Raw genomic sequence first — 121,896 nt, 5'->3', positions numbered from 1 at the left:
TCCCAAATTTGCCACTCAACACCACTAAGAGCCATGGAAGTTGTCTCTTCTCCTTCGGCCGCCCAAAGCATTGGGCTCCCCTCCTTTCTTGAAAGTGCATCCGTCAATTTGTTCTCTTTTCTCCGGTTAATACACAATATCACATTCAAAGCCAAGCAATTTGACCAAGAACTTTTGTTGCTCCGGGGTCACAATCTTTTGCTCCAAGAGGTGCCTTAGTGCTTATTGGTCAGTGACAATAATGAACTTCTTTCCAAGCAAATAAGGTCTCCATACTTTGACGGCATGCACTAATGCTAATAGTTTTCTAGCATACATTCCCCAAGCCTTCTTCATAGATCCTAAGGCTTTGGAAATGAATGCTAGAGGTCTCTTTTATTGCACTAAAACAGCCTCGATGCCATCTCCACTTGCATCGGTATAGACTTCGAAGGGAAGGAAAAAATCCGAGAGTGCTAGGACCGGTGTTTGAGTCATGGCCCTCTTCAAATGTCAAATGCCTCTCGTGATTTCGGTGACCATTCAAACTTCCCTTTCTTCAACATGGTGGTCAAGGGTTTAGCAATCAACCTATAGTTCTTTATAAATCTTCGGTAGTAGCCGGTCAATCCCAAGAATCCCCTCAATGCCAAAATGTTCTTGGATAGTGGCCAATCCACCATAGCCTCAATCTTTCTTTGGTCAACTCTTACTCCTCCCGAAATGATGTGCCCCAAGTATTCCAACTCCGGTTGGGCAAAGGCACATTTGAAAGGCTTGATGTAGCAGTGATGCTTCTCCAAAATGTGGAGCACCACCCCTAGATGCTCCGTGTGCTCCTCCATGGTCTGTGAGCAGACCAAGATGTCGTCAAAGAAAACTAGAACAAACCTTTTCAAGTAGGACCGGAATACCACATTCATTGTAGATTGAAATATGGAAGGTGCGTTGCAAAGGCCAAAAGGCATCACAAGGTATTCGTAGTGCCCCGAATGAGTCCGAAATGCCGTTTTGTGTACATCTTCCTCCATCCGGATTTGATGGTATTCCGACCTCAAGTCCAACTTGGTGAAGATCTTCACACCATGTAGCTCATCTAGCATTTCATCCACCGTAGCGATTGAAAATCTAGCCTTGATAGTGGCTTCATTCAAAACTCGGTAGTCAGTGCAAAATCTCCAAGTCCCATCTTTCTTTCTCATAAGTAGCACGGGGAAAGAAAAAGAACTAGTGCTATGTTGGATCAAATTAGAGAGAGGATAAGAGAGGTGGAGAAGGGAGGAAGCGAGAGAGGATGTCAAAGGTTGTGAGAAATCTGGAGTTTATTTCTCATTTTCCAAAAGCATGTCTCAACAAGGGTGAGAGCTTCCCTTTTTATAGACAAAATAAAAGAAGTGGATTCCAATTCATTTTGGAGTCCGAAAATATCAATCTATCAGACAGAACCTGATAAAGATAAAGCTATTTTACAAAAGTCAGAGATGACTTAAAGTAACTTAAACAAAACCTGATCTGACATAAAGCTACTTTACAAAAGTAAGAAATGACTTAAAGTAACTTTACAAAAAGGTGAAAGCGACTTAAAGGAGATTCCTTCTGCTAAATGGTCTTGATTTAACACCATCTTCTGAAAAGTAGATTCCTTTCTTGTTGGTGAAGCAATAATTTCTTCACGAGAGTGCTTTCCTTTTGTCGGCATTAATAATTTTATTCTGATGTTGCCGGTTTTTTGCCTTCGTCTTTATGCGGGACAGATTTTACTGCTCCTGTTCGAGGTCTTCTGGCTAGAACTGTCTGCCATATCTCCTCCATTGGAGTTGGGGTATTCTGAACTTCTTGTTCTTCATATGGATCCTGGGATTCACTGCTAAGCATACATAAGTGTTGTTTGCATCATCAGGAGTATCAGAAGACGATTGCTTCGATAATGCAAATTTCATTGATTTATCTTCAAATGCTTCAAAGAATTCCTTCTTAATTTTTTCAAAGCATTTTGCCTTAACTTCTTCTTCAGAGATGTTGGGATATCTCCTACTTAATTTATGTTTCACTGACATAAATAAATTGTCATCATTAGTGCTGGATTGCAGAGGAGATCCAAATATTTTTTTCTCCTTATAAGCAAAAAGATTTTCTTGAATGGTAATAAGGATACCATCTAGTTTGTTTTTGGGCATTCCGACCCACCATTTATAAAGGGCATTCCTTTTTAGTACAGGAATGTTATTGCAGTCAAATCCAGTAGATAGAGTCCATTTCCATATCCATGGAATTCGATTTTCAATGAAGTCGATCATTAGGCAAGTACCCGTATATATCTGGTCATCTTATTTATGGTTGGATGGTTATCCACCCATTCTTCAAAGAGATTAAATAATTCTTTAAGTAATATTTTTATGACGGGGCCGAAGAAAGTCCACCATTTGTTGAACCAGCCTGGAATAGATTATGGTGAGATATACTTCTGGAAAATGGAATCCCACTCAAACTAAGTATTCTACAATTAAAAAAGAAATGCTTTCAATAGTTAAATGCATTTTAAAGTTTTAAAGTGATCTGTTAAATCAACAATTTTTGTTGAGAATAGACTGCACAGCAGCAAAATAGATCAAAGAAAAAGATATTAAGAATCTAGTATCCAAGCAAATCTTTGCTGGATGACAGGCACAATTATCTGTGTTTGATTTCAATATTGAATATATTAAATCTGAAGAAAATTATCTTCCAGACTTTCTAACACGAGAAATTTTGCAGGGATGATTCCTCTTCGAGGAACTTATGCTCGAGAAAGAAATTCTTCTCGAGGAAACAGGGGACGCAGTGCCAATGTTCCCATGAATACAGCGAATTTGCTGTTTCATAGACAACCAGAAAGGGTACCACAAATGGTGGACCTAGCAACTTACCTCAATCAGCAGAAACAAAAGAAGGTTGAACAGCAAAATGCTGTAAGAGAAAATCTCTCTTCCACGTCATCGTCGAAACCGACAATGAAAGAGGTGCTTCAAGAAAGTACTATTAACACCTCGTTCTTGCAAAATAATTACGAGCAAATTATTATGTACATGGGTCAAAATGATATTCAACAAATGAATGATCCATGGTGCATACGTCAAAAATACTTTGACGATGAAGGATATCCTTCAATGGATGGTAATAATAGACAGATGATGGAGAAATTATTGCTCCTCACTGATTCTATGAAAATTAATCATAATTTTCATAATAATAATATAAATAACTATATCAATTATAGTAAATGTATTATTTGCAGGATTATGCAACCACAGGAATGGGGACTAGATCCCAACAAGCCTGTAATGATAAAGAAATATGGCCATGAAGTCACAACAACCTACTGGGACTACATAGAAGCATTTACTAACATATTTTATTATGAAAATTCTAAGAGGAAGCACTCTTGGTTCCTGCAGGTACATCCTAATATCTTGGTCAAGCCTATTCTAGGCTGGTTCAACAAATGGTGGACTTTCTTTGGCCCCGACATAAAAATATTACCTAAAGAATTATTTAATCTTTGAAGAATGGGTGGATAACCATCCAACCATAAATAAGATGACAGATGACCAGATATGTACTGGTACTTGCCCAATGATCTACTTCATTGAAAATCGAATTCCATGGATATGAAAATGGACTCTATCTACTGGATTTGACTGCAACAATATTTCTGTACTAAAAAGGAATGCCCTTTACAAATGGTGGGTCGGAATGCCCAAAGACAAACTAGATGGTATCCTTATTACCATTCAAGAAAATCTTCTTGCTTATAAGGAGAAAAAATATTTGGATCTCCTCAGCAATCCAGCACTAATGATGACAATTTATTTATGTCAATGAAATATAAATTAAGTAGGAGATATCCCAACATCTCTGAAGAAGAAGTTAAGGCAAAATGCCTTGAAAAAATTAAGAAGGAATTCTTTGAAGCATTTGAAGATAAATCAATGAAATCTGCATCATCGAAGCAATCATCTTCTGATACTCCTGAAGATGCAAACAACACTTATGTATGCTTAGCAGGTGAATCCCAGGATCCATATGAAGAACAAGAAGTTCAGAATACCCCAACTCCAATGGAGGAGATATGGCAGACAATTCTAGCCAGAAGATCTCGAACAGGAGCAGTAAAAGCTGTCCCGCATAAAGACGAAGGCAAAAAACTGACAACATCAGAATAAAATTATTAATGCCGACAGAAGGAAAGCACTCTCGTGAAGAAATTATTGCTTCACCAATAAGAAAGGAATCTACTTTTCAGAAGATGGTGTTAAATCAAGACCATTTAGCAGAAGGAATCTCCTTTAAGTCGCTTTCACCTTTTTGTAAAGTTACTTTAAGTCATTTCTTACTTTTGTAAAGTAGCTTTATGTCAGATCAAATTTTGTTTAAGTTACTTTAAGTCATCTCTGATTTTTGTAAAATAGCTTTATCTTTATCAGGTTCTGTCTGATAGATTGATTTTCGGACTCCAAAATGAATTGGAATCCACTTCTTTTATTTTGTCTATAAAAAGGGAAGCTCTCACCTTTGTTGAGACATGCTTTTGGAAAACGAAAAATAAACTCCAGATTTCTCACAACCTTTGGCATCCTCTCTTGCTTCCTCCCTTCTAGCATCTCCTCCACTTGCCTTTCTATCTTTCCTTTTTGAAAATGGGCATACCGGTAAGGTGGAACATTCACCAGTGTAGCTTCATTCTTCAACCGGATGGGATGATCAAAACTTCGTTAGGGTGGCAAAGTAGTGGGTACCTTCAAGACTTCTTGATGGCCTTCAAGTAGATTTCGGATTCTTGAAGGAACCCCCTTCATCTCATTTTTTCTTTGGTTGCCTTCTTTATTATGTTGGCCGATCATCAAAATGGCAAAGTAAGATGCTCCTCCATTTGCACAACTTTTCTAGCATATTGGCTTCACAAGACCGCACCTCCTTGCTCCCCATGGCAGTCCATTTCTTCTTTTGGCCTCCAATCTTGAACTCCGTTGGCGCTATAATCAGTTAGCACCTTGCCCAAGCTCCTCAACCAAGCATTTTCCAAAACCATGTCCAAACAGACTAGTTGCAAGATGTGTAGCTCGGCCTTGACTCTCACCCCTTGGACATTCATGCGAACATCCCTCACCACTTCTTCACATTTTAGCTTCTCCCCACAAGCAATCTTGACTTCAAAGGGTTCCCCCGCCGCCCCTTTTAAGCCAACTTTTCTTACAATGCCGGAGTTGATGAAGTTGTGGGAAGAACCATTATCCACCAATAAGAAAACTTCATGTTTGCCAACCCATGTGATCAAGCGCATGGTGGACGGTCTTTGCACCCTCGACAAGGCATGCAAAGAGAGCTCGGCCTCCTCCTCCAAGCTATAGTCACCTCCAATCTCATGCTCCTCATCTTCCTCCGAACCTTCCGAAGTGGCCTCTTTCTCATCGAAGCCCATATCAAGGAGGAAAGCTTGGCCGGTTTTGCATTGGTGGCCCCGGCTCCGTTTGTCTCCACATTTGAAGCAAAGCCCCTTTTTGATGTAGTCTTGAAGCTCATCTCTTGATAACTTCTTGACTTGTTGAGGCCGATTTTTGTGGCTCCTTCCGGCTTCTTTTTTGCCCTTCCAAAGCCCTTTAGGTGGCAAAGATGAAATGGCCTTGGTGTGGGGCTCTCATTGGTCATTCTCTTCTCCGGACCATAGCTTTGGTCCAAGATCTCCGCCATTCTCATTGCTTCTTGAAGTCTTGTTTTGCTTGAGCTTCAATTCTTTGGCTAGCTAAGGCTTCAACCCATCTAGGAAAGTGCCCAAGAGTGCCTCCTCGGACCACCCACTAATCATGGTTTGGAGTAGCCGAAATTTATCAATGTAAGTTTGCACCATTCTAGGAAAGTGCCCAAGAGTGCCTCCTCGGACCACCCACTAATCATGGTTTGGAGTAGCCGAAATTTATCAATGTAAGTTTGCACCATTCCTTCTTGCTTCAACTTGGCTAGTTGGCCATGATGGTTCACAACGGGAGGACCCCATTGTGACATGAACTCCTTCACGAAGGCCGTCCACCCAAGTCTCTTTCCATCCTTCTCATAAAGGTCTCGGATCCACCTCCACCACCGGCTAGCTCTTCCCTCAAGATGGAAGCTAGCAAGTGTGACCCGATCTCCTCTTAGAACTTCATATACATCAAAGTATTGCTCCGCCTTGTCCATCCACTCATAAGGATCTCCACCACTAAATTTGGAAAAGTCTATCTTAGGTTTCCTCACCCCTCTTTCTTGTGGCCATGACCCCCTAGCTTCTTCACCATAGTCTTCCTCCACCCGAACTCTCCTTCCATCTCTCCGGTGAATAGGCCTTCGGACATGGAATGGCTCCTCCTCAGGCTCACTTTCTCCCTCACTATGGCTTCCCTTTGTGCTAGGCCCTTCATCATCTAACCATCTTTCAATCTCAATGCCCCGAGCTTCAACTCTTCCCCCTCTCCTCCGAGGTCTCCGGTGGTCTACCTCTTCTAGTTGGTTAGCCCGCAAGCTCCCCACTTCACTTTCCCTTTCTTCCCTCACTTGGCCCCGCCGGGAGGCGTGTGACCAAGGCTCTACTTCATTTGATCTTCTATGCTCCCTCTCTCTTTCTTTTTCTCCAACTCTCTTCTCCAACTTTTCTAAGTGGGCATTAGTCTTTCCTCATATCAGCTAGGGTTGTGGATAAATTTTCAAGGGCTCGACTTAGGTGTGTTGAACTCCCTTCTAATGCCTCAAGCCGAGCATGATGGGTGTTGGAATTTCCTCCGGACTCCATTGTCTTATCTCCAAAGTCACACTCCAAACCTCCTTTGGCCGTCACCCAAGGGATGATCCGGCCCTTCTCTTTATAAAAATGGGTTGTGCAACACTTAATCTCCTCCGATTACAACAAAAGATTACAAGCAAGAAGAACCTCACAACCCACTAGGTTGTTTGACATAATGCCAGTTCCCAAATCACTGTAGTTGGGGAAGGAGCACAAGATACTACCGGTAGCCTCCCTTTATGCCGCTCCTAATATACCCAACGGCAAAATGGTTGGGCCAAATAGCTCGAGGTACTACCAATAGCCTCCCTCTTGAGCATCCATGGGTTAACACAGCAAAGATCAACCAAACCTTTACAAGAAAAGTGCTCACACCCTCTTGCAAGAAAAAATGATATGTCGCAGAAATTTAAGCACCAATTGCATGCAAAAGAAACTTCTAATGTGCCCTCCCACAATCTTAACAATTAATTTGAAGGTAGCAAGAAATAAACCTCACTTCTAAGCATGCAATAAAAGGTAGCACCTTAATCCTAGCCCGATTATGAATCTGAAATTTTCAGAGTTGTAGGCATTACCTCTTGGGAGAGATCTTCCCAAAGAAGATCTCAACGAAAGCACTAATAATAGAGGGTGGCTTTTGGCCCCGAAGCCTCCACACCACTTTTTGCCTTGCGTTCCTTGTACGCACCTTGAGAACGGTTGATTCGGGCCGATGCGGGTAATATCGGGTGGTGTTTGGACACTCAAGTACTCGTGGGAATCAAGGCAAGGGGAGGGTCTACTGGTTGCAGCTTGGCCCGACCCTTGGCTTGATGAGAACAACCAAAGAACACAAGTATTGAACACAAGTATTTTAGAGGAACGCTTGATGGTCGATTCTATTCCCAAAACAAGGTTACAAAACAATCTAGTGAAACTATGATGTGTTCTCACTAGCCCAAGTCCTTAGAGTGACTCTGGGACCAATTACAATCTAAAGCAAAGCTCTCCCAAGCCCTTAGGCCGAAATACAAGGTGAACACATTGAGACAAAAGATATCCTCCCAAGCTCTCACCAAGGCATACTTATAGATTCTTCATTGGGGACAACCTCTTCATGGAAGGGGGGTAATGGTGTGGCCTAGGCTTGGCCTAGATCGGCCAAGGCCTGCGGCTGGCAGGGCCATGGCATGGGCGGCTGGGCGCAGGCTGGCAAGGTCTGGGCGCTGCAGGGCAGCTGGGCGCTGTGGCAGGGTGGCTGGGCGCTGGGCGCAGGCTGGCAGAGGCCTGGCGCGCTGGGCACAGTCAGTTTGCGCAGGGCAGGCGCTGGCGCATGCCACGTGCGGCAGGGCGCGCGCAGGCCCCCGTATGCATGCGCAAGCGGCACAAGCGTGGTCGTACGCACGCACATGCGGGCGCGCGCGGGCAGGCGCACGTGGCGGCTGTGATGCCTGTGCTTGGGCGGATGCTGGTGCTTGGCCAGCCCTCCAAGCAAAAAATTTGGCCTTGGCGCGACCCTCATTTGGCTTCTTCATGGCCCGAAGTCTTCCTTGGTTGACGGCCCCGATGGCGCCGTTTGCAGAGGTCCTCAACAGGCCAAGGTCGTGGCCTCCGCCAGGCCCTCGCGGGCTCCCTCGCCCCCCGGCCTCCACCGGCCCTTCGCGGCCCTCCGCGGGCGGCAAAGGCCTCTCCTCTCTCCCTCTCTTCCCCGCTCTCTCTCTCCTTCTCTTCGTCTTCCCTAGCTCCGGCTGGATTTGGCCCGTACCAATTTCCATAGCTCCGGCGTACCGGTTACACACCAGAGCGGTCCGATACGGCCCGAACCGGCCGGTTCATCAGACCATGTATAAGACAGTTGTAAAATAGTAGAACATCACAAATGCAAATTAAAAGGGAAAAAGAACCTACCTAATCTACCAATTTAAGCTGACAAACAACCCCTCAAAGGTTCCAACAGTATTAAAAAGGACCAAGAGTCTATAGCTAGTATTAGAAAAACTACATACCTTAAACAAGTGGAAGTGTATGAGGTAAGAAATCACAAGCATGAACAAAAAGAACTGGAAATGCTGCTAGAAGTGGAAGAGTTTTTCCAGCATCACAACCAATCTAGAATAAAGTGAGAATCTACCTGACAAACCACATTTACAAAAGCATTCAATTTATATACAATGAAACCTTTACTTCCAAATCATATATCAACATTCTGAGTTCAAAACTACAAAGGTGAAGCTTACTGAAAAAAGTGGCTTTGAAATTAAGGTCTTCCTAATTTCCTTATTCAAATCTAATTGTTTTCTGAATAGAACTTATGCTTGGTGGAATCTTAAAGGTGCAATTTTATAATATATCGCCAAATATACTAAATATATCTTATGTTTATTCGTTGTTTTTAGAATCTTTCTCCTTTTCTATGGCTAAAAGGTGGAGAGAACTAATGTGCCTATGAAGTCATTGCTAGTATCTAATAAAGCATATATTCCAATAGATATCAAGAGTATCAGAACACAAATTTAGCATCAATTTAAAAGGAAAAAGCTAATTATGCAAAATAATCAGACATATCAAATTACTTAGGCAAAACTATACGATCTTGGAAGATCCAATAACCACAAGCTTCAAGAAAAAAAAAGGAGGGGAAAAAAACTTCTGATGCAGATGAAAACATGCTACAACTTTCAGTCCTAACAAACAGATCATTCTACTAATAAATAAACAACACAAAAGGCAGGTCAAGATGACGTCAAAAACAATGGATAATTACAGAAGTATCTCAAGAGAATTTATGATCAAGAATTAGGCTATCATCCCAGGCAAAAACCCAATGGTACAGACGATAAGGCTCCCATGTAAAATATCCATGTGATTAGGGCAATATGTAAATATATTAAACTGCCTCACACAATGTGAAACAAGGCAATATCAACTAAACCTAGGTTTCAACGCATCAGAAGTTTGCCTTTCCTAGGGCAGAAATAAATTCTTGATCCACATTACAAATCCAATCAAAGTTTACAATGGACAGACTACAGTCAAATTCCATCTTTCAAAAAAAAATGTTATCTGAAGTATCTAATAAGAAATCCAACGAAGAAAGAGAGAGTAAAGATATCTGAGCACAATGGAATCTTGGAAATGAACACAAGACCAAGATGCCCACAATCAAACAAGAATTTAAATTCGAATTACTTCTAATACAACCCTACGAGGAGGAGAACTTTGGCCGATTTCGCCGGATGGCTGGATAAAGCGAGAAAAAACCTAAACTCTTAAAAGCCAGGCATCTAGAGTTACCAAGAAAAGATCTCGACGAGTTAGTTACATGAACACAAGATCAAGATGTCCACGATCAAACAAGAATTTAAATTCGAACTTACTTCTAATACAACCTTAGGACGAACAGAATCTTGGCCGATTTCACCGGATGGCCGGATAAAGCGAGAAAAAACCTAAACTCCTAAGAGCCAGGCATCTAAAGTTACCAAGAAAAGATCTCGACGAGTTAGTTGCACTCAGCGAGAAGTGGTGACCCCAATCTTTATCCAAATAGTGCCGATCTTTAAAGAACTGTAGCCAAGAACCCTTGGATCAATCGAACTCGTAAGAATCAACAATCACCCAAAAGAACGAAAAAGACGGACCGAAAGATAGTACGAGACCTCATTCTTGTGGTGTTTGTAGAAGGCGCCTCAACACTTGATCAGCTCCCCTCGTGCTTGGGGGACTCTGATCCCCGATTGTGCGAGAAGCAAAAAGGGCTTGAAGCGAAGTGGAGGACACGGCGTGGTCTCGAGGTGATACCGCCGAAACGGCAAGGGAGATCGCAGGCTCTGGCAACAATGGCGGTGGCAGAGAAGGAGGACTGGACGCTATCTAGGGTTTTCGCCTCACCACCTCGCTCCAACGGTTATCTCCTCACCACCTCGCTCCAACGGTTATCTCGTGGCAGACGACGGTCTCATAAATATAGGATAATAGGAGCAGGTTGCCCACTCCTGTCACCCTGTGCGGCGTCTCACCACCGACCTACTCGTACTTATTGTCGGACTCCGAAATATCTTAGTCCTTTTCAAAAAATAAAAAAATATTAGCGAGTAAATTTCTAAATAGCGCCCTACATAAATGATAAATTACTTACAGTTTTTTCTTTTTCTTCCTTCCATGAGGCTGTCCAATGGCATGTCCCTTGAAGCCACTATTTAGGCTGGAGAGATAGTGTTGGCTTCATCATCAGAGGCCCAGATTCTAAGATAATGATTGCACCGGCGATATGAGAGGGTGCCACCTCTCAGGCCATGATTAGCGGTAGCGTGACATTTCAGATCAAGTATGTATTCAAAGAGGCTAACGGGGCCGCGGACTGGATAACCTTCTAATCACTCCGAAGTGTCTTATGGATTGAAAAAAGAGAATTGCCTATAGCACTCTATGATTTATTATTTTTTAATTTTTTTTAAATATGTCCTTATTAAAGCTATATGAATTATTCGGTTTAGAAGGAAAAAAAAAATCACAGCCTACCCATATTTTCAGCAACTTCAAAGTTAACAAGTTGTAATATGAACGTTTTCCAAGCATATTTTCCTTTAGCACTTGTTCCACAACCATATTATTGTTAATAGACAAGTTATAATGAAGATGTGATAGATAGCTATTAGATGTGACACAATAGATACTTTACGAGCAAAAAATAGAGCAATCAGATGGGACATTGGATATGCTTTCGCGAGCAAAAACTATGGCATTGGGCCCGCTTTAGATCACCATGATACAACGGGAGTCTAGTCTATAAAGTCACAGATTAGCAAATGACCCAGCCCCATTGGCCAACCCATCTGCACAAATGGGCTGGGCTTTGCATATGGGTAATCGAAAATTTCGGCCCAGAAGCAGGACCCTTTCAATTTTTTATTTCTGTTTCTTTAAAGAAAACTGCAACATCACATGAATACATTAATCTTTATGGCATTAGTTCTATATCTATACTTCAGCAATTGGAGGGAGGTCCTAGGTTTGAGCTTTGTTTGTTTGGTGCATCCCAAAGATCTGAACCTAGATAAGAATAATACTGGTTGGTTTGCCTTCCTCCCTCCCTCTCTCTCTCTCTCTCTCTCCCTACTAGAAAAAAGATCTATTGTATTTTATTTGTTGTGCAATAACTAATGCTCGTTGCAAGCATAAAATCTTTATGCCTGGCATGGGCACGTGTTATGAAGCTCAAAATTGTGGCCAGTGTCAAGTTGGCCACATTTTTTAAGCCGAACAAGTTTCAACCTGGCTAAAAGTTGGCCGCAACGTGCAGTCAAGGATCAGATTGTTTATTAAGGGGTTAAATTCTCATGCCAGATAGAATCTATGTACACATGAAGGACTTGTTTCTGACTCTGTTTAGATCCAAGTAACATGGTACTAGATTTAGTGATCCCTAGATATATAGCACCAGGGCATTGTTCTTGCCTTCCTTTAACTTATGGCAACTTGCCCTAAAAATCTCCCAAAACAAGAGTCTTTGTGGCTGGACTTTGGGCCAGCATCAAGACTCCAATAACATGCTTCATGGTAATCATATGCTTTTGTCAAGGATCAGATTGTTTATTAAGGGGCTAAATTCTCATGCCAGATAGAATCTATGTACACATGAGGAACATTGTTTTGACTCTGTTTAGATCCAAATAAAATGGTACTAGATTTAGTGATCCCTAGATATATAGCACCAGGGCATTGTTCTTGCCTTCCTTTAACTTATGGCAACTTGCCCTAAAAATCTCCCAAAGCAAAAGTCTTTGTGGCTGGACTTTGGGCCACCATCAAGACTCCATTAACATGCTTCATGGTTATCATATGCTTCTTTTGGGCTTCTGGTATATTTGTCAAGGATCAGATTGTTTATCAAGGGGCTAAATTCTCATGCCAGATGGAATCTATGTACACATGAAGAACATGTTTTTGACTCTGTTTAGATCCAAATAAAATGGTACTAGATTTAATGATTCCTATATAGCACCAGGGTATTGTTCTTGCCTTCAACTTATGGCAACTCGCCCTAAAAATCTCCCAAAACAAAAGTCTTTGTGGCTGGATTTTGGGCCACCATCAAGACTGCAATAACATGCTTTGTGGTTATCATTTGCTTCTTTTTGGCTTCTGGTATATTTGTCAGTTGTATTTTAACAGATAATAATAAAACCTGGCTTTTATGCAAATTAGATTTATAAAAATAAAAATGGAGGAAGCTGTTTTTCATAGAGCTCCTTTTAGAAGTCTTATGGAAGGCAAGGAAATACAAGTTTTTTCATATGACTCAAATATTTTGTGTTTTGTGTAAACACATTTTAGTGCTACTTGACAACTAAACATCATCTCATTAACTAATAACCAATTTTCACCATTAGGATGGAATATGACACAAGTTAACAATAAGAACATGTTGCTCCATAATTATGTCACTATTTACATTATGGAGGGATATTAATTTTTGAATGGTTGTAGAAATTTGAATGAGAATTTTTTTTGTAACACAGATAAAAAATGAAAAAGGCCAGCTACTAGCTGATATTGCCATTATATATGAACATTACAAATTTAAAAATGCCCATATAGTATTTATTATTTACATATAACCTGCATTTTCTACTGTGTATATATTATATCGAATATAGAAATCGGAGAGTGCAAGACGATGTGGGATTAGGAAGCCATTCATGATATAATTAAAGATGAAGCTCGAATTTGTTATTTCACTTTTCGGTTTTCTTTTGTTTTTATTGGAATTGGGGCAGGGGGTACCATGACTAATAAGTGATGATTTTTGCATGAATAAAGCACTTCTCATATATATTTTTGCAATAAGAGGACTTGATGGCATTACTCTAACAGCATTTACCCAAATAAGCTTCTACAATAATTTGGAATTAAGCTGCTTTTCTGTGATGCATCCAGCATGATTTAATGAGTTAGTTGAAGCTCTTTCATGGTGGGCCGGCTGAGAAGTGCAAGATTGCTATCTTTAACAGGTAGAACCGTTTTTCAACTACTCTTTTTAAGTGTAGCCCTGTTCTGATTTCTTAAAGCAAACCCTAAATCTCACCCACCATTAATGAAATCTCAATAGTTTGCTCTGATGCTATCAGCAATGCATTACATCAATGTTTATGTCATGCTACCAACTAACTTCGGTCATCACAATAGAATTCAATGGAAAATAGTGTCCATATGAATACGAAAATTTCAAACTAGGGCATATTTTTGGATCATATGTTATTATCTAATAAAATGTTGTTTTTTTTTTTTTTGTAAAACTTATACTATTGGCCAAGTCAACTAAAGTCACACTCAGCCTGATTAAAAATAACATGAGAATTGTCAACAAGGACAAGAACTTTAGGGAAGAAGTTTATGTTCTTTATTTTCTTGTGTTATTCTTGCTCGCAGATTGGTGAAACCCTTGATCTTGAAAGTATTAGGTAAAGGGTTTACCAAAAAATAATGTATTAGGTAAAGAACCAGTATTAGGTCGATGGTCATCCATTCGCAATCCACTAGCAGTTGGAAACACATTTAAGATTAGTAGAATGTGGATTTTTGGGATGTAGATCTTGAGAAACTGGGTCGCAGATGGTCTGTTCCCACTTGCCAATGGAATCCTTGGACAGAATTCTGAATTAAAAAATCTCCTGAGTTAAAAATTTGGATAATGCATTCCAATGAAAAAAAATAGTCTGGCAATCATGGTTTGCATTGGCATGAAAGCTTATCAACATTTTCTTATGATTTTTTTATCATATAGTATTCCCATTATCATGGTTAATTTACCTTGAGGGAGCGTCTGGTATAGGGTGAACATCTGAAGATCAAGGATGATGTGGATGGTGCTATAACAATAATTAATATATTTTATAGGATTCATAAGTTATAGAACTAATAAATATATTTTTATAGAATATATTTAATATATAAATATAATAATAATTTATTATAATATATTTTATATGATTAATAAATATATTTTTAAAAAATATGTCAGGAATAATTTTGGTATTATATGATGAGTGATGTTGAATTTCTATGGAATACTAAACAGGTTACTCGTGGATACCTAAGAATCCTTAATCACAAGAATATAGCATACCAAACGCGATGATTTTATATCATCGGGGATCAGATTATCCGATGATAAGAATCACCAGTAATCTATGATCATCTCGATGATCCCATTTCGGTCACCAGATGCTACCTGAATGTATATAAAGAGATGGGTTTCACATATTAGTCAATAAAGAGAAGATAACAACTGTAAGACATAAAGAGAAATATGTCTGCATCTAGAAAACACGTCATTGCAAATAATAAAAGGCCAAAAAAAAGATATATATATATATATAGTTTCACAGTATTCTCTCTAATAGTAAAATAATCTTTCTTTTTTATATATTTTTTGATAAAATATATGCTAGGGAAGCCTTAATATACTAAAATTCAAGTAAAAACCTCTTTTAGGAAAAAGAAATTTTCATATACTGCCATAGGAAAATCGCCATCTATTCTTCATCAGTATATTTTCAGAAGAAGATAGTGCTATTTAATTTTAAAACAAAGAAATCCTTCTGAAATCTCACAACATGAAGTAGCAGTTGAATCGCACATTAGCTGTTTAAACTTCTTAAGTGAGATTTCTGTGTCATGCTAGGACTGCTCCTAGTCAATATTCCTCTATAAACTCCAGCTCAGGAGACAGACAAGAACCCATCTAATTGACGAATCTAAAGTAGTGTTGAATAGATCCAGTCAAAGTAGTACAAGGCACCGGCTTCTTGGACATAGCATAGCCTAAATAGCGCTGAATAAAGGACCACTGTTTCGAGTCGGTCAACATATCCTCATTTATCACATGGCAGCAGTAAAATTTCGACGATGGATACAATAAGTTAGGCGAAGATGGATGGCTATCAAATAAAACGAGCTATGATATATGATACAGGCTGTTTTATGGCCGTCCATTTTCTGATGGCGGCTACGAGAGTTGCATGGCACGACACGGCACTTTGTGCTCGCTTTGTCTTGCAGTTGTGGGATGATATGTTTGCTTTGCTTCCAATACAAATACCTTGTGTTGTTGTGCTCATACGTTTCTTCTACCACCAATCCCTTTCCTCTCTACCAAAATTCTCTAATCTATCTGAAATGTTTACAATTTCTATACGTGTCTCAAGGGTCAGCAAGTGAAGACGCAGCGATTGGTGCAAGAGTTCAATCATCTGGAAACGGTCCAAGAATAGTCCCACCTCATTTTTCCGCATGCAGGCAAATTTTGGGATGCCACAAGTCATGCCTTGATTGGTGGAGAGGAACGCTAGTAGGTGGGACTTCAGACTCAAGTTTTGAAAGCTAGTAGATGGTGAACCCTTCACGGTGGGAATCCTGGTACAGAGCTGCAAAGTACGAACAAAGTTCTCCAGCTGGCTTGCACTATTATTCTCACCCCTCGCGAGTCTCTTTTGCAGGCCAAATTGTCTTCGTGGGTGGTTGTCCTGCACCTCATTGGGACACCTAAGCTGTCCTTATCCCTGTTACCGGGAGTATTTTAGGATTAGTTGAAGTCACTGGATTTACTCTGACTAGTTTAATCTATCATTAAGGATTCCGTCATTTGAATATAATATGAAATAGAAGAAGAAGAGTCACAGTTTGTGTGACAAATGTTTATAGTTTAATGCAAGTGGAGATGCAGTTGAGAATTTATCTCAAACAAAAAAAAAGAAAGAAATGCAGTTGAGAGTCCTTCTGAGATGCAGCCATAGACATTAGCAGTAAATGGAGGCTTGCGTACTGGAAGGCTAATTTCAAATGAAAAATGATGTTTAGTAGGCTAGACCTATTCTGATATCATTTGTAATAATTCATAATCTCATCTAAAATAGCTAGTTGAAGGGTATTATTTGGATTTTTTGATTCTGTATAAGTATCTAAGATCTACCTAGCGAATAATTGATGTAGGACTAAATATACGCCCACATGGATCTTCGCAGATTGTCTATGAATAAATTTTTAAATATTAAAATTAGGTACAAACCATTAGCTAATATGATTTTTTTCAAGAAACAGTAACGCATTTGCTCGTTAACGTACACATTTTCTAGCTTTAATATCAATAAATATTCTCGCCTTGAATTACCAGGAAATTTCATTTATGGACTGAATTGTATGTTTCATGCGTTGAGTCCACCTCAAAAGCTTTAGCTAATGGAAAACGATTGATTGAGAATCCATTTGCTAGATAATTAATTCTTATAGATCTCGCCCTTCTTGTCGGCAGCGTCAGAAATGCAACATACTATGCATCTACTAATATTGAGTTGAAAATGCAAAAGCCGGAGGACAAGTGCAAAACGTTCACATGAACGTTTATATCTTCTTATAATTTTCCTCAAAAAAAGCTATATATCACCTTGTGATGACATTATTCACACTTCGACAGAAGAGTAGGTGAACTGAAACCTATTAATTCGGACTTCAAATTTGACAGGGAAGCATGATGGTTGCAGGGAAAGCTAAAATGAGACTTGTCCCCTGTCTAACCACAAGACCATTTAAAGAGAGTCATTGACTCCTTTATGAGCCTCTTTGCTGTCCAACTACTTGTGCGCCTAGGCTTCTTTTTACCACAAGCAAACACATTCGAACTCCCCCTTCGCTTTTTCTTTATCCTTTACAAAGCTAGATGGTGCCCTCCCACCTTATCTACACATAAGCAAATCACTCATGGTCTAATCATTATATCCCAGAGTTTTGTTGGAAGCAAAAGCACCAACTATCATCAGTTAAAACGAGGTATCCATGCTCTGAGGTGCTTGTAACTCGTTATTAATTAATATGGACCACCAAAAAAAAATTTGATCTAGGGTTGGACACTGCAATGGCTATCAATGTTCATCATCGTCATCGGACAGCATGAGAATCGATTTGGCCCCTTATTAATGTTATTCGTACACATAGCATCGGACGGCATGAGAATCAATTTAGCCCCCTATCAATGTTATTCGTATACATAGCATCCAAATGGCCGAACATTTATGTTACGGTCTTTTTTTTGTATAATATTGACTATTATTGGATGATTTTACTATTTATACAATAAGATATATAAATAAGGTGTTATGGTCATATTTTTAAAAGAGTAGCATAGCGACTTATTTGCGGAATGTGCTTCCCTAATCCAGCTGTATTTTATCTCATTTTTTTTATTGATCTTTTTTTTTGATTTATCTTTTTTAATGACAAAGAATAATAAATATGCACTACTTATCTAAATGATAATCACTCTAAGTCTACATTTTTGATAATGTACCATTCAGAGATCAAACCCACAACCTTTGATTGCTAAGTATAAAGTTATGGCAACTAGAGCATGCCATAGTTCGCCTCTTTTAAAAGATAATTAATTAAATATGCATCCTGTAAATTTATAACGCTGATCCACTACTTATTAAATCTTGATCATTCTCTCTAAAGTATAATATTTGTGATTGAGAAATGCCATCCATAAAATCTTGTATAAATAAAACATGCGATCAAAATCATCGATCAAAACCTTATCCCGAATATGTTAAAAAAATTAGCCATCCATAAAATTCGTTACATGGATTGTATGTGCCAAGACCTAGTCATATTCATCAACAACTATGCATTTATTTGCTATTCTTTTTTTATTATACGTCACTGTAAAACAATACGAAAATGATAAAAAAATGTTTTCAACATAACATATTAGCTAAATCATAGTCTATTACAATCTTGTTTCAAGAATCTTCCAACAACATTGAAAGGGTCCTTTGAGGTCCACAACTTTGTATTTATAATACAATCTCACATGACATTGCATTCTTTTTATAATGAAATACCTTGTCCCAAGCAAATGGAGCTTTCCAACATTTAATATCTATCAGATGCTGCATAGAATGCATCATGTTCTAACAACCATAACAAAACTCTAGACACATGAGTAATGTCATGGGCAACCTTGGTGTCAAATTTTTTTCTTCTTTTCTTTTGCAGCTGTCACGCCATGTAGCATAAAAAGATTGATGTAATCCACAAACTCCATCACATAAAGCACCAGGCTACACATGGCATGCCAACTGTGAAGAAAAAAAAAAGAAAAAGAATCTCATATAAGACCTCAAAGCCTCTTATCATTTCTGAGAAGGACTATTATTCCCCCCCTTCCCCACTAATTTAAAGGCAACAACCAGCCGCCCATGATTCGGTGCACATTAACTCAAATTTGGCCCCACTATTTGTTAAATCCCATATTTTTTACTTTTCCCCATGAGAACGGTTTCTCCTTAATCACATGATAATTTATGGTTAAAATGGTTAATTACTTTCCTATATTTCCCCTCCTATGTTTCACTGCACCTGGCGCCCAGCGCCAATTCTTCTACTTATGTACTCTTTCAACACTCCACCGACTCCCCCCGACATTTCTAAGGGGGAAAAAAAAGAAAATTTTCTCGGAGCCGGAGGGGAGATCCGAAAATATAAATAGAAGGGGACACAATCCCACTACAATCTAAAGGATCAAGCTCACCACGTAGGTAAAAATTCTCTCTCTTTCTTGGTCTCTTCGGGTATTCTTCTCTCTTGGTGTCGATTTTTTTTTTTACTCTTCTTGATGTTTTTCTGTTTCGTCTCTTCTGGGGTTTCGGGTTTCAAGAACTCATTTCTTTGATTTTCTTATCAAAACTGGTTTTTTCTTTGATTTCCGTGGATTGTCGGGCTGTTGGATTCCTTCTGGTCGGTAAATTTTTCATGGCATCAGCATTAACTGTTCTGGGTCTGCCATTTGTTTTTAAATGTGGTTTCTTAGGCCGTCTCTTGTTTGGGATTTTTTGTTGACCATTTCTCCCTTGAGCTATGCCCCTGTCTCTGTCATGGTCTTTGATTTGGTTTTCTCGTCTCATCTCTATGTGCTTGATTTTTATTATTTATAATGGATTCTTGTTTCAACCGAGCAGTTCCCTTCTTTAATTAGCCGTCGTGTTGGTTGAGCTTGGAGTGATTTATAGCTTTTGTGATTGTCGTAGCCATCGGTCTGGAAATATCTTTATTTGATCTGTGAATCAGTTGTCTATGGTTGTGTATATTCTCACATGAGAATGAATTCTTGTGCGGATTGGAGATCAGATGAGGAATTCTCCTGCTGCGGCCTGATCAGTGAAAGAAGGTTCATGGGCGCATCTCCTGGTAACGTGGAAGCCCGGCACCGGTCGGCTGGAACCAAGTGAGTTTCTTGGTTCTTTTCTTACTTTTGCTTCCTCTTTTCTGTTTGTGGTTGCCCTGTCGTTGTTTTGGTGTTGAACCCATTACCTTTTAGTTATGGGTTTCTGACTGGTCTGCACTCATATTTTGTTCCATCCTTTTTCTTTTTCCAGCTCAATTTTTTCAGATATTTTTTTTATTTTTTTCATATTAATTTTTTGGCTATATTAATTGTTCTTGCTTTACTCTTTATCGGGTTATTTAATTCTTTGTTTCGCATTATTTTTTTGTTTCATGTTAATATTTTTGGTTTCATATTTAGTTCGATCGTATTTTTCTTCCTCTACTCTCTACAGGGTTTCTATTTTCTTTCTTTTTATTTTTAAAATTTTAATAAATGTTTCGGGGATTGATCAGCATAAGCCATGTGAATCTCAAGAAAAGAAGAAGCTATTTATGGATTTATGTGAAGGCCATTTTAAAGATTTTCTTCGACATGTGGCATTAGTCTTGGTTTACTTCCATCATCTTTCTGTATGCTTGATCAGTTGAGCATATTATGTTCTATGTGTGGCTTCCTCCTTTTAAAGTCATGTAATAATGGAATCCAGAAAATTTATGATAGTCTGTGATATCTTTTTTTTTAATTAAAAGTTATGATTTTAGGTAACTTGGTATTTCGTAGCACAATTTTGCAAATTTCTACTTTGAGTATGATTTTCCAAGTTCTTGATTTTGCACTCTCTATCATTTTATAACTTTGAAGTTCCTCTTTTAAACAACCAAAGGCCCGCCAGAAATTTCTCAACTTCTTTAACTTTTGAAACAAGAAAATTGATAAGATCGTGATTTTGAAATTTAAAGTGTTCAAATAGAGCCTAATAGTTTTTTTTTTTAATTTATATGTTGAGCTCAAGTACACCTTGCTGCTTGTTTTGTGGTTATGTTGATTTGGATGCTTTATCAGTTCAGACAATAGAATTTGGTGTTCTTGTTGTTCAAGCAGACCCACTTGTTGTTCTTGTGAAAGGCACCTCGAGTTTGGTGATTTGAGGTCTATCCAATGTTACCAGATCCCTCTAAATCAGAAAACAATATAACTGAAGCCTTGCTGCCTGAAGATATCAGTTCATCAAAAGATCTTTCCAAGGATTGAGGAATAGAAGCAAATTAAAGAGTAATAGGATGGAAGGATGTTTAGGAGAATGTGTAAAAGTAATTGCCTATAGAGATGGGAACAAGACAGATGAGAAGGTTGCTGCACATGATTGTCTATGAGACTATGCGCCCATCTAGGGGATTTCACTTCTTGGAATCTCCCATTTATAAGGTGCAATTATAAATGGTACTAGCCACTTGCATAATAATTGTAATTGTTACGAGCTCAAGTTTTGGACCTAAACCTAAAGATAACTGGAAAGAAGCTCGTAAGTTTCTTACCAACAGAAAAAATGACACCCAGATTAAATTTGTAATCTCATCATTCTTCTCAATTTATCAGCTTAAGGCTTCATTCATAGGGCAAAGAACCAGATATTTTTCCTCCTTTTTCTGCCTCTATGATCATTACAGCAAGATCGTTTTATATTTTTCTTTAAGGAAAAACCTTGAATAGACTTATATTGACAATAATTCCTTATGGTGTTTCATGATCAATAAACAGTAAGAAAATGAATATTTCTACCCATCGGTTTAGTCTAGAGCTAATTGGGCTCGAGGCAAAGTTGCAATTTAATGATCTATCTTGATAGCTTCAAAGCCTTTGATAGTTTTTTTTTTCCTTATTTTGATTGAAGCAGAGATTTATTTATTTATTTTAGTGATCTACCTTGTTAGTCTCAAGTGGTGGATTAACTCTTTCTGGAAGCCATCTTCAACCTACTGTAATTACTCCAAGTGCTCTAAAATATGACCAATAGCGCTTTTCTGTTAGATTCATATGTTTCATTGAATGGAAAAAAACCAACATAGGAGGGTGCTGTGATTCCTACCGTGTTTTGTTAAGTGCTAAATAAGTTGTGAAGTTTCTTATGAGAAGTGGTAATGTTTTTCTTTCTCTCTCTATTTTTTCTCTTCTTTTACTTTTTTGAAAGAAAAGGCCTAGTTAACCACATAAAGGTGGTAGAAGCCCCCACGTAAACAAATTAGCCTTCAACCCTCTAGCAATCAAATAAGTTCACAACTAGGTCTTTTTCTATGCTGTTTTTACAGGAATTCCCCTCAGCTGTTTGACTGGATTCTTTGTAAATTTGATCGAACCAAATAGAATTAAGGTTAAATGTAAGGCGATATTGTGAAGCCGAAGGTTGTAAGGTGGGGACGCATCTATGCATGTTTGCATGCATGTGTATGTATGTAATAAAGAGTGAAAGAGAGAGACAAAGAGCATAGACAAGTCCAAAACAATTGTTTCAGCTAGTATTGTAGTCTCTATAGTGATAGATACAGAAACTAAATTTTTATGTGATCATATAATTTTTATAAAAATTATCAATTGTTTGTGGAGCTGCAAATTCAGAATATCAAAAATAAGATAGAAAAGACCCTTGATATGTCAAAAACATTTTGTTTATATTATATATTAGTTAACTTGTGCTAGGTTATTACTTCAATTGTTTTAATTTACTCCTCACCTATATATCAGACAAGCTGTAAACTTCACATATATAGTACATCATTTGTACAAGTCATTCCCTGGGTGTATGCTAGTTGTTGCTTGAGTTGATTTAAGTTACCACTTAAATATATTTATGTTAAAGTTCTACTAGAGGTGAGAATTAATAAACGGCTGTAATAACTTCACATTGAAAAATGGAATGATACTTCATTTCAATTGTCCAGAACTTGAAATAAAGAGTACCCTTTGTTACACTCGACGGGGGAACAACAAAGGCCATGTGTCAGCACCATTTTGCTGATGTAACCTGGCCATATTATATTCTGCTTGACTATCCACAGGTGATGACACTTCCAAAAATCTGAAAAATGGATTATCCAACTAATAGATGAGGGAGACTCAAAGCTTTCGAATCCCCTGGAAAGATAATTCAACCAACTTAGTTAGAATTTAAATCGCATAACATGGCCTACTTTCGAAGTTCTAAAAATTTTGGTTTTAGCCTATGTCTTTGGCAGCCTTGAGCTGAATCAAAGCTTTAGCTGAAACTGAAGCTTTATCAAAACCTGTTATCGCTGAAACCAAAATTAAGAAAAATAAGTAGTCTTTTACACAATTGAAGCAGTGCCAAGAATACTTAAAGCAAAATTAGTTTAAAGGGAAAGTAAAATTTTTGAAAAAAAATATATAGTGTTTTGCACAATTGAAGTAGTTCTAGGAATACCTAAAGCAAAACTAGTTTAAAGAAAAAGAAAATTTTTGAAAATGCCCAAACCCAAATAGTGTTGGGAAAATTATCAGTTGATTTTCTCAACTTGGTTCTTGTTGCACATGCACCCTATGCACTTTAAAATTTTTTAATTAGGCCCATTTAACATAATTTTTGTTACAATCTAACCCTTCCATCCATCTCTCCAGCGACACTGTTAATAGCCATCTATAACTGTGTAAAATGCCCCCAACACATTCATCTTCTTCTTGACTCGCCTCTCTTTCTTTTTCTATTATTTTTGTTGGAGAGAGAAGATTGTTGGCTCCTCTCAGATCACCGATCTCCTTCCTTCATGATCTCAAAACTTGATCCCCAATGAAGAGATGCCTACCAATCTCAGAGGAGAGGGAAGGCATCCATGGCGGTGTGTGTCATCTACTCGTAGGTGAGGAATGCTTGATCCCACCTGCTCATCTTCACTCATTTGGGCTTCCTCACTTCCACCTCAGCACCTCCATGGCAAGCCCAACGAGCCCCATTGATGCCATCTTTGGTTGACCCATGCTCCTAGTAACGAGGGCTCCGAGGTTGATGGTGTTGAGCATTGCAGGGTCATGCTCGGTACTGGTATCTATGCTGACGAAGCTGAAGTGGTGCCCATTGTTTAGCTACGGCTTTAGACTTCCGTCATGTCTCGCCCTCTATAAGGGAGTCTAATAAAAACTCCACCAAAGACAAAACAAGAAGAATGATACAGAGAGGGAGAAAATGGGAGAAGGGAGCATGGAAGCAAGGAAAAAACATTAGAATTAGAACAAAACTCGAAAGTTTCAAGAACTTTTTGTCCAGCCAGATTGGCAAGGCAATGGCATGATGTAGAGGGAAGAAAATAAAAAGAAATCAAGTTAGAATCCATCGATAGAGATTACATGCTTTCTTCTCAGACCAAGACGAAAACAAAAATTGTGAGAATGTGTTCTAATACCATTAAAAACTCTACTATAAATTATGAAAAATTTATAAACCAGGGCATTGGAGAGAATAAATGTGATGAAAAAGAGGCTATATATCATTATTTATAAAATTTTCTCTATGATACATAGCGGGGTATAGATAGGGAGAGAACAAAAAGAGAAGAAGATGGAAACAGGGGAAGAAGAGGGTGAAAATTGAAAATTGGCTTAAAAATGATTTGTTTTGACAAATTTGAGGCAAAGTCGAACATTTCTTAGATGCAATCGTTGTAGTTGAGGTGGAGGAGGAGGTATCAGCACTTGGGGGAGTCCTCGATATGCTTGGGGCCCATGAAGTACATGAAGTAGGCGTTGCAGCCTACAAGAAACAAATGAAACCCTGCATTAAAATGAAACCCATGTGATAATGGAGGCCAGAACTCAAGAAAGAAGCAAACAATTGGACAACATTGAGGGAAAAAAAGATATTAGAAGATCTTTGCTTCCCCCTGTTTCATCTTTCTATTTTTTCTTCCTTTTTCTTTGTATCAAGATTTTTGGTAGGAGCTTCTTTATATTGAACTTTGAGAGAGAACAAAGAGAATAACGTCAAAAAAGGTAGGAACCAAACAATAGTATTGAGAAGACATGAAAAGGAAGCAATTTTGTCTTCTTTTTTCTTCGTCCTTTGTGGCATGAAGAATTTAAGATGAAAAAGAAAAATATCAAAAAAAGAGTTATAGGCCAGAGAAAAAAGGAACAGGGAAAAATGAGGAGAAAATCTTAAAAAGAGTAGGAGATCCCTCAGCCAATCTAACAAGGGGAGGGTCTTTAAACTCTAATGAATAGTTGAGGCATAGAGAATGAGGAGACACAAAAAGAAATGATATTGATGTCAGAGTCAATCCCAAGACATCACCTTTAGGTGAGGTGGGGTGAGGCGGGGGTGGTGGGTAAAGGAGGTGGAGGAGCGCGATGGTGGGAGATGGGGAGGGACAGGCAACATCAGGGAGATAGGGAGGGGTGGGAGAAGGCCAGTGATGGTTGGTGAGATAAAAGTTTCTTGCTTTTCATTTTCCCTATTCACTTTTGTGCCAAGTGTATTTTGGATTTTTTTTGCAAATTTTAACACTCACATGATATTCACATGAGTCTTTTACTAAAGCCCCATTAATGGAGATGGATGGAGGGCTCAGATTGCAACAAAAATTAAGTTGATAAATCTAATTGAAAATTTTTAAAGTCGATGGGGAGTACGTGCAACATGGGCAAAGTTGAGGTGCTCAAACTGTAATTTTCCTAATAGTATTTGGTAAAACTGCAAACTGCTACCCGGAGTTGGAAATTGGCTGGGCTTCCTTGCCCATGCCTAGCCTGAAATTTTTGGGCTTTAGGCAAGGTCTAAGCCCAAAAAAACTTCAAGGTTCTTATTATAGAAGTGGTGGAAATTCTGCATCATGACCTTGTATATGTATCCCCATTGGTACATGTCAGAGAGATTCTGGTGGTGGTGCATTCTCTAACATTCCCACAATTGCAAAGTGATTTTGGTGCTTGTCAATGCGTGCATGCCCAAGCTCTTTTCTTTTTGTTCTTGTACTAGCCATCATCTCCATACCTCTCCCCCTCCTTTTCTCATATAGTTTGGGTTTTGGAGAGCAAAGGGCCTAATTGATCTTGGCATCCATTCAAAACCATATAGATGGCTAAGAATATTATTTAGAATATGTGATGTACACAATACATCAGTTAATCTTTAGACCTGTAGGTATTAATATGATTTGGGCTATGGTGATGAGCTTGGGGTGGGCTGGAGGTTTCCGAACCCTGTCCAAAATTTATTGATTCTCTAATGTTTAGGCCTACAAAGCCTGGCTTGAAAACATTCTGTACAGGTGGGCATTGGGCCGAGTTGAACCCATTTCTAGATTCAATATATATTGCATGTTTTGACTACTTTTGGAAGTAATTTACTTGATATTTTAAGATATGTGACTGCTAAAAGATTTCTTGCCATAACCATTAAGAGTATTTCTTTTTTTAAATTTAATCCAATATCGAAATGTGTGTTAAGTTACATTTTACACCCCCCCCCCCCCCCCCCCAAAAAAAAAAGAAGAAGTTATATTTGTTTTTATTGAGGGAGTCGAGAATGCTAACTGTGTTGCATGCTTGGCGTAGTCCTGTACTAAAGCTGTTAATGTGGTGTTTTCACTTTCTCACTAAATATGTTGACTATTACTTAAGTGTAACAAAGCAAGCAGAAGCAAAATTAGTAACAAAATAAGGAAATGAAATCAAAAAAGCTAAAAAGATGAAAAGGGGAACTGCAATCTTATAAAATATCAATAATAAATTTTTAGTTAATTACTGATATGTAAGCTTGAACTGCAATCATCTACAATTTGTGAGGTATTAGTCATTGACTATTGGTTGCTTTTGAACATACTAAAACAAGAAAATTACGTTGAACCAAATTATAGGTTGGACTATGCTGGGTTTCTATGCATGAGCTGGATTAAGGTACGCTGTATCGGCTCCAATCGGGTGGTATAGGGCGTATCGTATTGGTTTGGTACCGGTACCCCAGTACGGATGGTATACCGATACTCGGTACGCCAAAAATTCTATACCATATCGTAATGACACTGTACTAGTGTGACACTGATACGGGATCCAGTACCGAGACGGTGAATCTTGTGCTGGATGCTACAGATTTTTTTTTTTTTTTTTTTGAAAAAAAGGTGGAGACACTGTTATGTTTATTTGTTAGATCATATTCAGAAACATGTTTGTGGACCTATAAACTAACTCCAACTAAAAATGAAAATATAACTATAAACAGATTTTTTTTTTTTGAAAAAAAGGTGGAGACACTGCTATGTTTATTTGTTAGATCATATTCAGAAACATGTTTGTGGACCTATGAACTAACTCCAACTGAAAATGGAAATATAAACTGTAAAAGTTATGACATCGGTCCCTTCATCTCATCCTACTTAATGGACTTCATTACCTTGTTAATGGGCTGATTTAGATGTGTGTCATACAGGTGCAAGCTTCCATAATACAAAAAATGACCCTAAACATTAGCCCAATTATATTGTATAAAAAAGAGAATAAACTAATTACCAACAAGACTTGGTCCCAAAATACAATTTTTAAAAATTCATCACAAAGCTGATACCCTAAAAAGAAATTCTAGGGCATGTAGTAATCAATCATTTTCTTGAATATTACTTAATGACATCAAGTAATCTACCATTTGCTACCTGGTCGACCCAATCATGATATTTCACTTATGATCTGGCTTGGGCGACCCCATCAAGATATTGAAAGATGGGACCATTTCTCGAAAAATTCCAGATCCAAGCAGTGCATGATTATAGATTTGGTTTCTGAGCATTCCGTTTGGCCTTATGTGGAAGACAATTCAAATCTTTAGCCTATCCTTATTAATTCTATATTTGTATGTTCTGCATTTTTGACTGCTCAGTATTCACCTGCCTTGACTGCCCTTTAGCACAGTTGATTCTTCTTTTCTGCCTGCTGGAATGATTAAATTGATCTATGGATGCCTTATTGACCAGTGATGATGCAAGCAAAAGAAAAACACGACGAAGCAGAGTTTTTAAAGAAGTAGACAAGTTCAGCATCCTTATTTCGGAAAGGAGTTCAAGCTGCAAGTTTCATTCTTTGAAACTTGTGTTGGTTATCATTATATGCGGCACAATTTTAACACTTCTGTACTCTCCAGCTGTCCATAATGAGCATCCCCTGCAGTCTGTTTCTCGGTATGTCTTCTTTTGTTTGAACAGACACTGCATGGTTTAGAGCTGTTTAGGAGATGGAAATACCTTTAGAATTGTTCGCATTGTAACGAAATTTTTGAGAAAACACATTGTAAATGAAATTGAATTAACTTTGATAGTGTACAATTCCACATTAAAGGGAGGTAAAAAGCCTATGCTCATGTTCTGAAATCAATCTATAAAATGCTAACTTTGTATGATAATATATTCTGGTGGAACTTATGTTGAAGCATCTAATTCAGAATTAATGTATGATGATGGAATGCAGGCCTGGCCTTGTAGATCTTGGGTGGTTATGGGACAGAACCATTTCAGATTCCCGATACATATCACATTCGGATGTTGATTGGGTGCAAATATCATTAATTATAGAACAAGTGGGTCACATGAAAGGAAATCTCAAAATTGGCTTACTGAATTTCAACACTACGGAGATCAGCTACTGGCAGCAGATTTTACCATGGGCAAAAACTTCTGTTGTACATCTAGATTATGCCAACAGCAATCTTACTTGGGAGGTTCTATATCCTGAATGGATTGATGAGGAAGAAGAATATAATGTGCCTGTTTGTCCTCCTCTTCCTGCACCGGAAGTTCCTAGAGGGTCAAAGTTTGACCTTGTTGCAGTTAAGCTTCCTTGTAGTAGGTCAGGAGGATGGTCAAGAGACGTTGCAAGGTTGCATTTGCAGATTGCTGCAGCAAAACTTGCTTCCACTTCTGCCGAACGCCAGCCTCGGGTTCATGTTCTTTTTGTAACTGATTGCTTCCCAATTCCTAATCTCTTCACTTGCAAGGACCTTGTTAAACGGGAAGGAAATCTTTGGCTGTACAGGCCTAACTTAAAAACCTTAAAGGAAAAGCTTCGGCTTCCTGTTGGATCATGTGAACTTGCTCTCCCGCTCAAAGCAAAAGGTTAGTTTGATTATCTTCTTTTACCTTTCTACTCCGCAGATTCTGTATGAAAATGGAAATGTACTGTTGGTTTTCTATCGTGAATTGTCTAATTTCATTGATCTTCAGAAAGTATAAGGACTTGCTCATTATACACCTTTCTCTTTCCTTTTTGCCAGGATGCAAATTATATGCATTAATATTTTTTTTCCCTGATGTCTTTTAGATACTGCATCAGACATGGATTTCAGTGATCAAAAATTCAAAATTTTCTGAATGCTCGAAAAGAATTGCCTAATAATGTTCACTTGCACATTCTTGTTTCTTGTAATTTTTTTCTTTCTACATTTGTGCATTTTGGTTTTATGCCGATCTTTCAGAAAGATTCACTAGCTGCTTGTTGTGCACACAGTGCGGCCATACTCAAAGACTGGACATCGAGAAGCATATGCTACAATACTTCACTCTGCACATGTATATGTCTGTGGTGCAATTACTGCAGCACAAAGCATCCGTTTGGCAGGATCGACGAGGGACCTTGTAATACTAGTTGATGAAACAATAAGTGAACATCACCGAAGTGGCCTTGAAGCTGCAGGGTGGAAGGTTAGGACGATCCAAAGGATCCGCAACCCAAAGGCTGAGCGTGATGCCTACAATGAATGGAACTACAGCAAGTTCCGGCTCTGGCAGCTCACGGACTATGACAAGATCATATTCATTGATGCTGACCTGCTTATCCTAAGAAACATTGATTTCCTATTCACGATGCCAGAAATAACTGCTACGGGAAACAATGCAACCCTATTCAACTCAGGTGTGATGGTCGTTGAGCCTTCAAACTGCACATTCCAGTTGTTAATGGAACACATTAATGAGATAGAATCTTACAATGGTGGGGACCAGGGGTACTTGAATGAGATCTTTACATGGTGGCACCGTATTCCGAAGCACATTAACTTCTTGAAGCACTTTTGGGAGGGTGATGAAGAGAGCATGAAAGTTAAAAAGACGCAGTTGTTCGCGGCTGACCCACCAGTTCTCTATGTTCTTCACTACTTGGGGCTGAAGCCATGGCTATGCTTCCGTGATTATGATTGCAACTGGAATGAAGGCATACTTCAGGAGTTTGCAAGTGATGTAGCACATGCAAGGTGGTGGAAAGTGCACGACACAATGCCAGAAAACCTGCAGCACTTCTGTCTTCTTAAGTCAAAGCAGAAAGCTGCCTTGGAATGGGACCGGAGGCAGGCTAGGAAGGCAAACTTTCCTGATGGACACTGGAAGCGGAACATAACTGATCCAAGACTACATATCTGCTTTGAGGAGTTCTGCTTTTGGGAAAGCATGCTGTGGCATTGGGGCGAGACAAATTTGACAAATGACAGCCCTGTCCGAGCAACTCCCACTGTAGCTCTACCTAGTTTATAATCTGTACTCTCTCCTCACTCCTGCTTTCTGTTTCTTTCTCCATCTTCTCATTTTACAGTTTTCATAGTTAGATTGGTATTCGCCTGATTCCAACCTGTCTCTAGATCTTCACCTTATGACACCTTTCATAGACATCCTTCCACCGGCTTTTAAAGTGTGAAGCTGGCCATGTCTGGGCTTAGGTACATGCTTTGTTCCTGGGTGTCATAGGTTTCAACTGTTCCATTGTATCAATGGCTGGAATTTTTTTTTTGGTGGATAATACATATGCTTTACTGATTTTTTCAACAATCTTTCTCCACTGCGTGCAAGTTGTCATGGCAAGATTGTTTGTTTGTTATCTCTACTCATAATTTTGCTGGAGCAATTAACTCTATACCCTAAAGATGTTAGGTTCTCGTGGAGCAAGTTTTTAGGCTGACATCATTTCATAGGTAGCATGCTAGGAACTTAAATTAAGTTTCCAATTCTGGTATACGAACTGTGTTACTTCTCAAATTGGTTTCTACTGCAATGAAGCTAACGTATTCCTGATGTGTTTCATGCAAGAAATTTGCATCATACAGGGGTTTCGAACTGGTCATCTGATATATCATTGCAGCATTTATTTTTAATGATAAAATTGATGAGAATTGTAATGTTATACAAATAAATCCAATGGGAGATGACTGCATGTTTTGAAGGTTCTCACTTAGCAAGCTGATAATGTCTTTGACAATTGAACCAAGTGACTTGAGCTCGATTCTCTCCATTGTTTGGGGGGTTAGAGGTATTTAGGAGAGGGCTAACCTTGTTGTGTAGCTCATTTCCTATAGACTCTTCTATCAAGAAAAAAAAAGAAGATTTCATATTTTTGATAATTAAAAATTTTATATTTAAAGTATCTTAAGAGCAGGGGTTAAAAGAGAAGATGGTTGTAGCTTGATCACTGTGTCTTAATTTTCATACTTTAAGCTCGGTTTAATCAAGGTAATTAAGGGATAGCTAATTAAAATGCAATAACTGTATGCAGATGTAGAACTTATTTATCACTGAAAGGAATTACTGACAGGATTATCAGAAGACTTCAGCATTATGCAACTCCAAACTTGCAATAATTCAGAGTCACTATCAAAATAATACAAGGAATTGATATCTGGTCTAGAGCTTGGGTCTTGTGACAGGCCCAGGATGCTGCTTAATGTGGTCGGTCTGTTACTACTAGAATGAGTATCACTTTTCACTATTGCAGAGACTCTCTTGGTAATATGGTCATTCCATCTTTATATGTTTTGAGAAGTACACCATGCTTGATTCTTTTAAATGATGGGACCTTTGATCAATATTCAGAAATGTGGAGTTTTACAGAATTTGGTTCTTAACTATTAATTGTTTGGAAACAAAATTTTCTATTCGATACAATATTACATAAATTCAACTTTCTATTTCCTTTGGGTACTTTTAAGCTTATTTCTGTTGCCATAGTTCCCTTATTGTCGGCTGAGTGAAATTTGCAGTGTTTCCTTTCAAGAAACCCCTGGAGGAGCATTCTGAGTGCCTGCCCACTAAAGCACGGCTGGACCACCAGATCCCACAATGGCATGGAGACCTCACTGTGAAAAAGTTGGACCACCAGATGGTTTGATATTGTCGGAGAGATGAGGGGATGCACAGAAAAGATAAAAAGAGACCACATGCACAGCCAGCTTATTTGCTTGTCTTATTCCATGCTTCTAATACTGCCACTAAATACTGCTCGAATAGTATCTCCATGCCCAACTAAACAAAGAAAACAGGGGCACATGGAGCCGCATATGCATGGTGGAATTCCACTGACAAACGCATTGCTCTCTCTCTCTCTCTCTCTCTCTACAAATCACTGTTCCAAGGGACAAACACTGTTAAGGACTTGTTCAGATATTTCTACAGTATTGACTGAAAATCTGATAGGATTTATGGATTGGGCTGTTTATGTTCATTTAAGCATGGTTCTGTATAAACTAAACACCATCCAGCCTAAATATTATGAGAATAAAAAAAAAGGAGCTTGCTGGTCCTTATATGGACCAAATTTTAATAAAAAATCTCTGCTGACCAACTTTGTAACACATGTTCCACCAATCATTTTTTTTAAAAAAATTTCTGGTCACTTGGAGGTATCAAAAATTAAGGACCGACCTACAACCCTTTATCATTACATGTGGATCCATAGAGGAACCGCATATCAAAAAGCTCATAAAATAAAAAGATCTCTATGTGTGTTTTTTTTCTTTTCTCTGCAGCCCAAAGATTGAGATATAAGTTGGGTTTGGATAGGCTCTTAAAACATGCGAGTTAGATGAGCCAACAAATCTGATTTCTACATGATTTTCAGTTCAATTCTTTAGAAATATCTAATTAGGCTCTAAAAAGCATAGAGATCCAGTGGATCACTAGAGAGAACTTGAAAAAAATTTCAAAACCTGAAACAGATAGACATATTGGTACTTGTTTCTTAATCTTTTGAGAATTCTTAAATAGAATTGCTTCAGACTGCTTATAGGTCTAGAGCAAATGGTCAAGATTCATTAAAATGACTCTTAATAGTTGTGACGGCCTTGATCATTTCGGTTATGAATCATGATTATGCTAAAGATTTAAAATTTTTACGTAAACTTATTATTAATCTTAGATATTTCCAGGGAGGAAATTGAGTTCAATTAGAAAACTCATATCGTCCAAAAGAAAGAAAATCCTACTCACTAGTAATAACAGTGCAGCTTCCCTAAAGTATCCATCTGAATTGCAAAGTCAACGTAGTTTCAGAGTACACAATTTATAGATTTTGACATGTAAAATAAGTAGGTACAAAATTTTCTACTTTTACCATTCAATATTTTGATTCTAGGAACTGTTTGTTCTACAGTTGGATCGATTCCAACTCCGTAGGTATCACAAGGGAATTTGACAAGGGGCAACATCCAACAGGTGGAACAGCCTTTAAAATCTACCCCAAGACCTTCCACAATAATAATCTGTTAGAGTTTTATTATTTTCAAAATAACTCTAACTCTTTTATCCGTAAGAAGTAGTTTTTTTCTTAAATTTTTGGCCCTTTGGCTTTTCTCCACCTCATTGAAGAAAGTATGAAATTTGACTAGTTATATTTTTTTTTACTTTTACAATATGGCACTCTATGGCATATACTGAAAACTCTTTTCTTTATTCTTACAACGAATCTCTTTTCTCGTATAAACATACAATCTCTCTTTCTTACAAATTAGCAAATATATAGATATTGATGTATTATACTTAAGGTGCAGCAAGCATCGGTTTTGTATCTTAGAGATAATATTTTTATTACACCACATGCATAGTAAAGCCGGTTTGGGTATAAAAAATATCAAATTTTATGTAGGCTTAGCCTGAAGCTTGATTAAAAATAAATAAAAAATAAAAGTTCGAGGCTCTTGAAAGGGATAATTTTCTAATTTTTTCCTTAAGCTTGATACGCGAAGTTGCCCAACACGATCTATCCAGCCCCATCCTACCAAAGTAGTTAATGTTTATCTTAAGAATCATCCCTCTCTTCTGCATCAAATTTAGCAAAATTATTTACATGCATACGTGCCAATAAAACATGCAGAGAAATTGATCGGCTAAACACCTTTGTTACCTTATTATTTTTTTGTCACCATTTATAAATTCAAATTTACCGCCTCCTCCAAACGTCTCCTACTGCTCCATTGGAGCCTATCCACTCATTTCCCTGTATGAAGTTCTCCAGCGTGTAGGCCCCGAGATGCTCAGCCGGGATCTGGCTGCTCCAGGGCACCCTCGCCGACGCATTGGCCCCCGGCCCCGAGTTCCCGAACTCGCCGTAGAAGAGCGTCTTGAGCGCGAAGTCGCCGTCCCACGGCAGCCACCCTTCCGGCCTCACAATGAACTCCATGTAGGTGTCGATGAACACCGTCCTCGAGTACTCCTTCCATGGCCGCCCGAGGTAGGCCCGGTGGACGGCGGGCTTCTGTCGGTAGAGCGCGATGTAGTCGTCGCTGCCGTTGACGACGCAGTGGTGGAAGACGAAGCCAGTGGACTGGGCGGGGTCGGTGCGGCCTTGGGCGGCGAGGGTGTTGGACTCCCCGTGCTCCGGGTTGAGCTGGCGGGGGAGGAAGAGGATGAGGCAGCTGTCGAAGACGGCGGCGGAGTTGCCGAAGACGAAGTCGACGGTGCCGGAGATGCGGCAGTTGCGGTAGAGCTGGCGGAGGGAGTGGCCATAGAGGGTGTCCTGGTGGCCGAGGAATTCCACGGTGTCGAGGACGGAGAGGTCGCTGTCGGAGCGGAAGGCCACGGCCTGGTGGGCGTCCGGCCCGGCCGTATTGGCGATGGTCAGGTTCCGGGCTCGGAATCCGTCGCCGCTGACCCCTGCGCGGAGAGGCAAAAGTGACTCATTATTAATTGACAAGTATTAAAACCGACTTTAGCACTAATACAGTGATATTAATAACTTATCCATATTCGAAAAAAAAAATGTAAAAAGAATATTTTGTTAATTTTATAATTGCTTGAGATACCAGTTTTGGATTTTATCGTTCCATTTTTGTATGAGATTAAGCTGCGAGAGAAACCCAAAGATGCACAACTGCAAAGAATTAAGTCTACAAAATCAGTCTCACATACCGAAATATTTTGAAAAAACCTAAATTAATAACGGCTAATGCATACATGACCTGACTTATTAATACAAATCAACTCAATTAAATCTTAATCTTAAACTGACTAGGATCGGCATACATGACCTGATTCTACAAGGTTTAATGCCAAACCTAATTTATATTCTGAAATTGAACCCAAATTTACTCATAATTTGCTGATCCTACCTTAATCTTGTTAGGTTAGAGCAGGCTCGGTTTGCAGGACTCGTCTAGGCTTGGCCCGTTTTGTCCGGTTAATTGGATCAAGCAAGAAAAATTGTAAGGAGAAATGTTGGGTTGGGCTGAGAGGAAAGTTGGTTAGCAAGTCTCCATTATCAATCCAAACCTCTCATGACCGAGCGATACAAACTCAATCCAACCTAAAACTATATGTTGTGTTAGACCTGGCTCAAATTGCTAGCCTAGCCTCTGTGCAATTATTTTTTGTATGTCCAAATGTGACTAGAAGCAAGAGAACTCAAAGCGGTTGACCTCAATAATTTCTCTGCTCGCTCGATCCTCGTGTCCTCCATGTTCGTAGATGCTTTCCAAAGCCAAAATTCCCAGTTTTGGCTTTGGAAAGCAACTGATCATAATTACTGGCGATAATTACTCCACATGAAAACCTGCTGTTCCCATGCTCATGTTTCTAATGCTAACGTTTTACCATAAACCTTCCAGTAATTATGCCCCCCCTTTACTCCAGCAGAGTAATCCTCGAATTGGGCTACGTGGCAATCATGAAGGAGCACTTGTAAGTGAAATACTGCCACGTGTCCTATTCGGTATTACGTGACAGACATAAATGGATTGCTTACCGACAGTTGCCGTGTTGTAAGTGGTCACGCCGACCATGCCGGCGTTGAGAGATCCCGTGATGACGGTTTTGCCCATGCCGTCGCCGACGAATTCCAGATTCGTCTTCTCGTACGGCACCCGGACCGTCTCCTCGTAGACCCCGGTCTTAATGTAGATCACGAACAGGCTGGCCGCCCCCTCCGGCGCGTCGTCGACTGCCGCCTGGACCGTGGCGTACCCGCAACCCCCGCCCTTGCACACCGTGAAGTCCGGGTTGGGTTCCGACGGCAGGTGCCCCGTCGTCCCAGCGGCGGTGGCGGCGGCGGCGAAGGAGGAGACCACGTGGTCGGCCCAGTAGCCGTCGCGCTCGGTCTGGGGCGGGCCCCAGCGGGCGATGTCGGGGCCGTAGCGCTGGAGGGCGGCGAGCATGGCGACGGCGTTGCTGGTCAGGTTGGCGAGGCCGGCGAGAAAGGCCATGGCGTCGGAGACCTGGGTGGTATCGTTGACGTATTTGAGGCCGGACCAGCAGTCGTACTGGTAGAGGAGGGCGGCGCTGGCCCAGGCGCGGGCGTCGGCTAGGGCGCCGGCGGGGAGGGCGCGGGAGAAGGCGGCGGAGAGGCGGCGATCGGAGTAGGAGAGGACCTCGAGGCAGATGCGGGCGGTGTTGGTGCGGTTCAGGTTGGAAGCTTTCTCGGAGGCGTTAAGGATGGACTGGAGCATGGAGCGGGCGGTCCAGAGGCCGGCGGCGGAGGCGTTGGCGGCGGCGAGGATGAGGTCCGAGGGGGAGGGATTGGGAGGGAGGGAAGGGGACTGGGAGACGGTCGACTCGCAGGCGTCCGGGAAGCGGGTGGCCTTGCAGGCCTGGCGGATCTGGGACAACGGGGCGGCGGAGATTTCTGGGTTGGGATGGGGGAAGTGGTGGCCGTGGTGGTCGTAGCGGTGGCCGCCGGCGGCGGCGGAGACGAGGACGAAGAAGAGGAGGAGAGAGAGGAACGGGGCCATGTGGGGTTGGTTGATGGGGCAAGCTCACAAACACAAAGGAAAGCCAGCTATACCGAAGAAGAAACTAGGAAAAACCCCTCCAAAAGACCACGCTATAACAAAAAGTCCCGGTTAACGGGTTTTAAAATCTTCCATCCAATATCTTTACCAAGTTTAATTCCCGATCCTTAAGTCTCTTTTATTTTTTTTAAGAAGACCAAAAATGCCCCGGCCCTCCTCATCTCCCATTACCATAATGAGAAGAAAAAGATCCCCCCGCCGACCACGGCCCGCCCCCGCCCGAGCTCCCTCCTGCGGCCGCCGCCGGCCCCGGCTCGCCTCCTCCTGAGCCCCCTCTACGACCCCACCCGAGCTCCCTCCTGCTGCCGCTGCCGACCCCGCCCCGCCCCCTCCCGAGCCCCCTCCCACGGCCCTGCCCCCTCCCAAGCCCTCTCCCGCGGCCGTGTCACCAGGATTGGCCCCGCCCCTGCCCCCTCACGAGCCCCCTCCTGCGGCCGTCGCCGGCCGCAACCCGCCCTCCTTCCACGTCCGCCACCGCCTCACCGGAGGAGAAAATAGAAGAAAAGAAAGAAAAAAGAAGAAAATGAAAGAAAAAAGAAGATGAAAAGGAAAGAAAAAGAAGGAAATTTAAAAATAAAAAGGAAAAAAAGAAATAAAAGAAAGAAAAGAAAAATAAATAAATAAATAAATACATATATATATGTGATGAATGAATAAATAAATAAATAAATAAATAATATATTGTAATAAAATAATAAATAAATAAATAAAGTGGCTGCGGTCGGGGCCCCTCCCGCTGCTGCCATGGCACAACCCCCTTTTGGCGCCGTCGGCCTCACGAGATGAGAAAGTAGAAAAAAAAAGAAAGAAAAAAAGAAAAAAAGGAAAAACAAAAGAAAAAAAAGAAAAAGAAGATTTAAGTGTGTGTAGAGAAGACTTAATTGTGTACAAAGATTACTTAACTGTATGATGCACACAATTAAGTATTCTTTGTATACAATTAAGTCTTTTCTGCACATACTTAACTGTGTGATGCAGAGAATACTTAACTCTGTGTAGAGAAGGAAAGAAAAAGAAAAGGAAAGAAAAAGAAGAGAAGGAAAGAAAAAGAAAAAAAAAGGAACGAAAAAGAAAAGAAAAAGGAAAGAAAAAGAAAAAGAAAGAAAAAGAAGAGAAGGAAAGAAAAAGAAAAAAAGGAAAGAAAAAGAAGAAAAGGAAAAAAAAGAAAAAAGAAAAGAAAAAAAGAAGAAGAAAAAGGAAAGGAAAAAATACTTAACTGTGTGATGCATAGAGCAGTTAATTGTATGCAGAGAAGATTTAAGTGTGTGTGAAGAGAAGACTTAATTGTGTACAGAGAATATTTAACTTAACTGTATGATGTATAGAACACTTAACTGTATGTAGAAAAAATTTAAATATGTGCAAAGAAGATTTAATTATGTATAGAGAACACCTAACTGTGTGATGCACACAATTAAATATTCTCTGTATACAATTAAGTCTTCTCTGCACACACTAAATTGTATGATGCAGAAAATACTTAACTGTGTACAAAGAAGATTTAAGTGTGTGCAGAGAAGATTTAATTGTATATAGAGAACACCTACTGTGTGATGCACGCAGTTAAATATTCTCTATACATACTTAACTGGGTGATGCAGAGAACACTTAACTGTGTGCAGAGAAAATTTAATTCTGTACAAAGAATACTTAACTGTGATGCATGCGGTTAAGTGCTATCTATACGCAGTTAAGTATTCTCTGTATACAATTAAGTCTGTGTGCAAGGAAGACTTAAATGTGCACATAGAATACTTAATTATCTTCTTTTTTTTATTTCCTTTTCTTCTTTTTCTTTCCTTTTCTTCCTTTTTCTTTCCTTCTCTTCTTTTTCTTTCCTTTTCTTCCTTTTTCTTTCCTTCTCTTCTTTTGTTTCCTTTTCTTCCTTTTTCTTTCCTTCTCTTCCTTTTCTTTCCTTTTTCTTTTCTTTTCTTCTTTTTTTTTCCTTTTTCTTCTTTTTCTTTCCTTTTTCTTCCTTTTTTCCTTTTTCTTCTTTTTCTTCTTTTCTTCTTTTTCTTTTCTTTTTCTTCTTTTTTTGTCTTTTTTTTCCACTGTATCTATCAATATCAAGAAAAGAAAAGAAAAAAAAAGGAAGAAAAGGAAAGAAAAAGAATAAAAGAAAAGAAAAAGAAGAGAAGGAAAGAAAAAAGAAGAAAAGAAAAGAAAAAGAAAGAAAAGAAGAAAAGAAGAAAAAAATAAAATAATGAACGAGTGACAGTTAGGTTAGTAAGCTTGGTATACAAGTAATATGACATGGTTAACTTAACTGTGTGCAGAGAAACCATACCTATGTGCAGGAAACAGTAAATTGTGTGCATAGAACAGAAAACTGTATTTCGAGGTTAATTAAGTATGTACCATCGTTAGTTAAGTGTGTTTCAAGTTTAATCGAATATGCGCCATGCTAAGGTAAGACTTGGCTCACAAGAACAACCTATATTAAGTGTCTACCACATCATTATAATTGATTCAAAACATTTTACAAAAATCAAATTGTTTAACTTAACTGTGTGCAGAGAAACCATACATGTATGCAAAAAACGGTAAACTGTGTGCACATAGCAGAAATTATGTTTCGAGGTTAATTAAGTGTGTATTGGTTAATTAAGTGTGTTTCAAGCTTAATCGACTATGCGCCATGTTAGGATAAGTCTTGGCTCACAAGAACAACCTATATCAAGTGTCTACCACGTCGTTATAACTGATTCGAAATATTCTATAAAAATCAGATAGCTTAACTAAACTATGTGTACAAAAACTATATCTATGTGCATGGAACGGTAAACTGTGTGCACAAAACAGAAAACTGTGCTAGGCTATATTAAGTGTTAAAACATTGATTAATTGTGTGCCAAGCTTACTTAAATATGTGCTATACTATATTACCTGTGTACCAAGCTTACTAACCTAACTGTCATTCACTCATTATTTTTTTTTCTTCTTTTCGTTTCTTCTTTTTCTTTCCTTTTTTTCTTCTTTTTCTTTTTCTTTCCTTTTTCTTCTCTTTTTCTTTCCTTTTCTTCCTTTTTCTTTCCTTTTTCTTATTTTTTTTCTTATTTTTCTTTCCTTCTCTTCCTTTTCCTTTCCTTTTCTTCTCCTTTTTTTTCTTTTCTTTTTTTCTTTTTCTTTCCTTTTTTTCTTTTTCTTTCTTTTTCTTCCTTTTTCTTTCCTTTTCTTCCTTTCTCTTTCCTTTTTCTTCTTTTTCTTTCCTTTTTTTTTCTTTTTTTTTCTTCTTTTTCTTTCCTTCTCTTCTTTTTCTTTCCTTTTTCTTCTCCTCTTTTTTTTTTCTTTTCCTTTCCTTTTTCTTCCTTTTCTTTCCCTTTCTTCCTTTTTCTTTCCTTTTTCTTCTTTTTCTTTCCTTTTTCTTCTTTTTTTCTTTTCTTCTTTTTTTTCCTTCTCTTCTTTTTTTTCTTTCCTTTTTTTCTTCTTTTCGTTCATTCATTTATATATGCATGTATTTATTTATTTATTTCCCTTTCTTTCTTTTTTTCTTCTTTTCTTTTTTTTCTTTTTTTTTTCCTTTTTTTTTCTTTTTTTTCTTTTCTTCTTCTCTTCTTCTTCTTTCTTCTTTCTTCTCCTCCTGCAACGTCGCCGGCGTCGGAAGGGGGCCGAGCCATGGCGGACACAGGAGGGGCCACAGGAAGGGGTCGGGCCACCGCCGCCAGCGGCCGTAGATGGCCCGCGGAGAATTCTTCTCCTCCCGCGAGGCCGTCGGCACCGGAAAGGGGCTGGGCCGCGACGGATGCAGGAGGAGGGTGGGTCGTGGCCGGCGACGGCCGCAGGACGCCATGGCCGCCCTTCTTCCTCCTCTTCGGCGCCTTCCCACCGTGGGGCAAGGGCGGGGATATTCTCGGCGGCGCAGCAAAGCGAGGGGGCTGGGGCGGGGGTATTTCCGGCGGTGCAGCCGCGGTAAGAGGCTCGGGAGGGGTCGGGCCACGGCCAGCGCCGGGCCGCCGGACGTGGCGGGCCCGATCCCGTTTTTTTTTTCCTCTTCTTCGGTGGGATGGAAGATAAAATAATAGAAATTAAAATATTCTTTGAGGGCATTTTTGCCTCATAATAAAGTATTGAAATATGGCTTAACTGATTGTTAAACAACCAGTCAACAGGGATTAAACGCTAGAGACTGGTCAATAAATGTACCGGTGATTAATTACCCAAAAAAATTTAATGAACTTTGACCACGGTACAAATGAGATGGATCTCATTAATTATATAAATTTTACCAACTACAAAAAGATAAAAAATAATGATAGAGGGAAAGTTTAGGGATCTGCTTAAACTTTAAGACAAATTGAAAAAAAATATAAAAAAATAGAAAAAAAACAAGAAGGCCCTATGAATAAAATAAAAATATTTTTCAAACAATATCCTATCATTTACAAGCTTCAACAGGGGATTCTGGATTAACTTCTAACAAGAAGTGATAGGCTTCCTATCCTTTACGAGCTTTTTTACGTTATAATAGTTGTACCGGCGAGCATGTGAGAGAGAGAGTATACAGTGGGAATGGAGACAAAAGAAAGGGAGGCGATGGGATTGGGAGGATGGGTGGTGGGGTCGGGGGTTATACTGTGGGAATGGGAAGCGTGGTCACGGGCCACCGTCTCAGGAGTAAAGGTATTCCATCATTTTGGAAAGTGGAAAAACGAGTGCTCTTTAGTGTTATGTTTTGATATACTTTTATTGGTCGTTAGGGGGCCCGTCGTGAAGAAGAATGGTATAGTTTTCGCAGACTACAGTTGAGCAACAGGGCATACTAATTGGAGATGTGGTCATGGTCTCACCTAGACTGCTGCTGCTGCTCTCATTATTTTCATTTCTGGAGGTGGATTTTGGGCTAAGTATTGTCTCATTTTGAAAAGTTAACAAGGGCCCACATTTGGTGGTGAACTTAAACATAAATGAAGGTTACTAAGATTTGGATGTGACATATTCAAACTTATAACTTGACATATAATTGAAGAATTATTTGAGCAATCTAATTAGTCTTAAACAACTAATATTTTTTATATCAGCCACAACTTTATTTCTATTATTGGCATCTCAAAGTTATCATGTATACTTCACTAAAATAAGTCTGAGCCATCAGTATGGTGACAGAAAAGGAATGAATAATATATTATCCATGTGGTTTAGTGATTGAGATGAAAAGATTATCTTAGAAGTGCCCAGAGCAAATTTAGATTGATAATTTCTATAGAATAGTTTACAAAAATATAAAACAACATCAGGCATGAATGAGGGTTGTCACCTCAACAAATTCTCATCAACTCCTTTCAACTTTTTTTTAAATATTTTTTTTGCTACAACAGTTGACTCATACAAATTTAATATAAATACATGTAAAAAATTAAAAAGTAGCAAGTTCCATAGTGCTCTAATCCTCCCAGAGTCTTTGTTAACATGTAGCAAATCCCGCAGTAGCAACTCCTATTTCAGTTGTTTCATAGTGTTTATATTCGAGAGCACCCACGTGTCAAGCTGGTAAAATCTCTTGGGGCCAATACAACTATACAAGGGACCTGAGTTTTTTTTATTAATGTTTTTATTACATTTCATAATCTAAATAAAATCTTAATGGGCCTTGTCTGTCTATTTTCTAAAAACATGATTAGACCAAACTGCAGCTTGTTAATTTGGCATGCAGGTTGCCTGAGTTCTTAAATCAAGTATGGTCAGTTAAAATCTGAACCGGTTTTTGTCAGGTTTAATCCCAATTGGGCTTCTGGGATCAAATTGCAAGATTTACATGGAGCCCCAATTTTACCCTGCGAACTTTTAAGTGATTAACTAACCAATGGGTCTCAACATGGCCGCAGGTCATGCCAAAATCAAATCAAAATATTGAACAAATCCAAGTCCAACCCGTGAACTTACGTTTATCTGGGAATATTTAAAAACGTTGGACAAAATTAGTCTTATCAGGGCCCCTTTCCCAAACAAAAAAAAATGTTAAAGCCTCCAATTGACCGTCACAGCTACAAACCATAAATCGAGTTTGTCATTAAATTATATGGTGCAAGAATTGCCTCAAAGCAATTATATATTCTCTATGTTGTCCTGTTGCTTGCACTACCATTTGCTATAACAAAGGCCCAAAATAATAGCAGGCACATTAAATTGGGAGGCTTGCTGCATGAGACTCAAATCAGTGCTAAACCCCTAAAACCAATTAGACTGTGATGAACTATAGTTTGCGATAAGGTTCGCCGTTTCGATATCGGACTCTATATCGGTGCCACACTAGCACAGTGTCGATATAACAAATTACACTCAACTTTTTTTTTTTTGACTCAAACGAGATTAACCTGTGCCAAACTCAATTGAACACCAACATGAGATCAATAGAGTATGTCGAACCCGATCATCTCTGCGATATCCAAAGCCATATGCTTAAACCCTAATGAGGGAAGCCATCGTCACTAAGCTATAACCCAATTGGCTAGTCTATATGGAGCTGAAGTGATGTACCCTTTTCATGCTTTGAAAACTAGCAATCAATTATGACCACTCTTTAATTCTCCAAAAATTTGCAGCAGGTCATTACCATCCATGAAGCTTGAGATATAACATATAACTAGCGTCGATCTGGACATTGCATATGATAAGTAGCCTGAGATAAGTAGCCTCCATGTCTAGGTCATTCTTCAATGCTGCTCCACTTTGCATATGATGTCTTTCATTTTATCCAATTTCATATTCTTTAATTTATTACTCTCACTTCTTTGCGTGTGCATATGGTTGAATCCAAAATTTCAGTAGTATAGCAAATTACCTGATCAACCTAGCCAAAATTAAACGGGCGGGCTGCTAAACTGGCTATCGAAGACGGTCCAACTTGAAATGCACAAACAAGCAGCAAACTTGATAGTCTGCCAAGCTTCCTTGCATGCTAGTTAGCGATAATGTTATATATCTCTTTATGGAAGGCAATGATAAGTAAAGGCTAGGGCTGCAAGTGGGCCAGGTAGGATTGGGATTGGTACAGTCTGAATACATTCTACATTGGAATCTAGTTGAAGAAAAGGACTCAAGCCTAATCCATTGTCAATTCAAATTGGACGGTCTCATGTTTAAGAGTTGTTTATTGATACATTAGTTTTTCCAAATCAAATTGGGTTAATACATTGGTTTTTCCAAATCAAATCAGGTTAGAAATAATCCAAACAATGATCATAGAAAACTTGCATATACTGGTTATATAGTCGTATATCAAATATATTATGCAAGGAGAGAAAAATGTGTTGTGCCTTTTTTTATAATATTATTATATTTATAATCTTGTATATTAATGTAATATATAATTGTTTGTTATTAAAGATTCTTATAGAATTATGTGATTTTATACATTGAATCAGATGGTTGTTCTTCTTTTGGTGGGATCTTGACTTCATATCTGTCAGTGAAAAATCCAATATGTGTGGCTTAAATCAAGGATATCCACATTACTGGCCATGATCTGCAACATATTTATTTCTTTGAAACCAAATGTCATATTTCTCGGAGTTGATTGAAGCCTCGATCCGACAGGCGACAGGAAGGAGCGTAGTATGTCCATTACATAATGACCATATCCACAAATATATCTCTAATCAATTACTTCCAGCCAAACAGCCTTTTCTTTTCTTAATAATTGGTGCCATTATATCCATAAAAAAACAGAAATCTGAGTTTTTTCATAGTTATTTTGAGAGTAACTGACTTTTTTCATACTCGTAATTAGCAATAGTTAATTTACAATATGTCAGTCCACCTCCATAATTTTCCTAGTTCAATAACCAAACAAGCCATGCATAGGAGGACTATGATAATCTAGTTGATGTTTTCTTTACAATTTGTATATTTACAACCATGAAAAAATTTAGTATTAATGCTTTCTCATTCCTAGAGTAACGTTGGCCTTGTTACAAACTTCAATTCAGCTTGTCAAATAACCCTCATGGCCCGGCCTATCCCTATGCTTTAGGATGCTGTGCACGTAGTGAATCTGATGTGCCCCAGAAGATGGGAAAATCCAGTACATTTGGGTATGCATGGAGAAGATGATACCACTACACTCTACCTAAAAATCTAGCAATTAGTTATTCTGAAGAAATGCAGGCATGCTAATACTTTATCTACACACATTATTTGATTTTAAGATATATACAAACTGTACACCCTGCATGTAGTCGTAGATAATATTTTCCTAACGTGTAGTTTTAAGTTGAGTAGAAGTAGCATTTATATATAGGTTTTAGAACGAATGCTGAAGTTGATATTCTCCTAACATACAGGTGCTTTAAGTATCAGAAGCTCAGGGCTTAAGACTCGGCCTCTATGACGTCCATTATAATGATATATATACTTAGGGCCAAAAAAAATTTAGGTAAGCTCCTTGCTTAGCTAACTCATGAAGACGTCCAATGGAGTCCGTCTTAATTCTTGCCAGCCATGAGCCATAGGCCTTGGAAAAACAAATGTGCCCTTTAGGATTTTTTTATATTCTTTTTAAATTTTTTTCAATAATCAATGTATGTCTTTGCATTAAATCCACCATTTTTCTCTTTCGATGCATCGCTCGTCATGTGGTAGTCAACCAAAAGACTCCCAAACCCATCACAAGAAAACATGGCCTCGCTCCCCTTTCTTTTTGCAATTTATTGGATGTGTTCAACTAAGTAGCATCAGGTGTTTAAGTTTAGACCTTTTAAATTAGAATTAACTTTATATATTTGCATGATCTACCTGTGAAACCCACTAAGTCTGAGGTCAGTGGACAGTTGTAAGCTATATAGAGCATGTAGCTCTTCTACCTGAAAACGGTTCAAAGAAAAAAAAGAATTTTTTAGAATTTTTTTTCCCTCTAAAGAAAACACTTACACTAGAGAAAGGCCTAATTCTGTCATCCTTCTCTCTCTCTCTCTCTCTCTCTCTCTCTCTCTCTCTCTCTATAAAAAAAAACAACCAATGTTCTAGAAAATGCCATTTGATAGGCATCTGATACTAAAAGCTTTCATAGAAACTATATGTTGTTTGATTTACCATTCTACTTACACCTGTAATTACTGATCCAGACAAGATATACTCATCCAATAGAGTGATGGCATTTTTATGCTTTAGGCTCTGAATTATCTGATTTGGAGTTAAGAAATTAAGTGCATTCAATTGGTTCTTTACCTTCATTTCTAGGAATGAATTGAAGACTTGCTCTCTCAAAATCAAAGACAAGCTTGTCTGTGATAAAATAATGACTTACAAGTCTCTGCTCTTATTATGACTTACAATATAATGATAAAGATCATTCATGGCTGGAAAGTGAAATTTGTGCAGCAATATTGTGTGATACTCTCCTAGCAATGATGTCACAGTTCATTCGTGATGATTTTCTTCTTTTTCTCATGGACACTTCTTTGACACCAGCAAGCTTGAAATGTCGATAATCTAATATACATAATCATGCGAACCAATCTTACAATTGCATCTTATTTTCAAAGATTCTTCCATATCGATGATGTAACACCAGACCGACATGATTAAAGGTTAGTCCCATACCTAAAGAAGGTAATGGATCAGTGATGGCATCTCCAACATCATGCATCAGTCTGACATATGTGCTCAGAATCCCATGCAATTTTGTTTCTTTTGATCAAGATATTGAATTGTGATTCGAACAATTCATTGGGATGTCCTGAAAAGGACGACCGCATTAATCAATTGATACATTCTCAAAACTCCATTAAATGGTTCCCTCTGACTTCAAAGTGCAAATATTCGCTGAGGTACAGGTACAAAATCATTAATAATTGTCTAAACTATTAACTATTACTACCATTGCCATTGATTCTATAAAAGATTATATTTTTTCTGCTGTTATTCTGTGTGCATGTCCAAGTTGAGTGCTACATGAAAAAGGAATTATAATCCATGCTTTACTACATTGTATTACTTTCAAATAATTGAATTAATCTATGCTTTATCATTTATAAAAGGAGTATAAGAAAGAAACTAATGACATTGACATTGCTTTAGACATATTTTTCACCCAAGAATGAGAATATATACGAGTGCCACCAATCATTTCAAAGATATGATGTGAAAATTATACTAGTGTCAGTCAATTTTGGTCAACATCGCTAAGGAGTGAATTCAGTGGGTTATATAACTCAGTTTGTGGTTTATGCTTAATCTTAACCTGAATGAGTGTTAATACAGTAAAATGTATGCATAGACCATTTGAACTAATAGAAATTATTAACCAAAATTTTTTGATATACCTGTGGCTTCTCCTTTCATTGTGAATTATAAAAATTTCTTGTTCTTGATATAAAAAAAAATGTCATTTAGATTGTCATATTGTCATGGCTAATTAACTTATGCTACTACCGTTACTATGGTTATACTAGCCTACTATTGCATTGCGTGGTGACAAATCCCTTCATTAGTTATTTGATTGAATGAGTTGCACTTGTTGATAGAATTTTATTCCCATGGTCGTTTCAGTGATTCATTGGATTTTCTTCAACTTAGACCGGTGTTGCTATCTCTCCCGGGACCGGAATGACTATTCCTGCCCAATGGGTCTACATTCATCCCATCGGTTACTCTTCACTTTTCGGCCATTTTTGTCATTTGATTCACTTTGTAGTTCTAAACCATTGACTTTTTTTTTTTAACGAGAATTATCTAAAAGGTTGTACATCATTGACATTGAGCAAGAATGAGTTATTGTTAGAATGTACTGAATGAAATGCTACCATTGCTTGCCCTCAAGAATCTCTTCTATGAAAAATGTTTGGACTATTTTTTATGGAAATATTGTCAACAAAGTTTGCTAGTTGGCTTGGGATTCGACAGTCTCTATTTAATTATAAACCAACTAAAAATTAGCCACTTGCAACTATCAATATATAGTTAATAAAATGGTGTAAAGTTGCAACTGATAATTTCTGTTGCGTAGTCGGTTGACAAGGATATCTACTTCTCCATTTTTTTCATCCCCTTTTCCTTTTGATGTAAGAGGGGAAAGGATATTTGCAACCTTGATATGTGAGAGACGTCTGAACCACCTTGTCCACTAAAAGGAAAAGAAAAGGGGAAAAAAATCTTATACCCTTCGAAATTTGTCTTGTTGCTTCCCATCATAAGTCTCGTTCACTGTTTATCTGATATAGTTTTGCAGGTACTCTCCATTATGAGATGGTGGCATGTGCCGCACAAAAAATTAGAATTGTTTCCTAGATTCAGTTGTTATTGCTCAAGGCCACATTAATTGTGATTTAAGCCTCTTTTAATTGAAAGGTATTGGCAATAATTAGAAAGACCGAATTAGAAAAGTCAGTGTATGCGAGAGAGAGAGAAAGAGAGAGAGGGGGAATATGAGCAAGATTAGTAATGTAGCTGAGAATAGGTTTTATACTCTGCGAATCCAGAACGTGTCTCACATGCAGAGACGTGACCTAGACCAATACAAGCAATGGATCCAAATCCACCACTGCACCCTCCAATAACTTCACAAAGATGAATGCATTGCTTTAAGTCATGAAGAAGTCATCACATTTCATCAAATGGGACTCCCCGTAAAAGGATTCCTTGTGGACTTTGGGGCTGTGGAGTTTAATGGTAAAGAGGCAACTCTAGGAATTGAAAGCTAGCATTCGTTACCCGTGAAAGAAAGCAAATAAAAGAGAGAGAGCTCTAGGGATGTGTAGTAAAAGCCTGCAATCCTTTACGAGGAGCACAGCTGTACCCTTGATCATTTGGTGCCTTCCCTATCTTTCCCTTCCACATCATTTTTTTAGTGCCATCACCATTCTGAATGCAGTAAACCGAAAAAGTATATATGTATAGAACATGTCCCATACTCCACGGTCATAAGCACTACCAATCCAATGTCAGTGCAATATAATATTAAAGCCTTTCTTTTACCACCCCTCCCTACCTCCCAACCTTATCTTACACCCAATCAGAAACTGGAGAATAACTTTGGTCTCTTTTGGTTTTCAAAGTCCCCTTTTATAAGGATTAGTGGAACAATAGCGTCCTCTATATACCTCCTTGTATCTCTCTCTATTCTTCTCCATCCTTTCTTTTATCTTTCCTTGTACAAAGTCCACACTGCCTAGTTAGTTATGGATAATATCACAAACAATACTAGCAATAGCAGCTCTTGGGATCTTGAGATGAATATGGGGAACTATTTGCTTTTTGATCATGCTCCCTTTGAATTGGTCCAGCCCATAGACCAACTTCAAGCTCATGTCCCTTCTCCTAGCTTCCCTAGCGACCAAATGGAAATCCAAAGGCAGGCAGGAGGAGGAGAGTATGAAGAGGAAAGGTTGGGAGCGATGAAGGAGATGATGTACAAGATTGCAGCCATGCAGCCGGTGGACATCGATCCCTCGACGATCAAGAAGCCCAGGCGGCGGAATGTTTGGATCAGCGATGACCCGCAGAGCATCGCCGCCCGTCACCGGAGGGAGAGGATCGGTGAGAGGATCAGGATCCTCCGGCAGCTGGTCCCCGGGGGCACAAAGATGGACACTGCATCGATGCTTGACGAGGCCATTCATTACGTCAAGTTCCTCAAGAGGCAGGTGCAAGAGCTCCAATCCCCGCATATGGCACAAGTTTTCACAGGACACCCGGCCAGCTCCATGGGCTGGCCTGTGAGGCCGGATCCTCATGCCTCATCTTCCTCCTCCTCCTCCTCCATGGGAGCTCCTCCTGGATTAGGGTTTGGTTTCGATGGGACTGCTGACCACCAGATTCACGGAGGTTGTAGAGGTAATTAGCTTAATGGATTAATAATGGGGTACTTCTACCTAAATCTAGTGGATAATTCTATGATATGCTTGTCTATGGGGTTGTAACTATCATGAACTAGTAGAGATGATAAGAGAAACAATGTGTTTGATGTAGTAGTAGAGAGGATATGTGTATATACAAATGTTTATTTGATCATCAAATTTTCTAGTCTCCTGTCTTTCGATATATTTAGGGATTTTGTTAATTTTTGTGGATGGGTGACACCACTCGGTGACAATTTGGTTGACCAGGTGGCCCCCGAATCATGATACCCGTTACCTTGGATCATGTATATATATGATTGTTCTGATTCTTATGAGCGTATAAAATATGGCGTGAATTGTTTTTTATTACAAGTTATGAAGTCTATGTTGGAAGTTTGTTTAGGAGAGTTCTTCCCCGGGAAAGGAACCAGAAGAAGCCATTGATGCAGCCAACCATTCAAATGTTGAGGGCCTCTCTCTCTCTCTCTCTCTCTCTCTCTCTCTCTCTCACGCATGTGCATACCAAAACACATCCCCCTTGTTCCACCATGAGAACTTCCCCAGAAGCAATTTGCACAAATTAATATATCAACCCTTATTATTTTATATACAAATCTTGGGTCTTTTATTTTTTAGAAAATAAAGATCTTACATTGTGGATGCATGTAGAAAGTTGTTGATTTATATGCATGCATTGCATGTTATGTATGTATCTATGCGTGCTTGCAAGGATGTATATATGCATATATAGATTGATGTCACGCCCATATATAGATCACACCAAAAGCTGCTACAGGACTCAAAATTCGTAGTTTCGCCTCTCTACAACGCCTTCCTCCAACAGGCAGCTCTTCTGATACTTCTGCATTAGCTTTCGATCTACATACAATATTATAATGTCATATCTGTGAATGCACACATACATGCAGGAAAATCTCATATTATATAACTATAATATAGGTAATATTGTCCCAGGAAGAGATGACCGTAACCTTCACTTCTTCCATCTTCGTAGGAGTATTCACATTATGAATATGAAGCAGTGTTTACATAAATTTACAAATTATATTGTATGTATATGCAAATTTATATGAGAAGCACCACATCAAAGCATGAGATGGGCACTGAACTTTAGCACACAGCATCAGCTTTATCAGTCTATAAACTTTGCATGCTTGTCAGGAAGCCCATTTTGTGTTATGGCATAAAAGATCAACGCTCATCTTTAACCTTTTTTTTTTTTGGGGGATGAAACTAATTCTTTAGCTTTGTTCCATCATAAAATTATGGCCTAAGAAGCCATTTACATACATTTTTAAAGTTGCTAACTAGACAAAGTTGCATCTTTATGCCTATATATGTATGCATGTGATCAGCTACTTATGTATTAAAGAAGTAGCTGTTAATATATATGCATGCCCAAGCGTATATACTCTGTGTATATTTTAGTTCTTGATGGCTACAGGAAAAGAAAAAGAAATAAAAATGGAAAGATAATGTAGGGCAGGTTTTCCAAGAATCCAGATTTTAATTTTTGTAGGCTGACATCATGATTGACCTCTAGATGAAATGAATTTCAACAAATAGATTACATATGACCAAGATGTCAATACTTCAGCTGACAGAGGAAGTCAAGATTAAATATCTATAGTTATATATCTTTCAAAAAAAATATTAAATTTTGGACATTCTCCTAAAAAATAGAAAAGTATGCATGCGTTTTCATATAATAACTCATAAATAAACGTATAATTAAATAGTAAACAAGATTTTGAAATTTCTCAACCTTATTTTAGTACTGTAAGTCTGCATTTTATAATATCAATTTTTATACATCAAGCCAGTATTTTACTTGTGGCAACAGCGGCAATTCAAGTAGATGTTTGCTGGAAGCAAGGATATACACTTTCACTTAAGCGTAATTGTCTGTTAATGGTAGATGCTTATAGGTCTGGTTTCGTAAGTTCTTGAGCCTGAGGTTTTCCCTTTGAATGTACCAAAAAGAAAAAAAATAAGGTATTTTTCACATATACCATATTGGTGATGCCAAAAATCAATAAAGTCGATGCCTCAACAAGATTAAAACCATGTATACAGTGCAATAATTGATGTTGGTTGGGCATTTACAACAAGGTTACTTGATCATGTAATGTGTCAATATGTGCATGGAAGATCACATAAAAAGAAATCATGCATTAATCAGATTGATTTTTGTATTCAGTCTCTCCTTGGATCCGACTCCTGTCTCTTAAAATGAAAGGAAGGCAGAAGTTTAAAGAATTTTAAAAGGGGCAGGTAGAGATAGAGCAAGCCATGTCCAATGGTTAACAAAATTGGTGGCAAACTCTTGTTGCCATCCCACGTTCATGGCCTCCTAAATTTCAAAATTCCGTCAATACCCAGCCTATACAATGGCATGAAGCTCTACGGCTGGTGCCTTCACATATAGATAATAACTTTGGGTTTTTTAATATATCATTGTTATGTAACCCTTAACCTGGTATCTAGGAAAGAAAATGCTTGATCATTTAATTTATTTCGTAAAACTTATTTCAATCTATTGTAGATCGGACTAGATTGCCTGTTTTATAAAATAGTTAAATATGAATTTATAATTTAATCTATTTAATAAATAGATCGAAACTGAATTGATAAATTTTAGATATCACATCCTACTCATGTCTTATTCAATCTGATCCAATTGCCGCCCTATCATGACTATTAAATAATAATAATATTGGCTACTCATTTGGTCTCAGCACTATATATTTGAATAAAATAATATTTTTATTCTAAAAAATAAAATTTTAAATTCAAATTTTGATACCAACTGAATGATTAATGATCAAACAATTCACGTTACTTTAAGATAGCCGTTTGTTATTTCGAAGTACTGCAGCAGTTTCTCCTTTCCTTTTTTTTTTTTTTTCCTTGTTGCATCATACATTATTATTATTATTATTATTATTATTATTATTATTATTATTATTATTATTAATTTTAAATGGTACTGGGCTTGCAATTTTTTTTTAAAATAACCTGCAATTGATTTGCATGTATGGTTGTGGTCAAGCACCATATCTGACATTACTTCTGTAACGAATTTAGGTGGGGTTGGTGCACAGTGATGTCCATAATGAACCTTACTGTACTGTGTTCAGAGCATTAATTAGAGCACATTGATAAGATTTCATGCTGCAGTTCCAGAGGAGCAAAAGCAATAGAATAATGGTGGGAGGACGACCAATCATTTGTAGCACCGTTGGGAGAATTACACATGGAAGCTTGGGGGGAATGCTTCCCCAGAGTCAAAATCAGATCCTCCTCATAAGATGTATGCAACAACTAGCATATAATTGTGCGAGAACATCCAATTTAATTAAGGGGGTTTACTAGTAAGCAATGTAACTGCTATTTGGAGCTTGAGGATTCAATTGGTTATATATGGACATGCTCCTCGTAACTGAAACATAGTTACAAAAATATGTATGATATGTTGGAAAAATGATACCCTACATTGCGTGCACCTGGCCAATAATCATAACCGTTCGTTTTTGTAGCGATGAACTAAGCTTGCTGAATGAGATCTCCAAAAATAAATAGCTATAATTGGCTACGTGCACAGCTACATGGTGCACGCAGTGTAAGATATAATTTCTTGATAGATTGACTAGTTGTTCAACCTTGCTAATGTGCCGCGCCTTCCTTAGATGGCTCAAATGTTTATTGGTCTGTATGAATAGATTTTTAATTGATTAACTAATCGACTTAAATCTCCCATGGTTGCCTTTAATGTTTATGTTTTTGTTTTTTTTGTGAAAAAAATGGTGATGACTCTGATGCTCCATTGGTCATCTATATTTGTGTGCTCCTCTTACTAATGCTTAAATTCTTTACCTACTTGTTGATTATGCCCACAAGATAAGTGGGTTCCTCAGGAATATGGTTTTCATCTTGGATGACATATCAGTTTGTATCTCCTGTAAATAATAGAGTTTCCTCTCTCTTTTTTTTTATGTAAAGGAAGCCAACCACACGACTATAAATAATAGGTACAAGGTTGTTCTTTTGCTAAAAAATTTTGGCTAAAATTTTTTAATCTCTTTCATTCTATCTAATCTAATCTAATCAAAACCACTGTCCAAAATCATATTAAGTTTGTGTTTATTATTTTGTTGATATATTGATATTTCAGCTGTTATACTTTAGCTATGATGATATCCCGGTCCTTCTGATCTTGTTGGCTTCACCCATATTTGTCGGGTGTGAACTGCTGTTGTACCCAAAAAAATAAATAAATATTATGGTCCTTCATTTTCAGCATTTCATCTTCTACAAGATAAATAAAAATGCAGGATCATCACCTTATATGGCTCAGCAATCAAGATAGCTTTAATATCATAATTAAAATTGCCTATGCATTTAATATAACAAAATTCAAGAGAAAACAAAAGCAGATTTGAGATCAAATTGAATGTTAAGCAGATCTCAATCTATTTGGATGTGGTCGCTAAATTTGGTGTCCAACTAATATCAGTATATTCGTCTTCATGTTCTTCAAACAGTAGCGCACACAACTCTTTGATTCTTATGTAAAAATACTTGTTTTAATCTAATATATTAACATAATTTTAGGGATCACGTAGCAATTTGGGTCGGCCATAATATTTTTTTTATTAGCGTGATCATGTATGGCCTATATTTTTTTTTATTAGCATAGTCTTGTTAGAGTGTTTTAGGGATCACGTAATAATTTATATTAGCCAATAATATTTTACTTTATTAGTGTGATCCTATATTAGTCTATATTATTTTTCTTGTATGCAGTCTATATACTAGTATATATAACTCTTGAGATGTACTAAATGTAATAAAACAAAGATATAAAATCATTTTTTTCTCTCTTTTGCAAATATTTTAATATTGTATCAGAGTCACCAATCAGCTAATTTGTTGTCGCCATCTCTTCTACTTTTGTTATGGCTGTTGTTGCCATGTCTAGAAACTTTGAAGACTCCTATTGTAGATTTATCGATCTCTGTTTTCTGGTGAATCAACACTTAAAGATCTTCTATTTTGTGGTAAATCCGTATATCCTCTATTTACTAGTGAATTAACAATCGAAAATCCCATATTCTTTAGTAGATCTATAAATTCGCTATTTTTGGTAGATTAGCATCCGAAGATCCTTTATTTTCTAATAGATCCGTAGCTCCTCTCTACTACTTTTTTCTTCAATTTCAGATCTTCAGTTGTCTGTCCTCACTGTGGCTCAGCCCCTTTCTCTTCATTTTCGATTTTATTTGCTGCCTCCAGCTCCTTCACCATCCAATTCGAGGTCTCTTGCTCCTCTTTCATGGTGCCTCCATTTACGAGAATTGTCGACCTTTGGTTACCTTATCTCTAAGCTTTGTTCTTGCTCCAACTATCGTCTGTTATATATATTCTCGCTGCTACATCATCAGACAAGTTAATCAGCCACATAGGCAGACACATCAATCTATCATGCTAGTCAGACATATTAACAGACATATCAGTTTACTATATTATCACATCAGTTTAACACATCAGTCTACAATATTAGCTTCTGAACTGCTATAACATCTCATGTTCTACCACATCAGGCTCCATGCTGCCACGTCAGCTCTTGATCTACCACCACCACGTTAACCTCTAAGCTACTATGTCAGCTCTTAGTCTATTACGTCAGCTTCTGAACTACTACTTCAACTTTTGATTTATTACGTCAGTTTTTAGGTACATTCGTGATATAAGTTCCAAACTCAAGTTGGTACCTATAGTACCATCTTGAGTTTGAGAGAAAATGTTTGTATAATTTTAGGGATTATGTAACAATTTGTATCAGCCCATAATATTTTTCTTTGTTAGCGTGATCATGTATCGGCCTATATTATTTTTCTTTGTTAGAATATTCTTGTTAGAGTGATTTTAGGGATCACGTAACAACTTGTATCAGGCAATAATATTTTTCTTTATTAGCATGATTCTATATAGCCTATATTATTTTTCTTGTATATAGTCCATACACTAGTATATATACTCTTAAGATATAACGAATGATGGAACAAAAATATAAAATATTTTCTCTCTCTCACTTGTTTTGTTTTTCTCTTCTTTTGCAAATATTTTAGCATGGTATATCTTATAAATTTCAAATGGAAGCAACCGACAATGTCACCATGTTTTCAAAAGGATTTACTCCCTTTATTCCGCCTCGTTCCTCAGCGGCCCTGAAGTTTGTCATGGGGCCATGCATGGGAGAAAGCATTGAAATAAAAAAATATGTAAAGCAGGATCCTGTCGCAGGGACAGTAAAAGATAATGCCTTGTCATTAATAAGATAGGAACAAGTCCATTTAAAGAAGGACAGGCTATAGAACTCGCCAATTCGTTGTATACTGGGAGCAGTGTAGGTTGGAGAAAAGCATAGATGGTGGTAGGAAGAGAGGTTCCATTAACTACACCTGGAGCCACACATGATACTTTAAAGGTCGATATCATAAAATGTGGAGGTGATAGGTTGCATCATAATTAATAAAAATGATCATTATAAGCATGCTGATAATGAGAACTTGCATACAGAACTAAAGGATCATGGATCATAGATGCTGGTTTCTCTCCATGTCGTTGCCGAAGAAGAGGATTTCATCTGAAGTCTTCACTGATATTTATAGACAACCTGGTGGGGATTCCACATATGTTCCTCTTGGTGGTGATTACATCAAAGTTCCACTATGATGAGTGGATCCAGAACAAATTCTTCACAAGTGGCTCTCTGCATGATTTCCACTTGTCATGCACTGAAGGTGGAGAACTAGTCTCTCGCAAGTGGCTTTCTACATGGCTGCCCCATATGCTGCTATTGACCAGGAAATTATTGTTCAGCGAGCGAACGCTGCCTCGTAGATGAACAAAAGACACTGCAGCAGGCGAGCGTTATCCTGCACTTGACTGGGAAGCCTATTCGCTGGGCAATCTGAAGCTATTTCATTGATCATTTGCGTGGTACTTGAAGTCCAAGGATGGACGCGTGTCAACTTGAGTTACTTTAGATCTTAATAGGATATTGTCAAGCAACGGCAGCAAGTAATTGAGTCTAGTGGTTCCTCATAGAAAATTATTGTCTTATGGTAATATGGTAAAGAAACATCCTTTGTTTCAAAGAAAGAACGACAGGTTATTCACATTTTATTTCATGGTCAAACACAAAACGAAGGCTCGGAGATTGTAATTAACAGAAATAGCTCCTCTGTTACTGTAATTTGTAGAAGTATCAATGTAATTTCTTTGATTCTGAATGCCACGTGAACATACCAAAAGTGGTCGCACCCGACATTCCGACACCATAATTTTGTAATTGGAATTTCTTGAAAGCATCTTTTGCGAGACGCTGCCAGGAATATGTATAACAACCAATTAACATTTAAGTGAAGTTCCAGAGGTACTTATTGAGGGCTATCGATATTCGGATCTTGAAAGCCACAAGTCCATAGCTGATGCTTAGTCTTTCTTATTGGCAGAACTATCAATGCTCCTCTGTGGAGTCTGAGCTGCTATAGCAAATGTAAGAACTCTGGAATTTATCAGTCTAAGCACGATCTCGTTGGACTCGATCACCATACTCATCCGCTCGTTCTGATAGAACCGCTATAACCTCAGTTACAAGGAGAAAGAGCACCAGTTGCCCACCTATGGCTTCTATTCATATGAACTCCTAGTTGGTGAATAGAATTATCTTCAAAGTAAGATTTGATCATTTGATTTGTGTGCTGCAAACTACAACCGCCTCTTAAGTTTAGTTACAGTAATGTTCCTGGCAGTTCTGTTGTAAACCAACCAACCTACTGCAAGAAAGTTCCCTAAATATGAATTTACTTAGGTTGGTTTTTGGATGCATTTAGTTGCTACCCAAAATGAAACACAATAAGATAGGATAGCTATACAAGCATTATTTATTGCAATATCTAATAATAACATTGAAATTGACAGGCGATCCGAAAAAAAGCTTCTTAATCTAAGCAAGGTGAATGCACCAGATAAGCAAAACTAAAAAGATAACTAAATTACACAGAACCTGAACTCGCCTGGATTGGAATGCTTGTACGCGATGAATTGTTCAAAGATGATTTTAGATGCAGCTGCAGGCTTCCTTTTTCACACAACACAGAAAATATTCCTTGGTCAAATTAACACTAAACTATCTTCTTACATCAGCTGAGATAATCTGTAATAATAATTAGCACACCAAAAAATATAATAATAAGTCTAAAAGGAAAAAGGAGCAAAGTAGAAGAAATTGAAGCATTCCTTTAGGACCACAATCTAATGGTTCGTAAAAGGATTTGTATACATAAATAAAATTGGAGTGGACATCTATGAAACCGTCATCATTACCACTGTTACATACATCTTGATCGATATCAAGATTTCCTTTTACATTTGGGAGAAAATGAAATATAAAAGCTACAAAAAGTTACATCTTGGAGTTAATACAAGAACTCATTGGGAACAAAAGAAATCCGCGAAGAAAAAAAAAAGAATGCAACTGAAGGATTCCCACTAGCACGCTGCTTCATTTACAGACAAAACCCTGTTCATCCTCTGCAGCTGCCAGGTGGAATACAAAAAATAGTAAAAAAATTATAAATGAAAAAAGACCACCAGGACCCAATTATCTTCCCAACTTTCTCCATCCTGTGCACAAAAGAGGAACGAAACATTAAATACAGCATTATAACCAGTTATAATCACATCTTCTAGTCATTGCTATTGATATACTATCAGCGCATTACCTAGCTATTAATCATCAACAATTTCTTATAAGTAATAATCAGATCTGATTAACAGTTGCAAAGGCAATAGACCCATGCTATCAGTATGTGCTAACCAGCTCACCAAGTGGTTTTTGATTGGATGTTGTTAATAGTGATGATACCATGAAAGCTTGCTAGAAAACATTCCTAATTGCACATGCGAAAGGTGTCATATATTTAACCAACCACCAACCATCAATTTGCTGCGCTAAGAAGATGAGCAATTTTATTTTGTATCTTTAGGAAAGGGAAGGAAAACCCATCCATTAGAATTACCCGAGTCCGGTATTGGTAAGCACTTGGAGCAAGCTTTGAACCCAGAACCTCATCCATATAGAGGAAGGATGAGACTAGTGGGCCCAGTTCACAGGAGATGCGTAACTTATTATACTTCTTGAATACAAACTGTAATGTGTTTTGCTAAAGTTATAAGCTAATTTATATCCACCAGTTATATTGTGATTTTCCCGATCCATGTATATCAAAGGAAATGATAGTACAGGTTTCAATTTTACAAGTTCCCCCAAGTGAAAACTCACCATTTGTCAGAAGATAAGAGAACACAAGTTCATTCCAAGCATCAGGGACCCCAGGAAGACACCAATGGCTGCAATCGAGAATGGTGGAAGGGTGGCTCCAAGTGCCAATATGGGCATCACTCCGAAATGCCCCCATCGAAGTCACATTAAGGACGGTTACAGGAACCCTCATCTTCGTGACCACCTCAGCAATTATCTCGGCAAACTCACTCCTGTCATTTCCTTTGGCCTCAGTCAGAGGTTGTTGGGTTACTTCACAGGCCTTTTGGTTTGATCCACTGATACACCAGAAAGGAAGGATTCAGTTATATTTCCTACAAAAAAATTTGATCAAAATTCTTACGCAAGCAATTGTATGAGGAGTTGGCCCTATAAAGTTGCCACTCATTATTAAATGCCTGATTAACAGGCAGGACTGAAAAAATATGGCTGGTGCATGACTTTTCATAGTAGATGTAGTTAACTAATGTATGCATCAGGATTTCCATAGTTGAGGTATGGGGCTGTACAAATGGCTGGCCAAAATAAAACATGCAGTTGTGTGCCGTCAGAATAAAAGGGTAGTGACCGGCATAATTTGGCATGGCTGTATGCCCTTCGTATCGCCTGTTTTGGCCTCCAAATTTGTTTTTTGCTCTTCTTTCTTATATTTTATTGTTTTAATGCTACATCTTTGCATAATATTATAAGTGCTATGATTTTAATGCCCTAGTCATCCTATTCAACGTATGCTCAAGTTTTTTATTGCTAATATAATATCTAATTTCATGCTAACTAAAATTAAAACATCATTGAACAATTATGTGTGCATTAACAATTGAAATATCATTAAGTTACTAAAAACTACTGATTTAACAAATGATACCAAAGATTGTAGTGCATTTAAGATGAAATATCTACTAGGAGCACTGACTTGACAAATAACAAAAAAGAATATATTTATCATATTATTGAATAACAATGACAATGTCTTTGACATAGAATAATAGCCCCTCACTTCAATGCCACGTCAAGTGTTTGGTGGGCTGACAGATGTGTAATAACCCACCATGTACAGAGAAGTATATATGTGTATAACAACTTGAATATGAATATTTTTGAAGTGTTGTTTAGTTTCCTCTTAGGTTAACTTTTCTTACAGGTTTTTTGGGCTTCAGCAAATCTAGTCAAAATAAAATTTATGAGCCTTTAAGATTTGAGAAACACCTTACCATGTAAGGTTGAAACTAGGGGGTGACAAAATCTGACCCAAACCCGCCAACCTACATGTACCAACCTGACATGAATGGGTCTGGGTGGGGCTTTTTTGTGATCGAGTGAGTTCTGGGTCAACCCTGAGATCAACCCAATTATAAATGGGTGGCTTTGGGTCTAGCACCCAACCTGATGGGTCACCAGGTTGTTCTGATCAGGCCAGACATAGTTGATAGTCTTTAATCTTTTTAATACGGTTCGGTTCATTTGAAAAATTATAGTGAGTGATGGAGGGTGGGCCATGGGATTTTATGATGTGGGATTGCATTTTAGCTAGTTTTAGTCTTAACTAATCCATAACTGTTATATATTCTGAAGTTTATTGTGATATTATGATGATATATTTGAAGTTCCATTTAATTTTGTTATTTGTGATCTTTGAATAATATGTTTTCCTTTATTTTCTAGTTATATGTATGATTAATGAGTGAAAACTTAGTGGGTTGGTGGGTGCATATGGGTTTTATATAAAATAAATGGATTGAGTATGAGTTTCTGTTGTCCAACACAATTATAAATGGGTCGGCTATGGGTTGAGAGTTTTTTTTTAACCCAAACCCAGTTCGACCCAACCCTACCAACTGGCACCCTTAGCTGTAATTTTGACTCTGGCACAAAAAATTAGTACCTGAACTCAAGCTGAGAAAATAATTTTTTATTCCTAATACATTTACTTTTTTTTGTTTAGAATGAAGATAGCTACTTAAATGATATTAATGTAAATTATTTGCATTTAATATTCTGTCTGTATGTTAGTAGTCTGCTTGCCACCTAGATGTCTGCACATTCAAATGGTAGAAGACAACAAAAAAAGGAATTCAAAAGGCTACTCAATCTGCAACAAGTGGTTCAAGCCATTTGCGCCCAGTTTATCTAAACCAGTGCAGACCAACCCTAGTACTACTAGCACCAATACGTGCCAGCTGGTATGGTCAAGATTTAAATCCTTTTGCATGCAATATAATATTTTGTAACAATACAGAAAAAAGGAAAACATTATAAAATGACATATCGAAAAGAATGAAGATCTCATAAGCTACCATGTTGATACCCCAAACCTTAAGAATGAAAGTGGCTTACAAATCTATATGCATAACTCCTCAAGATTTACCCTGCTACCCTTCTGCCTCTTAATGGATTTCCTAATACATCATGAACCTTTGCTTATAGGATCTTTGTTTTAGAAAGCCAGGATTTAGCATTGATTGCATACAGGAGAAAAGTTAACAAAATTATGGGAGAGATGGAAAATGTCAAACAGATAAAAGTGTATCTGGTTTCCTGTTTTAAGGTATATCGAAATTAAAAGATCACAGAAATGAACAGAAGTAACATTTTTTCTTCATAATAAAAGAGACTAGAAAAGCTTTAATAGCTGAATGAAGGGGGAATGGGATGTAGGAAGCATGAAATCCTACTTGTTCAAGGAAACATGTTTTCATAGGGCAAGATTATCAATAAAACTACTTCCCTAGAGCCAATAAAAGATCCAATTAAAATGTGCAGAACAGGGTATGTATTACATTTGCTGATAATTAAGAATATTAGTTTTTAGTTTTGCATATGTCGGAAAGCTGCTTTAATGGCTTGATCTCAAGTGGGTCCCTAAGAGACCTTTCCCAAGTTTTAAGAAATAATTCATCATCAAACCACAATTATGCTAAGTTCTGCAAAAAATAAAAAGTATTATCAGAATTTTACTCAAGGCTTATAGAATAACTATTTGATAAAGGCAAAAATCCTGTGCCCCCCTGATGTACCCCTCTAGAGATTCATTTGCAGTGCAGGATAGGTTGGAAAGGTTAATCAGGTTTGGGAATCAAGCAGGATTCTAGGAAGCACCACATGTTGAGGAGAAGAGTCCAACAAGGTGTTAACTGTCAGTCAAAACAGCAATGGAGTGTAAAAGTCATAACAAAACCTAACAGGCTAACACAGTCTCCTTACATGTGATATTGCCTATATTAGTCATTACATATACTCTACAAGGGACTGCATTAGGTATTTTAAGGAGCATGCCCAAAACAAGGGGTCTTAGGTATCACATTTGAAGCACGCTTTTCATCTAAGAAAAAACATCAACTATTACAGCATTTGGAACTCACCAACATGATATATACAGAAAGTTGGTTATTTACCTGAACCGAGATTTCAGGATATCTCAATTCATTTGAAATATTTCTAGCCTTCCATTTCCGTACCAGTGACCACCATGATAACCAAGATTCTTTTAAAATCCTGCAATGGATATGGCAGTAGATTCTGGTTTCGGGCGACCATGTTGAGCGATCCATTGTCTTTCTGGGATCATTTTCCTATACAGGGTATTTTTGTAAAGATCTTTTTTGTGATTAAGGGGCTCTCTTTCCAAGCTAGGACCACCATCATGACAGCCTGAGCCCAGTTCAAATCATAATCTTCAGGCTCAAACTTAGCTAAAACCAGTGACAAGACCACTAAAGTTAGGCTCAACATATTGGTATTCCCAGCAAACACTAAGATCGGGCCTCACAAGCATAGTACGCTGTCTTGGTACTGGACCTCATACGGGTGCCACACTATCACTGTGCTGGTATAGTATGAGACCCGTTCAATGTATCGAGTGTCGGTACCCCCCCACTCCGCCCGGCCCCACATACTATGTACCAATACTAAACCGGTAAGGAACGGTATGCTTCGTACCACCCGATTTGGTATGGTACGGTGCACCATTCTCACAAGAGTGTGTTCAAGATACCTTGCCCCTATAACTGTACTTAATAGCAAATTGAGTCATACTTCTGTATTTTATCATTATCCTATTGAACATTTTTCCTTTTCTCGTTGTCCTACTAAGCTTGTCCTTTATTTTTAAATATTTTCTTATATTTGCCAATATTTTATTTATTTGAGCTACAAACACAAACACCAGATCATACCCATCCATCCATATATGACAAAAGAATTTTTGCATTTATCTCTTTTATAATTTTACCTCCATGACGCAAGCAGGAAAGTACCAAGAAACCCAAGCACATGCAACCTAAACATGATAGTGCCAAAAAATAAGCCACTCAATGCATTCTATTCATACCTTACCAACATGAGTTCTAATTACCAGTTTCATACATGCAACAAATTACACCAACCACACCTTCCTTGTTGCCTAGGTTGTGCAACTTCCCAAAAAGTGGCCAATCTGATACTTTTCATACTAGCAATTTTTGATTTCTTACTAATAAATTCAAATTCAAATCGAAAAATCTTATAATCTTTCTCAATTCTTGTGTTTTACAAGAATGACACTCAATTTTTGGCTTCTTCCTCTCTAATATTATTCTTCAATTATAGTTTCTATTCTTCACCTTCTTTAAAACTTTGTTAAATTGCACGCACAACTCGTAGAGTCCAAAACCAGTTTTATAATTATGACTAACATTACTCAATTGAGAAGAGAGGGTCAAGGACCCTATTGGTCAAGAATACCAAACCGAGTCTGATCTTTCTGCCTGACCTACTGTTTAGTCTAATCTCTCACACCATCGCTACCAGCATAAGTTTCTATGAAACCAAAATCTAGATAGTTGAATAACAACTGATAGCCGATAATTAAACAATGGTAATTAACCAGAAAATAAATCAGGAATTTATATATTATTCAGAACAGCAGGCTGCTCTTGCTCGATATGTAAAAGAAGAAAAATGCCTCAACCGATACATAAATTTAGCACCACCATGATTTCTAATTACTAGACTGGAAAGAACTTTGGCTTGTATAGAACCAAGACACCAACAAATGGCATTGCTTGTCAAAAAATATATAAAGGCCTCATTTCGGATTGTTGCAGGTAGTAGAACTTTTGTCTTTGGAGTTTTAGGCAGTAGAGTTTTCACATGTAAAGCTTTCAATAAAAAGTTGTTTGCTGTTTAATAATAATAAAGGATATTACATAGACCTTTCAACTGTCTTAACTGTTCATGCTATCAAAAAATATTACAATAAAGTATTCCTAATCCATATATTATCTATTTTGATATTTAACATAAATAATAAAAATATAATAATATTTTATAATATTATTATAATATAATAATATAATGTGATTGTTTTAGTATATTATAAGAATACAATATTGTAATACTATTACAATATAATAATATGATAATATGATTAATTAATATAATATATTAATATTTAGTCATATATTATAATATAATTTTATAATAATATTATTATACTATCAAAATTGTTATTACAAAGTATTGTTAACTAATAAATTATTTTTAAACTATTTTATAAAAAAATTGTTGATGGAGCTAACACGTCTCTTGTCTTAGAAAAAAAAGCTTCCTGATGTATCTCAAGTACAGCTTTTGCTCAAAAGCTCCAAATTAGAGCTTTTTCCTAGTAGATCTTTTTCAGCTTTTGGAGGAGCCAAAAAGTTGTTACAAGATTTTTACCAAACATCTCAAAATCACCCAAATGAGCTTCTTGCCCCTCCAAGAAGTGCTTTTGACCCTTCAAAAGCAATGCCTTATGGGGGCCAAATTAGTTTCATATTTGACTATGAAATTCTAATGCAATTTTACTTGCATCTAAACAAACATCAACCTATGACGATTATGAATGAAATTGAAATAGCATTGGTGGAGATCCAAAATAATGTCCGGATGCATTGAAGGGCTACAACCTAAGGACGATTCTTATATGTAATTTTATTCATCATTTCTCCATATTTTCCTTGATTTCTCATTGTCATTAGATTTTGGTGGATTATTGGGAATCAAGCGCTAAACTTAAAAGATCACATATTTTAATTGTTAGTTTGATGAGACATATTTACTGGAACAGAACTGTTTGCAACGTTGTTCATGCTGCAGTAACTGTTAACAGTAACCATACATTATGAGGTGTATTTTAGGGAGTTAAAAAGTCCTGTTAGGTATCCTTTGGTATAAATAGGGTTCTTATTGTTTTACGTAACAGAGTTGGACTACTGATTAATGAAGGAAGGAGTTTTTGTTTTGTGTGATTCTTCAACGAAGTTGTGAGGCGTTCAAAAAACATCAGTGTGATTCCTATCATTGGAGTGAGTCAATATCTTTCTTCCTATCTTCTTCCACCCCATTGTTGTCTCTTTTATTTTTCACTCTGCATTTTCCCACCTTTTTCTGGGTGTACTTTCCCCTACAGCCAACAGCACCCAATCAGATCTGATCAAATCTAGTCAACAGCTACTAGATCTGAACCTATCAAACCTTGGCAAAAAAAATTTTCCCACAAATCCTGTTTGTTGCAGACATTGTTCCAGTACATTGTTGGTTGATGTCTGAATGGACAGGAAGGCTTTAAATCTATTCATATGAACTTCCAGACCTTCTTATTCCTTAACTTCACCCAAGTTTGATATTCTCAGATTAATCACCACGTCCACTATCAACTTTTCACTAAAATTCCAACTTTCATAGTTCAGTTTTTGTCAATACCCAGGTCTGAACCAAAATTCCAGCAACCTATAGGTTTTAGCCCTATCATAAACCCTTATAGATTATCTTCCTCAACTGTCCTACATCAAGCATACTCTTGAAAAATTAGATAAAGAAGATGAAGTGATACTAATGTAAGAACAGTAGGATAAGGTTTGTACATGCAACAATGGACCTAAGTGAGGGATTTACCTATTGTTACACTCTACCGAAATGCTTGTTGCCCCATTTTTCAGAAAAACGATGGAGTCTGATAATTTGTGTTACAAACAAAAAAGTTCAATAGTTCTGTCCTAGAGTTTAGGATGGAACTTAGGAGTTGACCTGAGAAAGAATCTCAAAGTTTTAAAAGTTGAGTTCACCAAAAACAGCAATATATGCTAGAAATCTTAAGAGGAAAGCAAGTGAGTTGATCTAAAGGAAACAAGAAAAGATCATTAGATTTCTTAAGGATTGAAACCAAAATGGGAGTGAAGATCATATTCTTGAACTAGATTTTCTAGATTATCTTCAGATCCAGGATTTTCTGCAACAAATCAGCAAACAATTATCGAAAACAATGAATGACAAGTAAACATTGATTCCTTTAACCAAAAGATACACCATGAATCAATTATTTGTGATCTACAGTTAAGAATTAGAAAGGAAAAATAAAACAGCAACATAATATGCTTCAGCAAGTAGAAGGAACTTGAAAAAGAAGAGAGGTAGATAAAATAAAGAAGAATAGGATAAGAAAGAGATCAGGTTAAGAAAGGAAGGGTCAAACAAGGAATTCAACATTTTTCTTGGTGACCCTGCTGATCTCCTTAACAACCTTTTGAAGTCCTCTAGGCATAGAAATCAAATTGTCCAATTCGTAGAAAAAGTATCAATTTTTATTCTTGAATTCTTCTCATCCAAGTGATATTCCTAACTGTTTCCCAAAAAGAACTAGAAAAGATTTGTTAGATTATACATGAGTTATTCATGAATTTTATGTTATTCATGATTAATTCAAGAAATCTTCATAAATTAAAAATAGAATAATTTTTAATGATATATGTTATTGCTGATGGTGGTTTTTTTCTTTTATTTTTGATACTAGTTGTTCTTGCCACTCCCTTGCTCGTTTCATCATACTGATAAATGTATAATCAATAATTTTATATTCTTTGTTTTTAATGATTTTCTAGCTTTTAATTATTTCAAAATTTTTGGTGAATTTTCCCCATTTTTTCAAATTTTGAATCTTTACCTCTAGCTGCATTATTCCAAAAACCAAACTTCTGATAATCCTTTTAGACTCCTACAAGGATAAAATACTTAACCAATGAGACACCATGCCACTCATCTCTACCCAATCAAGATCCTATAAAATAGGAGAGAAAAAAGTTGCAAGCGCCCTGATCATTCACTGGTGCATCTGTGATTTCTGCTATTCACACTTTTCCTACAAGACTATGATAAAAAGGTGCAGGCTAATAAATAACAAGAAAACTACTAACCATATTATAGCATTCCCAATACCTAATCTGCTGTCCTGGAGAACCAGACAGACTCATCAAATCTCCTAATTGCAACTGTTGAAAGTATGGGACAGCTGTCATATGCTCCTCAGAATCTCCTTGCAGTAGGATCCATCCCTAATAAGCTCTTTTAACCTCCCAGTTGCATGTTTTAAGGTTCTCATCACTCAGATGGTTGGTCCAGATGCTTCTTTGGGCTGAAGGTAGTGCCAAATGCATCCTCCTCAGATCTGTAGGAGGTGATCTCAATGCATGCTATATCAAATAATCAAGATACACTAGTTTGAGCTCACATGCAATTCTAAACAAGGTTTCAATGTCAATCCATTCCAACCAGCATTCCCTATGCTGAACCAGCGCAAGTATGGGGCAAGCATGTGTCCTACTGTACCATGCGTATGACAAGGTTTGAAACCATACTGCCCCATATCAAACTGTGCTGATTCAATAAAGTTCAGGATGGCTCAAAACCAAATGGTTCTAAACAAAAGCAAAGTTCATACTGCTGCTTTTTTAACTAATTCATTGCCTTGAAGAGGGAGTGGAAGGTTGTGTGTTGACTGTAAGTAGCTTTTGCCTCAACAAGCAGACAACTGAAAATAAATCTTTATTTACATGAGCATCATATAAATAAATGTTACGCAAGGAATTACATCTTTTTTTTGATGGAATACATAAAGCATTACATCTAAAATAAGATTTCATCAAAATGAGAATGTCAACTTTTCAACTCAGGAACTAATTCCGATTTGCTGGAGCTGGGTCAAAATAGTAACTTTCAAATGCTAGAGAATTTCTCAAATCTTAAAAGCTTTGTAATATCCAAACATTGCCAAGATTCAAATGTCCAGTAAGAAAAATCTCAGATCTTAGTCTTCTATTCTTTCGTACAATATCATGCAAATCAGCACACAGTGCCTCTAAAAAAAATTATTTAAAAAATTTATATATGATTGCTGTCTTTTTATCAGGAATTATGATAAAAATTATGCTGATGCATTTTTAAATGCCATATTAGCTTAAATGACGCATTTTCACAGCGTTCCAATTGCATATACACCCACTTCTTTCATCATGTGACACCATATAGGGTTTTGAATAAATGTTTGATTTATGACACAACTCATAACCGGACTAGAAAGTAATTTAAAGTATTAAGCATCAAAAATTATATATATATATATATATATATAGAGAGAGAGAGAGAGAGAGAGAGACGGAATTGGCTACACTCGAGTGGATCTTCACTCAGAGCCATTGTGGTCTACATTGGACTGTCGGGGTTATGATCTACGATCTCTAAACTGCTTGCACATTAAAAATTATGTGATTTGGAGACCCTTGGCCTGTGCATCAAGTGATCAAAAAACATATATAATTTAATTTTATTTAGCCTGCCCAATTTTTTGACCACTTGATGCATGAGTTGGGAGTCTCCAAATCATATAATTTTTGGTATGTAAGCAATATTGAGGTAGTAAATCATATCCAATGACTCGATATAGGATCCCTATCGTCCAAGTCTAGCTCTGTCTATCTGTGTGTGCAGGATATCAGCAAGCACAACACCCAGCACGTCATGCCAATGGCACTTGAAGCATGGGATCACAAGGGCACCAAGATATAATAAAGGCTAAAAGATTTAGTAATTGGGTCATGCCTCTCATTCCTGCGTTCAGTCATTCACCTTGCATGAGATAGTACAGGGATAACCACTACTGTTCTTCCTTTAATGGATAATCATAGGAGGTTGTACATTCTAGAGTATGCAAAATCATAATGACGTTTATATTGTCCACATTATTAATAAGCATCCTTGTTATGCATAATCTATGATCACTCACTTTATCTCATATAAAATAACTTGGAGAGTTGGACAATAACAGTTTTTAGATGGTTAACTTGAATTTTATACACCAAAGGCAAGATACTAAATAGCCTTACCACTTTGAGGGTGAAAATATGAAGGCATGTGGATTTGAATAATTACTAGTGTCTAGTGATGACTAGGAGACCAACTCTACACATAAATGAACAGGTATTATTATACCACTAGTACTTACTTTAGTTAATAAAAATTTGATCAAATTTTTAATCTATATAAGCTGCTAAAATTTGAGTTCCCAAGACACGATTAGCATAGTACTTTCACATTTATATCAGATGCATAAAAATAATTAAAAAATATTCAAAGAAGTAAGCTAGCAATTTATCATAAGATGATTCAAAGAACCTAGGAGAAGTCCACTAGAATATAACTAGGAACGGTGCTCTTGCATTTTCATCACATGCATAAATTTAAGAAAAATAATTAAATAAGTAAACCAGCAATTTAACAAAAAAAGTGATTCAAGGGATCTAGGAGGAGTCCACTAATGCACGAAACCAAATTGACAAACACATTTAAAGTGAGTATTCTACTCATTTCAGTTCCCGTTCCAAACTGCAATTTTCATAATCCAGTAATTGATAGAATATGACTAGGAATGGTGCTCTTACATATTCATCACATGCATAAATTTAAGAAAAATAATTAAATAAGTAAACCAGCAATTTAACAAAAAAAGTGATTCAAGGGATCTAGGAGGAGTCCACTAATGCATGAAACCAAATTGAAAAACACATTTAGAGTGAGTATTCTACTCATTTCAGTTCCCGTTCCAAACTGCAATTTTCATAATCCAGTAATTGATAGAAATCAAATCAACTATATACTCAAGGGGCATTTTGCTAGCTGAAAAGCTCAGCTGAGCCTATCTATTGTGATTGCAGAAACGTGTACCTCCAATGAGAAGGCTCATAAGTACGGAAGAATACATGAGTTCTGTTTGTGTTGACCATTGTTTCAACCCATAATGCCCAGGTCTCCAAGGCCATTTTAAAAGCAGAATTTATGGACATTCCAAGCTTCAGTAGTCCTCCAGCTTGGAAATAACAACCCCTGTGAATAAGCACAATTTTAGACATATTGTAAACATTAGAAAACAACAGATTTAATTTATAAACCACAAGATATTTAATCCACAATGTTCTTTTATATAACATTATTAATGGGAACACGTGAATGCCTGCAGTTCTTCATATTTCAGAATACTCTGGATTAAAGTGAAAGCTACCCAAGCTTCAGATTATTCTTAATAGGTGAGGTCATAACAAGAACAAATTAATGTGACCATAGTGGAAAATAGGTATATTAGGATTTTAAAGCTTTCTTTTCTCGAACATATTATAAATTATGGTTTGTTCTCTTTTCTTGTTATGCATGTTAGAAGTCTTTTTAGAATTTTCAGATAAAACAAGCTCTCTTATCTAAGACCCTGGAATATGTTATGGAGCCTGCTAAACCACAAAGAAAGCCCTTAGAACTCGAGTACCAAAAAATGCAGTCCTTGCAGCTATTGTATTAACCATGACTTGAAAGTGTGCAATGGAAATTGAGGCAAACATCCAAATTAGGTTCAAGTCATTTAATTAGATGTTTTTATATTACCTATGTTACATGGATTCATGGACACTCACATCCAGCTCCAAGAACGCGGGACAAATACATATCCTTATCAGATACGCTTCATATACTTGGATAGTTATCTTTTTTTCCTTTCTTTTAGGAATATGTGGATAATTTGACTCTTTCACTCAACATTTTAAATCCTATAGGATAGGAGGGTCCCGGTTTCTCTATGGAATGGATGTCCCATTGTCCCACTCCATCCTGGTGGCCATCTCGATCGAGCATCTGGTAGATTCCTATATTGTATTAGACAAATATCAAATTTTATTAGATAAATATCAAATTTTGGCCAAGTTTCTATATTGTAGTATAATAATTCTAGCATGTTTTCTTATTGTTAAATCCTATTTAAAGTATGATTCTGTATCAGATTTAATACCCGAGTTAGGGTTTGAGGATCATGCCCTATATATGCATCTAATACATTGTATGAGGCAGCCTTTTGACATATTAATAAAACTTCTTCGAGAGAATTTTCTTCACCAAACAAAGGGTTCTTCAATCTAGTTTGCTTCTATTTGTGTGTTAATCTTTGAAGTATGATCCCATCGTTCAAATCACCCATTCTTCCTTTTCTGTTGCATCAATATTGACTTGTTTATATGCATCATTCTTAACTGATAGCATGAGAATTCTATCGCAGTGAGAATTATTAATATGTCTTAAGAAAACTAGGAAGACAATATGGATGTTTGGTATTAAAATTGCAATTCTAGGAATACGAAAAACTCAATAAATTTAATTAGACAGCATTTTAACTACTTAGAAAAAACCACTTAACATGTAACAGCTAATATGTATCAACAAAATTCTAAGCTATTGTTGATGAGAGCAAGCAATGTATCTGTTAAAAAAGACAAAGAAGGAATTAAAACAGCTTACATCAAGTTGACTGCATTAGCCTCCAATGGTTAAGCAACTGTTCTTTGAGTTCCTACCATAGGCTTTGTCTAAATTGTTTTCTTCAAGCTTATCCAAAACTTGAGAATGCAACAGAACAAAAATTCTCTGTTACATTGGTTCCAACATTACAATTTCTAAACCTCTGACCACATACATTCCAGCAATACTTGTAAACTTTAGCGCTCTGCATTTAATTTTATTTCATTAATTACTTCCCTACTTTGACCAAGTATAACTTTATTCACTACTGAAAGATGCTCCATATGAATCCCCTTGTGTAGGTCCTCCATGTTTATTTCATAATAATATTATCTTAGGTTGTCATAAATACATGTTTCATGCTATCCTATGAGGGGAAAAAAAAACAATTCTTTTTTTCTTCAACCGCCATCATCCTCCTAGCATTTGTAAAATTTTGTGTTAGAATTCCTAAAATTTTCTTTCAACAAATAAATACTCATCAAAGATGGGTTTTCCAAATTTAAATCAAAAAATAACTATACCTCTGTCAAAGTATGAGCATATATCCTTCAAAAGGGACTTAATCAAATTAGGCTTACCAATACTCCTAATCCCCATCCACCCAAAATTTTAAATTATTGTTGTCTTGATCTAGATGTCAGACATGCATATCAATATTATCTTCAATTCGAGTCTAGAATAGTTGTAATCATGATTTATCAAAGCATCATCTTTGATCATCAGAATTGGAAGTTGAATCCTCAGTAATGTACTACGTAGAAGCTGTTACGTTGGATAAACTTCAAAACATTAGCTCTTCTTTTATTCAAATGTATTTGGCCTGAAGCATAAATTGGTAATAAGAAAGATTTTTGCAACTTTTACAATTAGTACCAGTATAATGTTTCTAGCTGAGTCATCGGACCCTTAATTGGCATCAATGAATTAGTTATGGATTCTATTGGGACTTAAATTCAACATTATGCTCCATCAAGAGATGTTCTCCTACAGAGCTTCTTATCCCAACATGATCCACCTTATCTTAATAACATAAATGCAATCCAACATCTAGTATCAAACACCAATGAGAATTGATTATGGCATGTGAAGAGAAACACTTGATTAAGGCTTTAAATAACATTAACAACCCCATATGGGAAAAGTACTCTCCTAGAAAAATCGAATTCAATCAATTAAGAACCCTATTTTACAATTTACCATTTCATTTCATCAAACTCAAATTTGCCTGTAGAGACAAAATTAAAGATGACAAATTTTCTCCATGTCATTTTTTTAATAAAATATTGCATTGAACAACCACTGATTGCATACCAACAATAATGCATGCACAAATTTTCTTAATTATCAAAGGCATGTGCAAATGTTCCATGTCTACTGGAAATAAGATTTATTGTATCAAGAGAAGGAGGAAAGCTAGGAAGTTGTGATGAAAGATCAGTTATTTCAAGCATTACCCACCCAGTTATGAGGGGAAACAACAAAAAAGCTGGATATGTGTATAAGAGCATCAAAAAGTATTCTGGAAATTGGTAATAGCAAGGTTATAGGATTGGCCTGAAGGTCATATTAATGAGACATTCTTATGCTTAACTTTCAAGGTCAGCAAATTATGTCCGAGGTCCTTCAAAAACAATCGCATCCAAGGTATCTACAAGAGTAGGAACGACATAACTTACATGTCAAAGAGTTTACTTGGCGTCCACCAATGACCAGAATTGAAAATCAGAACATCTGAATCAACCCATTTCCAATTTACGTCATCCATCTTGTCAAGCTTCAGTGTCATACGAACCCTTTTCGGCCCATGCTTAGGTGGTGATCCCTGCTGCACGAGGAACACCGATCGGAAGAACTCCACACTTAGATTGAAAGTTTCGAACCGAACACCCAAGAAACGAATCGTCTTCGAGATCTGGTTTCCATTGACTTCATAAACAGTCTTGGGATCCTCCACCCCGGTCATGAGCATACATATGAGAGACTCCCACTGCGTGCGACTCATTGAGTCACCCACAAAGACAACCCGTTTCCCTCTTAGACTTTCCAAAACCTCGCGCACATTAATCTTAGGCATCTCACAATGCCTAGGCTTCCACCTCCACTTCAGATAATCCGTATCTTTTCTCCCATTTGCCAAGCAATTGAACCCCCTCTCAGCAAATGGACACTCCGAGCTATTGTAGAGTGGGTATGTATCATCCTGGACCCAGCTACCATCGAAGACATCGCAGCCTTCTGTCGGGCCAACAAATCCTGAGACTAAAAATCCACGGCCTAAGAACCGAAAGACATAAAGATAAATAACACATCCCAGAACTAGCACAAGGGACGCCAGAAGGAAGGTCACAGCAAGGGCATTCAAGGACAGGCCGGGAGCCCACCATTTCCGATGAAATGAAACCCTAGGGCTGCTCAGACTCCTAGGCGTGATACGAGCCGACGCGCTCCGAGTAAGACTATGAGTCGCCATCTCCAAGAAATCAAAGAACCTCCCCGTCCAAAGAACCATTCCAGTCCTCCACCTCAAATATCATATTTCTTTCAACCTGTCATCAAGACCACGTTCAAGAACTGAAATATCTCTCATTTCCATCCAAGATCCACAAAACAGCAACCGAAATCCAACTTTTGATCGAAATCTGATCTCAACGACAAACAAAAATCTGAACTTTCCGACCGTGAATCCTCCAACTCGATGTTTCGCAGACCAGAAGACCAACTTGAATAGAAACAGACCAATTTCTACAAATTTAAGACAATTTTCTACCCGAAAAAGGATCGAGAGTAGCAAGAGATAGAAATCTAACCGGATTCACCTTCCTCCCTCCCTCCCCCTCTCTCTTTCTCTCTTATCACTTTCTGGTGTCGAGAAACCCTAACCCTAGCTAGAAATCTCACTCTCTCTCTCTCTCTTTCGCGGCTTCGTTTGGATGGAGCGGCGGAGGAACGAAGAGGACTCGCTCTGGAGAAGAGGAGGGTGGTTGGGTTTGGGGGGTTGGAGGTTGAATAGCCCCCGGCCAGGGGTATTATCGTCATCTAGCAAGTGTTTGTTTGTGGGGCTTTCGGGTGACTGCCAGATTGCTGATGAGGAAATCATCATTAGTGAGGGAGATTGCACCAGGAGTTGCCTGTAGGGCTATTCTACAAGGCTCCAAAGGATTTGATATTTTAGGGTTTTTTCTGAATTTTTTTATTCTTTCTTCCACAAGAAATTGATGAAAATTATTTAACAGCTTATGAATCTTATGATTCAGTTTTGTGGGAGCAGGACACGAACTAATGATACAAAGTGTTTGTTGATGGTGCATCTTTCTAGGTATATGACTCTTGGCTCTTCATTGTATACATGAAAAAATATATTTTTTAATAACTTTTATTTTTTTAATTTAAATATTTTTTTAAAGTAGTTGCAGTTGAATATTATTGAGGTTATAATTCATTGTTTTTTATGTGAGAAATATAATGAAAATGTCAAGATCCTTTCTTGAGAGAGGAATGCGCACATTATGTATCCTAAACAGAAGTGCGAAGCCACCAAGGTCGTAACACGGTTGGAACAGAGCTAAGATTCCACTGAAGTGACCTAGGTTCGAAACGCGCCGATTAAATGTGGGGACCAGATGCCCCTTGCCTGATTTGTCCAGTGAAGTTGCCATCTGGTCCGCCGGTATCGATATGGCGCTGGGGTGACGTACTCACATGTGGGGTAACCCACGGGTCGGAGAGGGCACGCGGAAACTTGCGACCCGCATCGAATATTTTCTGATGGAAGAAAGGCCCAGTGGAGGCTACTACGCGGGTGAGTTCATCCCTCTCCCCTCCTTTTTTTTAAAAAAAAAACAAGAGAAGTACGAAAATGGTTGACTTACTTGAACAAAAGTAAAACAAGCCGAAAGCATGCGAAAAGAAGCTGCTAATTGTTGGTTTTAATAAATAGATTTTTCGTTACATATTCATGCACATGGCTTGTCATGGATAATTTAGATGCTATTAAGGTATCATAGGAATTCATTTAAATTGCATTTGCCATATCATTACTTAAATATGCAAAAAATGAAAATGATTTAGCTCAATCTTACTATGTTGAGAAATTTGTAAGAAAGAACCACTTTATTTTTATATACGACAAAATTATCTTTTATGCAGAAATTAATGGTTCATGTTGAACTCTCCTTAGATCACTACAACCTTTCCCTCTTTGACTACTTGTAACCAGTTTATGTCTATGTTCATTTGTGAATAGAGGCAAATGAAGTTTACCAAGAACCATTCTTCCAAAAATAAATGAGCATAACCTCTTTCATTTGTGCATAAAAAATAGTAATACATGTTTTTCCTTCAAAATTCCCTATTGTCAATGGACAGCCAAGTTCTTGCTTATCTGGATCACAAATAGCTGGACAGGCAAGCAGACTAGTTCACCCTTCATCTCAAGTCAACAGACCAGGCCTTAAAAACAAAAGATTCCAGGTTTTGTTTTTGAGTTTGGATATGCTTATAGTATTCTACTGTGCCATGAAAAAAAAAAAAGAGCACCTGGAACTTGAGTGTACTTTACTAAGGACCCAGTATTGATACTTATGATCCAGTGATAGGAAACTAATGCATTGTTTATAACAAATGGACGGTTTTGCATGATGGGTAATGATGCAGTTGTTGAACAAGACATCATTAATTTAAGATGGCAGGCTTGAAGTCGGTAGGTAGTGACATTTTTGGAGCACTGAAATCAGTACTAAGGTGCCATCGCCAGCCCTCTGTTGCTCTCTGTTCCTTTTATTTATAAGCTACAGGAGTTGATGTTGTCTTTATCTATACTCTACATCTCCACTTACCACATGATGTCCACCTTTTGTTATTAAGACTTCCGAGCCCTGAACAGCAAGAAAATAGATCCATATCTGAAAAGTGACTTTAGATCAGGTAGGGTTTGGAAGAGTTAGTTCTTCCTTTTGGTGTTTTTTTTTTTTTCTAGTTAAAGTCAGACTCTTATATTTGATTTGGTGAGGGAAGGGTATGGTGTGATGTCTTCCTCTAGGGGTTGTAGTATGTCTTTCAGTGGCAACAAAGTCTATTATAAATTTGCTGTCCTATGTCTACCAAACAGAAAAGAAATCCAAATGCTTGATCTAAATTTAGAAGAGTAGTTCTTGACCAATGCATGCATGTCATGAATGAAGGTGAAACCTATGTACATGTCATGGAGCTGCCCTTGATATATAAGGTTGTTTGCAGTTCGCACGACATTGTAGGCTGTGCAAACCAACACAAGAGACTTTACATGCATCTTCCTATTAGATTCTAGGAGCCTACTTTGATGTGTTTAAGCTAAGTGGAGAAAACCTTCATTCTGTTTTCATTGGTTAAAAATAAGAGTAGTGATCATCCTTGCAATAATTTGTGAAAGGGCAAACAAATAATTGAAAAGCAAAAAAGGACAAAAGTGCCGTGTTGCATGGAGGTAGACCATAAATCAAAGCAAATTATCCATTAACAACTCTTGTTTGGTTTAATATTTTTGCTCGATCATTTATCAAGCCTTACATTCGATTCAAAGACTTTCACAATTTAAGGATGACTCGATCTGCCCCACGTAACCGGAGAAGCCTTTCTGGGCTTAGCAGCTAATGCTTCCGAATGCGAAAAAGATAAGAAAAATTTGTATTTCATGCATCTCTTCGGTTAAGATTTGTCGTCAAAAACCTCCAGCTCGATATGTTTGAAAAAATAATAAGAAATATAGTTTGTCGGAGGAGGGGGCCAAAGATAAAGCAACTAGGATCAACTATGGCGCAGCAGCTGTAGATTGGGAATCAAACTAAATGACGTATAGATATGCCAAATATATAAGCTTCAAATAGATTTAATCTAAAATCAAGCAAAGCCATCTTGCTCATATATGGCTTAATTGAACTTAGTGGTGATTGACAAATCTTAATTAATCATAGTCAATCCATCATATCTAATCAATGAAACAAACTTATGATAGGAATTTAAATTTTAATAAAAATATATTCGAGATCATATATTGAGTCATGGAATCTATGATGAGCTTTAAGATATGTAAAGTCTTATCTGCAACAGTAGTTATCTCTAATAATTAGAGATTAGTAGAAGATCTATCTAGATAGAGAGTTCTGTATGCGAGTGTTTAAAGAAGAGGTCCCCATAGGCTTTTATAAACTTTCTCCAGAAACCAACCGCCATGAGTGGTTACACCCGTGAAAAGTCACCCCTCATCAAGATGACTCTTCACCACTACGAAATTTCATTTATGCTCTCGTGATTATCATAATTTACAAAAATTCATGTGACACTTGTCAATGTAGGCTTTAGATAAACAGGATCCAACAACTTAACTAATTTCTTATAGTTAATTCATTAATTTTAGTGAAACATGTTCCCTCTATTAACCATGGTCAAGATTAACGTAATCTCTGGTCAATAAATCCCATGATTATGATTGTATTCTCGAACCTCATTCTCAATGGAGTCTACCAAGTAATCCATCACATAAGAGAGGATATAGACCAAGACAAATGACCATCATGTGCTCATCCTCTAAATGAGCCATTGCCTGCTTTCTTCGGAGTAGTCGGTGCAGTCATCATGGAACCTGTCAGTCGCCCAAAAGGAACTCCACCGAGGGATTTTGGACTCTGAAAGGAGGCATTCATAGCTCACATAATGGTTCTCAGTTCATATACTATAGATTATTAAGGCGGATGGAGAATTTAGTCAAATTGTCTTCTTTAGGCAACACAGCAGACTCGAGACAAGGAGTCTTTGAGTCTCACATATGGGTAATATTAATAATATTGAATTAATATTTTTTATTTTTTAATCAATTTATTACTTACTAAAAAAACTGAAATAAATAAATATATGTATATTATGTATATATATGTGTGTGTACATATATATTAAACAATAAAAAAATATCAAATATTAAACACATATATTTATAAATATAGGGATAATATAATTCATTTATTTGTTCAAGAGACGAGAGACAAGTTTTATTTGAACAATTGAGATCCAATTGATCCGAATTCTTAATTTATAAGTAAGATGTGGTAGTTGAGAGGATTATTGGGACAATCTTAACCACTAAAGCTGGCACATCCAAAAATGGGTCCACTATTTGGTTAAATTTTGTTAGGCTCCAACTGGAAGGAACGAGGAGAAATAAAGATTATGATAGTTTAGCGGCATCTTGATGCGGCGCAAGATTGTTTTTATCCGATCATGATTTTTTTACAATGCCAAATTATCGATTATCTTGGCAAGTTTATATTCAGATGAAGAATCATCTCTGTTTATCTAAGATGGAAGGTGAAAATGTTTAGAAAAGTGCTAGGGTATTTGGACATCTAGGCCAGTATATAGGAACTAAAATATTGATTTCTCGGTTGACATAGTAAATTAGTTTAGAAAAGTATTTTTGAAATTTTTTAAAAACTAAAAACAATTTTAGATACTTAATTCTATTTAATCCAATTAAAACTATTTGAACAGTTTGGTTGAATAGCTTCAGTTTACATCTTATAATGAATGTACTAGGTAAGCTGGTAAAGTCTCTAAATCGATGCACACATGAACTAAAAATATAAAGATATATAGGTCAAATTCTGTATTCATCAAAATTTAGAGAGTTATAAATATTTTGTAAAGGGCTACTCTCCATTTGTATCAAAAAAAAAAAAAAGGAGGCTACTATCCATTGTTTAACTCATGCTTATAGATCGTCTAATAGAGCAACAAAGAAAATGTAATATAACATCAGTGAAGTTTTTTTTATTTATTTATAGAGGAGGTACTGGCTGATTTTTTAAAAGTTTTAATTGCCCATCGAAAACATCATAAGTTTTAAACCCTTAAGAATAAATATCCTGAACTCAAATATCATTTACAAAGTCTCAAATATTTGATTTTAACAACAAAGATAGGCACAAATAGCCAAAAAATACAGATAGCCACATTGGGCTTTACTAAACCCAAACCCATATTGCCATATGCATTGAGATTTTGGGTCTAACTTTTGTTCCATACATGGTCCATTAAAGAGTCAAGTAATATCCAAGTTCGGATAATAAATAAGTGTATCGGGTTTGGGTGATGCTTAAGTATACAATAATAATGTACTTAAATATACAGTTTAAGCTCAAGTACAAATATCCAAGCATGTTCTAACATAACATTCCTTTTCCATTTTTACAATTGAAGGATATATAAATAAAATCAACATTACGTAAGTACATATTTATACGAGTATACATGTATATGTATGTATGTGTGTATATGTATGTATGTGTGTATATGTATGTATGTATGTATGCATGCAGTAAACTGAATAATTTATGTGGTTTCTGGTCATTCTATCAGGTTGGATATAAAAACCTGAAACCCAAACCCAACCCCGAAGTTTTAACAGGTTTGGCTTAATCTGTACTCAAGTCATTCATTGTTGGGTTTGGATCAAGTCTGAGATGGGATCGTGTTGGGTACTAGATTTTCCGATTGGAGTGACAAACCCTGGCTCCAAACTATCCTTCTTGATAAGAAGTGCGCCCTAATTACGTTGTTCTAGGCCTTGGACCTAGTTCGCTAGAGGTACGCTATCAGGGTCGAGTAGAGTGGACTTGGATCAGGCTCATTAGAGACACAACCTAGACTAGACCAATTCTAGAATTAAAGACCTAGGAATTGGGCTTAGTTCTCAAACTAAGACCAGATCCTCAATCAATCACATATGACCCTCACAAAAAGATTGCACCTGACCCAATCAAATCCAGATGGGCCGAGTTAAGTCTGACAGATACTAGTCTTGATCTTGGACATGAGATGAAAGAGACCAAATCGAACCCAATCCTGTTGAATGATATGAACCAGAATCATAGATAGGAAGCTAGTGGAGGCCAGGTTCAGGTTAAGCTGGAATCCCAGCCCCATCTAAAGCCCTACAACTCATCTCTCCAGATTAGAGCACATGTAGTTACTTTACTTGGCGGAATCCCATACTAATCTCGACAGAGACCTTGGTTTGCGGCAAAAGTAATAGTCCGAGAGGGTTCCAAGTAGAAGAGCATGCTCCAGTTCCAAGTCAGCTCCATGCCAAGGCTGCTCCAGGCCAGGCCCAGAAAAGGAGTCCTCATCATAAGCAACACATTGTTTGGAAGCAACCCTCAAAAAGCCTTGGCATGGGAGCCAAGTCATTTGCAAGCTGATATCAATACCAAAAGTCACCATCTCCTCCCTCACTACAAATACCCACACTCCATTCTCGTCTTCTCCATCCATCCTTCCACTGCCTTCTCAAGAGCTCAAGCGTCTCTAGTTCAAACACAATGTCTAATATCCCCTCCCCCCAGCAGGGCTTTGGCTTTCCACCATTCTTCTTCCAACCACCACTCCCTCCAAGCCGCGCCCCGCCTGCACCCAAATTGCCTCCACCCACACCATCACCACCACCTCGCCGCGCCCCGCCACCGCCCCGCCCGCTGCCACCACCTGTCCAGCCGCCACCCCGCCCGCTGCCACCACCTGTCCAGCCGCCACCTGTGCAGCCACCACCCCGCCCGCAGCCGCCCCCTATTGCACCACCACCTGTGCAGCCACCACCCCGCCCGCAGCCGCCCCCTATTGCACCACCACCTGTGAAGCCACCACCCCGCCCGCAGCCGCCCCCTATTGCACCACCACCTGTGCAGCCACCACCCCGCCCGCAGCCGCCTCCGATTGCACCACCACCGGTGAAGCCACCACCCCGCCCGCAGCCACCTCCTATTGCACCACCACCGGTGAATCCACCACCCCGCCCGCTGCCACCGCCTCTTGCACCACCGCCCCACGTCACTCCCCCATCGCCTCCCTCGCCGACCCCCCACCCCACTGTCATCATTATCGTGTTCGCCTCGCTCGGCGGCCTTTTCTTCCTCGCATTCATCGCTGCGGCTCTCTGCTGTTTCCTTAAGAAGAAGAAGAAGAAGAAGATGGTCCAAGAGAGTGATGTTGTGAACGTCGAGGACCGCGTACGCGTCCACGAAACCATAATTCCAGGGGCCCATGGCCAACAAGTAGTGGCCATGGCGGTCGACGAAGATATCAGAGTTCAGGAAGTGATGAAGAAGAACGAATTCGCCTGCGAAGCCTCGGGCACCAAGCTAGGTGTGGAGGCAGCTGAGACAAACACGGGGGGAGCTGCAGTTCGTCCTGGCTCTAAGAACCACCACCTTCTTGAGCACAAGGGATAGCAGGGACACATGGTTGCTAAAGCTTGCCCTGAGAAAGAAGTTATGATTGTTCTAATAAGGACCAGTGGTCCAATTGTGTGCATGGAGATTGGAGAGTGTCGCCAGTGTTCCTTTTATTTGTTCAATTCATCAAAATAAGATGGCTTGTTAATTGCATTTTAATGGAAATGATTTGATTTATTGTCGAAGTGTTAATGTGCTCTTGGTACAAGATTACAAAGTTTCAATCCCAAGGCCGTCCAAGTGGACTATATTAGAATTACACATTGTTATTTCCTTGCTGCTCATTTTTTTTAAATCCACATCCAGCATGAGTAAAAATTAGTGTTGATTTTGGCCCTTGTTGTTAAACATCAGCACTACGGTCCATGGGCATTGAGACTGGCATAAAAGATTGGTAACAGAACAAACTAGTTCTCAAAGGACAGCCTCGGATAGTGTCATTGAGATTTTGATGTGAAGACAGATGTTTCCATGAGTGACATGTTAGAATACTTGGGAGATTCAGTCCTTTCTTATTTCTCGGTGCTTTTATTATATGCTCGTTATCGGCATCCCATCTTGGAGTGCTTGTTAGACCCTCTCTTCGTTGAAGCCGTTATCAACCTTGCATAATTAGCATGTATAAACTATCTCCAGCATTTTCCTTTTCTCATGTCAGGTTGCCAATGTTAAACTTCATTGCATATATGAATTCTTTTAATTTAAATTCTCAACCCTCATTATAAATAATACATTGCTTTTGTAATAACTTAGATTTTTCTGTGGACTTGTGGGCCAGCTGGGAATGGCCAAGCCCAACCCAACCATGACTTTGCCCAGCTCGTGGGCTTGTGGGCCAGCTCAAAAAGGCCAAACCGAGCCCAACCCATGCATGCACGTGAGGGGAATCGGAGAGGAAGACTCTAGTTAGGAGTCTTCTTCCTCCCCGATCTAGATCGATATCCACCGAAAAACAAAGGATTTCAAGGCAATCCGAAGACCCAATCTCACCTATTTACGGACCTTCATCCTCCTCATTTGAAATCCACCAAAGATTAAGCAAGAAATCGCTCTGATTTCAAGCTCTCCTTCTGAGTTATTCCTCTATTTTTTTCATCAGGAAGGATCGTCAAAGCACCTTACCAGACCGAGGTAAGGCTCCATTTTCTCCTTCTCTTTTTTCTCTTTTGTTTCCAACCTCGTTCGCCGTGAGTGGAGCCGGCGAATCACCAAAATAGAGGTGTCCTGCTTCGACCTTCATCTTCCTTATTTCGCCGCCATCGGGCGCTAGTTTGGCTGGGGTTACGGCAGTCGTGGCTGCCGTTGAGTAGGGGGTGGGCCACCATGACCACCCCCCCTTGGACCTGTGAAGGGGAAGGGAGAAGGAGACCACAAATCATGAAGAGAGGAGAGAGAGGGTTTCTCTCTCTTATCCCTTCTTCTCTCTTTCTGTCTTCTCTCTCTAGTTTCTTTCTCTTTCTTCTTCCTCTTTTTCTCTCTCTTGGTATCTCTTTCTAGTTGACCTGATTAGATGGTAACAGGGTTTCAGAGGACCTAGTAATGGATCCCTGGTGGACGCCGGTAGGCAGTCTAGATTACTAGTTCACTGATTGATTTTCTTTTAATAATCGAGTTTGATTCTGTAGAGGAAAAGTCATTTGCATAAGAAGATTCTGATCAGGGCACTCTGCACCCCAGCTTGCAGACTCTCAAGCGAGTCGGTGATCCAAAGCCTAGTAAGAAGTCCGAACCACTGCACCATAAGTAATTAAAATAATCAATTAACAATAACAGATAAAATGAATATATATTCATGACATAACATAAGAACCTTCTATGACATAGTCCCTAGTGATCTTAAATCTTAAGCTCTGATACCATTCTATCAAAATTATGTCTCAATCTAAGATTGATACTATATCACGTTATAGCCCGTGGTGGCTATCCGACCCACGTTATAGGTCGTGGTGGCTATCCCGACCATGTTATAGCCCATGGTGGCTATCCGACCTACGTTATAGACCGTAGTGGCTATCCGACCTGCGTTATAGCCCATGGTGGCTATCCGACCCACATTATAGCTCATGGTGGCTTTCCATGCATAAACTCATGGAGGCTTTCCATGTGTCAGTCCATGGGTGCTATGACAAGGTTAGTCTAAATCATATCTTATTCGTTCGATTTACCTATTACTCTTGTCAAATCAATTATCACATATACAATGAATTTCTCTCAAATTCGACGTATTTTTGTTCATATAATCATGTTCTCAATATCTGATATGTATAATAAGCATATAAATATATCTGTATTGAAAATCATATAAAAGCATATCATCACATGCCAAATCTATACAAATCTCAGGATGCAAATCCAGCGGCACACATACACACACACACACACACACACATATATATATATATATAAAACTTGTGGCCAAGTACAGAGATTCTTACTAGGCTATCAAGCTCACAACTTCTTTCTCTTTCTTTTTTGCAAAGTTGCAGGTTGCATAGTTCTTGGTTATGATTGAGATTATATGGAAAAATGATGAATAGATAGAGCTTCACTGATATTGGTTGGATAATTAAATTTTGTAATTGGATTAGTTTTGTTGATTCATTTTGATTTGAGATCATTTTTTATTATGGATAAGGAGGTTGTAAAAAATTTTGAGGCCTAACATATATTTTGCCTGTAAAGTAGCCCATAATCATTTCCCATTGTAACTTGAAAACAAAAATATTTTAAAGCGGGTAAGTTATTTGGAAGTTAGTTTTCCCAGCTCAATTGGGCCTAGGTAATGCTGGATGGATAGCAATCGAGTCAGGCATAGGTATAACATTAATGATCCATCGAAGAACTCAGCTGAATTTGGGTCATAGTGTGACGTACGTGTCATATATGGTTGCACGATTTAATTCAGCCTAAATTCTCATAAATTCAAATCCTTGACCCTACCATATATTATTGTGATATTTGAGTCTGTAGGTCGAATATTACGCTTAGTTATTAGTTGAAGGTTCGATTCATCTCATTTTTTTGGTAGTTAGTTTTTCTTCTCGATGTTAAACAAATGGTTCATATGAAAGTTATATATATATATGTATATATATATATATAGACCTTTCCTCGACTTAGTCAGAATGTTTCCATTTGGGCTTGGATCATGGTTGATCTACTTTAACTAGCCAAAATTTTGGTCTAGATCTAAAATCAAAACTCACAAGAAAAACGTTAACAAGTTCAAGACATGCTCGATAAATCCCACACAGCCGTACAGCCGATCAAAAACTCTCGACCTTTACATCCAGCCCTACATACGACATACGGTCGAGATTAAATCATTTCATCCAATATACGGTCCACGCCTACAAACATTTTTTTTTTTTTGCTAAGGTGAGTGGATCATACATAATGAGTACGAATACACCCAATAAAATCAAAAAACAAAATATTTCGGAGTGCTAGGAACAACTTTCCACCATCAGCCCATAAGGTACTACCAGAGTGACTGGCTACATAAGCAGCCACCCAGTCTGCAGCCTCATTAATTTTACGGAACACATGCTTGGCCTGAAAGACCTCTCCATTCTTCATCATTGTCCAGACTCCAGATATTTCGAAGCAAAAGATTGACACAACTATTACCTCCTTCTATCCAGCCCTACGTACAACATACGGTCAAGATTAAATCATTTCATCCAACATACGGTCCACCCCCTTAAACAAGTTTTTTTTTTTTTCTTCTTCGCGAGGTCGGTCCGCCCACCGAAGTCAGAAAGTTGGGTGCTTTTAGTCAAGACCACCATCTCACGTGACACTCCACCATCCCGGCCTGGATTTCTTGTTGGTCAAAACTTCAAAATAAAAATCTCCTTACGCAAGCAAAAGATTTGATGTCCCCGATGATATCCTCACCCCGTTCCCAAATCCCACCCAAAACCGAAACTCTTCCTCTTAAAAAACCCACAGGAATTTATTTCCTCCCCTCCCCACAAAACCACTGCACCCACCGGTTTCTCGGAAGCCTCGGCAGCACACCATATTTCCAGGCCCAAGGACAAAAACACCCCTCTCCAAATCGCGGCATGTGGAAAAAGTACAAGGGCATTACTGGAGTTTCACCAACATCCCAGGGTCATTTTGCTTCCATCCCACTATATTAACGTGCCATTCTCATGAGTGGTAGCCACCAAGCAGCCGACGGCGCCCTTCCATCCAAAGCCCATCTTCGCATCCATGCAGGCTCGATCACTCTCCCTTCACCCACACCTTCCCTCGCCGGCGTTCAGCCGGAATCCGGCCAGTCGTGTCGCACCCCGGCGATGCCGCCCGGTATCCGCTATCGCCGCGGCGCCGCTGCGGCGCAGCGGGACGCATTCGATGCCGCCGGAGAAGGTGGAGGTGTTCAAGTCCCTGGAGGAATGGGCCTCCGACGCCTTGCTGCCGCTCCTGAAGCCGGTGGAGCAAAGCTGGCAGCCCACGGACTTCCTGCCGGATTCGTCGAAGCCCAGCGACGAATTCGTGGAGGAGGTTCGGGCCTTGCGGGCCCGGACGGCCCAACTCCCCGACGACTACTTCGTCGTGCTTGTCGGCGACATGATTACCGAGGAGGCGCTGCCGACGTACCAGACGATGATCAACACCCTCGACGGCGTCCGCGACGAGACCGGCGCGAGCTCGAGCCCGTGGGCCGTGTGGACTCGGTCGTGGACCGCCGAGGAGCATCGGCACGGCGATCTCCTGGGGAAGTATCTCTACTTGTCAGGGCGGGTGGACATGAAGATGATCGAGAAGACCGTGCAGTACCTCATCGGCTCCGGAATGGTATGTATATGTGTACATAAACAAAACCATTACTCTCACTGATAATCTTAACTTTTTTAATTCTCTATAAGATGGGCCGGGTTGAGGGGAATGGGACTTTATGGATTCCAAGATTACTACCATCTGAATCTGATACATTGTATTAAGTTATATATTATTATTACTTAGAGATACAAAGTTTCCAGTTTTGTTCGATACACTTCCCTTGTGATCTTTCTCAAGGCCACGTATTAAAGCCAGGGGGATGTATTTTATTACTTGCGATTTAATTGATGCTGTTAGGTGTATGCAGTGCTTAGTGAGAAACGAATGTCTTCAATAAACATACCCTTGGTTAAATGTCATTAAGACAAAGAGACATGTCGCAAATTTCAGTATAAAAAAAAAAAAAGGTTCCTTGTACGTACAGACAAGGAGAGCCGACAAGAGATGAGTTTTGTCAATTTAAGAAGGTATTGAATGAGTTATGTATGGCCGACGCCACGTCGGTCTGGATGGCTGTTTTTTTGAAGCAAATCTATGGGTGAGCCCATCGTTCTTCGTGAAACCAGGTGGGATGGGATCATGAGAGAGGGGAGTCGACTTGGTTATGTTTTCCATACGATCTATATGGCATATATTTTATTATTTAATAAGATTTGGTTTGGTTCGAATTGAAATTGGCAGGACCCGGGAACGGAGAACAACCCGTACCTCGGGTACGTGTACACATCCTTCCAGGAGCGCGCCACCTTCATCTCCCACGGCAACACCGCCCGGCAGGCCAAGGAGCAAGGAGACCCGGTCCTGGCCCGCATCTGCGGCACCATAGCCGCCGATGAGAAGCGGCACGAGACCGCCTACGCTCGCGTGGTCGAGCAGCTCCTGCGGCTGGACCCGGACGGCGCCGTGCTCGGCATCGCCGACATGATGAGGAAGAAGATCACGATGCCGGCCCACCTCATGCAGGACGGCCGGGACCCCCGGCTCTTCGACCACTTCTCCGCCGTCGCCCAGCGCCTCGGCGTCTACACCGTCAGTGACTACGCCGGCATCGTGGAGTTCTTGGTGGAGCGGTGGGGGCTGGAGAGGTTGGAGCAGGGGCTCAGTGGGGAGGGGAGAAGGGCGAGGGACTTCGTGTGTGGATTGGGGCAGAGGATGAGGAGGCTCCAGGAGCGGGCGGAGGAGCGGGCGGCGAAGGTGGAGCCGAGGAAGGTCCGGTTCAGCTGGGTGTTCGACCGGGAGGTCTCGGTGTAAGGAATATAGTTGAAATGCTTGGATGTCATGGAAGGATGGATGAATGCGCTTCAAATTTTTGGTTTTTTTTTTTTTTTTTTACTCTTTCTTATAGGTTGGAATTTTGGATTGGGTCTCTGCTAGTGTTTGTTTACTTTGGTTATAGTCTTATAGATCATAGATTGAACTGTTTTGTGAGCATTTGTTAAAACCGTTTCATGTAGAAATAGTGTGGGTTTTGCATGCGTTTTTTTCCAAGGAACAAAGAAATGTAGGAAATTTGGTTGAGTTGGATCTGGATCAAACATTTCGGTATAGCTGCAAAACTGTGCTTATAATGGTTTGGGGTGTCTCTGTGACACAGTGTGGATTAGTTACAGCATTTGGGAGAAAGTTACCAGGAGTTGAGTATAAAGTAAACAGGAAAAATACAGAAAATTTGATGCAACATTGTAACCCCACAGTTATTATTATTATATCTCCATGCTTTCATTCTTAGCATACATTTGATGGAACCCCAAAGCTTATTATTATTTCGAGTAATCCTGTTTATGCTGATGTCAGCACGGGATCATTTCCTTTGATCTAATGTTTCGAAGTGTATACCCTGGAGCGTACTGAGCATTGTGACTTCCTTGTACTTAAGTTGATCACCTAGTGCATCTGTTTGAAGAGTTGCAGTGCTTTTACATGTATTGGTTAATCCGCAAAAGTAGTCTGAAATCATGCAGCTCCGAGGATTACATTTGTCTTGCGCATTAGATCAAACATATCCCTCGGCGAGTCTCAGATCATCAAGGGACCATCAAATTCCAGGATACTATTTTTCTCGCTAGCATTTTGTCAATCAACTTCCTTGCCGGCATCACGTCATGGAATGTCCTTGTCCTTGGCAATCCAACAAAATCAAATTCTAGCGCAGTTGTTCCTTCACTGTCATTCTATCAGACAAAGATTTTGCAGCATCCAAGTCAAGATTCCCAGTATACCTGGAGTAATCGTGCTCCCAAGATTCCTCGTTGCTGGTCCCTCACTGGCAGCTCGTCAAAAAAACGTACTCCAATAGCCGATTTTTTTTAAAAAAAAGAGAACTGTCTCAAAATATTTTTAACTGAGAACTTGTAGAATCGATACTAACATCATATAAAAATGGAAATATTTTCTGACTGTTTTTTATTATTTCAAAGTAACTTTATTTCTAAAATCCATAAGACGCAAAAGTAAGAGATCAAAGGCCCCCAAACTATAATTGGAAAAATCAAAACGAGTCACAACTCTACTCTTCTTTCTTTTCTTTTTTTGTAATATCTAGTATGATACATCCAATCATATACAAAGCTAAAAAATTTCAAATTGATTTCTGTGCATGTATACTGTGAACATGATCGTGTTAAACAGAACAAACACCAAGTAGGATAATTGGTCATCTCGAGGAGAAATAAGAAGTCGAAAAAGTTGCTTCCCATCATTTTTTCAAGGCTTTGTTACTGAAATTTGTTCCTCGTGTCCAAGAATCAGATGTTTTGAGCAACCATATTGTAAGGGACAATCTCACAGGATTTGCGTACTTGCTGAACCGCAAAATGAAAGGTGGCATAGCAACTGTGTTCTCTGGAAAGTTTAACAACGCTTAAAGGAAAACACTCGGGTTTTTTCGAAATGACCAGGTTCAATTATTTCAAACAAATGGGAAAATATGAGACACAGTTGACTTCATAGAAGATGAGATGAATACTGCTACTGAATGCAATTGGACAAGATGGGGACTGCCAAAATAAATAGATAGATATACAGAAAATAAAGAAGTAAGACATTGCAGCCAGATGTCAAAACAATGCTTTGATTCATCTTTTTCCTTCCCTTTACAGTCAGTTTTACTGGCTCTTTCTCCAAATTAACAGATCTCCTTTACTACTTCCATACTAGGTTTCTGGTGGAATTCATGAAATCCTCAATAGCATGGCCCAGAAGACTCCTAAGGGAAGAAGAACCTACATCGAGTCAGCAAAATTTTACACGAATTACAAAATATCCATAGATGGCATCCTCAGACTTCCGACTCCTAGTTTATGGCTACAGGAGTAATGCGCTTCCTGGCAGGTTTATTGGAATCAGAATTCTTGCTTGCATTAGAAAGTACTTGCTTTCCTTCATTGGCCTTCGTATTTGTTCCCCTGTGAGCTATATCAGCTTTACCAGCATCGATATTATCAATTTCCATACTCTCCACAACATTAGGTTTCATACTTGTTGGATGTCCATTTCCTTCTGTGATTTTTTTCTCTTCTGTACAAAATATGTAACAGAATTGCATCCGGAAAGGACAGGAAAAAGGAAAGAATAAATACTTGATATTTACTGAAGTTCCAGTAAAATATTTTCCAAAAAATATTTCAATCAAGACCACTATATTCGACCAGAAACGTAAACAGTTTGCTGACAAAAAGATAGTTTGTAAAATAAGCATAGTAAATATACAAACTCTATACAAACTCTATATTAAAGTCAATCATAGTTTCTCCATGAGTACGAAAATGCATGTGTTCCTCTAATATGTCCATAAACTGTTTCGGGATATGATGAATGTGTATACTGAAAAACAGTTTCTGTTGATTTATTTCCACTGAATTTTACAGGAATTAGGATGCATATTGTCGTTGTTGATCGCATACTTATGATCAGAATAAGACTGATTTGTGTGTTCGGCTTTTAAATCTTTTACTAGATGTTTTCCATGTCATCTCTTCTCAAATTTCATAGCAACACAAAAAGGACTGTTTGCTATAACAAAATAATAATAATAATAATGTTTCAAGAAGACTAACTATAGTATCTTTCATATCACTGACCTAACGAATGGCCAACCATTTCAACTAGCTAGATTGAACTTCAGGAAATGGTAAAGATAGAAATGCCTCTTGAATTAATATTACAAAATTCAGATTCCTTATAGTTTTTAACAGGTCAAAGTGTTTTGAAAGAGGGATGAAGCCTTTTAGCAGGTAAAAGTGATGAAATGGTAACCTTTAGCCATAAAATACAGGGTAGCAGCACAGATTATTCATAACTTAATATGATCAAGAAAAACAACAGAAGCAGGTATGCACTGTGGGCTAAAAGGTTATCTGTGTACATTATTTTCTTTTTTTTTTAAAAAAAAGGAAGGCCTTGTAGAAATTTTTGAAAGAGGAAGGACGAACAATAGGAAACTCATTCCTTGTGTTTCCTGCTGTCATTTAAAAATACAACCATCAGAACATGGAAATCTGACAAAATGAATGTGCATAAATGTCCCCTTAATAAGTAAAATGTCTTATTTTGGATTTTATTAACCCATCAGACAGAAAAAATGGCTTCATACAGTTACATGTAGCATCTGTAAAGCAGGCCCATAAGCCATCAAAAACAAAAAACATGTACATACCTGAGATTAAGGCAGGCTTCCCTAGTTCATCATTCTCAAATTCTATAACAGTACAGTACCCATCTCGTGAGGACAATGCAAGATGCTTAGCATCAGGCGACCTTGCAAGAACAAAAAGAGAAACTAGGTCTCAATAGAATATATGAAGATTATCGATGATCAGTTGAAACAAAAACTCAATCATTTTGAGGTGAAGAAACTTTGCCAACAATGAAGCATGTTTAGAGGGTAGTCACCATGCTACATCTGTAATGGCTGCATAGTGAAGTCCAGCATATATTGCTATTGGATGCACGCTTTCTGTATCATATATGTACAGAGAGTTCAAGGTCGCCACAGCAAAAATGACACGATAAGGGAGCTTAAAGAAACCATCTGCACATAAGACAGACAGCTCAGCCTCCATTGTGATAATCTATAGCGCATGATATAATCTATAAGATAACAGCTACCTGGGTTAGAACCTCGCAAACAGAAAAGAACAGGGCAGAAGCGTACAGCCACAATGGGTTTGCTGGCCCCTGGAAGTTGTACAGAGGGCCTGTAAAATCAGAAGGGGCAGTCACAATGAAACAATTGTTCAGCTTCATTTTTTTCTAGATTTTAGCAAGCATATTGGATCTGAACCATCAAACAACTAGAGTGCATGAGTACCAGAACAAAATATGGACTAGATCGATTGATTCCATTTGAACTAATTTATAGGAGAAGCACAATCAAAAATTAGCATGGTTCACATCGACTAAAGAGGTCATTAGCACACACAGGGAGGTTTATCTTGTGCCCTCAATCAAACAGTTTTGCAACACCAGAGATAAATTAGAGGAGGGATTGAGCACTAAAAATTCTAGAAAAATTAAATTCTAATTTTATAATTCTTATTAATGATAAAAGAATGGATTGAGATGAATTTGCCAACAGACAAATATGTTAGCTTTCTTACTTTGAAAGATCTCTCCTTGAGATTATATATGCAGTATTAACTGCTTCAGATGCAGAGGAATACCTGTATATACCTGAAAAGGTGAAAACAAACAGCAGTGAGCATCACCGGAGCATCACCAGGTGGTCTACATCAGTTTGAACTGTTCAACAGAGGCAGTTGAAGCATAAATAGAATGAAAATTTTGGAGGGCAAAAACACAATCTTCTTGAAAATCTCTCTCATTGGGTTCTTTCTAAGTTACGCTAGAGAGAGTTGACATAATCTATCAAAAAACGAAACTATCCATAAGTTCCCCGAAAAACAAAATCTGTGAAGGTATATGCAGAAACATTTTGCACTTTGTCTGTTGGCAGATTGAAAGAAACAAATGAATTGCAATACCTATCCTCCTGTAACCGGAAAGGGCATAGTTAGAGGTGTAAACAAGCCGAATATGAGCCAAAGCAAGGCCTGGCTCTAGCTCAGTCATTTTATAATTGACCTGACCTCAAGCTGCTCGTAAACAGCTTGTGTAAAGTAAGAGTTTAAAATTATTTTTATACTTATACTTGTATAGTTTGAAGTAATAATCTCAATTATATTTTAATTTTACAATTAGAATATATTTTATTCTATACACTCTATAGTAATTCAAAATAAATAATTATTTGTACAGAAAATAACTAAAATGATAAAATACATACAAATTATCTATTATCCATATTTCGAGATTCAAGCAAAGCTCAAGTGAGCTAAAGACTAGCTCTAGCTCGACTCATTTCCTAATTAAGCGAGCCAAACTCGAGCCAGCTCACAAACAGCCTACTCGTTTGCCAACCTAATACCAAGGATGAAAGAAGATAAAACAAAGTGTGGTTGATAGGACAGCTGTCAGACTATATAAAGATTATTGTTTCACTTTTTTGGAAAGAAATTACACCCCTGGAATTCCTTAAATAAACTGTTAAAACAAGGGTAATTTTCAGCCATTTTGGAATTAACATGTGGATATCAATTCCATGCATGAGGCATGAGTGTTATCTGTGGGATAGTAACCAATGAGTGGGATTGCTATACCATAGAGTGCAGGCATGCGGAGATGCATGTTTGGCAGAGAGACCGCTTAACCAAACCCCACATCCAGGGTTCCTTCACAAACCAAACCGAGTCTAAGATGAACTAAAAAATGGATCTCTAAAACTTGAGCCGACATTTTCTTGTATGCTTTTAGAGTAGATACCTAACCATTCAAGATATCATCTCACCACCTTCATGTGTATCAAGCTGTGAATGAAAACTTCCTCCAAACATACACAAGGCCAATGGCTGGAAATTTTAGATACGCTAATATTTTAGACATCATCATATCTTTGTTCTTTTAGTTTACTTTCAGGCAACCTACTTCAGTAAGGAAGCAAGAAACTGTACATGTTTTCAGGGCACGTAATTATCTGTCCTCCATTCACCACGTTCATTAATCCTGTCAAATGAGAAAATTCTTTCCACAACTGATCAATTGGCTAACTCCAACAATACAATAGTCTTACTTTCATGAAAATCCTATCCCTGTTCCATCATGATAATAACGCATTTTTTACTACCTATAGCAAGAGCACCAAGAAAATTAAATCTTTTGTTCATGACAGCAACTAGACTATAATTTGCATCACTGTTCTTTTTTCCAAAGAAAAAGGAAGGTAACTGTGGAAGGAGAAAGTAGAAAGAAGAATCCAATAGAGATTCTCAAGCTGAATTTGCAAATCTCATCCCACGTATAAGGGGTTTGTTCAGGCTCATAGTAGCAGGTAATTGAAACCACCATAAATTCACAAATCTATCTTCAATTGGGCAGTCTGCCTAGGATGGACACACTAGACATCAAAAACACTATTGCATGACCAGAACAATTAATTACTACATGGCAACATGGATTAATGTTCTTGAATGTGAATAATTTCAGCATTCAGATACAGCCCAAAGGGATGGTGATCAACTCTCTACAAGATTCTGAAACAAAGTATGCAGAATTCCAAAAAGAAAATTATAAGGACTTTAACATGTTGTAATATTCTGAGTAATATTCATCTTAAGAGTGAACATAATAGCCCTATTAAATGGGAGATAAGTGGCTTGTAAGAATTTAAGAACTAAGAAAATATCAATCCCCAAATGGAAAAGTGGCAGAAACAAGACCATTTCAGGACAAGAATAGCATGCATAGACACTTAAACATTGCAAGAGGATCATATGGTTGAGTATTCTAGAATGACATGAACAATCTCAATCAAATAAGGTAGATTATCTATCACAATGCATGAACTGTCCACATGATCGAATTGCAATCAAAAGTAAGAAAATTAAATAAAACAGTCTGGAGGAATTGAACTAGTCAATGGTTTAATCTGGTTTTGTTTTGACAGATGCTTAAATTGTCAACGGACATCAATCTATAGCACCTGCAGGAACATGCATAACCAAATTGAAGCTGAATTGCTGACTGCAAGACAGCAAATGTTAACAGTAAGAAAATTAAATACAATAGTTTGGAGGAACTGCACAAGTCAATGGTTCAGCTCTGGTTTTGTTTTGACAGTCACTTGGAATTATTAAAGGATATCATCCTATAACACCCATGGGAACATGCATAATCAGATAGAAGCCGAACATCTGAGTGCAATACAGTACAAATTAATGGACTAGCATGTGCTTCACAAAGCTGATTGTCATGATGTAGAACGGACAGAGTGCAATTATCTGGGGCACGCAGAAGCCAGTCAAGTCCAGTGGCACTGGTTAACTAAGCAATTATTTTTAGAAACTACAGCATAACCCCTGACCATTAATTGTCATAGGTTGTGGTTCCTATCAGTACATAAGTAGCTATTATATTCCAAGATAAAATTTGTCTGAAAATATTAAAATAATTAAAAAAAAATAAAACTCAAGAGAGGCAATGGCTGAAGATGCCAAAAAAGAATGATATTGTAAAGCTATGAAATCACATCTTAACAAAAGAGCATTCATTTACAAAATTTAAGAATAATTATCATTCTGATAACATTTTAAAATGGAGATAATACAAGCTGCCAGTGCTTTATTTAGACCTATACCTGCAGGCACTACTAAGAAGGAACCATCGGGGGACCACGCCAATCTCCGGAAAAAGGAAGGCAATGTCTCATCATGAAACAGATGAGCTTTAGGTGGTGGAGGCTGAAAGAAAGGGCAAAAATGTTATTTTAATCAAATGACCAAGGAAGGAAAGCAATTAATATTCTAAAGCATGCACACCTTTGAATCATCAAGCTTTTGCAGCTCTGACTTTGCCAGAACATGTTGACAAACATAATTCATTTTCTCACAGCCCTTGAGTTTAGGTTGAGGCTTATTCATGTAGACCCGGCAAGTCCGGTCTGAGCTAAGGGAAGCAACATAGTGGCCTAAAGGATCCCAAGCAACACCCTGAACATAATGCAAATGGGCATCCAAAATTTGATGAACTGAGCCTGCAGAATTGTGAAAATAGATGAGAACATGTACAGCATCCAAAATAACAAAATTGAAATTGTTTGTCATTCCACATGCCTTTATTTATATCCCATATTATGCAAGAGTTATCCACTGAACCAGAAATCATGTATGCACCATCAGCAGACCACTGAAGGTCAAGAACATCCTTGCGATGAAATCTGATTCAAAAAAGTCAATATTAGAAGACAAAAAGTAATTCTTATTATAATTAAAAATCCATCGAGAAATCTTCCATGTGAAAGCTCTTACAACAATGTCTTTAGTACTTTCCAAGTATGGCTATCACCAGTAGACTGTAATTTCCAGATGACTAGTTCACCACCTACATTTCAAAAAGGAGTATCAACTTAGACATCTATTATAATATGAGAAGATGCTTGATTAAGCCAAATATCATCAAATATTTGCTTTTTAAAGAACTGAGTATTCAACGATGACGATGCTAATAAACAATGACTAACAAATGAAAGTGGCCTTGGATGCATACCATCAGCACCTGATGCAAGGTGTTCTCCTGCAAATTTACGGAAGAGAAAAGTCATTACTCATTATTGACATGAAACAAAAAGGAATTCACAAGGGATCATTATCTTGTGTACAAGATACAGTTTCATGGAATAAAGGATGACACCAAGAAGAGGCAAACTTATACAACAAAAAGCTATCATCATACGTCAAAGCATAAACAAACAAAAATAATATCTTGAGCTAGGCCATATAACAATACCGTCTTTCTCAAAGTTACAAAAAATACACCTGTTTTTCTTAGAGATTTAATAGTATGGAACTGGAAAGATCCATCACATGTAAATGTGCTAGTACCTATGGTTCGCAAAGAAAAGATGTAACATCCTAAACTGAAATTCTGGCTTGTTGATCACACTCATCAAGATGTGAAGATATTATCAGCAGCATCTTGAATATGTTGGACAGACTGGAAGGGTTGCTTGTCAAGATGCTAAAGATTTTCCCTAATGAAGACCGCGAAAGTCACAAATTAATCGCAGTTTGCAGTGCCACTTTGCGCATAGGCAAAGACATTCACACACATGCACATGCAACAAAAGCACACCTTTGTGCACACACAATTATACATGCATATATTACATGATTCTAATTGTTTGTAAAATGGTGTCATTGTCATAAATTCATACTTCATGAATTATTTGGCAAGGACATCAAAATTTCGGTGATGGCAATCAAAGCCCGCAATCGCAATACTAGATACTATCCCAGTTCGTACACTATAGTCGGTACGATACAGTATGCAATATGCACGCTGTATTGAGACAGCTCTCAACCCCTTTTTTTTCTCATTTTTTCTCACCCATGGTACCATCTGAAATTGAGCAGTATGGTCGGTATGCTATGGTATCCAATCCTTATTTTGGATGATGCCAGGCAATACGAAACAGAACCATTCAGTTCGGACAGGTACAGACCTGTTCAAATCACATACCAAACCAAACCTCGGCACCATATCAATACCTTACCAATATATCACAGTATTGTCCGTACAGCAAACCTTGATGGCAATAATACTATAGTTCTTGAACAATTCATAGGCCATGAGTAATTAGCGGACAATTTAGAAAAAATATGAGTTGTTATATGTTACATGTTACATGTTATATGTTAGTGGACAATATAGAAAAATTCACATTCCATTGTTATTAACTAAATGATATATTTGAATAATTAAAAATATTGGGAAAAAGTTTAGAGATTATTGTTACGATGCAGAAATGGCAAGTTTTACATCTGCTTATTGGGTATCCATGGCCGGCCAAGCCAAGTGGCTCAAAGGCACAACCAAGAAAATTTAGGCCCAGGCTTAGATATTAGGCTCTAAAGTCCGATTGGTTCCAATTTGAGCCTGGTTTAGCCCAATAAAATGCACAAACTCGGCCAAAGTTCAGGTTTGGCATCCTCAAGCCAATGTTGAGCATGACTGACTTCAAGGCTGGGCTCTAAACTGACACCTATATCCAGCCTTGTCTCAAACTACAGCATTGCAAACTCTTTTATGGAATAAGGACATATTGCCCTCTAGAGTACTATAAATAAAAATTGAACTGCTACACCAAGCATATCTAAAATACCAGGTGGAATCAAACATGAATAAAACTTTCGTGCGCCAATTTTCATTATCTGTAAGATAACAGAAAATGGGAGAAGCAATTGTGCTGAAACAAGGATACTTAATAATAACCCTCTAAAATTTGCAACATAATTACCCAAATGAAAAATTTACACACAGAACATGCATCATTTTTTTCTGAAGTAGGTACATATACATAGATACATCAACTGCAACAATATGCATTTATTCAGTCTATAGCATAAAAGTAAATATAGAAGGAAAAAGAAAGAAAAAATTTCAGAAAGAAATTCCAATATTCGACCTATATACATTAAAACTGCCTTCAAACTTCATTCTCCACATAATAACGCCGTTGACGAAATTTTAAATTATATTAAGCAGGCTAAGCAGGAATTTCCCACCTGAAGGAGAGAACCGCAAAACATTTACAGCAGAACTATGATAAGAAAGGCTGTTTTGATAGGAAACTATTGGAAGCTTCTTTTGCCCTTCATCTGAGGTTATAACCCAAAGCTGCAAATAAAATATGATAAAATCCACTAAAAGATCAAAAAAGGACAAATAACAATGGGTTAATCAGAGATTTTTTTTAAAAAATGATGACAGCATTTTAGTCAGAGTACGCAGCACTTCTTTCATTGATGTGAAATGTATGAATATACTACAATAACACACCAAAAACATAAGAGGAACTGTACGAGAGTCAACGCAAGTCCTAAGCTACAACATTATTTTCTGGGTATCAACTTAAAAACAAGGTTTTCCCTCAATATAGATGCTCACTTTTTTTCTGAAGGCTTATATTTGTTCTAGAAGACTGACTTAGAGATAAACATGATTACCATAACCATCACCGTCTAGCCTTTTGCCAAATATTTGGGGTCAACTCCATGGATAATCGCTTGTCAAGTATTCAAAGATACCTCTTACATCATTCCAAGTTTCTCCATATCCTTCCTCACAATCTTCGTCCATGTTCCCTTAGGTTTTCTCTTCGTTTTCGTAGCCCTTCAATGCAAACCAAAGTACCTCTCCTTATTAGAGTCTCCTAAAATCTTTGTTGTACATGTTCATATCATCTCAAGCAATTTTCCCTCACTTCTTAAAGATAAAAAAATTACATGGAGATTATGAATGGAAACGTTCTTCATAAGTATCTAAATATAAAGAGATCTAAATAAACTAGGGAGTACAAAAATCTCAAGCCACCAGATCTCTCTCTCTCAGCGTGTGTACAAGACAATTCATAGCTATCACCTTTGCATGATCACTAAAGAGAAGGTTACAAACATGTTTCAAGGCCATAACCCCCACATGATAGCATGTTTTTCCAGCTCAAGATTAAAGCTGGGAGCTTTTAGTCTTCACAAGAGAAGGGATTTTAAAATAACTATCAGGATTATTGGAGGCTTTCCAAAGCTAAAAAGATTACACTTTGATGGTAACCCAGGCCTCACAACAACAAAATTACAGCTAGTTCATCACAACTCATGCAGCTATCCTGTATCAGATCACTCGTTAAGCTTTTGATCAGCAAACTTTTTCGCTATCATTTTCCATTAGCTGTTTGTACTGAGATATTTACCACTAAAGTTATCACCATTTTCAACAAAACGAAATTGTAAAGTAAATGGATTACTCCGGGAGACACGCATAACGAAAACAGAGGCAATTTCAAACCTATGAATTTTTTTTTTCAGAAATTAACCAAATCTTTGCAGGTTTTCATCATTACACGTGAAACCCAAACCACTTTGGCGGAGAAAACAACCAATGACGCCTCCAGAGGTACACAATTAGGGAAATGAAGCCATGAATCCCATATAATCATTCGATTACCTTAACTATTGCACGATTAATGAAGACATATTTGTGGGGAGTGAAGAAAAGGCAAGAGATTTGTACCTTGATGTCGTGATCGGCACCGCCCGTGGCGAGAAGCCGAGTCGGGGTGTGGAAATCTAGGGTTAGGACCGGCTGGGTGTCGTGCCAGTTGATCTGCACGGTCCCTCCCCTCATCTTCCACTGGATTTCCTAGGGTTTCTCTATTTCTTTCCGCCAATCTCTCTCCCGCGAAGAACCCAAAAAGAAATTAGGGTTGGGAAATGGGGGGTAGAGTGCGCGTTGTTGGTGTTTTGAAGGCGGGAAGCCGAGCAGTGATATAAATACTGGTAGCGAGACTAGCGGAGGGTCCTCCTGTTGGCACGGGTGGTTCACGTGGATCATAAAAGATGGCTTTCTTTATTTTAAAAAAAGAAAAGAAAAATAAAACGTGAAATTTTAATCAAATAATGTGGTGAGTTACAAGAAAAATTATAATAGGAACTATAATTCCAAGCAACATAAATTTTATCTGTTTATTCAATAAAAAAAATTATTGGATAACTTATTTCAAGATCCTTAAAAAATTATTAAGAATTTTTTTTAGAAAAGATTTCTGGCAATTAAATGTATCCTAGATGAAGGTTCATCATTCATCAAAAGATCCAAAATCGTGGAGAAGATTAGTTATATAAAGACATGACACTGTAAGTAAAAAACTTGTTGCGGTCCCAATTAAGGAAAAATTTTACTGATGTAACTAATAGAAAATGTCTTATCTTAGATATTCGTGGATCCAATCTTTGCAATTGAAACACCTGAGTACACTTTTAAACAATATATTTTCGGTAAAACGTATTTTTTATTATAAGTGATGTAATTGATACAACAATTTTTTCCATGAGTACACTCTTCTGGCAATATTCTTTCCATTTTTTGATTATTCTTTAATTTATTTCTCAAAGACAATCGTATTAAGATTTTCTTCTCAGCTTAGATATTACATCACATATCAATATATCAATATCAAACAGCCAATGATATAATTCAAATATCAGTCCATCTCTTAACCAATCTTTTACTTTTCTAAATTAGTTTTTAATTATTAAATATTCAAACTAATATCTTAAATCATGATTAATTTTTGATTTAATACAATTACTAAGAGTTATAAAATAATATTTCGGTTTTTTGCATGAATACCCTCCTAAACATCGATTTTTCCATGAATACCCTTCCAAAATTTATATTTGCTCGTAAAATACTTGTTTTACTATTCTACCCTTTTTTTATCCTTATTTTTGCATATGTACCCACGCCATCTAACGCCGTTAAAAAATTAACAGTTTCAATTTAAAATGACTAAAATATCTTTAATGAGTAGATGTGTAAAAGGAAATATTTATAAGAGTATACAAGCAGATAGCAACTTTATAAGTATATTTATGCATTAAAACTTGATTAGAAGGCCAAAGTGTCATCAAGAAAATAAACTCCATGCTTCACACTGGATTTCTGCCACTGAACAAGGTTTGCTCTCCATATATGGGCTTACAAGCATATAGATAACAAAACAAGAATAGCACCTTCCATATATAAATTAAATCACACATTAAAACTTCATTAGATGGTCAGAGTGTTATTAAGGATTTAGATCCACACTTTTCCAGCTACAAATGTTTTCTGCTTGTTCATGAGTGCTTAAACAAATTTCAGGCATATATATTTAGATAAAGTTTTGTAGGAGAGATTTGCAAGGACATCGTAGGAGGAATAATTCCAGGAAATTAAACATTTAATATCAAAAAGACTTAACTAACTTGGTGTGTGTGTGTGTGTGTGTGTGTACAAATGGTCAATTAATAAAAGATAACATGTCATCTTCTAAAAATAAGGACAATCACCTCCACGAGCAGCCACATTTAACATTAGACATTTATCAGCTCAGATCTTTCAGCGACCAGAGTCTGGCTTCTTATATAAACTCCATCTACTATGAATTTCAGCATTAATTGATCAAATATTACAAATAATCCATCTAAGAGCTAGCCATTTAGGAACAGAATGCATGCACTTCTGAATCTATCAGATAGACATTAAACATCTAAGACACCAAAGTGCCAAATGGATACACCCATGCAGACCTTTTCCACTCCTATTCTCATAGAAACCTCTAAACCGACCAAGACAAAGGCTAGACCATCTTTACAATCACTTTACAAGCCAGAGAGAGAGCCTTGGATACGAAAGCTGAAACCTATCCATCATTTCTGGCCCAAGGACCACACAATCTTAATAGATTTAGAGCACTTCTATGTGTGCTTCTACATCACCCAAGAAGTGATATAATTTCCAAGGCTACGGTGCACAAGTGCACCAACGCCTCCTCCCTCCTTGCCATCTCCTCGGGGTACGTCAACCGGGGGTAGTGCCGGAAAAGCACGCGGCAGACGTTGGGGTACTCGGCGGCGGCGCTCACGTGGACGAAGGCGTAGTCGTACGACTCGGTCGAGAGCGCATCCAGCGACCATTGCAGCGCCTGGCGGGCGTTGCTGTACTTGGCGGCGCACGCCCGGAGGACGGCCCGGAGCGAAGGGTCGGTGGCGGAAGGAGCGAGGGAGGCAGCGAAGGAGGAGGTGTTGGTGGCGTTGAAGATGGCGAGGTGGACGACGATGGTGGAGAGGCCCCGGACGTCGGCCTCGGGGCTCTCGGGGTCGGACTGGAGGGAGGCGACGCACAAGTCGTAGTAGGTGGTGGAGTTGCACGTCCTTTGGATGAGGTTTGGGGCATTGGTGGTGGGGGATTGGGTGGAGAGGGAGAGAGGGAGGAGAGACAGGAGGAGGAGGTAAGGAGGAATGGAAGCCATGGAGTTGAGACAGAGAGAGGGTGGCGAGGTGGTTGGGGATGGGTTTGGTTTGGAGACTGTGGATGGGTGCAGAATAAATAATTCAATAGGGTTTTGATTGGTGTTTAATATTTGTTGGGCTCATTGTCCTTTGCTAACCCGTGAACAGGCCCTGCTTTGGGATCATTTCTTTCGTCTCCTAGCGAGAGGGTGGAGACAAGCCGCGTGCTTCTAGGTCTGGCACGGTTGGAGAGTAGGTCGGGCAGGTAAATTTATATCAGTATATAAGAGAACGGTTACATGGACAAAGTTTAAAGCCACAGTACCAACTCCTATATTAAGTTATGTTGCTTGCAAGGAAAAAAAAAAAAATCTTCTAAATATCAAATTTTGCATAAATATTTTTTTAAAATTGATATTTATATGTATACATTCGTAAACACTTGTTTTATTAGTCTATTCTTTTTTTTTCTTATTTTTACATGTATATCAATACCATCTATTCCGTTAAAAAATTAGCAGTTTTAAATTAAAATAACAAAATATTCTTAATGTGTGGATGTGTAAAAAGAAATATTTATAAGGCAATCACGATAAGAAAAAAAAATAATTTTAAAATTTTATTTTATTTTTAATTAAAATAATATGGTTTTTATTAACAATGTTAGAAGAACCATTATATTTGGGACATTTGTGCAAAAATAGTATTTTATGAAGTACAAAAATAAATATAAATTTTAAGGGAGTATTCACGTAAATTTAAATTTTTAGAAGGATATTCATGCTAAAAAATTCAAAAAAATAACCACTATTACATATAAATAAATACTTTCATTTATGTTTTTTATTTTGAATATAATTAAAAAAAATATCATTATATTTTTGAAAATTCATTTTTGATGCCAAATTTCCCTTCAAAAATATTTTTTTACGTTATGTTGATATTTTATTAAATTAGCAGTGATTTGAAAAACAACATTTATACTCGTCGTCGCTAGGAGATTTGAAATCAAGTTTGTGAGATAAATAGTGACTATTTTAGTTACTATAGCTACCAATGATGACTTTAGAGGGGACCGTTATAATTGAATAGAGCCTCTATATCAATGTGTTAATGTAGCCCATCAAAGTCGAAGTAGGTATTGATGATAGTGTTCAATTGGGAGGCAGATTACCCGATATTGGGGAAGCATGCAGCACGACGTTTGCTGCGTCCCTTTAAATCCTATGCAGCTGTTCGCATGTTAATTTTGATGGTCAAGTACTTATTTAAATCCTACCCACCTGTGATTAGATTAGCTTGCAAATTCTCTTGTGCTTCCAATCTAACTCCATTCTTTTTCATTGAAATCATGATTTGCAGTGGAACCCGGAATCGAAGCCAATTCACCGGCATTCTCGCAATCTAACAACTATTTGGAGTCATAGAGATGAAAAATATTCGATGCCTACACATCAATATATATTAAATACCGGTGTATCATCTATTTAACAGTTCTACATTGGCCAAAGGGAAAAGAGTTGGAAAGTTGAAGTTTTATTAATAGCAAAGTTCGTCGTCTGGATCCTATACCGATGCCACACTAGCATAGTATCGGTACGGTATATATGATACGAAATTTTATTGGCGTACCGATACTCGATGCATCACTCATAGCGGATATCGGTACCGAATCGGTATGGTACGATACGTCTCGTACCGTCCGGTTCATGCTGGTACGGTATACCATAATTAAGAGGTCAAAGATATGATCCATGTGAGCTGAGTAGGAATTGAATCTATTTTGTCTGTTTGTTTTTACCTCTAGAATCTTTGTGGGCATGCGTGGATATAAATGAGGCATGTCTGGACCTAGATTTTCAAATATTGTACCCTTGCACATCTACTAGTCTAGAAGCCCTAACCTGATCGCTCTCTAACCCTTGCACGTCTGCTAGTCTGGACCTAGATTTTCAAATATTGTACCCTTGCACATCTACTAGCCTAGAAGCCCTAACCTGATCCCTCTCTAACCCTTGCACGTCTAATAGTATGGACCTAGATTTTTCAAATATTGTACCCTTGCACATCTGCTAGTCTGGAAGCTATAACCTGATCTCTCTCTTACCCCTGTTAAATAAAAGAGGGAAGAGCAAAGTTCCAAAATGGAGCAAAGGTAGAGGTTACAGTATTGGGCAGAGAGAGAGAGAGAGAGAGAAGGGAGAATTACAGAATTGAGGGAGGCAGCAGTACAAGCACATCGAAGAGAGATGAGACAGATAGCTATAATTTATAGAGGATGATGTGTCTTCATGGTTGTAGCATGTAGAAAGCATTATTCAGCACAGGCCTTTTGTCACATGATTTATTTGAGAAAATCTTTAGGTTTTTTTTCCTACGAGTGGGAGGATCTGTGAGGACGTTTATTTAGTCTCACATCAGTTGTTCGCTAGAGAGATCTTGAGTACTTATACAGAACAAAGGAACCTAAATAATACTATTTGACTAGCCTTTTAGGATGAGGTATTGGAATGTTACATATAGTATCATAGCAGACCCGACATATAGCTTATATAGACTAAACTGGAGCACGAGCTTATTGAGGCTGACAATGGCTTAATTGTGGTACTTGTGATTAGATTTGAATAGATTTGGACTCTTAGCCTAACGAAGATATCAAAGCTTAAATATGAAGAGTATGTGAGGATCCGTGCAGGCGGATGTTTAGTCCTACATCGGTTATTCGCCCGAGAGATATTGCATACTAATACAGGACTAACCTAGCTTTTTTAGGTGAGGTTTTGGGTTGTTACAGCGGGAGTGCTCAATTGGCATATATCAACTAAAACAAGCCATGTCCTTTTGCGTAATTATAGCCTATCATGGAGAAAAATAAAAAGATGAATGGAAGTTTGATATCAAAACACTTAAAAGACATAAAAAAAACTTGTAAGTGTTAGAATTTTTATAGAGGTTGTGCAGAAAATTAGAATACAAAAAAAGTTATATGAAAATAAATTTCATATCAGACGGATATCACAGGCTCATTAACTACTTACACCAACACTGACTATACCACATAACTTAGACAACAATATTCAAAGTAACAATATGATTGCAAATTAATTCTGAGCTTTTTAAAAATTCATTCAGATAGTAACGTAGCCTTAATAAAACCAGCCTACAATCAATGGAAGCCCATAGCCCACATAAAAGCCCAAGGTAACAGGCCGAAACAAAACAAGGAATATATTCAACCTGAAGCGGAGGAAGGTGGAGAGCACCATTAAACTCAAATGCCGAAGGAATGCGAATTAGGATCGAGGAGGGGATAGCTGGAAATCAACAACAAGAACTTCGCATCATTAACTAGTCATATTCTCCAGCTTCAAGGCAATAAAACTAAGAAGCAGCATTTTTTCATGAGGAAATTAATGTTTTTTTTTTTGGCTAAAAAAAAGAGGGGAAGAGGAAACCTCATCCTCGTAGCAACCCTTACTAGCTCTCCTTCCACCATGAAATATTCGATGCGGATAGAAATTTTGCTCATGCCCTCTCCAACCCGTGGGTCACCCCACGTGTGAGTACGTCACCGCAGCGCTACTTCAGTGCCAGTTGGACTAGATAGCGTTTCCACCGCGCATGTCCAGATGGTGGGCATCCGATCTCCAACATTTGATCGACGTCCGTATGGTTTGAACCTAAACCACACCGATGGAAGTAAAGTTTTGTTTCAACTGTGTTACCATCTTGATGACAGGAAATTAATGTTCTTTCAGCTTAACAACTACAAAGAAGAGCCTCCTCTACTTCTTCTTCTCCTCCTTTTTTTTGAACAGACATATCATACACCACCGAGACAAAAACACATAATAAAATCGGCAAACAAAAGGGGAGCCTTCAGCCTCTAGCCCGTGGCCGAGGCCGGAGTCCACGTGACCGTGATGGGACGCCAGAGAGAGAGAGAGAGGGGGGGGGGGGTACAGTGGTACACCAAGACGGTCCACAAACTAGAGTGGGTAGCACGGAAGTGGACGGCCGAGATGGGGGCAGATGCTGTCGGGGAATAATTTTAAGTGGGGGGAGCCAAAGCTGTGGGAAGGCATGCGTGGCCGGACCCGCACGCCCCGTGCCCGCTTGTCATTTCACCATCATTTGTATTTATTCCCGTAAAAAGATATAAAAAAGGCTCTCTTTCCCTTTTCCGGGCTTTGGTAAATGGAGAAAACTAAAGGTCAAATTAGACAGGGGGAACACGGATCTCGTTTAGTGGAAATCTAAGCCCGCTGGACCACAAAAGAAGATGATTAAAATGATAAAGCTGATGATACCTAAAATATTACACCGGACTGGAAAAGAGACAGGATGCATGAAAAGTTTTTGCCGGTTGCATGGCTTGGTCATTTTGAGGGTGGAGTTTTTCCTTTTTTATTTTTTTGTTTTATTGCGGTTTCTGGTTCGTTAATCTGACTAGTTCACATTAAAAAAAAATTAGAGGATAATTATAACAAAAAATAATGTTAGTTTAATTGTTATCATATGAATAAGATAATATATTCCTTTAATTCGTATATTATAATTATATTATGAGGCTATTATACTAGAAGATAATCATATTTTATTATTTATGATAAAATAGTGTATAAGTAATATTTGCCAATAGTGATTTATGTTCTAGTAATTAGATACTAAAATAAAATGTTTGTCGCTTTACTAAAATAAATAAATAGTTTATTTTTCAAAGCGAGCAATTTTACTGGACTCATGAGGTAATGACACCTCTTTCAACCCTAAATAGTCGAACATATGAATTGCACCTGCATTTAGTAGATATAGAAATTGAATTGAAATACAATCATATTTGAAACTACAATAGCAAGCACATAACATAGAAAACAGTAGAAAGAATTAACAACACCTTAAATTATAGATAAATGAACAGTAGTGCTAAAAAACCAATATATATACATACTGTAACCAAATAACGAGATGTGTTACAATGAAAAATCAGCATTACGAAGCTCCCTGAAATCTCTTGGATGGTTATACTATACCAAATAAAATCTTATCTTGAGCTCATAGCCTCTCTAACAAGCCAAGCTGCAGTGGCATTACCTTCACGATGAATATACATTTTGATAAATTCTACAAAGTAGTAAATGAATGCCAATATTTTTTAGGATTGAATGACAGTATCCAAATCATCCTCCATCCACATTCAAGTTACTAGAAAGTGATACAAAGCTAATTTAAAGCTTTCTCATGCTCCCTTAGCTCATCCATGGAAACAATAGCAGCAAGGATTCAAAAAACTTCAGCATATAAAGTCTAACCATCATGATTTCTAATGATATAACTAGAACCAGCAATGTGACCATGTAAAACCTTATCAGAACTAACCTTTTGGTCAACCAAACTGAGAGAGATACCAAGAAGGAAGAGGAGAAAAATTAATAATGTTGCAAGAGGTTAAGTTTGTGAGGCAAGTTAAGTTGTTCATTGTTGAAGAAAGAGAAAAATGTAGAGAGAAGAATATAATCTTTATTTCATATCGATACAAATAGTGCCATAGCCCTTCTTTTATAGTTGAAGGAAGGCTATATACAACTTATATACAGCTCGTATATAATGTAATCCATACAGCTGATACACAATTGTTGTAAGCTAAGTTATACAACTAACATTTATTTGTAAATGATGAGATCTTTCCAACAATCATCCAATAGCAAAAAAATTAGAGGTTGTTGCACTTTTATTTGACCCTTGTTAGGGTTTCATGGCCATTTTTGAGTACTAGAGTAAAAACATTCCAATCATGCCATTAATAGGTAAGCATTGATATGTATGAGAAACATTGGATTCTAACTCCTTGCTTCACTGCAATTCATGATCATCTTAATTATTTTTTTTTGCTGAAAAAAGAAATTAATTAGGCAGTAACGGTAGACCAAGTAGTACGGAGAGAAACGATAAAAAGGAGGGAGAGAGAAGAAAAAATCGTGATTTTTTTTTTTTTTTTTGTATGCGAAGAAAGAAAGAAGTGAGAAATGCCCAAAGATGACCGACAGCTACTATTCCCGCCCGCATCCCGAGTTTGACCGCCTTGGGTTCTCTGACCCCCAAAAAAAACAAAGAAAAAAAGAAAAGTCTGAAATAAATGCCGTTCGCTTTTCAGAAAACTACAGAAATGCCACCCAAAGGCCAGACACAAGACACCCCCACCTGCTCTGCTGTTTTTGTCGTCTTGTGCTGCGGGCCAGACATACCACTCCAACCGTCCGATCAAGATCCAACGATGAATAACTCTCTTCGGAGGTGCGTGTCCAACGAGAAAGCCAAACCGTTTCCTAATTCGTACCGGGCCGAAACATTGCTGCTGCCTTCGTAACCAGCACATGTGATGTCACATGTCGCGTTTTTTGTTTTTTCCGTACTATCGAATAAATCCAACAGTCCGATCACTGACGGTGTCTCGCTCTCGCAGTTGAACCGTCGGGCAAAAAGAGGAAACGCGAGCTTTAATTTTCGTCCTCGTGCTTTGCTCGGGTTTCCACGTGGCTTGGCTTTCAGGCACTTTTCTCCGCTCTTGTAGTTTTCTCGTTGCCAGCTTCCTTACGGTAGCTTTTTTTTTTTTGTTGGTTTTAAATTTTTTTCCATATGGCGTATCATTAATTATAGACTGATTTTAACTAATTTATTAAATAATACAGGCCCAATTATCATTTGAATAAATAATTAAAAAATCTATAATTAATTTATGATAGATCCATTAGCATTACTAATTGATGTAGCTTTCAGTTTCACTAACACATATATCTATCTGCAAAAAACTCTAGGGTATCGAGATCTCTACGTTCCTACACGGTACTTAACCAATTGAAAAAATAGGTACCAAGAAAGAAAATGAGAGGAAGATATACCTTGTTTTTGTGCTTTTTTTCTTCCACAGAATATTGTTGCAAAATTGATGGCTGCTCAAGACTCTCGAGATACACTTCGATTTTTTTTATTTATATTATAATTTTTTTGTGTTCTAATCTCATGGATGGTGTTCATGAAAAATCTCACATCTGCTATCAGAGCCGAATTTTGTAGGAGATTAGAGTAAAAAAAAGGGAGGGCGTAAGAAACGGAGAAAAAGCATGATGGCAGACGGGTCATCAATCAAGGGACTTTGGCGGCCGCCGGCGATGTTTTGGGCGAGGATGCACATGGGCCGTTGGATTCCGCAGCCTCCTCCTCCCAATCGCGAGGAAGAAGGAAAGATAAATGGGTTTCAGGTTTTGGGGTTCAACCCAAAATCCAAACTATGCAAAAAAAAATTATAATTTAGCCTCTAAAAAAGAATTTTGTTTCATAAAAGTCCTTAGAAAATTATATTTTAATTTCCGTGATAGAACTTTATTACATAAACATCCCTACACAATTATTTTATCCCTGTATTAAAGTTTTATTATGTAATAATCATTTGATAATTATGTTAAAGTTCCTGTAATATATTTTGATTGCACAAAAGTTCTTAAACATGCTATTGCAAATGTTATGTGCTCTCACATTTGGATCGAAAAACTATGTACTTTGAGTTATATTAATTTTTGTTGGATTGCGTAATATTGGTACATCAAGTTTAATGAATGAATTTATGGGCACGGCTAGTTGATCCCTACTTTTAGAGAGTTGTGGATTTTAATAGATGGTGACCATCAAAGTGACTCGTCTACTAAGATTTGCAATATCCTTCTACTTGATTTTTGAAAGGGGGTTAAGAAGCATTATGGAATTATTTCACACGATTATGTCCATAAACAAAGTTCATTATGTGTTATATTCTGAAGTGGAATATTTTTTGACAAGTGCATGTACATAGTGTAGGGATCTATCCTGCCAAAGTAGATAGACCTCCAAAAGCTGATGGTACCTTGCTAATTGATTCCACCGTACATTGGAGAGGGTACCTTATGTGGGTCACTTTCATCCTAAAAAGAAGTTTGTGGCATTGCACCAAGGGCTCTCATTGAAGTAATGCTTATAAATATTTTCAAGCATATTGGTTATCTATATCCATCCATTTATTGACTACATTGAGCTTATTTTGCAGTAAGTACCTTTGTTGTGAATAACATTACTGCTCCCATTGAAACTCTGACTCAAACAAACTATAAAAGATAGAAATGTGACATTGAGCCAGCACTGGGATTGATGGACTTGGATATTGCACTTCTTGATGATCTTTTATCTCATGTTACTAATAAGAAAGCTGCCATTAAGAAAGCCCTCAAGTGCTTTTTTTGTAAAGGTAAGCGTCATAAGAAATTTGAATATTTCAAGTATAAGAATTAGTTAAAGAAGAAAGAAACCATGCATGTAGTTGGTGTTGTGCCTAAAAGACAACTAGCCAAGGACAAAACCTCTATGTTGTGATATAAGTGATTGGGTTGCATTTCTAGAAAGAGGATTTAAAGGTTAATTGATGATGAAATTTAGCCTTCGCTTGACTTTAGTGATAAAGGTTAATTTATCAAAACTAAGTGAAAGAAGTCCACACATAGAAATAAACTTTTAAAACTCATTCATGCAGACACTAGTGGACCCCTATATTCTGCTATTTGTAATAGTAGGTATTCCAGTATTTTCATTGATGACTTTTTCCGCTATGGGTATGCCTACATTCTTAAGAAAAAATCCGACGCTTATAAGCGTCGTCGGAAGCCAAACTACCACCCACATCGTTTAGAACAAGCTTTGGCCTCTGGAGCACCCTCTTAGGGATGAAATTAAGATGGCACTTATTAGCGTCGTTCAAAACAAGTTGTAAGATGACGCTTAGAAGCGTCGTAAAAGAAGCAGACGATATTTAAATGCGTCCTCAGAATCCTACTCACTAGACCCCCCTCTTAACACTAACTTTCTCCTTAAACCCCTTGAAGACCGCTTAAACCCCACATAAGATGAAGGTTATAAGCGTTGTCGGAAGCCAAATTAAGGCTTGGGCCAGACGACGCTCAAAAGTGTAGTCGGAATCCAATGGTCCAAGAGACCTAAGACGACACTCAACTGCGTTGTCGGAGGCCAAGTCCCTCTGTAAAATGCCGAGACCAAGGAGATGGAAACCCTAGCGCAAGTTAGAGAGAGAAGGAGAGAGGAGGAGGGAATGCATACCGTCGGCGGCCCCATACTCTGAAGAACATTGGAGGGATTGGTGTAGGGGGGCAGATCTGCCACCCGAACTAGATCTACCACTCTGAATAACCCTGCTTGGTGTGGGGGACCAGATCTGCCGCTCTAAAGAACCCTTCTTGGTGTATGTCTCCACCGCCGCCCAGACCATATCGACCACCGTGTTCTATGGCACATCACCACAAGCACCGGCCCCACGCTCCGTTGATCTCCAGCCTCTAAGAGAGCTTCGGGTGGTTCTCCGATGGCTGCATCAGTATTGTTTGATCGAAGGCCCCTTGCGCCAGGTCATGGAAGAAGGTGGTTCGCCATGCGGCGGTGGGACCCAGGACCTCATGGCGGCTCCAAGATGGAGTAGAAGCGGCCATTGCTGACGTGAGAGCGAGAAGAGGAAATGGTATCGAAGCGAAGGTTGGAGTTGAGGTTGGGTTTGGGGTTAGGGATGCTTGTTGTCAATTTATTTCTATTGTAATTTGTAATTTATAAATATGCTTTCTGTGTTATTCCTATTATAAAAGATAATTTGATATATAGAAGAAAAAGAAACATCATATAAATTGGCATATGTTGTAATATGCTTCCTATTATAATTTATAAAAGAAACATCATATAAATTTGGCATCTGTTGTTCTTCTTGTATGATTCTTTTTCTAATTTTATTTTTTTTGTAACTTTCTGGGGTTATCTATCTTGTGCTATTAGAAAAAGAAGAATCAGAAAAAACTAGTAATGATGAAGAAAATCAAAAATTGAGATTTTTTCTTTTAAATTAAGTTTGTTATATTTATTTTTGGCAGAGATTAGAGTATCTATCTATCTCTCTCTCTCCAGCTGGATCCAGGCTTCTTTTTGGCCTCCAAAAAAATTAATTAGACTTTTTAAATAATTTTTTTAAAAAGAATAACTCTAACGATGCTTTAAAACTTTATTAGAATTAGTCTTGCCGATGCTTAAAAGCGTAGGCAATAAGCGTCGGCAAAGCTATCACTATTGCAGACGCTTTTTAAAAGCGTCGGCAAATAAAATTTCTATGCTAATATTGCCGACCCTTTTACGACGCTTTAGAAAGTATCGACAATAAACATACTGTTGCTTATAAGCGTCGGTATATGTATAAAAAACGTCAAAATTTTTCATTTGTTTATGGTGGATATAAGCTAATTAAAAGCTTACATTTGAAAGCATATAGGTTTCACTTGAGACGGTATAATGGACTGATAATAAACTTTGTATATTTTATTTTGATCATATAAGGGTATAAAGTTCACACCACACCCACTATATCATTTAAATCTATGTTGATGAGATTACTATAATATTTGTAACCATAGAAGAATCTTATATCAATAAATAATATGAAGACTGTTATTATTCGATGTTAGTAGTTTTGTTGGACTAGAATTTTACTTAAAATGTTGTTCATTTAAGAAAACTGCATATATGGCTGCATAAGGTGAACTTTACTAGTTGGGCTATGTCTCCACTCCACTCCTATATATATTTGTCTATAGAAAAACCATAGGACATTATGGTCTTTATGTTTTTAGAAGGTATCTATTTTATTGAAGAGAGAGACATAAAGGAGGAGGAGAGGAAGATCTACCTCATTTTTGTGCTTTATTCTTCCACAAGATATTACTGTAGCTATCATCAATAGCTGCTTAAGGCTTTTAAGGTATGCCTTGATTTTCTCTAATTTATTTATGGTATTTTGTGTTCTATTCTTGTACATGGTGTCCATAAAAAATTTCATGAAAAATCCTATATTTTTTCTCCCTTTGTTCTTTCACGCATTATTATTCTCCTATGTCATATAGTGTTTTCTTTCTTCCCTTGGTAAATAAAATTATGTTTGCAATCCCGACCATATTAATCACAAAAAAATATATCTTGAAGATCATAATGAGGATCATAATCATACATCTTTCTTTCATATTTAAAAAAAATAATTTAAGCTATACAATTTTGGCGACTTTGTATTATGTACAAATACTTAGCTACAGTGAAAAAAAATAGAAACACAATGCGACGTCCCACCCTTCTTCTGCGATGTATTCTTTCTCGTATCAAAAAATAAAATTCATAGTCTCGTTCAGATGCGTACCATCCTTTCTAATTAGTTATTATTGATATATGTGATAGTTTGTGCCCATCTCATCGTTCTTTTGCTACGACCATTAATTACGGCGTTCTTCAAGCAAACCATCCTAACCAAAAGTCACGTTGCAACGAACCACAAAAGAAAATTAATTAAACTTTTCTTAAAATGATATTCGATCTAATAGACATAAAAAATATTAACTAGCCATCCTATTAGCAGAAATATTATTTATCAGATCCCGAAAAAACTTCCACGCATCCTTCACAAAAATCCTCAATAGTTTTTAATATTTCGAAATTTGTCATCTTCTTGGACCGCAAACATTGAACCTTAACCTATCAACCTGTACTTGGTTTTCGAAGAAAGAAAGCCAGCTACCTTAAGCTAGCACTTGCATGCAAAAAGCAAACAAATTAATTAAAGCCAGGAGAAAATAAAAGAAAAGCTTGCGGATGTCTCCTTGTCATCATGTTTAAGAAAAAAAAATAATAGAAAAAAGCACTCGTCTTTAATCCCCCCCACAAACACCTATATATACCCACTCCCCCCACTCTACTCTCCCTACCCTCTATACTTCCCTATATTCTTCATCACTCTTTCACTCTTGAGAGCCTCATTCTCTGCAACCCCGCCAAGATGATCACCCCGGAGGACTTCTACACCGTGATGTGCGCCATGGTCCCTCTCTACGTCGCCATGCTCCTCGCCTACGCCTCCGTGAAATGGTGGAAGATCTTCACCCCCGAGCAGTGCTCCGGCATCAACCGGTTCGTCGCCGTCTTCGCCGTCCCGGTCCTCTCCTTCCACTTCATCTCCCACAACAACCCATACCAGATGGAAACCCGCTTCATTCTCGCCGACACTCTTTCTAAGCTCCTCGTCCTCGTCCTCCTCTCCCTCTGGGCCTGCCTCTTCCCCTCCTCCCCCGGCCGCAGCCGCCTCGACTGGCTCATCACCCTCTTCTCCGTTTCCACCCTCCCTAACACCCTCGTCATGGGCATCCCCCTCCTACGTGCCATGTATGGAGACTTCACCCAAAGCTTAATGGTGCAGCTGGTCGTCCTGCAGTGCATCATTTGGTACCTATATATATTCCATTACCCTTAGAAGCTTAAATCCACCAAGGCTGCATTTTTACTTCGTTAGCACGTTAGATTAGGGTAAGCTCACTAATATTTGTCGTTGCAATGTAGGTACACTTTGCTGCTCTTCCTGTTCGAGTATCGCGCGGCAACTCTGTTGATCCAAGAACGGTTTCCTGGGCCGGGAGCTGCCGCCATAGCCAAGTTCGAGGTCGACGGCGATGTCATCTCGTTGGACGGGCGAGACCCGATCCACGCCGAGTCGGAGATCGATGCGGATGGGAGGGTTCGTGTCCGGATCCGGCGGTCCGTGTCATCGGCGCCGGAATCCGGTTTGTCGTCGTCTGTCGGGTTCACGCCGGCGCGCCTGTCGAACATATCGGGTGCCGAGATATACTCGCTGAACACTCCGGGCCGGCATCCGATGGAGCAATTCACCATCGCCGATGTCACGTTTGGGTACCGCTCGGCGAGCCCACGGCTTTCGGGGTATGCGTCGTCGGATGCGTACTCATTGCAGCCGACGCCGAGGGAGTCGAATTTTAATGAGATGGAGATAGGGACTCCGGTGTGGTTGAGGTCGCCGGCGGCGACCGGAGGGAGGGTGGCCCGGCAGCAGTCGCCGGCGGTGGCCGGAGGTGTCAAGGTGGTGCGCGGCTGTCATGAAGGTGGCGGTGGCGGTGGGGAGGGACAAGGAGGCAAGGATATTGGAGGTAAGTACGCCGCTGCTGCTGGCATCTTCCGATCTTTCGTTTTTGCTTGGAGGTTTAGGTCAAAGAAAACTAATTCGAATTTAAGATACGAAAAAAAATCGGTTTTGTCATTTTGCCGGTCGCCTTCCACCGGACGCACCGGTATTGGGGGAGTTCGATCAGCTGTTTATGTCAAGCAGCAAACAGCAATCCTTGGCTATGTGTCATTTTTTTTTAAAAAAGAAAATTGATGTGTCACCCTGTAATTAACTAAAATACTCAGGGGACGTTAATGTTTTGGAAAGAGATCGGAAGATGTATATTTATAAAAAAATATACTTATTTGATTTATAAAAATTGTAATTTAGATTACTGAATTTAGTTCCCTTGATTGACACTTATTTAAACATCTATAATTTTTTCTATATTTTTTAATCATATGTGTGTGTGTGTGTGTGTATATGTATGTATGTAGACGTATGCATGCATGTGTATGCCAGTTAATAACGACATGATGCTTAAGCTTCACACAATATGTAATGGTTTCCAAGATTAATTTCCTGAGTTTCTTGGCTAATACTGTCTGCTATCTGCTGCCTGAGAGGAAACAGATGGTCCAAGAGTTTCTGAAGGTATGGCAGGTGGGAGGAGCAAAAAAAAGCTTATGAGCCAGAAAAGTTGGTTTGCTAACTAAGGCATGATGGATCAGAGGCCGTCTGATTGATGTGATGGTATTAAAGTTACTAGCTAAGATTAAAAAGAGAGAGAGAGAGAGAGAGAGAGAGAGAGAGAGAGAGAGATTGAAGTTGACTGATCTCTCTCTCTCTCTCTCTCTCGCAAAACTGATGGGTTCCTAGTAGAGGACGTTGTTTGTCATTGATCACTTTCTTTTCTTTCTGTGGGGAGCAAGCTTTGCAAAGAGTTTAACATCATCTTTTACTTTTTATAAACAGAAAAAAAACTTTGAGTAATTGAGTAGTAATGTATTGGAAATTGTTTCAGGGGAGAAAGAGATCAGCTTTAGAAGCACTTCAAAGTTTGAAGTACGAGAAGATGATGAAGAGAAAAATGGAGGAGAAAATCAGGAGATGCCTCATGCTATAGTCATGTTAAAGCTCATCTTGACTATGGTTGGCCGGAAGCTTTCTCGCAATCCCAACACATACTCGAGCATTCTAGGCCTACTTTGGTCTCTAATTTCATTCAAGTAAGAATTTATTTTTTTAGCTTATTAAATTATCAATTCTGATGCAAGGCTTAAAGTACTATTCATCTCCTGCAGCAGTTCCCAACAAAATATTTATACTTCTGTTAGGAAAAAAACTAGTGTTTGCTAAAGCAAGAATCTTGGTGTTAATTGTTTAGATGGGAGGTCAGCCAGCCAAGTTTGGTCAAGAACTCGATAAAAATTATTTCAGATGCAGGGCTTGGCATGGCCATGTTTAGCCTAGGTAAGCTTCACTTGACTAGAGTACTATTCATGTGAGAAAGGACAGTTTATTTAACTTACTTTATAACATCTCAATAGTATATTTTCTTGCACACCATCACTACATCTTATAAGACATTATATTCTAGATGTATGAACTTTATAATCAGGAGTAATTTTGAGGTTTTGCATACTTGTAGGTTTGTTCATGGCTCTTCAGCCAAGGATAATTGCATGTGGTGCAAAGATGGCAACCCTAAGCATGGCTATTCGATTTCTCAGCGGTCCTATGATAATGTCAGCTGCATCCATGGCAGTTGGGTTGAGAGGAGTTCGACTTCACACTGCTATTGTACAGGTACTAGCTTATAAAATTTTACGTATATTATTCATATTCATTCATGCTTGCATACTTGTGATTATATGGTAAATGAAGTTATCTTGGATACTCATTGTAATGTAAAATTTTTCGATCATATTAGTCATCTTGTGGTGATGTGGCAGGCGGCTCTTCCTCAAGGTATTGTACCATTCGTCTTTGCTAGAGAATACGGGCTACATCCAGACATACTTAGCACCGGGTATGCTCTCATTAAGTTTTAATATTCATGGAAATACTCTTTGGGCATATAAGATTGCAACTTTGATACAATTAGAAAGGAGCACACAAACAACTTATCCCTGTTGAGTCTGCATCCTCCATTGCACATGTTCATGAATTTGCACCATGGAGTGGTATGCATGTTTAGATAGGCGATGTGGTTGAGAGATAGATGATAGCCATTCATTTTTGAGATGGATAATATGTTGCCTATCTTATCATACACAGCTCTCAAAGCATGCACCACAGAGAATCCTGACTCATCTAAGTTAATAAATAAAGTGGAAATCATTGTTAAAAAGTTGCAGGAAAACTAGTTATCAATTGCTTCCATGTTCATGCAATTTTACATGCCTTTTCTACTGGTTCAATCCATGATTCGCTATAAGTATTCATCAAAGCAAATGCTCTTACTGTGAACATGTTTGATATCAATATGATTTGAGCTTTGGTTTTAAGATGAAATTTTGTCAATAAGAATATGGGAATCCAAAACGTAAGGATCTCTGTTCCACTGAACAGTACCAATCTTTGGGACTAGAGGGTATAAATAGGTTGGATTTAGATCTGATCCATTTCGTATCCGCCCGGTTCAAAAAAAATTTCCAATTCGGATTCGGGTTCATCAAAATGAATGCTCTAAAACTCACATCATAACTCAATTAGTAATCAGATTTGAGCCTTTTAATATTCAACTTAGCACATAATTTTAGTGAGCCAAATAACCATGATTAACAATTTCTAAAAATTAAAAAGAGTTTTATCGCAATAGTACATCCCATATACATAATAAATGTATGGTAAATTATGGAGGGAAAGGAGCATGATCCAGAAAGTGAACAGAGGGTTTTGCAAAATGAATCCAATTATTTATAAAGCAAATTTAAATTTTTATTTATGCTTAGTTTGTTTGAAAGATAACAAAATCTAAGTTTTGACTGAGATTTTGGAACTAGAATGGTAGTTGACGAGAGTTAAGAAGAATACGTATGAGAAGAAGATAAAATCTCAACACGAAGAAAAGAAAAGAAATTATCACGTAGCAACCTTTATTTTCACATTCCTATTTTATATATATATATATATATATAATTTGTGTACATATTCTGGTTCCTGGGTATTGAGATCGAGCATAATTGTATCCATATTTAATTCAATAAAAAATTAAAATATTTAACCTTGGTCAGTAAATGGGTCCAAATACTTAATCTATACCTAATTATTATAAAATAACTGGATCAAAGTACCTATCATGTACCTTTAAGTGCACAGATGACTAAAAGCAAGAGGTCCTCACTGACATGTTTGGCAGTCTTTTCAGCCATAACTGGCAATGTACCTCATGAAACATATTGACTGAGAAAACTGTGATTGAACGTAGCATTTTACACTGGCAACTCCCCTTAGGATTTTTCAGATGTGGAGTCTAAATTTTATTATCATATTATTAGAATGACCCCAGGATAAACAAACTTTTCCAATAGCTTGTCATTTGAATCAGTAATTTTGAGTCCCTTCTCATATTAATGCTGGGCAGTTGCCTGTGCCACACATGGTGAGTGATTCATAAAAGACTTTATTGCCAACTATGCGCGAAATATTTTTCTTTGAATAGGGTTTGGGTTGTATTTTTTTGCAAAAAAATGAGCGATTTTCTTCTGCAACATAGATTATCGGATGGTGCACCACATAGACACCAAAGCACTTCGAACAACTTCAGTCATCCGTTTGCATACGTCTCGAAGTTTTCATTGCACGATCCAACCCCTATTCCTTTCAATAATCTCAAAATAAAAATTTGAAGGCCTAAGATTAGTCGATTGTCTCTAATCTTCTGTTGTTATAATACATAAGAATCGCCACAAAAATATTCAAGAATAACTCTTAAGCATCCATTAGTCATCTCATGAGGTCTTAAAACATGTTAGCCAAAGTAGATTAACTGTTCAAGATTCTTTGGTCATCTCATGGGACAAGTCATATGGACCGAGTCTACTTTTTTGGACCGAGTCTACTTTCTTGTGAGCTAACGTCTGTTTCTCCCTCGCACCGCTAACTCTTCTTTTACCTCTGCAGGGTAATCTTTGGCATGCTTGTCTCCTTGCCCGTAACCCTTCTATACTACATACTCTTGGGCCTATGAAGGGAGGTTCCCGTGGCCAAATAAAGCCAAGGGGAAACATCCAAAGGAAGATGGAACATTTGATAACGACCTCAATATCATGTTGGTTCCCATCCTTCTGAGATTCTAGGGGCCGAGAAGCTCATTTAAGTAGGGGTTTTACAATTGGAGCTCATAGTTCCAGCTCTAAGAGGAGCCATCATCCCTTAAATGGTGGATCATCTGAGAGATTTGAGCTGGTTGAAGGCCAAAGAGCAGTGGTAAAGGTTCACCACCCTACAATGGCTAGTGGTGGCCGAAAGAGAATGAATTATGAATTATCATGGCCCATGATAAGGGTAGTAGAAATAAATATTATCTTGTTGTGGAGTGGTGAGGTGTTTTGACCATGAACTTCATAATTTCATCAAGCCTCCCTAATATTTTACTTTCATGCTGATGATTGCGTTCCCTAAAGTTTTTCTTTTGGCCAAAAGCCCTCCAAATTGGGTGCCAAGTCTATGGCGTTTTATTTCGTAGGCCTTCGTAAAAGGTGAGGTGGATAGCTCTTGCTTTTGCTTCTTGTAACTTTTGGCAGAGAAGGGGGTTCCAGTTAAAAAGATCACCTAAAAATTTTAGGGGGAAGCACAATAATAGGCTTGCAAAAGTGCGTTTTGAGTGGTTGCTAGAAGGATGAAGGAAAGTGCTCTTTGAGTGGAAGCATAACTTTTGATGAAGAGTGCTTGGATGGTTAGAATAAACTGGAGCTAGTTAGAATTTTTGTGCATAATTATTAACAACTGAAGAAGTTAAAATTTTTTTATGGGAATGAGGCTTTATTTTATTTAAGAAATGAGAGAAAAAGTAGTCATTTAGGTTTGCTTGTTTTGGAAGATAATTATGGCTTTTTTTTTTTGTGTGTGGGTATTAATATTGTTCACTTACTACCAACTAACTAAGAGGCATCATCATCTGGCTAGGTCTTGCCGAGATATCGATATCTGGCTGGAACTTTGTTTGTGCTTCATATCGATATCTTCATGTGAAATGTTTTGATGGATGTTTGAAGTGGTTTGGAACATATGCACAATATTGGCCTTCTAATTTCATCATTATAGATATTTTAGCTTTTTCATTAAACATCCATTTACCCACACATGTGCACCCGTGCATGTGCGAGCATGCACGTATGTACACACAATGAGAGAAAAAGGGGTTCTGCTTTCTATTCATCTAGTTAACAACCAAATTTTTTTTATATATATTTAATATAAAAGAGGTCTAGAATTCAAACCTTGGTTGTTGCATTTCTACTATTATTTTTTTTAAAAAATATGAAGTATAATAACCTTTGGCTACTCTTAGGTGCTTTTTTTTCTGCTTTATATAAAGGCCGTATGTAAGAAAATATAAAATATATAAATAAATCTACCTCATTCTATCAGTTCAAGTTTTTGGGATAAGTGGTGATTTTAATATGGTATTAGAGCAGAGGTCCTGAGTTTGAACCCTGTCTCTGCACTCTTTAAAAATTTTACATGTTGGGCTCATCCATTAAAAAAAAGTCCAGCCCATATGTGAGGGAAAGTGTAAGAAAATATAAAATATATAAATAAATCTATCTCATCCTATTAACTTAAGCTTTATATATATATATATATATATCATAACCATTGCTTAGTCTTTGGTGCTTTATATAGAGTCAGCACCTATGATGCAAATTAACACGAGTCTGTTCCAGCTTGGGTTTAGGTTCTACGGAGACTGCTAAAAAGAGATTTTGAGGGAAGTTGTCCTATCGGGAGAGAGTTTTAATCAATGAAAAAGTTTAATTCACATGAGCTAGTATCTTACAAATCACCTTCCAAAAGAAATATAATATCTCATTTTTATGGGATTGCTTCATTCCCACCAGTTCACTGTCTTAAAAAAAAGAAAAAAGAAGAAGGAACAGTCGCTAAGACCTCCCGGCATCCAAACACCCCCAAAGAATTTTTGTGTCCATAAGTCTAGCTTTCATGTTGTATGGAGAAAAGTGAAGTAAAATCTAATAACTGGAACCATATGTTGAGCCATATATGGGCCGAGCAGAGCAAG

The 121,896-nt window shown here is 37.9% G+C and overlaps 10 protein-coding genes and 1 long non-coding RNA gene across 17 annotated transcripts; 5 read left to right on the top strand and 6 right to left on the bottom strand.

The window, feature by feature from the left end:
* Window positions 1–485: 485 nt before the first annotated feature.
* LOC120112885 (uncharacterized mitochondrial protein AtMg00860-like) lies at window positions 486–824 on the bottom strand. The gene has a single exon (XM_039132889.1). The coding sequence runs from the start codon at window positions 822–824 to the stop codon at window positions 486–488; it is 339 nt and encodes a 112-aa protein (XP_038988817.1).
* A 9,040-nt stretch (window positions 825–9,864) lies between these two features.
* LOC113463158 lies at window positions 9,865–10,744 on the bottom strand. The gene is made up of 2 exons (XR_003386905.2): window positions 10,411–10,744; window positions 9,865–10,318 (listed from the first exon to the last, which is right to left on the bottom strand). It is a non-coding gene; the product is annotated as an uncharacterized LOC113463158 (long non-coding RNA).
* An 8,451-nt stretch (window positions 10,745–19,195) lies between these two features.
* On the top strand, window positions 19,196–30,715 carry LOC103713751 (putative UDP-glucuronate:xylan alpha-glucuronosyltransferase 3). Of its 3 annotated transcripts, none has more exons than XM_008800771.4 (5): window positions 19,196–19,344; window positions 19,934–20,030; window positions 27,881–28,084; window positions 28,371–29,014; window positions 29,406–30,715. In XM_008800771.4, the coding sequence occupies exons 2-5, from the start codon at window positions 19,978–19,980 to the stop codon at window positions 30,422–30,424; spliced, it is 1,920 nt and encodes a 639-aa protein (XP_008798993.1). In that variant the 5' UTR covers window positions 19,196–19,344; window positions 19,934–19,977; the 3' UTR covers window positions 30,425–30,715. The 3 variants fall into 3 exon arrangements, with proteins under 3 accessions (XP_008798993.1, XP_038989679.1, XP_026663001.1); XM_039133751.1 differs by having other exon boundaries at window positions 19,198–19,340; XM_026807200.2 differs by lacking the exon at window positions 19,196–19,344 and having other exon boundaries at window positions 19,470–20,030.
* Window positions 30,716–33,954: 3,239 nt separating this feature from the next.
* On the bottom strand, window positions 33,955–36,974 carry LOC103713750 (probable pectinesterase/pectinesterase inhibitor 51). The gene is made up of 2 exons (XM_008800768.4): window positions 35,895–36,974; window positions 33,955–34,807 (listed from the first exon to the last, which is right to left on the bottom strand). Exons 1-2 carry the CDS (start codon window positions 36,874–36,876, stop codon window positions 34,095–34,097), a joined length of 1,695 nt encoding a protein of 564 aa, XP_008798990.1. The 5' UTR covers window positions 36,877–36,974; the 3' UTR covers window positions 33,955–34,094.
* An 11,933-nt stretch (window positions 36,975–48,907) lies between these two features.
* LOC113463163 (transcription factor HEC3-like) lies at window positions 48,908–49,866 on the top strand. The gene has a single exon (XM_026807213.2). It carries the CDS (start codon window positions 49,050–49,052, stop codon window positions 49,710–49,712), a length of 663 nt encoding a protein of 220 aa, XP_026663014.1. The 5' UTR covers window positions 48,908–49,049; the 3' UTR covers window positions 49,713–49,866.
* Window positions 49,867–58,026: 8,160 nt separating this feature from the next.
* LOC103713747 (protein trichome berefringence-like 7) lies at window positions 58,027–74,730 on the bottom strand. Of its 3 annotated transcripts, XR_001879816.3 has the most exons (5): window positions 73,383–74,730; window positions 70,093–70,251; window positions 67,312–67,540; window positions 59,083–59,360; window positions 58,027–58,424 (listed from the first exon to the last, which is right to left on the bottom strand). XR_001879816.3 is itself a non-coding variant. In XM_008800766.4 (4 exons), exons 1-4 carry the CDS (start codon window positions 74,213–74,215, stop codon window positions 58,402–58,404), a joined length of 1,293 nt encoding a protein of 430 aa, XP_008798988.1. In that variant the 5' UTR covers window positions 74,216–74,716; the 3' UTR covers window positions 58,039–58,401. The 3 variants fall into 3 exon arrangements, 1 of the variants encoding a protein (XP_008798988.1); XM_008800766.4 differs by lacking the exon at window positions 67,312–67,540 and having other exon boundaries at window positions 58,039–58,424; window positions 73,383–74,716; XR_605093.4 differs by lacking the exon at window positions 58,027–58,424 and having other exon boundaries at window positions 59,217–59,360; window positions 67,290–67,540.
* Window positions 74,731–80,993: 6,263 nt separating this feature from the next.
* Window positions 80,994–82,152, top strand: LOC113463162 (leucine-rich repeat extensin-like protein 3). Its single transcript, XM_039133730.1, has one exon. The coding sequence runs from the start codon at window positions 81,054–81,056 to the stop codon at window positions 81,957–81,959; it is 906 nt and encodes a 301-aa protein (XP_038989658.1). The 5' UTR covers window positions 80,994–81,053; the 3' UTR covers window positions 81,960–82,152.
* Window positions 82,153–86,139: 3,987 nt separating this feature from the next.
* On the top strand, window positions 86,140–88,489 carry LOC103713749 (stearoyl-[acyl-carrier-protein] 9-desaturase 1, chloroplastic). The gene is made up of 2 exons (XM_008800767.3): window positions 86,140–86,771; window positions 87,438–88,489. Exons 1-2 carry the CDS (start codon window positions 86,184–86,186, stop codon window positions 88,005–88,007), a joined length of 1,158 nt encoding a protein of 385 aa, XP_008798989.1. The 5' UTR covers window positions 86,140–86,183; the 3' UTR covers window positions 88,008–88,489.
* A 1,264-nt stretch (window positions 88,490–89,753) lies between these two features.
* On the bottom strand, window positions 89,754–100,110 carry LOC103713746 (chromatin assembly factor 1 subunit FAS2 homolog). 2 transcript variants are annotated; one of them, XM_008800764.3, is made up of 12 exons: window positions 99,876–100,110; window positions 98,372–98,483; window positions 96,354–96,380; window positions 96,116–96,188; window positions 95,921–96,024; window positions 95,627–95,841; window positions 95,446–95,548; window positions 92,354–92,426; window positions 91,863–91,951; window positions 91,647–91,785; window positions 91,411–91,511; window positions 89,754–90,272 (listed from the first exon to the last, which is right to left on the bottom strand). In XM_008800764.3, exons 1-12 carry the CDS (start codon window positions 99,987–99,989, stop codon window positions 90,049–90,051), a joined length of 1,374 nt encoding a protein of 457 aa, XP_008798986.1. In that variant the 5' UTR covers window positions 99,990–100,110; the 3' UTR covers window positions 89,754–90,048. The 2 variants fall into 2 exon arrangements, with proteins under 2 accessions (XP_008798986.1, XP_008798987.1); XM_008800765.3 differs by having other exon boundaries at window positions 89,754–90,269.
* Window positions 100,111–101,742: 1,632 nt separating this feature from the next.
* Window positions 101,743–102,734, bottom strand: LOC103713789 (pectinesterase inhibitor 28-like). The gene has a single exon (XM_008800817.4). It carries the CDS (start codon window positions 102,655–102,657, stop codon window positions 102,121–102,123), a length of 537 nt encoding a protein of 178 aa, XP_008799039.2. The 5' UTR covers window positions 102,658–102,734; the 3' UTR covers window positions 101,743–102,120.
* Window positions 102,735–114,458: 11,724 nt separating this feature from the next.
* LOC103713744 (auxin efflux carrier component 6) lies at window positions 114,459–120,253 on the top strand. 2 transcript variants are annotated; one of them, XM_039133697.1, is made up of 7 exons: window positions 114,459–114,661; window positions 115,088–115,689; window positions 116,671–116,875; window positions 117,034–117,119; window positions 117,298–117,455; window positions 117,602–117,678; window positions 119,775–120,253. In XM_039133697.1, exons 1-7 carry the CDS (start codon window positions 114,531–114,533, stop codon window positions 119,839–119,841), a joined length of 1,326 nt encoding a protein of 441 aa, XP_038989625.1. In that variant the 5' UTR covers window positions 114,459–114,530; the 3' UTR covers window positions 119,842–120,253. The 2 variants fall into 2 exon arrangements, with proteins under 2 accessions (XP_038989625.1, XP_017699908.1); XM_017844419.3 differs by having other exon boundaries at window positions 114,459–114,973.
* The last annotated feature ends 1,643 nt before the right edge of the window (window positions 120,254–121,896 follow it).

This window comes from Phoenix dactylifera, chromosome 1, assembly GCF_009389715.1.
Source record: "Phoenix dactylifera cultivar Barhee BC4 chromosome 1, palm_55x_up_171113_PBpolish2nd_filt_p, whole genome shotgun sequence".
Lineage (NCBI taxonomy): Eukaryota > Viridiplantae > Streptophyta > Magnoliopsida > Arecales > Arecaceae > Phoenix > Phoenix dactylifera.
Note: the sequence above shows the minus strand (reverse complement) of the source record. Positions and strands in the feature narration are given on the sequence as shown.

Coding starts and splice junctions, on each gene's coding strand:
- LOC120112885 (XM_039132889.1), bottom strand. CDS start 824: ATGGAGGAGCACACGGAGCATCTAGGGGTGGTGCTCCACATTTTGGAG.
- LOC103713751 (XM_026807200.2), top strand. CDS start 19,900: ATGAGAATGAATTCTTGTGCGGATTGGAGATCAGATGAGGAATTCTCC. Junction 20,031..27,880: donor CACCGGTCGGCTGGAACCAA/GTGAGTTTCTTG, acceptor CTTATTGACCAG/TGATGATGCAAGCAAAAGAA. Junction 29,015..29,405: donor TCTCCCGCTCAAAGCAAAAG/GTTAGTTTGATT, acceptor TTGTGCACACAG/TGCGGCCATACTCAAAGACT.
- LOC103713750 (XM_008800768.4), bottom strand. CDS start 36,876: ATGGCCCCGTTCCTCTCTCTCCTCCTCTTCTTCGTCCTCGTCTCCGCC. Junction 34,808..35,894: donor TTACAACACGGCAACTGTCG/GTAAGCAATCCA, acceptor CTCTCCGCGCAG/GGGTCAGCGGCGACGGATTC.
- LOC113463163 (XM_026807213.2), top strand. CDS start 49,050: ATGGATAATATCACAAACAATACTAGCAATAGCAGCTCTTGGGATCTT.
- LOC103713747 (XM_008800766.4), bottom strand. CDS start 74,215: ATGGTTCTTTGGACGGGGAGGTTCTTTGATTTCTTGGAGATGGCGACT. Junction 59,361..70,092: donor TATGAGCCTTCTCATTGGAG/GTACACGTTTCT, acceptor CTGGTGTATCAG/TGGATCAAACCAAAAGGCCT. Junction 58,425..59,082: donor CTCTTATCTTCTGACAAATG/GTGAGTTTTCAC, acceptor TTTTGTGCACAG/GATGGAGAAAGTTGGGAAGA.
- LOC113463162 (XM_039133730.1), top strand. CDS start 81,054: ATGTCTAATATCCCCTCCCCCCAGCAGGGCTTTGGCTTTCCACCATTC.
- LOC103713749 (XM_008800767.3), top strand. CDS start 86,184: ATGCAGGCTCGATCACTCTCCCTTCACCCACACCTTCCCTCGCCGGCG. Junction 86,772..87,437: donor ACCTCATCGGCTCCGGAATG/GTATGTATATGT, acceptor TGAAATTGGCAG/GACCCGGGAACGGAGAACAA.
- LOC103713746 (XM_008800764.3), bottom strand. CDS start 99,989: ATGAGGGGAGGGACCGTGCAGATCAACTGGCACGACACCCAGCCGGTC. Junction 95,842..95,920: donor AATATGGGATATAAATAAAG/GCATGTGGAATG, acceptor ACAATTCTGCAG/GCTCAGTTCATCAAATTTTG. Junction 91,512..91,646: donor GCCATTACAGATGTAGCATG/GTGACTACCCTC, acceptor TGTTCTTGCAAG/GTCGCCTGATGCTAAGCATC.
- LOC103713789 (XM_008800817.4), bottom strand. CDS start 102,657: ATGGCTTCCATTCCTCCTTACCTCCTCCTCCTGTCTCTCCTCCCTCTC.
- LOC103713744 (XM_017844419.3), top strand. CDS start 114,531: ATGATCACCCCGGAGGACTTCTACACCGTGATGTGCGCCATGGTCCCT. Junction 115,690..116,670: donor AGGAGGCAAGGATATTGGAG/GTAAGTACGCCG, acceptor AAATTGTTTCAG/GGGAGAAAGAGATCAGCTTT. Junction 117,120..117,297: donor CATGGCCATGTTTAGCCTAG/GTAAGCTTCACT, acceptor GCATACTTGTAG/GTTTGTTCATGGCTCTTCAG.